Below are 144,179 nucleotides of genomic sequence, written 5' to 3'. Positions count from 1 at the left end.
CTAATTGTTTTGATGTAGTTTTATTCTTATAACCACTGGAAAACTTTACTCACATAATACAATACTGTAAAACCCTAGTGCAACCTTTGTGTTGTAGTTTACAATTAATGTAAGGTTAACTTATATACATCCTAACTCACTCCTTATATAGTTATGTTTAAAAGCTTGTGACAATACCTATGGCCATGCTACCTACTGAGTGAGTTTTATTATTTTTTAGTTGTGCCAAGATCTCTGTATTTATATGCATACATACATACATACATATACACACACACACATATATATATATATATATATAGATAAACATATGTATATATATGTATATACATACATACATATATATAAAGATCACAATGGCATGACATCGAATTGCAATGATCACAAGGGTACGACAACAAAATTTGAGATCTTCATTGATCTCCACAATCCACAAGATCTCTCCATATATACATACATACATATACATACATACATATATATACATATACATATACATACATACATACATACATCTACATATGCAATTTTATCACCTTGGAAAATTATGTAGGAGCATCCTAGGTGCAAGGGCAATCTTGCATCACCCAAAAAAAATTTATTTTCAGTCTTTTCTATTTTAATAAGGACTAGTAGATAAGGTGGTTACTATTTATGGAAACTTGCTATTTTTAGTAAGTTTGTCATATGAGCTCAGAATGTTCTCATTTTCTACAAGAAGGTTCATTTTAGAGATATAAGCCTACCATAAAAATCTCATTGCTCTATCTTAAGTATTAGAGAAGTTATTATAGATTTTTAGTGGAACAATTTGCAGAAAAATATTCAGGCTCAATTGTGGAGGCCTTAGAGTGCTTGGATGAGGTTTGAAAACTCAACAGAAGGGGGCTAGTGCAATTTTGAGCATGTAGATCAAGAGCTAATGTTTCTGACAAGTGGTTATAATAGCCAATCAGAGCAACAGTTCATGAGTTATGGCCTTCTAAAGTTGGGCTACCCGAAACTTCTAAAATAATTGTCAAAGATGTATTTGGCCAACTCTATATATTTTGTTAGGGTCTGTCGGCCCTAGGTATTAAGTTTGAGCATCTAGAACCTTCTTGGGCTTAAGAAAGGCTCGAACATTGTCTAGGACAGCTCTACGTGATAGTTCGCAACTTGTTTTGCAAATTATTGTACTGAAGGCACCCATGTGGGTTAGTATATTGTATTTATGAATTATGTAATTCCGGATTTGCAACACAAATAAGAAGTCCATGTTTTGTTCTTGCATTTGTTGTTGTCTCTTTATTTTTGTTATGATTTTATGGTATTAGGGGGAGCACACCTGCATCAAAAAATTGTATTTGATCCTACTAGTTGTGAACAACTGATTGTTCATTTTATTGTACCTAATCTAATGATAGTTCTATAGGAATTTGTAATCAACCCAACTAATAAGAAACTAGACCAATTTAACTATGTTATGGCTTTTTTCTTTCTAAAAATATCTACTATCATAGGTTTTTCTAAAATTTATTTCCATTTTTCCTGGTCTGCATTATTTTTGTGTAGGATCTTGAGCTAAGTCAATTAGCACATGTTGAGTTTTATTGTTTTATTATTTGGATTCTGGAATATAGGCTTTTTTTCATCATTGGCTTTGTTCAAGTCCTAATTTTAATCAAGTAACAAAGTGGTTTTTAGGGTGGAAAGGACTATAAAATGAAGAGAAAGCTTGAAAACTTGAACATTGAAATGTTGTAATGAAAGGTATCAAGGATCAAACCCTATGGTAGAGTTACAACACAATACAAAGTTTATTTTAGATATAAACAAAAAAGAAAAAAATATGACATAAATCATTCCCCATTTTTTTTTATTGTGGAGAGCTGCGTATGAAAGAGGGTGGAGAGCTTTGAATGTTGGTGGAAATGTCATTGTCATGCTCTTGTGATCACTACATTTTGTTGTCATATCCCTCTACATTTTTTTGTGCCCTTGATGGAGATCAGTGGAGATCAAGGATTATTTTTTTTGCCTTTGTGATCTTTGCATTTCATTTTCATGCCCTTGTGATCTCTATGCCCTTTGCAACACTACAACATTTGGCATCAAATTGCAACAACATTTTACGACAACAATGCAATTTGTGGTGTTCGGGCCCAAATTTAGTAGTGCTTGTTCTATGATTTTCTTCAAGGGGAGAATAGGTACCTATGTAAATGTTCTTTTATTTTCTTTATAAACATGTATCTCTTTATATTTCGCCCAACAAGTGATTAGAGAAGCTTCTCTTTATGTATTATTATGTGTATATATAAATATACACACACAAATATGTGTGTGTGTGTATGTATATACATGCATACAAACATACATATATAGAGATCATAAGGGCATGCCGATGAGATGAAGAGATACATAGATACATACATATATACATACATCTATCTATGTATACAATTTTATCACCTTAGAAAACTGTATTTGATCTTTACTCAATCACCAAGAGAAAATGTAATTTGTAAGTATAGATTTCTACATACTTAGTTTGGTATGAATAGTTTTGATTGAATTCATCTGAGGAGAGTGAGTCTACTCATGATGATAATGGCTCCATGTATTGGGTCTTTAGAGGAGAGAGACTTACAAAAGATTAGATGTTGTTTATGGATATGGGATTATTTGTTTATGTGAATGGCTGATCGGGGAAGTTGAAAAAAATTAGGGTGTCAGTTGCAAGTAGTTTCATTAATTTGATAAGGGAATCAACTTTGAAAGTGGGATGATCAAAATTGGCATGTCCATCCTTATGATATATGTCTCTATCCCATAATAGAAAATTACCTCAAACAACAAGCCACGAATTATTAAATATATAGAAAATCAGAAGAACATTCACCTATAATATTTTTGAAGGACAAAAATATAATTGGTGGAAAAAGACATGAGCTATGTGGCTCCACATTGTGGCTATTCCATTGTCCAATAGTGGAAACTCTTCACATTAAATATGAAGATCTTGAAATTAAAAAAGATAACTATCAGATATCTATATTTGTGTTTTAGTGATAACAAATATACAATCTAATTTTAAGAAAAACAATAGTCTTAAATGTATATGATTAAATAAAATAAACAGGAGTCCTAGTTGTAGTTGTATAATTCTAGTATTACTAATTATGTGAAACAAAATGTTCGATAAAATAAGTATGAAGTAACATAAATGGATCATCTACTCGATCCTATTATGACTTAATGTGAATGCATCTGATCATTACCTGAATGATTTTATGTACGAGATCTTTACTAAATCACCAAGAGATGATATAATTTGTAAGTATAGATTTTTGCATACTTAGTTTGGTATGAATAAATTTGATTAAATGCAAGGATAATTGCTTGTGTGAATTCAAGACATGAATGATTAATTTAATTTAGGACAAGTACTATGCAAGTGTGTATGTATGCATGTAAAGCAATTCACATAGTGAACTGATTTACATACACACATGCACATATTCATACAATCATCATAATCAATTATCTTTGAATCTAACCAAAGCTATTATATATGAACAAGAGATACATCTTTAGAAAGAAAAGAAAAGAACATTTACATAGGTACCTCTTATCCTCTTGAAGAAAATCGCAAAGCAAGGGTACGAAGATCACAAGGGAATGACAATAAAATCCTAGATCTTCATTGATCTCCACCAACGTCTAGAGCTCTCCACTATCGTTCAGAGCTTTTCACCCTCTTTCGTGTGCCACTCTCCACAATCAATCAAAACAAATGGGAAATGATTAATGTCATGTTTTCTTTTTTTTCTTTGTTATAATCCATAATCCACAATCCACAATATCTCTTTCTGTATACACACACACACATGCATGCATGCATGCATGCATACATACATACATACATACATACATACATACATACATACATACATACATACATACATACATACATACATACATACATACATATATATATATATATATATATATATATATATATATATATACATACATGAAAACAACAATGCACTTTCTAAGAGTTTACAATTGTTCAACAAAATTAATGTTTTACAAGAAAATGCATCTGAAGAATTGTTAGCTTAGAAGCAAGAACATGGTGTTGAAGCAGTACAAAATGTGCTTGACATGAGAGGTCCGCAAGTAAGGGTGTTGACCAATCTTGAAAACTTGAATGCTGAAATAAAAGTTATCAATGATCAAACACCTATGCTAGAGTTACAACACAATGTGAAGTTAATTTTAGATAAGGTAGAGGTAGATATTCATAAGTTTGATAATAAAAATTTAGGGAACATGACGAAGGAGAAGGAGCGTCTTTAGAAAGAAAACAAGGAGTGGCTTTAGAAAGAGACTGCACGACATAAACAATAGCTAGACAACATAGAGGATATTATGAGAGCCACTGGATATAATCCAGGAAAGTGTTGTGGTAGGTACTATGACATTGGAATCACTTCCAAATGTCTTTCAAAATTTATAGTCCAAATGTCAAATTCTTTTAAGAATGTTTCAATTATTGGCATAGTCTCCCTGCGATGATCCCAAGTATCAAATACTTATAAGAGTGTTTGAAGTTTGGGAACACTTCAAAATCCTTTGCATGGTTTAGAGGTAATGTCATTGTGGTAGAGGCTTCTGCAAGGGAATGAGCCTCGTGGTTATGGCATTTACATAGAAGGAGAATTTGCTTCTTCAACTCCTTACACTCAACTCTTCACTGAAGTTATTCTTCAATTCCTTGCATATGCAATTTTATCACCTTGGAAAATGGAATTTGATCCTACTAGTTGGGAACAACTAATTGTTTATTTTATTGTACCTAATCTAATGACAGTTCTACATGAATTTTTAATCAATCAAGCTAATCAACAACTAGATCCATTTAACTAGTTATGGCTAGTTACTTTCTAAAAATATCTGCTATGATATGTTTTTGTAAAATTTCTACTATGCCCATTTTTCCTAGTCTATATTATTTTTATGGAGGATCTTGAGGTAAATCACTTAGCATGGGTTAAGTAAGTTTTATTTTATTATTACTTGGATTATGGAATATACATGTAAAAGAACTCTAAATATACATGTTCAAAAGGAGATATAAAGATATATTTGTTTAGAAGGAAAGAAACCAACATTTACATACCCTTGAAGAAAATTGGAGAGCTAGGGCATGGCAAAAAAATCACAAAGCAAGGGCACAACACAAAAACAAAATCACAGAGCAAAGGCATGACATGGCAAGAAAATTACAGAGCAAGAGCATGACACCAAAATTGTAGAGCAAGGGAACGACAAAAAAACATAGAGATCACAAGGGCATGGCAACCAAATCATAGAGAAAAATTACAGAGCAAGGGCATGACAATGAAATGCAGATATATATCATAGGAATGAAATGTACCAAGCACATATGCAAAATCACAAGGCTCATTCCCTTGTAGAAGCCATAACCTAGTTAAATATATGTATATATCAACCCAACTAATCAAAAACTAGACCCATTTAATTGGTTATGGCTTGTTTCTTTCTAAAAATATCTGCTATGACATGTTTTTGTAAAATTTCTTGTGAACTCAACCCATTTTTCATGATCTACATTATTTTTGTGCAGGATCTTGAGGCAAGTCACTTAGCACGGGTTGAGTAAGTTTTATTATTTTATTATTCTATAATGTGTATGTAGCTAGAACATATATGTAATAAGCACCTTGAAAAAGATCTCTCTGAATATATAAAGAGATACATGTTTAGAAGGAAATATAAAGACATACATGTTTACAAGGAAAATAATTTTTTTTTTACATATGTACCTCTTTTTGCCCTTGAGAAAGTCATAGAGAAAGGGCACATAGATAACAAGGGCATGACATGACAATGAAATTACAAAGCAAGGGCACGATAATGAAATGTATAGATCACAAGGGTACATCAACCAAATGCATCAATCACAAGGGCTATGAAAATGTTCACAACTCTCCACCCTCATTCAGAGCTCTCCACTTCTTTCATGCATAGCTCTCCAAAATCAAAACAAATTTAAAATGATTGTCGTGTTTTCTTTTTTTTAGTTTTATGCTGGCGAGGACATCACAATTATGATGCAAATGTCAGTATTGTGAGAATGTCAAGGACAATTGCAAAAAAAAACATGAAAATGACCACAAATTACACTGTCATCACAAATTATTGTCTCAATTTGACCCCAAATGTTGTAGTGGGTCTCTATTTGCGCCTCCTCAGGTATTGTTTTTCCCTTATGACTCATTTTCTAGGGGTCCTTAACCCCTGGGTCAAGGTCAACCTTGACCTTGACCTAGGTTAAGTCTAATGCCCTACTAAGGGATCCAAAAGAACTAACCTAAAGTTTTACTAAGTTTGCCAAATATTTTTTTTTTTAAAATAACATATACAAAAAATATAAAATAGTAGAAGCAATAACATACAACCATACATAAGCAACACATAATAGATTACATTCCTTAAGGATCCCAAGACGTTGAATCACATTTAAATTTAAATAATACTAAGCCAAATATATAACACATCCACATTAAAGAATAACTACAAGTTCATAACCATTCAAATAATATACATTTGTTCCAAATGCCACTTGGCAGTAATCAAAATGCACAATCATCCACTATACATGTAATAGGATATGAAAGGCTAAAAGAATATGTAAGGAAACTTGCAATAAAGAATATAACCGTTTCCACATAACCCATAATAAATCTAAAATAAATATGCAATTAAAATTCACATCAAAGAGAATAGACAACATACCCACAAAAATGTGACACAAGATATACCCTAGGAATCCCTCATTGAGGGAAAAACCCAGCCTCCAAAAGCATCCATCACCATGTATTATTCAGAAAAAACACCATTGCAATACAACCATGGAAGCCTTCATAGCCATAGCCACCACCGAGAAAACTATGTGAACAAGCATGAATCCACACATCCCATGCCATGCTTTCAACCTTCACAAATGCTCCCTTGGCTAACTTGTCAAGCCTTGTCCTGCTCGACTCTTGTCTTTCTCCCTTCTCTGTCTCTACAACAACTACCCTTGTGGCTGCTTATATAGTAGCAAGTCCCACAAAACCACTAAGTGGTATTACATAAATCATGTGCTAAAACCATGTGCTACCTAACACACTGACCCCACATTTAATATTGGGCATTTAATTCTTTTTGCCAATATAAAATAATTATATGAAATATTTTCATAATGTTACAATACAACTCATCAAGAATATCCCATGGGAATCTTTACATGTTGCATGTCCATCTAGGTGCAACATACATAATAAAATAAAATAAAAGAATACAATATAACAATATTATGCTATGTGTGCAACACCAATTATCTCAACAATCTCTCATTTGTTGTATACATTGCATAGGGTCAATTCATAGCCACATAAATGAACAAGGGAACAATCCCTCCCAACACATCCACCATTATGGATCAAAGTACACCAAGTGCTCCATCCTGGTACCCACAAAAAAATCAAAGTATTCAGCATCTCAAACATGAATGATCTCATCTCCTATTATGCCACTGCCACTAGACATACATAGAAGCCATCCAAAGAGAAAGCCACCCAACTTGTCACATTAGAAGATCATAAAATCTTATAACAACTAAAATGCCAAGCACAAAAACTTGATCCAAAAGTAATCACATGTATCTGTAGTTGTTAAAATGTATCCATTGCTGAAATAGCACCCACAGCAAGTGCCAAATCCATCCAACTATCCATACCTCCAAAGGTACATACTAAGTGAATCTCACATCATCAACATATCCAATTCGTAACTTGCAATCACAAGCCTCGAGAGCAATACCTGCCACATATATACCAAGAAGCTCCCACTGCAAAAGATAATGTCAAATATATAACCAATCCACTCACAACATTTCAAAGAAGTGAATCCATGTAGTATCAAGGACATCCACAATACATAAATTGATATCCTGCAAGAACAACTCTCATAAGAAGTCTCCAATAGTCTCCCAAATTCTCCACAACCAATAGAAGAAAGAGATAAAGGAATAACCATGTCATCTCTCACATGGCATACATGAGCACAAACCAGTAATCACAATCTCTAACCAATCTCAAATCCAATGTAAGTAAAACTGAACATCCATGAAGATAACCAAGACCAAAAAGAAACCATGCAAATCATAACCTATTTCATGTCCTTCTACACAAACCTCTTGATGTAAAGTGTGCAAGTATGATCTCCGCCATAAAACTCCAACAAGAAGCCTCAACAACACCAAAACCATACCATATAACTAATCATGGATGTAAACCTCTCACAAGAAGATCAAACTCATAAACCATTCCTAATCCAAGGAATATGCCCAATATAAAACCATTTCTCAAACTCAACCAGCATAAAAACATATGCAAATGGAGATAACTAATGCTAAACCATCTCTCAAATGAATCCTCTAAGACTAACTCATGTACCATAGCTCAAGATTCATATCCATGAAAGACAAGCATAATGCAACCGAAAGAAACAATGGGCTATACCTCTCAAGTAGCAAACCGTTGAGAAGACCAAGAGTGGGGAATGAGAATGCTCATCAAGATACCCAACTCTCCAACCAAGACTCATCTAAGAACAATCTCCTCTCAATTCCATATCAGGTGACTACCCCTTAGACTTCCTTTCTGAAACCATCAATCGTCCCAACAAATACTTCTCTAATCCAAGAGAAATCAGCATCACCACTGTCTCTAAGTATCCATGAGCACTTGTAACCAATCAATCCATGCCAACTCCAAATGCAACATAACAATATCATGAAGTATCCAGCTTATAATCAGTTTGCTCAATAGCAAGAAACTAAACCAAGATCAATGTCAAAGTTCCAAGCATGGCCACAAGAACATAAACATGACAACATGATCTATATGAACACACCATAAGATGTCACAACTCTAAATGTGTATCAAAAGTATACCATGACATAATAATGAAACCATTCTCACACCAAGGATAACATACAAAATGAAAGCATAAATCACACCTTTACCAAGAACCCTATAAGCCCTCAAGATGCAACCATCTCCACATACCATGAAGAAAAACCAAGAACTCCATGAGTCCTCAAGATCTATCCATCTTCACATACCATGAAAATAACAAGTGCACCATGCAAATGTCAAAGATGCTTCTGTAGCAATAGGATCTAAGAGAAACCTCCAACATCTACAAACACTCAATAAATATATCAATGCCAAAAAAAATCTCACTCAATCATGGTACCAAGTCACCTATGGCATTATTAAATCTATCTCTTACATGAATATCCTCCAAGTTTACACCCACACAACCAAAGTGTCAGTACCAAGTGAAACCAAGATCTCCAAACCAAGAAGATATAAACCAAACCAAGAACTAAGCCTACATTGTCACCCCATCACTGTCACAAGCTCCCACTAAACTGTGTATCCAAGCTATCCATGACATCATGATGAAAAATCCATCCTTTAACCATGAGAATCAACCAAGGCATCAAACCATCAAAGAACTCAAAGTGCACATCATGAGCTCCTTAAAAGAAACCAAATAAACATGATCCTCAACCAAGAAGATATACTACCATAACTAAATCAGAAATCCAAGCTAATGAACATCAAGGATGTACCTGTATATCCAATCATGTCATACCAAAATATATGGCACCATGATCACATCTATGAACTGAGCAACTAACTCTCAAAAGTGTCCAACCTGTCAGCATAAAATAGTCAACCACAATCCTTTGCAGTGATTGTACCTAGTAACAACATCTTATCCCTTCTACATGAAAAAAAATCAGCAAATCATGTGACTTAGGGCATAGCCAACCCAAATTCAAACCACCAATTTGAATATGCATCAATAACGAAAGATCAATGGGCAAAGACAAGCCATAACCAAGTTATAAATGCAACCTGTAAATATAGACCACTTACAACACTACACAACTTGTATTCCTAACAAGTCATCATACATATCCAAACCAAATACTAATAACTATATCATCATGAGACCAATCTGAATAATGAACTAAGTATACAATGACATAAAATCTTAAATCTCAAATGCCATAAACTCACAATTTTACCATATCTATAAACTATTTAGATCAATATATCACCAAATAAACCATGCCAAACCTACACCAAATCTAAACCAATGTGTAGAGCTCTCCAAGAATTTTTCATTGACTACTTGAAGTCCAAAATCCGACTTCGTATGCCCAAGTTATGCCCTAATTTGTGCTCCAAATAAATAACATCTAACTTTAGGGCTCTTAAAACTTGCCAAAATGTTAAAATCACAGAACCAAACATATACCAAGTTGTAGTGCTCTGAATTAGCTTTCCAACACTTATAAGAACTCTGAAATCCAATATCTTGAGAGAAAGTTATGGTTGTTTTACTAAGATAGTATTTTTACTATTTTCACTGCGATTTTTCCTTTTTTATTGTGAGAAAAATTTTGATGGTATTTAATTTGACAGCCATCACAGGCTAAAACCAAAAAAAAAAATCATTTCCTCTGAACATGGCCAAACTAGGGCATATTATATATCGCCTAGGAGGTCATTTTTGCAAGCTCCCCCCTAAAAACCTCATTTAAATGAAACATCTAAAAACTCATTTTGTCCAAAAATTTCACATGCCCAAATCTTTTTACATCCCATCATAACAACAAACCCAAAAACTCTCGGATCTACAATAAAAACTCATATATCTTGCCCTTTTTTTTATCCTCTCATACATTCTCATGGATTTAATCTAGGGTTACAATAATAAAATCATAGCTCTGATACCACTTGTAAGGAACTTGCAATAAAGAATATAACCATTTCCACATAACCCATAATAGATCTGAAATAAATATGCAATTAAAACCCACATGCAAGAGAATAGACAACATACCTAAAAAAATGTGACACAAGATATACCCTAGGAAACCCTCATTGAGGGAAAAACCTAACCTCCAAAAGCATCCATCACCATGTATTACTCAACAAAAACACCATTGCAATACAACCATGAAAGCCTTCATAGCCATAGCCACCACCGAGAAAACTATGTGAACAAGCATGAATCCACACATCCTATGCCATGCTTTCAACCTTCACAAATGCTCCCTTGGCTAACCTGTCAAGCCTTTTCCTGTTTGACTCTTGCCTTTCTCTCTTCTCTCTCTCTACAAAAACTACCCTTGTGGCTGCTTATATAGTAGCAAGTCCCATAAAACTACTAAGTGGTATTAAATAAACCATGTGCTACCTAACCCACTGACCCCACATTTAATATTGGGCATTTAATTCTTTTTCCAAATATTAAATAATTACATGAAATATTTTCACAATGTTACAATATAGCTCATCAAGAATATCCCATAGGAATCTTTACATGTTGCACATCTATCTAGCTTCAACATTACATAATAAAATAAAATAAAAGAATAGAATATAACAATATTATGCAAATGTGTGCAACACCAATTATCTCAACAAAATAAACATTTATAAAATAGATTACATCATCCCTTTCGGATCCATGAAACAAGATACAATACAATAAGTAAAATCATCCATCATATAGATATAACTATCCATCATAATACATAAAGATAAACTGAAAGGAAATGCGGAACAAGGAACTTCATCCATGAAATCAATAGACAGATCTCAATGGTAAAAGTGAAAAGCACTACCACCCGACCTCGTGGTAACCCAAAAAGGTCCACTCCCACCATGGTAAGGAGATAGTCTCAACTCCCAAACAGGTTATCAATCTCAAAAATCAAAAGTAATATATAGGTCAAGGAAAACCCTAAAAGTAATCCAACTCAAAGGTTCCAAGATAAATCGACATCTAAACCCAGAGGTAAACAAAGACATGTAGGGAATCTATACTGCTAGTAGGCAAGTGTCATCGTACAAACCAACTCTAGGGTTACTCGACTAGTCTTTTAATCTTATGGCCCCATAGTGACTCTATGGGGCACTAGTATCCTTTCATACTGACAAGGCATAGTAATGATGCATGGTCACAATCAAGCGTCCTCTCTACTCCCATCCTAGTCTATACTAGCACTCGAGGCATGGGTGAGGAAAGACAAATACTCTTATTAGTTCATTTTACTCTCATTTAGTGTAGTGTTTGCACTTATTAACTACTTACAATGGGTTACCCGTCAGCCTCTTTAGAGCCTCGGCCTCCATTGCAAGCCACTTCCCAACTTAACGTACATATAACCTACCCTAAGCTCAGCAAAGCAAAAAGATCTCAAAAGATCAAAACCCATACATCAATTCTCAAAACAAGCAACTAACAAGTATAGAAATCATTTAGTCAAAGTACAACATCACAAATACGATCATCCTAATAGGACTGATCCAAAAAGGTAAACATAAGTCAAAACATAACATCATATATAATCACCAAATAATACTTCCTGACCTCTAGTAAACATCTTAGGATTGGTCAACACTCTAGTCAACCCAAATCCAAAACATAAGACAACATACAGTTAATATTGTAGTTTCATAGTTTTGTTTGATTTTGAAGACACGCAGTCTAAGTTTTATAGTCAGGTTTAAGTTTCTATTTCATTTGTGTGTTTTTGGTCTAATAAAGTTTACTATATTCCCATATAACTTAACCCATTTTTACATTTAAATATGAATGCCTTATTACCATAAACTTACAAAATGAGCATTATATCTATAAAGATTTTCTAAAACTTTAAATAATAATTATTAAATAATTAGTTGGCAATTATTTTAAATATTATTAAATCTTAAATAGAAAATTCCTATGATCAATTTCTTTTATAATGTCCTATCGACAATTAATTAATTAATTTATTTATTTATTAAATTAATTATTTACAATAATATTTCAATAAAACCCTTGATGATTTCTCACATTTTAATAATTTAAGAAAAAATATTAATAACCATATTAATATTAACTTTTAATTAATTATATTTTAACTATATTAAATTTTAAATATCTAAAACTTTAAATTTTAATTATATCAAAATTTAAATAAATTAAATATAACATAAATTAAAAATTTAATATATTAATTTTTTAAAAAAATTAATTAATAACTATAGGCATTTTTAGAGGCTCGTCGGCCTATCACCCTACGGTTGTAAGTATTACTGTTGTCGCAAATAGTAGTACTATATTGCTGCTGCGTTTAGTAGTACTACTATTGTGCGCAACTTTTAAGGCCGCGCCAAGGTTTAGGGTGTGGGGATTGGTGGGCCCGCCCCCACCCTTAATAATTTTTATATTTAAAAAAAAAAATCTCTCCACCTCACCCTACCTAAAGATATATGGATTCAATTTTTGTTTATTTATTATTATTTTTAATATAAATAAAACCAAATCACATTTTCATAAAACTAGCTTTAAAAATATATATATTTTTTTAAAGAAATTTATACAAATACTCTGATAGAGAAATTCTAATAAACCAATCAATTTTAATATTCTACAACTTCGATTTCTTTTCAAAACCCTTCCTGATTAAATTACAACTTTTTAATCTATAGAACGAGGGTTTTCTAATGTCTCAATTCTCATAATATAGACAAAATTCGATATGAATATGCTTATATCACAATGAAAGATTCATCACAGATGAATTTTGTAAAACAGATTCAACAACCACGATGTAGATAGAATTATCAAAAAACATAATTCATTATGCAAATAAAGCACAAGATTCTACCTAAATCTGATGCTAATACACAACCACCCGAAGATTGTGAGAGAATTCTCTTTTTCTCTCAAAACCTTCTTTCTGGAAATTTCTTCTCCAAAAATCTTGGTCCCTACGAAATAAACTCTCAATCTCTAATATGGAGTTCTCTCCTAAATTCGGGGCACTGATTGTGTGATCACACGAGGGAACTCGTTGATCACAATCTTTTAACTCTGTAATTACTATTTGAATATTCATGCACACTTTATGCAACTTAAAATATCTTTATTAATTTAATTTATCTTTCTCTCTTTAATTAATTTTTCAAGCGTCTTTTTGATAAAAATATTTATTAACTTAAGTAATAATAACATTTAGCATTTATTTAAAAAATGATCTCCTAAATATATTATTATTAAATTAAACAAATATTATTACGCTCTCAAATTAGAACTATAATTTTCTCTTTAAATTTAATTTTGTTTATTTAATTAATTTCCTAATTAATTAAATATAATTAAATATGGAAATTATCTTAATAATTTTCCATTAATTTAAATCATTAAATATTCTTTTAATTTGACTTAATTAACTGAAAAATCACCAAAGACGTACAAGACAAACTATGAAAACACATCATAAAATATAACATACAAGATCAAACTTAAGGGTTATAATCACAATTTTATGTCATATGATGAATTCGAAAGGGTAATCATCTCAAATACTTGTCTTAATTTTTTAGGACAATTGGTTTTAAGGTTAGGATTTGGACTCAAGAATTTATTTCCTCTCTCTTACCATTAAGATATTGTGATAGGGTACGCTCATCCTCGCAGTTCAGGGAAGTCGATACCCGGTACCTACAATCTTCATAAAATCCATGCATGTACAAACACATATATTCTAAACTAAACAAAAAATGGCAGGAAGTGGTGAATCATGTAGATCTTGACTAGTAGGTGACTATGACTCCCTTCCTCAACCACATTAGAAATGTCATACATAAAGAAAACATACACGCACACCATACACATGCAGTATGGGGTTAGTATCCATAGAAAACACGTACAAATAATCCATCTAACTAACATCATTAAATAAATGAAATCACTTTAAATAATCATCATCAAGGTATGTTCATGCATACATGAAGTAACTAGTACCAAAGTAGTCTCATCATATAATCAACTGAGTATGAAAACAATATCCAATAATCTGAAAAATAATGCTACTAATCATCAAGCACAAACATAAACTAGCCCAAAAGTGTTCAAAAATAATAACTGAAAGTAAACTAGGGGTAGGCACTACATCAAGGACAACCTCGACCCTGACCTAGGTCACAGTCAACCTTGACCTTGACCTAGGTCCCCCTTTTTCCTTAGAAAGTTTTCCAAATGCGTGGAGAGGTTTGAAAGTTTTTTTCTCGCTTCTGGGTCAGCTATTTCAGGCTTCAAAATGGTAAACCCTTAAATTACATTAATTTAGGAATGGTTCTAGGGGTTAAGTCTCAATTTGAATTTAATTATCCTATGTCGGCCTCTCTAAAAGTTTGTGCCCTAGACTAGTATATAAGGAAGCCTTCCTCTCTCATTTTGGACACACAATATAGAAGCAAGGAGATAATTACTTGTCATGATCAAGTATCCACTTTCTATTAAATTCAAGAAAGAAAATCAAGTGAGCAAGCAATAACCCATTCAAGTTCTCCATTGAAGATCAAGGATTCAAGCATTCAAGCCTTTGAAGGGATTTGGTTCAAGCATTCAAGATTCATCATTCAAACACTACATATATCCATCATGGTGGTGTGATCTTCCTTCAAGATTATTTGTTCATCTTCAAGATCTATTCATTCTTCCCTCAAGGTGGATTTCAAGCATAAAATCATGGAGGTTTTGACTTACATGTATGGTTTTGATTTATGTTATTGAGTCCAAGCTTTCATATCAATATGCTTGTTTACATTTCAAATACAATTGCATATCTATTGAATGCCATAGCTTCGTTGTTAGATTTACTTGTACTACTTGCCAGCATTCTCTATTTCAATTCCATTATTAAGGTTGATTCCAAATTGGGGTTTGACCAAGGCAAACCCCTCATCCAAACAACAAAGCCATTTTTCTTGTAGATGCAAGTGTGGGACAATGATTTGAGTACTCTTTTTGGTGAACTTCTAGGATCTATGACCAGAATTTTTGTCGGAGGAACACAGGTCAAGGTCATAAATAAAGGGGTCAAGGTTAACCTAGCTCAGAAAAGAAAAATATTTCTAGGTTTTTTAGATCTCACAATTTTAGTTCAGCAATGTTGTTTGGTAGGGTTTTTAGTAGGTTCTTTTCTGGAGGTAAGTACTTTCATTTCTTCATTTTAATATTTACATTCCATCTCCTTACAATTCAAATGTATGTATAAAAATGTGGGTTTAGGGCCTCCTTCATGTGCATTATTGTAAACCCTATTCATGCATATTTCTACACCTTACAATAGGTACTTGTGGTTTTTTAGGTGTGACATTAGTGATTGATGTTTGTCTGTTATCTTTTGTTCTCCATTTTTTCCTTCATCTTTTTCTTTTGCATCATCAGTCAAAGTTTGACCTTGGTCATCACCTTTCTTTTTCTTCAAACTCGTAACATCAATAATATCAAGATGACTATTACCTTTATGTATTTTATCTTTTCAATGTACTTCCACCTCTTGTGATGCTATAGTCTTCTTCTATGGAAATTATCCACTCTTCTTAGGCTCTTTATTCAAATTTTGACTTATTTGAGTCCTTTTCTCGATTAGTGTAGCAATCTATTTTGCTATCTTCTTCGGTGAGCTCTATTGCTATGTTGACCTAGTTGATGCTTTCCCACCTATCTTTTATTTTGAGACCTATTTTGGATCATGATTCTTCTTCAAGCTCAATTATTATTGACTATCAAGCTGTCCAAAACTTCTTAGCATTCAAGAATGTTCTTTCTTAGGCCTATGGTTACTAAGCCCACATTAACCAAAATGTCAAAATCCTTCTTGCAAGAATCTACTAGTAATTTTATTTCATCATCATCCATGTCAAGCCTTATCTTTGCTAAAGAATTGTCTGACATGCCTTTACACTCAAGGATTCCTTTTGTCCATTTTCACTAATTATTGTGTCCAATTGACTTGGCACTAGTGGCTTGATGGTTTTTGGTGTCCGATTGAATATTCTCATACTCAACAATACAACATTCACAACTTTATCCTTATATTCTTTGTTAGATTTTGAAAATCTACTCTTTAGGGTTTTATAGCTTCAATTGTGCTTAATATCATCTAGGATATTATTGAAAGTAAGATTCTTACCTTCTTTTAAAGATTTGAGACTACTAATCACTGACTCTTCCTCTAACTCTTCTTCATCTAGTGGGTTGGAGGCTTCTTTGTTTCCTTTCTTTTGTACATCCCTACCATTAGGAGCTTCACGATATCAGGGGTCTTCTTCTTCATGGCTTTTCTTACCAATTCAGGTTTGGGTGAAGACTCATCTCTTTGTTGTTGTTCTTCTTCTTTTCCTACTTCTTCCTCCTCAACCTAGCTTGAGGTTTGACCTTTTCTTTTCTTATTCTTCTTGTCCTCTGCAACTACCTTTTGTTATTCCTTTAGCTCTTTCATATTTTCCTTAGTTGTTCCAAACCTTTCCCACTCCTTGTCAATAGGCATTGTTAACTTTCAACATGCTTCCTTATTGACTCTTCTTCAATCTTAGAGATTAGTTTTGCTAGTCAGAGGGTTTGAGGTTGAACTGCTTGCATAATATACTTGTTCATGCTTTCCAAGAAATATATTTCTTACATGTAGTCCATAACAAGATTTGGGGATATCCTCTTCCTCTGTTGCATTTCTGACTAATTTTTTTTGAAGTACCCATCGAGTAGTCTAGGGGACTCACCTTCCAAATTGTTGTACATGTTGGTGATCTAAATAGTTATGTAACTCTTGGTCTTCCACTATAATTTTATAAATCCAAGGAACTCATTCCTGAAGTAAAAGAATACACTAATCATCATAGAGCCATATTTTAAGATATGTGCACTATTTTCCATCTTTATCTTCCGAACATTTTCCATCAGTTCCATGTGTAACCATCCACTTAGGTCAAGTGGCATCTATTCCTTTATTATTTGGTGTGCACCATAGACCACTCCTTGGCACATTATTACTTTTTCTAGAGTGATAGAGCTTGTGTGCAATCATTATCACTCAAAATTTTACCTTCTCATCAATGATATCCTTTATCAAATACATGTGTCCATCATGGTGGCATCTTGTTAGTTAGATCACTTCTTTTGGAAAATATTTCTTAATAGTCAAGTCACTCCTAGTTCTATTGAATCTTTTGACTCTCTCAATCACCTATTTTGGGATCTTGTAGGGTTTTTTAAGTAACATTTACCCATTGTGTACCTTATTGAGCACAAATCTAATCCACTCATCCCTAAAGAAATTGGGGATATCACTTTCATGTTGAAGAGTTGTCACTTGTAGGTCTTCAAAACCTGGTTTCCATACATCCTGATGACAAAAATCTTGATACTTCATTTGGATTTCCTTGTCACCTAACTTAGATATGTTGGCCTTATGACATGCACTTACTTCTTCAACAAGAAGATTGTTTCCTGGGAGTGAGGATAGGGCTCCAATCATGTCCTTTTCATTCACACTCATCAAAATGAGTTAATAGATTGGTGGATCACATTCATTTCCATCTGCTAACTCAACTTCATATAGTTTTGAGTATTTTTCCTCATCCATTGTTAGATTGACCAATTGACTCAATTCTTTACACATTTAATTCATCTTGTCTACCTCTTGGATTGTCTTTTACTACTTGCTTAGATTTACACAAAAAGATCACACTTTTTGGTGGCTAAGTTTTCAGGAATATAAAATCATGAGAGATTTTAGGTTCACAAAATGATAAACACTATGTTATGTGTCTACTTATAGATCCACAAAAAAGTAATGTTAAGGTTCTAATAGTAAACACATTTCTTGTGCACCTTTTGCTTTGAGCATTAAAATTTTTTGATGCGTCGTTCAATAGTCAATATTTTACAAACAACTTTTCCTATCTTCAAAGGTAAAGAATTTTAAGCTAGTGACCACCGTTTAGTTTCCCAAGGCATCACACTTTGTGATTTATCAATTTGAAAACATAGATTGGTGCAAGATTTTTCTTACTTGCATAACCCCTTAAGCTTGTCAAGCTTAACTTGATTGGGAACTCTCACCATTTTCTAGTGTGACCACAACTTCTCCAAGTTTGACTTTAACTTCTTCTAATTTCTCCTTGCTCTATACCTTAGCAAAGTCCTTGCTTGATCAATGTCAATGAAATTTTCTTTTCCTTTCTTTCCATGATATTGTTTGTTAGGTTTGTTTGGCCCAATAATTTTTGGCAATATGACCAATCTTATGACATTTGTAGCATGCTATACCTATACCATTCCATGGTCTAGTATTGTTCTTATGGCTGGTCCTTATCTTGTAGTGGAATGCAAGATGACCATTGTCCCAATAGGTAGAGCAAACTTATGTTGCACACTTGTTGTTCCTAGAGTGTATCCCTTTCTTTGGAGATGATTGACTTGATTGAGCTTTTGATTTACAATCCTTGACTTTTTTATTGTACATATCACAATGATAATAGTAAGCTTCCGTGCTTGCCTCATCTAAAATTTCTTTGCACTCATGTGCATTACGTCCATACCAATGGAAGATATCGCAATAGCCTTTTTAGGTATGTTGAGTACTGAATACTTCTTTCTTGTGCCAACAAACATTTGACTTATGTCCTACTTGACCACAACAATAAAAAGTAGGTTTGTTAGATATCTTACCTCTCTTCAATTTTTTCTTGTTCTTTTTGAGGTTCAATTCTTTTGTTCATGAAGACCCTCCTTTCTTTGTTGTGTTGATTCCTTCGAATCTTAGACCAGTTGAGCTTGCAATATTCTTTTGAGCTATGAGTTTCTCTTCTAGCTTACTAATACTTTCCTTAGACTTTAAAAAAAATTAATTCTTTTATTTTGTTTCTTTTAGTTCATTCATCAATTTATGAACTTTCTCCTCCATCTTCTTAGCTTCTTTAGTTTGAACTTCTAACTAGTCCATTTTGTTAAGATAATGTTCTTGTAAAACATTGATCTCTTGTTTAATGTATCAATATTCTTCTTCCATCATAGCCATTTATTCTTCCTTATCTTTCAACAATTCCTCATCTTGTTGTTTTTCTTCTTGGGTTATTATTAATTCTTCGTTGGCTTGATCTCTTGCTAGAATGGAATTTTCTCTCTCATCCTAAGCATTACTCATTCTTACTACTACTAGTTCTTGTTCCTTCTTCGTTATCATGATCTTCCTAGCTAACTTGTCATTAACAGTCATTAATTCAAATATTTCCTCCTTGGTTTCTTCATATCAACTCTTCTCTTCTATATTCCTATCATTTCTTGAATTTCATCTAACTCCTTCATCAGTTTCTTTCTTTTTGCTAGAGATTCTCTCAACTTATATTTGAAGTCTTCAATAGTGTCCAAAGCATTGTCAAGTAGTCTCTAAAGTCTAGTGGCTCTCATTTGATCTTCTCTCAAGTTTTCAATCTTTTAATTGCTAGGATTTGCACTCTGATACCAATTGTTAGTCCCAAGTGGTACTAAGAGGGGGGGATGAATCAGTACAAACTTTTCTACTAGTAATGACAGTGATCTTGTTCACAAAACTAGTTACCGGTCTTTTAACAACTAAGATAATAAAAAACACAATACAATAAAACCATATTAGATCACACAAGAATGCATACATCAGTGACACATGTATTTATATTTGGAAACCCCCAATAAAAGGATGAAAACCATGGTGGGAGTAATATACCCACTAGCCTTTCCTTGCGAGTAGCAAGGTCCTTGTTAAAGACTTGCATTTGCTTCTTCTAAGAACTCATCTTGTTAGGAATGAACATAATCTGTTAAGATTACAAAATCCTACTAAGGCGACCTCATGAGAGGATTTAGATCTCTTTCTATGAGATACCTTGTTAAAGGATTTCAGAGACTTGCTACAAGTCTACCCTATTAAAGGCTTACAATAGTTGCAATTGTAAGAAAGGAAACTAAAGATTAGATATAATAGTATGACACACATTTTCTTGTAGATCCACTGTCATTACCTACAAAGATTTTGTGATCTCCTTCCTCTATTCTAGCTTAATTTTGTGAATGCTCTCTATTCACTTCCTCCTTCTCCTGCTTATGCACCAATCTATTGTATGCTCATTGTTCTTCATTGCTGATCTCTTTTATCTTCTATGCAGATCTTAAAGCAACAACCAACACCTTCAATAATAAAGATCAAGTTTCCTTAAATACACTCACACAATCCAGATGCTAAAACCCTAAATTTATCCTGCTCAAATCATGCATTCAAAATTTAAAATCCATAAGTGAGCTAGTCATAAAATTATTGTTACTACATATTCATAGGTGTTTATTCATGTAGGAATGTTTGTCCTCATGTAAGTCTACATCTCTAATTATGTCCTTGCTTTCTTTCATCGCTTATGTCGCTTCTCTCTATGTGTATGCCACATCATTATCACACTATAATCTAGTCTTGTCACATCATTCATGACTTGGCTTAGATCCTCATTAGTTGTCTCTATGATTGTCTTCCTATCATAGCTTTATCTATACCATTATTCATGTCATTATCGATACACCAATCTACCGGTGGTTGCACTTCCTTGCAACACTTTCTTGTCTTGTTTACCAGTTGCCAATCAATGACAACACTCCAATACTTGTACAATGCTTGATATTCCTGATGCTAAAACTTAATCATCACCATTTTGTGAGTCTATCATGCCATTGTGACGTCTCAATTCCAACATATTAGTGTTTTAATTGTGGATACAAAGAGAAAAATGAAAGTGACTATATTGTAAGCTCTTTTATTGTTGTTAATGCAAGCTTGTTCTCTCTTCTTAGTGAGTTTTTATTGCAGGGGTTTCTTCATGTATATCCTATGTTATGTGTAGATGTTATGCTACTAATTTAGCCTTATTATTTCTATCTTATGTTAATTTAATTTTTATTTATTTCTATTATAAGTTCACATAAGATAAGTTCATTAAGGCATGGTTAACAAGTTGATTTTAAACATCATAAAGAAGAAGGATCTAATCAAAGGTTTTTCTTGAAGGAAACTCAAGTTCTTAGATTTGCACGAGTTTCATATTTTCATGTTGTTTCTATCCAAACCCTACATCTTATCCTTTGATTAATTTATTAAATAGAGATTGATCTTTATAATATTATGTATTTAACTTGTGTATTTTCCAACAAGCGTGTTTACAACATAACTCAAGTCAATGTTATAGCTTCAGTAGGATTGAATTGATAATGAGATAAATTATGTTGATCAATTACTATGATTATTAAGTTAGACACACACACACACACACACGTGTGTGTGTGTGTATCTATATACATATATACATATATACATATGTGCGTGTATACACACATTTTCCACATTGAAATTATCCAATGATTATCACCATGTCATAAATGTTGATCAATGTTAAATTTTGATTAACCAATAAGATTCCAAGTGAATCGATTTAAATAAACATTGATTATCATATAAACAAGTTTTGTTTTGTAAATCATTGTTACATTGTGAGGAGCAGTGATTTGTATATCTTGTTTATTCAGTAACTGGACATGTCCCAACATGGGATATACCTCCTCCCTTAATATATTTATAGAAGGAGGATCACTAAAGTTGAAAAAATATATCACACATATGTATTTTTTCATCTGCAACATACTCTATATATCGAATAAATTTTGTATTTTATATTAAGAATGAATGCAGAATATATTGACAATATTGCAACATATGTGTGTGTGTGTAAAAGAGATTTTGTGTGTGTATCTGTGTGTTCAAAATCTACAAGAAGAATTGGCAAGCTACATAAAAAAGAAGATCCAATTCAATAATTCAATCACATGGAGATATACATAAAATTAAAAGGAATCAAAATTGATCCTATTTTCCTTAACATGGTATTAGAGTCAGGTTGGAAAAAAGCTCAAGAGCATACACAACCCCAAAAAATCTAAAATATTATCAAAAGGAATTTACAATAAATTAGCAATCATGGTGAACAGAGTTAGACTTGAAGATAGACTTAACGGTGGTGCAAACTTTGTCTCATGAAAACTCAGATTAATGATGACACTTACAAAATATCAATTAGACTAATATGTAAAAAATATTGTGCCTATACTCAAAGATGAGACTGATAAAAATCAATCAAAAAAGAATAACAAAAAAGTCATGAAGATCCTAATAGACTCGGCAAAGGATCATATATTCCTCGTCCCATCAAAATTGGACATTGTGCATGTCATGTTCACCTTCTCAAAAAATATGTATGAGATGAACAATACTAGTCAAGCCCTTGCATTGAAGAAACAATTGGACCATATAAAAATGAATAATGGTGAAAGCATTAGAACTTACTTTATAAGAATTATTGATTTAAGGGACCAATTATCTACAATTGGACATATAATTGACACCAAAGAATTAAAAATGTTGGCTCTATACATACTCCCACATCTTAGGAATCATGGATACAAGGGATAAGTGCTTGGTCAAAACTTCCAAAGGTTGATTGATTGAAAATTGACTATGTTCAAGAGGAGTCAAGATTGATCACCAAAGGAATCATAATGAATAAATCTAGTGAAGAGATTTGAGTATTAAACACACAGTCACACAAGAAAGAGAAGAAAGGAAACTTCAAATGAAAAAGGGGAAAAGAAAACAACAAACACTCATTCAAGAGAAAGAAGGATGTCTAAGGTACAATGCTATAGATGTGATAATTGTTCATACCTCATAGTAAATTCCCCAAAAGACTCAAGAATCAAGCCTCAATAGCTAAACTCAAGGATACAGAAGCAATGGTATTTTATACAACATTATCAAGTGAATTAATGACCAGTAGAAATACCTAGGTCATAGAAAGTGGAGCATCTCGTCATATAAATGAATTCAAAGAAAAACTAGATAGTCTTGATGAAAATTCAACTAAATAAGTCATTATTAGAGATAACTCCACTCACCCTATGAAAGGAATTGGGACTTGAACAATTCAGTTAAAATCATGAATTTTCCTACAACTACCTAGAGTGTTATTTTTACTAGGAATCAAAATGAATCTAGAATCCATCTCAACTATTGAAGACAAAGGGTATCGTATCACATTCTTCAATGGAAATATCCTTACCTGGCCTAATAAATTTAACATAAAAAATGCATATACAATAAGAGTTTGTAATGGATGTTTGTACAAACTATGCAATGTTCAAAACCAAGCCTTGATTCATGATGTTTCCACCACAAATAAAGTTTGGCACAAAAGGATAGGACATCTTAACTTTCGTGCCCTTCCTTCTATAGAAAAACTTATTACAAGAATACCTAATTAAAACATGAACATGATGGAATATGTAAGGATTGTACACTAGGTAAGAATTCTAAAGGGGCCTTTCATGGTCATGAACACAAATCTAAAAATATATTTGAACTTATTTGCATAGATTCATATGGACCAATGACAACACCCTCCTTTATAGGGTTTGTGTACAATTTTTTTTTTTATGATTACCCCAAAAAGACCTAGATTTATTTTCTAAAACTTAAAGAATCAAATGAAGCACTAGAAAAATTCAAAAAATTTAAAGCCTTAGTTGAAAATATGAATGGAAAAAAATCAAAACCTTAAGGTCAGATAATGGGGGAGAGTATATCTCTAAAAACTTTAAAGAATTTTGTAATACTTCTAGGATTAAGGAGTACATGGTTCCATATAATGCTCAACAAAATGGAGCAGCATAAAGGAAGAAAAAAACCATAGTAGAAGTTACTAAAGCTATGATGCATGATTAGAGCCTTCATACCTCATTTGGGAAAAAGCCTCTAATATTGTAGTCTACATACAAAAGAAATATCCTCGCTCTAGTTTTGACAACATAACTCTTGAAGAAGCCTTTATTGGAAGCAAGCCTCACTTAAGTCACTTAAGAATATTTCCAGTTGCCCATTCTATATTCATATTCATGAGAAAAGTTCAAAGCTAGACCCTTCAAGAAAGAAACGGATATTTGTTGGATGTAGTGAATCATCCAAAGCTTATAGGATATATGTTCCCAGTCAAAAAATGATTGAGCTAAGAAGGGATATAGCATTTGAAGAGGACATAAAATTTGAAACATCTAAAAACATTAGTGAGACAATCAACTAGTCACATCAGGAGATAGAAGAGGATTCTAATACAGAGCTTCAAATAGAGACACTTGTAGAAAATTATGAACCTATGAATTGTACTCCTGAACTTGTTACTAATAATAGAGAAATACCACTCTAGGAAAGGAAAGTTCTTAAGGAAGTAGAGAATTATGCCACAACCAAGGGAATATTCAAATAAAGGAAGAAGTTGAGAGGTCACTCAAACTATGTTGCTATTATGAGTGAACTTATTAAGTTTGAGCCTCCAAATGCTAAAGAGATACTAAAGCATCAAGTTTGGAAAGATGTCATGATTGAAAGTATCAATCCATCCTAAAGAATGATGTTTGCGATATTGTGTCCAAGCCTAAATGAAATTGGTTGTCTAATCCAAATCGTTGTTTAAAATCAAACATGCAACAATTGGAAGTTCTGAAAAATATAAAGCTAGATTTATTACTAGAGGCTTCTCCTAGAAGGCAGGAATTGATTATGGAGGAACACTTTTCCTAGTTGCCAAATACACTTGAGAAAGGACCATAATTTCTATCATTTCCTCAAAAGGGTGGAAAATACATCATATGGATGTAAAGGCTACAATTTTTAATGGGATAATAGAAGAGGAAGTATATTTTGGAACAACTTGAATGGTTAGTTATTCATGATATCACTTCTCATGTTTGTCGATTGAAAAAGGCTCTCTATGGTCTTGAGAAAACCCCTAGAGACTAGTATGAAAGTATAGATAGTTATCTCACCAAGTTGGGATTCTTCAAAAATGAAGTAGATCCTAACCTCTACTTCAAGGTAACTAATGGTGATACGTTAATCTTAGTTCTTTATGTTGATGATTTACTAGTCACATGTGAGGATCATCTCATTATGAAATGCAAACAAGACCTTGCTTATGAATTTGATATGAAGGACCTAGGTCTCCTACATTACTTCTCGGGACTAGAAGTATGGAAAGAAGAGAATTGTATCATTCTAAATCAAGATAAATATACTATTGATATTCTAAACAGATTTGGAATGATGAACTACAAACCTGTGTCACACCCATGAAATAAATCTATAAAAATTAAAAGATGTAGCCTCTAAGTCAGATTTAGTTGATCCTACTCTTTATTTTTACAAAATTGGATCCCTTCTATATTTGGGGAATACCAAGCCAAACATTTTTTGTGTTACAGATACTCTTAGTTAGTTCATTTGTGAACCTAGCAAAATACATCTTGTAGTTGTAAAACATATAATGAGGTATCTACATAGAATGATTAGACTTGGATTAAAGTATGATAATGTTGATACATGTCTACATGGATCTTTAGACTCAATTGGGTTGGCAGTGTTGTTGATTGAAAAAATACTATAGGGTGTTGTTTTAGCTTGGGTTCTACCATGATATCCTAGTTCAGTAGGAAGCAATCTTTAGTTGCACATAGTTCTACAGAAGCCAAGTACATTGCAACATTCATAGGAGCTTGAGAAGCAATATGGTTGATAAAATTATTGGTGGGATTATTTGGACCATCCATGGACCCCACTATTATACACTATGATAATCAAATTTGTACAAAACTTCCAGTAAATACAATATTTTATAACAAATCAAAACACACTAAGATCCCCTATCATTACATCATGGATATCGTGGAAAGAAATGTCAAAAAAATGAGATATATTATAGCACAATTGAAAAAATTATTGACATTCTTACCAAGCCCCTCCCAAAATTAAAGGTTGATCACTTCATAGGTAAACTTGGTATCATTAAAATGTAGTTATATTATTTCTGAGGTTGAGTCTCTGTTAATTCTTTAGTAATCAAAGACATGTCATGTGTATAATATTTTATCATATGAGTTACTACATGATTTTTTGGAATTATGATATGTTTGTCATTAGTGCAAACACTTATTCAATTCTGAATGCTTATCTAGCTCATCACTTAGTCTACAGTATATACCGAGCATTCAGTGGTTACCTTATAAGATCAGCAGGTAAATACTTCTCACCAAGCAAAGCAAGGTAAATGAAGAACTCAGTGTTCACCGAGCAAAGCAAGGTAAATGAAGAACTTAGTGTTCACCGAGCAAAGCAAGGTAAATGAAGAACTCAATGTTCACCAAGAAAAACAAGGTAAATGAAGAACTCAGTGTTCACCGAGCAAAGCAAGGTAAATGAAGAACTCAGTGTTCACTGAGCAAAGCAAGGTAAACAAAGAAGTTAGTTTCTACCGAGTGACACTATATCTACTGAGCCACCAATGGTTACCGAGTTCCAAGCAATGTTGTGTGGCTAGTATGAATCGAGCCTCTACTTCTACCGAGTGCATGACGATGCTGAGTAATGTAGTGGATGCCGAGTATCAGAAGGTCACAAAGTCAGCTTGAGGAACCTGAGTTTTCTACTATCTGGCTGACTCAGTAATGTTTTGTTCACTTATGTTTTGGCCGACCTTGTAGTTGTAAATAATGGAATGGTATATATGTACTGTATGATATCATTTGTAGAATATATGTGTGTGAAAGAAAGATATAAAAAGGAAGAGATTGATTTTCGCATGTAAAGAAGGAATTGCAAATCAGCAGCAGAGTAAAAGGGGTTCAACAAGGTCAACATAGGAGCATAAAAGTTATATCTATCACATCAGGTGATCTATGCAAAAAGCATCTTATCAGCAAACAGTTGTAAGCAAATCCACTACTTCATCCTAACAGGTGAATCAGTTTATAAATCCTTTAATAGGGTAGACTTAACAGTCTTTCTGTAAATCTCCTAACAGAGTTCATACTTTACTGTATGTTTGTAAATCCTCTAACAAGGTGGATCTAGCAATCCTACTTGCTCCAAACAGGGCAGATCACCAGAAGTGATCATTATAAGCCTTAACAGGCCAACTTTATACTGCAGTATCGAAGTTTTGTGGGCATCATCCCCACCCCAGTTTTACTTTCTATTTGGAAGGTTTTTGGGTCACCAAATCTCTGTGTACATGTGCAATGAATGTTTGTTCTTTTAGTTACGTAGTAGATTAGATAAATGAATAGTGAATGATTAAAATGTTGAATTGTTTAAAAAATTTATAAGTTACTGATTCACCCCTCCCCTCTCAGTAACCTATCTTATCCTGAATATTTCCAACAATTGGTATCAGAGCTTTGTGGTTAACAGGATAAAGTTTAACAACTTGAGAAAAGATCAAGGACAATGGAGATATTCAGACTTGACAAATCTATTGAAAATGAAAAGCTAAATCTGGAAATGGCCATGGCTCAACTCAAAGAAGCAAAGGAGAATCTTTCTCAATCTCTAAAAAGAAGGAAGGAACTTGCAAGACAAATAAATGATCATCAGTATGTTGAAGAAAAGATTGAAGACCTTTTACCATCAAGCAGTTCCAATGAAGCTAATGAAGCAATCAAGTAAATCCTAGCAAAGAATGGTTCTCTGCAGGAAGAAGTAAGGAAGCTTAAAAGAGAACAAGAAATCCAATCAATCAGGCTATGTGAAGCTTTGGAACAGAGAAACAAGGCAAATGAAGACTTAGAGGTAAGAAATAATTAATTCCTTCAGCATGAAAATCTTGTAGGTCAACTATCTAATGTAAATGAAGAAATTATGAATCTAAGATCTGAGAATGAAAGTTTGAGAAATGATTTAATCACTGAAAGACAAATCAATGCAAGCTTACAAAGTGATCTAAGATCTGAGAGACAAACCAATGAAAGTTTAAAAAATGACTTGATCGCTGAAAGGCTAGTCAATGAAAGAATGATGAAATCTCAAATAGACATGAACCAATTGAATCAAAAAATGAGTAGAATCTTCATAGACAAAAGGGTAAAACCAGTCTTGGATACAAGGAAGAAGGTGAATCCTCCAAACAAGGTGCCCAAGGGAATCAAAGACCTACTTGCAATCATTGTGGCAAGATAGGTCATACATCAAACAAATGTTGGAGTAATGGAAAGGCAAAATTCAATGGTAAATGCGTCAACTGCAATCAGCATGGTCACAAAGTTAATGAATGCAAAGAGAAACCAAAATTTGAAGGCAAATGTCACAAATGCAAGAAATAAGGTCACAAGGAATCTGAATGCAAATCAAAAACATTCAATCTAGTAGAACAAATTATCAAAGCAATATTTGGTTGGGACTACAATACTTGGTATAGGTGTCACTATTGTGGAGAATATGGACACATTGGGATAAACTGTGCAAGACATCACCTAAGAAAGAAGGATACAACAATAAGATGTTACACATGTACTGAACTTGGTCATATAGCCAAGAATTGCATGAATACTAGAAGAATTGAAAATGAAAAGAAAGCTAAAGCTGATGACATTCGAAAGCAGATGAGACAAAAATGGATTCCTAAATCTACCGAGCAAGATAGTTCAAATGATGGTCATGTCACTCAAGAAATGGGTGACTCCACCATTTCCAATTAGATTTAAGAAGAATCAAGAACTGCATCCTCTAGCCATATCTTAAGTAGTTTCAGTGTAAAAGAGTGCAAATGGTCAAAATCAGTATTTCAGATACAAGGACCAAAGAAAAGTTATCATTCATCGTGTTGCATCTACCGAGCAAGGTTGGTTAAAGACCTTACTGAGCTAGGTCGGGAGTATCAAAGATTTTGTTTGATCACCGAGTCGCAAAGCTTTTTATTGAGTAGATTGATGACAAACTGGTAAGCACTATGTCACCTCATCTACTTTCATACCGAGCATTAATGACAGCATTTCCATCAAAAGGGCAGAATTCAATTTCATTTTTCACTGCGACTTAAGAATACTCAGAGCTAAAAGATTTCCAGTGAATCTAGAGCAAATACCAAGCAATTTCAAGTGATTTTCAAGCGAAGAATTTGTTCAAAGATTTTCATATTTATCGAGCAGCTATGGCATCCGCAAGCACCAAGGCAAAAAGAGGTTCAGAAATGTTGATAAAGGGTACAGAATGGAAAGCGCCCAACTTCAAGATTGTTTCGGCCATTGCAGAATCACTTGACCCAACTGGAGCTCAATCACAAATACCACCTAAGGTACTTCTTATCAATGATATTCGTACTCATTTCAAATGTTCTATTCAAGAAATCAGAAACCTAGAGATGGATAATGCCCTAGGTGAAATGAGTGTAGATGGCTCTCTGAAACCTCAGTTCAAGCATCTTGAAACCAAAGGCTTGACTCATATCTCGCATATGCCTAGAAACTTCCAAACCAAATGGATTAGGTATGTCTTGAGTCAGGTGCATAATGGACAATTATGGTTAGAGCAGCTAGTGCTAATCACAAAGAAGATGATTCATAAAATCACAGGTCTCCCTATGCTCAATAAAGCAAAAGCCACCAAAACCCTAGGTCGGGAGGAGCTACAAAAGCAAACCCTAGCTGAGTGGGACGGTAGAGGATTAAAGGTAAACACTGTATCAGATGTTGAACTAAGATTTGGCATTCATGTAATTGCATATAAATTATATAGTTCCAGTAGATTGAATAGTTTACCTTGTGAAGCTATGGATTTGGCCCTCAAGATTGTAAAGAAAAACCTTGAACTTGATCTGTCTGAAGTATTGCTGAAATAATTGATTAAAAATATGGATAGTATAAGGACTTCCAAGAATAACCCTTGTAAATTTAGTTCTCTGTTGATCTATTTATTTTTCTACATTCAAAAATTCTTTCCATCCAAAGGAACTGTCGTATGGAGAAAAGACATTCCAATTTTGTATCAGATAAATGAGTTTGTAGCAGAGATGGACGAAAATTTTGATAGCATCATGGATAATTATTTTGAAGATTTCAAAGAGAGAATGAATAACAAGTTCCGTATTCCACCAAAATTAGTTGAAGATTACAAAGATGATGTATGCTTCATGGTTGACTATGATAAGGTGTACATCCAGGCAGTCAGACCCTGAGTTGCATGGGTAAAACCTCTTCCCTATGAGGTAAATATTGATGAAGCCAGAGACATCATAGAAGCATTGGTAAATGAGCTAGTGACCCAAGGCAACCAATTTTTGGAACCTATGATGAAGCAAAGGCCAGAATTGAGCTTGAAATCAAGCTACCACAGGCCATAAGCAAAGGCAAGAGGAAGATAGCAAAATTGAAAACTGCATCTGGCCCTATTATGCTAATAGAAGGAAAAGGTGAGGACGAAGGTGATGAAGAAGGAGGAGGAGAAGAAGAAAAATAAGAACAAAAATCTAAAGAAGAACCTCTGAAGAAGAAAGGAAAGGCAATAATTACCAAACCTAAAAAGAAGCCTACTACAGTATTCACAAGAAGAACCAGAAAAGGTAAGCAGGAAACTATACTAGTCAGGCCTGCACCTACATTTGAGGAAAGGCTTAAACAATTGGAAGAAGGAGCAGGAATCACAAATTTCAAGGCATTGAAATTTGAAACAAGAACAGATGCTGAGAAAATGCAGATAGAGGAACTGGTACTTAGCAAGATGGGTAAAAGGAAATACTTCTCAGACTAGCTTGCCTCCCAAATTTCAAAAGAACTATTGGAGAGATTGCAACCAAGATGGGAGTCAGCCACCCAAATGGTAAAAGACATCTATGAGCAATCCCTGAAGAATCTTCAACCAAGTCTCACTGAGGCAGAAATAAAAACTGCAATGAAAAACCATGAAGGTAAGATGATGATAAGATTTCACACATGTTTAATTTTGATCAAAGACATTGAGCATGTTGTAAATGATGCTACAAACATGTGGAAAAACATCTATCATCTACATAAGCCCAGTGAAGACCCAGTGGAAATCAAGGATGATGACAGCAGTGACAGTGATGATATTGATGGCACTCCATCCATCACAGTCTCACCAGGTGAGCTACATGCATTAATGGGAGAAGACAAGGAGGAAGAAGCTGAAGAGGAAGATAAGGAGGAAGATGATCTAGTAAAAATTGCAGCAGTAGTGATTGCATCCCTTCCTCACTCTCCACCAAAAATTGTTTCATCCACTAAGGAGATAGCTTCTACAAGTGAGATTGTGAGCACAATTGCCACATCAATTGCTCAATCTTCACCGGCCTCCTCCCAGCTCCAAGTATCTGAGATAGACGTGCCAAGCACTTCATCTACTGAGCTGACTATTACTTCTTCAACTACCGAGCCAGCCTCCTCAGCTCCATCATCTTCAGTTGGTATAGCAGTAAGTTCCACAATTTTGTCAATTCTAGCTCGTTCTACAATTTTTTCAGCATTATCTACATCTACTTCAAATCCAGTTAGATCAGATACTACATTACTGAGTGTATCATCACTTTTGGGAAGTATTCTAGTTTTTTATCCGGTAAATACTCCTATTGGAACTCAATCCTCAAGTCCTATACTAGTTTTCACTGCTAGTCCTTCCATCTCCACTATTGTATCTACTCCTAAGGTCAAACCAGTCATCACAGAAGTCAAACAAAAGCAACCATTAAGACTTTTGATCACTGGAAAGGAAATTCTTGAAGATATTGACTTAGACACAGAGATAGTGATTCCAAAGATTGACTATGAAAATGCTACCATTGAAGAAATGAGGTATGCTAGTCAACTAATAGAGATGAAGGCTACGCAGAAGCAGTTAAGGTCTAAAAGGGATAAGGAATATAGAATAATTGAGAATGCCAGGAATATAATTACAGAAGCTATAAGTGTTGAAGTAGATTCTACTCAACACATTTTGATTTAGTTAGAAGAGGTTGTAAATAAATTCAATGAGGACACCTCTGGTCAAGAAAAAATGATTGAAAAGGTTGAAAGAAAATTTGATAATAAGGTGCTTGAGCACATTGCTCAGCGCATTACAATAAAACAAGTAGAATTGTTCACAATTTTGATCAATCTTGAAAATCTTTTTAATAATGTAACTTCAGTTTTTGCCAAACTTTGTGATGTTACCGAGTATACCAAGGAGATCAAAGAAAAATTAAATAAAATTGATGAGGATATGAAGGTTAGTGCCCAAATGTTGCAACTTGACCCCAATTCAAGTTCATCCCATCATCTCAGAATCAGATTTTTGTCAGAAAAGCAGGCAAAACTGTTGAGAGAGGAAGCAAGGATCATATCTACATTGATTGACATTCAAAATATGATCCTTCCTGTCATGGACACAATACAGAAATACATTGTATACTCCAAAACATTGATCCATGACAACAATTTTTCAGTTGCAGATCATGTGATTGAACTTTCAACTGAAGTTCAGATAGCACTCTCCACCTGCCAAATTTTGCAAGAAAATTGGGATAAGACTTTGGCTCTTATTCTCAAGGTACATTCTAAGTTTATCTCTCATTTTGGTGTTTCTGTGTAAATACACACTGTTTACTTTGGCATTATTGTCAAAAAGGGGGAGATAGAGTACCAAAAAGAGATAGAGATATATGTAAATAAGGAAGCCATGTGTAAAGATAGAGATATTTGTAAATACTCTGTGCATATTATATAGGGGAGATATATGTAAATCAGTACATCAAATTTTGCACATAAGTTTTGGCTCATAAGTGTTTTTGTCACTAATGCCAAAGGGCGAGATTGTTGGAATTATGATATGTTTGTCATTAGTGCAAACACTTATTCAATTCTGAATGCTTATCTAGCTCATCACTTAGTCTACAGTGTATACCGAGCATTCAGTGGTTACCTTATAAGATTAGCAGGTAAACACTTCTCATCGAGCAAAGCAAGTTAAATGAAGAACTCAATGTTCACTGAGCAAAGCAAGGTAAATGAAGAACTCAGTGTTCACCGAGCAAAGCAAGGTAAATGAAGAACTCAGTGTTCACCGAGCAAAGCAAGGTAAACAAAGAAGTTAGTTTCTACCGAGTGACACTATATCTACCAAGTCACCACTGGTTACCAAGATCCAAGCAGTGTTGTGTGGCTAGTATGAACCGAGCCTCTACTTCTACCGAGTGCATGACGATGCCGAGAAATGTAGTGGATGTTGAGTATCAGAAGGTCATCGAGTTAGCTTGAGGAACCCAAGTTTTCTACTATCTGGTCGACTTAGTAATGTTTTGTTCACTTATGTTTTGGCCGACCTTGTAGTTGTAAATAATGGAATGGTATATATGTAATGTATGATATCATTTGTAGAATATATGTGTGTGAAAGAAAGATATAAAAAGGAAGAGATTGATTTCTCATGTAAAGAAGGAATTGCAAATCAGCAGCAGAGTAAAAGGGGTTCAGCAAGGTCAACATAAGAGCAGAAAAGTTATATCTATCACATCAGGTGATCTATGCAAAAAGCATCTTATCAGCAAACAGTTGTAAATAGATCCACTGCTTCATCCTAACAGGTGAATCAGTTTATAAATCCTTTAACAGGGTAGACTTAATAGTCTTTCTGTAAATCTCCTAACAGAGTGCATACTTTGTTGTATGTTTGTAAATCCTCTAACAAGGTGGATCTAGCAGTCCTACTTGCTCCTAATAGGGCAGATCACTATAAGTGATCATTATAAGCCTTAACAAGTCAACTTTATACTGTAGTATCGAAGTTTTGTGGGCATCATCCCCACCCCAGTTTTACTTTCTATTTGGAAGGTTTTTGGGTCACCAAATCTCTGTGTACATGTGCAATGAATGTTTGTTCTTTCAGTTATGCAGTAGATTAGATAAATGAATGGTGAATGATTAAAATGTTGAATTGTTTAAAAAATTTATAAGTTACTGATTCACCCCTCCCCTCTCAGTAACCTATCTTATCCTAAATATTTCCAACATGATTATGTAGATACTATAAGAATTTTCCTTAGGGAAAAATCACCCAAGACCAAGAAGCTCAACAACTAGCACAAAATAGACCAATAGAGTATGATCAGAATAACAATATGAAATTTAATTGATTGTATAGTACACTAAGAGTGCCTGTATATAAAGGCCTCAAGGATTCTTCTAGAATGTCTAAGAATTAGCAATATGATAAGCCTCACAACTAAGCACATGTCCACCAAGAGTGGATTATCCTCCATTATGCACAGGAGTTAGTACGATGATGAGAGGGTAAGCCTACAAAGGTGTGTCATGTAAAATTGTGTTGTAGACACCATGTGTTTAATTAAGAGTGCGAACAACTATGTTGTCAACATGATAACTCAGTTGATTATATAAACTCCAGTGTTGTAGACACCATGTGCTAAATTAGAGTTACTTACTCCTATGTTGTCAACATGAAAACTCATATGAGTATGCAAACTCCTAGGTGTCTAACCTAATAAATAATAAAATAATACATTTATGCTAAGTAAACTTACATATTTGCACTAACACCCCCCCCTTAAGTGCAACTTAGGGGAATGCACTTAATCTCAAAAAAGCTATGATGAAATGCACAATGGGTCCCAGCTACTAGGCCATGTTAGGTACCCAAGTACAAATGCAATGTTGAAATGCAATGAAATCTCTCAAAAAATAGAGAAAGAGGGAAAACCTCATGGGAAAAACTCTCTGCCATAAAGAGAGATATGTACAATAGAGAAGAGAAGGATCATGTGACCCCTCTAGTGAAAAATCCCTCACCCCCAAGAGATCTTGCAAATGAAGATGCCTGACCTTCATGAAGGGCTTGATGAAGATGTCAACTACCTATTACTTAGTAGGACAATACTACAATGTGATGACGTCCTCATGAATCAGCTCTCTGATGTAGTGCATATGAACCTCAATATGTTTGGTGTGTTGATGTTGCACTAGATGTTTTGAGATCTCAATAGCACTTTGGTTATCACAATGGATGACTGTGGGTCTAGGTAGATCAAAACCAAACTCCTTTAGAATATGTTGAAGCCAAATAGCCTCTGTCGCCGCATCCATAGCTCCTCGATACTCAGCCTCAATTGATGAGAGAGAAATGGTGTTCTACTTTTTACTCTACCAAAAAATGGGGTCAGAACCAAGATGAAATAGATATTTTGAAGTAGACTTGTGAGAATCAATGTCCCTTGCATAGTCTGAGTCTGTATATCCCACTAACTAAAGACCTATACCAGTTGCATAGTGTAGCCCATGTGTATGTGTACCCTGAATATAGTTCAAGATTCATTTGGCTACCTTCCAGTGAAGTTCATGTGGTTCTTGCGTGAAATGAGAAACCATGCCAACTGAAAATGAGATGTCAGGGCATGTATGTATCAAGTAGATAAGGCTTCCAACCAACTATCTATACAAATTCGCATCAACAAGTGGAGTGGAACACTTTGTTTCTAACATAACACCTGAAAGAAAGGGAGTTGATGCAGCCTTGTACTCACTCATGCAAAACAGAGCTAGAAGATCAAGAGCATACTTGAGTTGTGATAGTGTTATCCCTGATGAAGACTAATATATCTTGATCCCAAGAAAATAGTGTAGTAGACCCAAGTCTGTCATCAAAAACTTGTCTTGCAAAGTAGCCTTGACATTGTCAATAATGGATGTTGCGCTCCCTGTAATGATCAAGTCATCAACATAAAGCACAAGAAGAAAATGTGAATCATCCCTTTGAATAATGTAGACATTCATATCAGAATGACATCTAGTGAACCCTACTGAGAGAAGAAAAGAGTCCATCTTGGCATACAAGCTCTTGGAGCTTGTTTAAGTCCATAGATAGACTTCTTTAACTTGCAAACCAAGGTAGTATCCTATATGAATCCCTATGGCTGCTCCATATATATCTCCTCATGAAGATCCCCATTCAAAAATGCACTTTTCACATCCATATAATGAACAACCCATTTTTGAGCTTCTACTATAGATAGTGTCAAACAAATGGAATTCATCTTTCCCACTACTACAAAGGTCTTAGTGTAATCAATGCTAGGTACCTAAGAAAAACCTTTTACAATGAATCGAGTCTTATGTTTATCAACACTTCCATCCACTGTGAATTTGGTCCAATAGATCCACTTACATCGAACCAATTTTCTTTCCTTAGGAAGAGAGACTAAGTCCCATGCATCATTTCTCATAAGAGAATTATATTCTTCCTCCATTTCTCTATCCCATTCTAGAATACCTGATGCTTCTTTAAATGATTGTGTATCTGAAGCAACTACAATATAAGCATGTAAGAGTAAGTTGTGTTGTGATCTTTTCCTTCTATTATCTGAAGGATTCCCTACCAATGGTCCTATTGCATACAATGTCTGCTTGTCCCATCTAGGTATATTGGAAGAAGATGTTGTAGTAGTATCCACAACCTCTGTTGGTTGATGCCTTTGTGTTGGTCGGGGATGCACATCTTCCAAGTCACTATTATCACTATCACTCTCTTCAATGGAGGAAGAAGGAGGAGTTGAAGAAGTAAAGCTTTGACAACTTTCTTCAAAATGTACACTCCTCTCATAGAATATATCATGTGTCTCTGGAACAATTAACTTGTAGGCTTTATGTGAGTCTGCATATCCAACAAAGATGCGAGGTTTGTTTTGAGCTTCCAATGCCTTGCATTTTTGTGGAGGAATTTGTGCCCATGTTAGACAACCAAAGACTTTAAAGTGCTTAACTGTAGGTTTCCTGCCAGTCCATGCTTCAAAAGGAGTTATACCATCCAAAGCTTTATGAGGACTTCTATTATGTATATAGTTAGCACAATTCATTGCTTCAGCCCAAAAGATTTGATCAAGATACCTGTTTAGTAGCATGCAAGTGGTCATCACCTTGAGATTCTATTTTTCCTTTCCGTGACACCATTTTGCTATGGTGTATATGGTAGTGAATGTTGAAGGCCAATTCCCTCTTGAGTGAAAAAATCTATTAGTCTTGTGTGTTAGGATAAACCACGGATAGAAATAAAAAACTACATGCAAATATAACCAATAACAAAAAATAATAGAACACAAAGAAATGAACACAAGGCACCAAGATTTAAAGTGGTTCACCTAATCCCTTGGCTACGTCCACCAAATAGCAAGTTCGATCTTATTACAATCTAGTGATTACAACTTGATTACAATCCGTAATCCCTTACAGCTCAATACTGCTGCAAGAACCAATTTCGCATCACAACATAATGAAAAATACCTAACCCTATAACCCTTTTATACAAGTATTTTATTCATTTTAGGGTTACAACATGTCGGCCATATGTCGGTCATAATATGTCGACTACCATGTCGGCCACTATTTATGAAGTATGTACAGTACTTTCCTGATCAGTCACCATAATCTAAAAATCTCCCACTTGGGGACTGATTAGGCTCCACACTAAACAACAATCTCCCACTTGGAGACTGATCCTGTACCAATACCACTACCACATGGGGCTCCCACTGGATCAAACCACCCTGGACTCTATTGTTCATTTATTCATGTTCAGTCGAAAAGACCAACCGAAGCTGAAGAGGAGTTTAGCTTCTCCCGTGTTACAACCTTTGTCAGCATATCTGTTGGATTGTCATTGGTATGTATCTTCTCTAGCTTTAACTGTCCATCCTCCAAAACTGATCGAATGAAATGGTTCTGCAACTGTATGTGTTTGGTCTTAGAATGTAGAGCTGAATTCTTTTGAATGGCACTCTGACTATCAGTGAACAAATAATTATCCTGCTAAGGATGTCCCAATCATTCCAAGAAGAACTGAAGCCAGATCATCTCCTTGGTTGCCTCTATAGTGGATAGAGCATTAATCTTCTGTAACCTAGAAACCTAGCTCACGGCTGCCCCACCAACAGTAAAGACATAACCTGTAGTACTCCGCCTAGTATCAATATCCCCAGCCAAATCTGAGTCAACATAGCCCTGTAAATCAGTAGTAGAGCCCCCAAAGTGTAAACACTTATTGGATGTTCCTCTCAAATATCTGAGAATCCACTTGACAGCATTCCAATGCTCAAATCTTGGATGACTCATATACCTGCTAACGACTTCCACTGCATGTGCAATATCTAGCCTAGTGCATACCATAGCATACATCAAGCTTCCTACAACTGAAGCATAGGGTACCTTGGACATCTTATCCTCCTCTTCTTGTGTCTTAGGACACATCTCCTTAGTCAATTTCAAATGACCAAGTAAAGGTGTGCTAACAGCTTTAGCATTCTCCATAGAGAAACATTGCAAAGCCTTCTCAACATAATCAACCTGAGATAGTGTCAAGGTTTTGTTCTTCCTATCTCTACAAATATTCATACCAAGGATTTGTTTTTATGCCCCAAATCCTTCATAGCAAATGCATGTGCTAACTGGCATTTTAGCCCCTTAATATGATCCATGTTAGACCCAGCTACAAGCATATCATCAACTTATAAACATAAAATAATGTAGCTATCATCATCCAACCTCTTAAAATAAACACAGTAATCTGAATGACACCTGTTATATCCATGCTCATGCATAAAACTATCAAATTTCAAATACCATTGCCAAGGTGCTTGCTTCAAGCCATATAAATTTTTCTTCAATTTGCACACTAAGTTCTCCTTACCTTTGACCTCAAAACCCTGTGGCTGATCCATATATATTTCTTCATCCAAATCACCATGAAGAAAGGCTATTTTTACATCCAGTTGCTCTAAATGAAAATCTTCAGTAGCCACAAGACTTAAAACAGTACGAATAGAAGTCATTTTAACGACAGGAGAAAATATCTCATCAAAATCAATTCCCTTTTTCTATGCAAATCCTTTTACAACTAACCTGGCCTTAAATCTGTTCTTACCTCCTTCCTCTTCTTTCAACCTGTAAACCCACTTATTCTGTAAAGCATTTTTACCTGCAGGCAACTTGCACAAATCCCATGTCTTATTTTTCAACAAAGAATCCATTTCATCTTTCATTGCAGACTCCCATTGAATCTTAGTATCCACCTGCACAGCTTCATCATAACTTTCAGGTTCACCAGCATCAGTAAGTAAAATAGAATACAAAGAGGGAGAAAACCTTTGTGGAGGTCTAATTTGCCTCGTTGACCGTCTAACATTCACTGGTGTGTGTGGTATTTGTTTTTGCGGTTGTTGCACATCATGAGGAATGGCTGGAACAATCTTTTGGAGTATCATCCAACACTACATAATCATCTTCTTTCTTCTCATGTTGCTGCAATAGATCTTTGTACAACACTTTCTCATTGAATATGACATCCCGGCTTCTAACAATTTTAAGATTTTCAAAATCCCAAAGCCTATAACCAAATTCATTAATGCCATATCCAACAAAGACACATTTCTTTGATTTAGCTTCCAGCTTGGTTCTATTTTCAGCATCTATATGAGCAAAAGCTTCACAACCGAAGGTCTTGAGAAAAGAATAACTCACCTTCTTCCCAGTCCATGCCTCCTCTGGAATACCACAGCCCAAAGGAGTAGAGGGACCTCTATTAATCAAATATAATGCAGTATTGACAGCCTCTGCCCACATGTGTAAGGGCAACCTAGCATGCAACCTCATGCTCCTTGCATGCTCCATTATAGTCCTATTCATGCACTCAGCTACTCCATTTTCCTATGGAGTCCTTGGACCATTTTTCTGTCTACGAATACCATTAGTGGAGCAATAATCTTTAAATTCATGACTCAATACTCACCACCATTATCAGATCTGAGACATTTTAATTTCTTACTAGTCTCATTTTCAACCAAGCATTTCCATTTCTAAAAAGTTTGAAATACATCAGATTTCTGTCTAAGGAAATAAACCCATACTTTTCTAGTTGCATCATCTATAAATGTAACATAATAATGAGAGCCACCAAGGGAAGATACCTGAGCTGGTATCCATACATCTATATGCACAAGCTCTAACTTCTCCTTTTTGTTTTCCTTCCCAGTCTTTACAAAACTCACTCTCTTTTGTTTTCCATACACACAACTTTCATAGAAATCCATATTCACACATTTTAGACCTGGTAAAACTTTCTTTGAATGAAGTACTTTCATACCTTTCTCACTCATGTGCCCAAGTCTGTTGTGCCACAGTGCTGTATTAGAATCTATAGCAGCTATTTGTTCTCCCTGCTCAACTGCAGCAATTGTTCCTGAACATTCATTTTTCTCTGAAACAATCAAAGTAGAAGGAACAATATGACTTGTACAAAGATATAAGGTGCCTACTTTCACACCTTTTGCTACTACAAGGGAACCTTTTGAAACCTTCCAACTTTTATCATTAAAAGTAACTACACAACCCTCATCACCGAGTTGCCCCGCTGAAATTAAATTCCTACTCAACTTTGGAACATGTCTTACCTCATGTAGTAGCCAATGATTCCCATTATGCAACTTAATCTTAATTTTTCTCTTTCCAACAATTTGACAGGGTTCATTATCCCCCAAATAAACAAGCCCAAAATCCCCTTGGACATAATCAATGAAATAACCTCTATGAGGTGTAGCATGAAATGAAGCACCAGAATCTAAAACCCATGAATCATCAACACTTTCTAAAGACAGAAGCAAAGCATCCTCTTTGGATTTGTTACTTACCACATTTGCCTCCTTGTCTCCATCTAATTTATCTCCTTCATTTTTCTTTCGATTCCAGCAATCTTTCTTTTTATGACCTAGTTTCCCACAGTACCACCAATCGTTTGGTCCTCTCGATTGAGACCTCTTCCCCTTTGATTTTCCTCTTGATTTTCCACGATTTCCAGAGTTATTTCCTCTCTCAGTTGTTCTACCCCTACTTTGTGCATTCAAAGCACTTCCTGTTGTAGATCCACCTGAGGATTTTCTATGAGTTTTCTCACTTAGAATAACACCAATCACATCATCATATTTTAGGGTACTAGATCTAGGAACAGAATTACTCACAGCCATTACCAAGCCATTCCAGCTTTCAGGCAAAGAACACAAAATCAAAAGAGCCCTAATTTCTTCATCAAAATTGATACCCACAGAAGATAACTGACTAGTAATAGTATTAAACTCATTTAAATGATCTGCAACAGATCCACCTTCTTCCATTTTCATATTAAATAAATGCTTCATGAGAAATACCTTGTTTGAAGCGGAGGGTTTTTCATACAGTGTTGCTAGGGTTTTCATCAAATCTTCTGTCGTCTTTGCTTTTGTAATATTAAATGCCACCGATGGTGTCAGGCATAACTGAATGCTTCCGAGTGCCTTTCTGTCCAAAAGATCCCATTCAACCTCTGACATAGTTCCCTAATTCTTGGCTTTTCCTTCCAACAGCTTCCATAAATCCTTCTGATATAGATAGTCTTCCATTTTCATCTTCCATAACTAGAAGTTTTGCTCATTAAACCTATCAACCCTCAGCTTACCCTCATCTGCCATTGCTCCCACTCAACCGTGAGACTCCCACTTAACCGTGAGACTTTCCTGCAGAGGATAACTGAAAGAAAACCTCGCTCTGATACCACTTGTTAGGATAAACCACGGACAGAAATAAAAAACTACATGCAAATATAACCAATAACAGAAAATAATAGAACACATAGAAATGAACACAAGGCACCAAGATTTACCGTGGTTCACCCAATCCCTGGGCTATGTCCACCAAATAGCAAATTCGATCTTATTACAATCCAGTGATTACAACCTGATTACAATCCATAATCCCTTACAACTCAATACCGCCACAAGAACCAATTTCGCATCACAACATAATGAAAAATACCTAACCCTAAAACCCTTTTATACAAGTATTTTATTCATTTTAGGGTTACAACATGTCGGCCATATGTCGGCCATAATATGTCAGCTACCATGTCGGCCACTATTTATGAAGTATGTATAGTACTTTCCTGATTAGTCACCATAATCTAACAATCTCCCACTTGGGGACTGATCAGGCTCCACACTAAACAACATTGTGTTCACATACTCCCCCCCATTATCTGTTCGAAGAACGTTGATGGCTTTTCTTGACTACTTTTCTACTTGAACCTTGAAGTGGAGAAATTTTTCAAACACTTCACTCTTATGAGCCATGAAGAAGACCCAAGTAAAGTGAGAGTGGTCATCTATGAAGGTGAGTGCATAGTGAGACTTGCCAAATGATGGCACTAGAAATAGGCCTACCACATCACTATGAACCAATTCAAGAACACCTTGTACTCTCCAAGACTTCCCCTTTTATACAATTTTTTTGGATGTTTTCCAAGTGAGCAACCTGAACAAACACCTTTTGAAAATTGTACTTGAGGTAGACCATTAACCATTTTCTTGCTGCTAAGTTGCTGAAGATATATGTAGTTGAGATGTCCAAATCTCTCATGCCACAATTTTCTTTCAACATTTGAATGTACTAACAAGGCTTGTGCATTTGATTTTGGCACAAAGGAGGAAAAAGTGTAAAGCCTTGAATCATGATTGGCTTCACCTATTGTGATCATTGAGTCATCCTTGATGCTTTCCCCTACCACTAAATCTAGAAGAAATTCAACTTTATTTCCACCTCTATAGTGAGTCATTTGGTAGATTGAAAAAAGGTTGGAGGTAAGATTAGGAACATATAGAACATCCTTGAACACTCCATTGTTCATCTCAACTTCTCCTTTACCTTCAACTTCCACCTTAGTATCATCACTTACAAATATGTGTGGTACCTCTGAATGTGTCATGGAAGAAAAATCTTGCTTTGAAGCACCCATATGATGTGTGGCACATGAATCAATGATCCATTCTCCCTGACTAACAGTGTTTGTGAGTAAAGCATGCCCTTTGCCCTTAAAATCTAAGGATGAAGATCCTTTCTCCTTATAAGCATTAGGTAGTGGAACATTGGGTTTGTTCATGATGTTCTTCAACTCATCAATCTATTTATGATAATATTGATGTTAATCATGACCCATTTTCTTACAATAGGCACAGTTTTTCTGCTCCTAATTAGTGTCCCCCTTCTTGTTTGTATTTGAGGAAGACTTTCCTTGTTGATTTGATGTTGGTGTTGACTTTTCTATATCCTCTTATTTGTTATTCTTCCACTTCTTCTTTTTGCCCTTTCCTTTGTTTGACCAATGCCTTAGACTTTGACGACTTCAGAATCCCCATTGTTTGCAACTTAGTTTGTTCATCCTCTAACAGTTGAGCTAGAGGTTTGTTCTTATGTGGTCAATCACGAACATGGAGGGTGACGTGGTCGCAGAGCTATCATTGAGTGGGTACTATGGTTGTTGCCATGTCAGAAAGCATCACCTAAAGTTGAATCCATAGGGAGGCTAGGAGTAGAATTCGGCAAGGGGTGAGTGTGGCTTTAATCCCACATGCTCTCCATCATAGGTTGTTTTCTATTTAAAAACAAATGCAACAGTATGTATAAGCAACTTGAAAGGCTACCAATATATTGAAGTCCACCGAAATATGTGTGATGTTTGTCGAGTGTTGGTTTGCCTGATTTAGATTGCGGTGGTCAGACTATGTTCACCAAAAATTATATGTGGTTGACCATGGAGTAATGTGGCCATAAGTAATGATAGAATATTTTGTAGCTACGGGAACCAGGATTTGACCACCCAGTTCCTGCAAAAAAAATTCTCTGCAGGCCTGATAGGCTGGAAAAAAATTTGAAAATACAAATCTCAAAAATACAATAATGTAGAGAAAATAAAATGGAAAGATCCAAAAATTAAATTTAGGGATCTGAAATGACCATACCGAATTTGCAAATTGAGCCTTTGGGTGCTAATTTGCAAAAAAAAATTGCCTCAATTTTGACTATTACCCAATATTGTCCAATTTGTAGTCAAAATTCACCAAATCGATGCTTTGAATGCAATGGTGAGGTCCGCTTTGGCTCTAGATGCTCCCAATATTTGTGGATACTCCAGATTTGAATCGAGGTGTCCTTAGAGAAGTGAAGCAAGAATGGTCTCCAATGGCTATGAAATGATGCCTCTATGGCTTTGATACCATGTAAGAATTTGCCTTAGGGAAAAATCACCGAAGAAAGAAGCTCAACAACTAGCACAAAATATACCAATAGAGTATGATTAGAATAACAACATTAAATTCACTTAATTGTATAGTACACTAGGAGTGCCTGTATATAAAGGCCTCTAGAATGCTTCTAGAATGTCTAAGAGTTAGTAATATGATAAGCCTCACAATTAAGCACATGTCCACTAGGAGTGGATTATCCTTCATTACGCACAAGAGTTAGTGTGATGATGAGAGGATAAGCCTACAAAGGTGTGTCATGTAAAATTATGTTGTAGACACCATGTGCTTAATTAGAGTTGCTTAATCTTGTCTTGTCAACATGAAAACTCTTATGAGTATGCAAGCTCCTAGGTGTCTAACCTAATAAATAATAAAATAATGCATTTATTTTAAGTAAACTTAAGTAAAGTGTAAATAATAATTATTTACACTAACAGATACATCATGAAAGGTGATGATCTTTCATTGATATTTTATGGTGGTTATTATTGTAAGGTGACGGTCCTAACAATACATTAACATGCTATCAGATGGATGTCATTTAGTTGATGACTATGAGGATCATGCTAATACATGTCTCTTATGTAACTTTTGAGGTTATATTTGTAACTACCAAAGTTTCTATACAATAAAAACCTTAATATAACCTTTCTTTTATTGAATAAATATAAGCTAGTTACCCATTCACTTGAAAAGACTAACAAAATTCAATTGATTAACTATAATTTCACAAGAAGATCTTAACTATCAACTAAAAGATTTAGCTATATTAATATGCTAGAAAGAATTATCAGAATAAGTTAGTTGTTTATATTGCACATGTTAAGAAAAATAAATCTAATTCTTTATTCCAACTACCATTTCATAATAAAAATAGAAAGTAACTAAATTGTGTGTGTGTGTGTGCGCGCGCGCACGAACGCTACTGAAGGGTATAACATAATAGTATCAATTTTTAGATCACACCATGTCTAGGAATAGGAAATGGTTTTCTCTATTCAAGTCTACGAATTTGGAGGAGAGGAAAAGCATCGATAGAGGCTTAACCTCCCAACCACAGACCTAGTGTAATCTCACTCACTCTCAACTATGAAGGGCCTAACCATGCATGAGATAAGGTATGTGTACACTATTTCTTCCTTTCACTTGAGCATCTTGGTGTTAGAGTTGTCAACTACATAGTCGACTCAATTATGCACACCTCTCAATAGACTATCAATCCGATTATGATTTATCTTGACCTCTAATGACCATAACAACATCATTTACCACCAAACCTAACCTAGCCAAGGATTTTCAAGGATAATGTGTGCCCAATCATCAATCGCTCGACTTGAAACCAACTAATACTTGATTCCCACTTGACAGACCAACTAATACCTGATTCCCACTTGACAGACCAACTAATACCTGATTCCCACTATGAGCTAACTAGCTTTGCTAATTTTTAGTTATCCATTCATTCTTCATATTCTAGTACAACTTTCTAACTTGCAAGTTTATCAAGTTGTCCATATAACATGGAGCACACCTCTCATCTCGGTTATCCTTGGCTATCCTTGATGATCTCTAGTGTATCCTTCCTTTCATCTTGTTTTATAAATATTTAGTGATGTAGGATAAATTCTTGTTGTATTCACATTTAGAGAAAAGAAAGAAACAAATATTTATAATTTTCCATAATCTTAGGCATGTATGCATCAATGTCGCCATATTTGGAGCATAGATGGTATGTTACACCATTTTATTTGACATAAACAAGTAAGTAAATCGGAAATAAATAATTGTAAATCACAAGCCCTTATCAACCCAAAGTGCTCTTGGCACAATTAGTATAATATTCCCAATCTAGTTTGTATCACATAGCATAAAATAAACATGGCCCAATTGGACTATTAGATGAAGCTATGACTCTAATCCTTCATTTATTATCAAAGAAATAGCATAAATCAATTCAAGAAGAGAAACAACCCAATACAAGAGCTTTGAAATGTAAATCACTTGATTAAATATCTAATCAATAACTCAATAAGAACTCTTAACTAGAAATACAATTATGTGTTTGCTAGATGATAATATATATTTCTAGGAATCATACGATTGTAAATTGGTAATAAAAAGTCATAAGTTGTGAGAGAAAGAGCGTGATCATATGCCATGGAGAGAGATATATAGAACAAGGTTCGGACCAATACTAGCAAGAAATGACAAAAGGTGGAGTTACGTTTGTATGAAGAAAATAGGGTGGTGCAACACGCGTTTACAATCTTGGGAAAATATGAATAACTATAAAAGGGAAAAATATTTCAAAGGAATCATAAGAGGCCAAAAGACTTTAATGATTTAAAATAAATTGATATGGAAATTGAATTTCACCTATACTATTATAAATAATACTCATATTATTTAAGTGTACATGTACATGTTCTTTATATACATATATACATATATGTATATACATATATACATATATGTATATACATATATAATGTAATATGTACAAATATACCTAAGTACTATAGGTATTATTTAAAAAATATCATATCCAATGTTAGATGGTGTAGAACACCTAGATTCTAATTTAAAGGTAACAGTTTTACTCCATTTATTGTTTTGTGTGTTTGTGTGTGTCTTTAAGATTAGATGACCTAGTTAGCTCATAGTGGACATTTGGCATTATTTAGTCCGCCCTAGTCTATTTTACCCATGCCCAAGTGGTTTAAACAAATACTTAAGAAACTCGGTAGTAGGTTGTTGCTTGTGCCCTATTCCCTCTCTGTTAATGCTTTTCCCCCTTCACCGTGCACGTGCAAGGAAAAATAACATGGTGAAAGTACGATTTTAAAACATTCTAATATAGTTAATATAATCATAACAAATAACCATATTAACCAACCATTTCTAGTTTACATGAAATAATAATGAATAACAAATTTAACCAACCATTTCCAATTCACATGAAATTGCAATAGCTATATAAAGAATTTTAAATTTTCTTTGGTAGGCATAATGAGACTTGATGCTAGTGCACATAACAAATAAAATATAATGATGGTGATATATATGTATGTATGTATGTTGTATACATATATATGCACGCGCACATGCGCGCACGCGCACACACACACACACACTTCTTTCACATTGAAATTATCTAATAATTATTGTCATATAATAAATATTGATCAATGTTAAATCTGATTAACTGATAATATCCTAATTGAGTTTGTTCTAATTGTTGAGCTATCATTTTGCATGATGCTTAATGACAAGAATCCTTTCAAATTCCTCTCTCGGAAAGATAATGTAGGATCAACTCCAACGTTCTGAGAAATCTTGTGACCTACTGAAATCCTCTCAATTAAAGATAAATGTGTTTGTTCATGAGGAGGCCTTTGTTGATTCTAACCAATTTTGGATGAGATGTTCAATCTACTTGTTGTCTCAAAAAGTAACCACAAAAGAGATATTTTTGGTATTTTTTGTTTTATAATGAATGCAACTATATGAATTCCTAATTTAACCAAGTGTTAGCAAAGAAAACAATGAAGATAAGGTAACGAGAGATGAAAGCAAATAACATGAAAGAGAAATTCCTAACGGACATAAACCATGGTAACAACATGTATGTGAGTTAAATCATTGAAAAGATCAAGTAGGAAACCAATGAAAATAGGAGCAACGCTTTTTCAAATCCATTGATGCAATCATTGATGGGAACTAAGTAAAAATCAAAAGATGTTTCACTTCTCAACAAATCACAAGGCCAAGGAAAGTGTGCTCATGCAAGACAAGAAGCTATGTAGGAACAATAGGGTGATCTCTTCTCCAACTTGGTACATCATTAGAATTTGTCAACATGCAACAAACACCAGAACTAAAAGATCACACAATCAAATCAACACAACAAAACCATTGGCTCCATTATTATTCATGAACAAGAATTCACAAAAATAACACTCCAACAAGAATAACTACACTCAAAATGAGAACACCAATAGCATATACTATTGCATCAAAATAACAATTTGGAGTACATATTACATCCATGTATTTATAAGAGCACATTTCCTCTTTTTGTGTTGAGAGTGAGAGTTATTAAAATGTAAACTCATGCTAAAAACTAATAAAACAAATCTAATTATATAAAAACTAACTTTCTAAATGGTGCTAATTAGGTCTTCACCTTGTTTATATCAATTAATGGGTGCATGAGCCTTTATGTAATGCCCCGCCTAGAGATCCTTGGAACAAGGAGCTCCATTATTATTCATGAACAAGAATTCACAAAAATAACACACTCTAGAAAGAATAACTACACTCAAAATGAGAACCCAATAGCATATATTATTGCATCAAAATAACAATCTGGAGTACATATTACATCTATGTATTTATAAGAACATGTCTCCTCTTTTTGTGTTGAAAGTGAGAGTTATTAAAATGTAAACTCATACTAAAAACTAATTAAAAAAATCTAATTATATAAAAACTAACTCTCTAAATGGTGCTAATTAGGTCTCCACCTTGTTTATATCAATTAATGGGTGCATGAGCCTTTATGTAATGCCCCGCCTGGAGCTCCATTATTATTCATGAACAAGAATTCATAAAAATAACACACTCTAGAAAGAATAACTACACTCAAAATGAGAACCCAATAGCATATATTATTGCATCAAAATAACAGTCTAGAGTACATATTACATCTATGTATTTATAAGAACACATCTCCGCTTTCTATGTTGAGAGTGAGAGTTCTTAAAATGTTGAGAGTGAGAGTTCTTAAAATGTAAACTCATGCTAAAAACTAATAAAACAAATCTAATTATATACAAACTAACTCTCTAAATGGTGCTAATTAGGTCTCCACCCTTGTTTAAATCAATTAATGGGTGCATGAGCCTTTATGTAATGCCCCGCTCGGAGATCCTTGAAACAAAGATAAATATAAGCGAAGATAAAATAAAATAAAAATTTAAAAATATGGATGCACACGACATACAACATATGAGGATCACAAAGATCACAATGGAAGACTAAACAAACATAAACACCAATGGATCTCCAAACGCCACTACTGACCAAAACAACTAACCATGGAAGGACGTAAATGATTTAGAATCTGAAAACATTCTAAATTCAAGATGCAATTCCAAGGTATTTGAGAACATTGTAAAGGGTATCCAAAACACCTTCAAAAAACTTTTGGTGAAACCAAAAAGTGGATGATGTCTACCTGGACAAGTTTTTCCAAAACCCATGCGAAACTTTAAATCAGCACTGTGTAATACTTTCCAATATCGTACGATACTTTCTTGAAGGTGTGTGATACTTCACAAATAATATATGATTTTTCTCCAAGAGGCATGTGATACAATAGAGTGTCGCATGATATAGTTTCTAAGGGCGTGTAATACTTTCCAATATTGCACAATTCTTCTTCTTTGGGCATGCAATACTTTAAAGTATCACCCAATGCTGATACATGGTCGCCCAAGAAAAGAAGAAATGCACCAAGGAAAACAAGGGAAAGATAAAGAAGATGATTCCTCCACACCAAGGAGTACTGAATCCACATTTGAGGCATAGACACTCAAAACAATACTACTAGACGAGAACTGCATCTAACCAACTAACATAGCAGTGAAAGGAAGGTACTGAAGGTAACATTGTAGTATACTGAAACAACATTGCAATGAACTGAAAAACCAAACTAAGTGTGTGGTTCCTCCCAACCATAATAGCATCATGAGACATCGAAGGTCCTAGCCATCCCCCGCACATAACATCCCAAACTACCAACTAGATAGTCAGAGTTGTCTTGTAAGGACATCACTACTAAAGTGTAATAACATCATAAGAACATGAAATCTATCATGCTAAACCAAAAGCAATAGATACTCCAACTAAGCAAATTACATCATCTATCATATGCTAAAAATCATAATACAGGAATGCGTTAGTAAACTAACATCATCTAAACATGATAAACAAGCATTCCAATGAAAGCATAAATCACAAGGAAGCATACTTTGAAACCCAAAGTACCAAGTGAAAACATCCAGCAACAATCACACTAGGAGAAAAGATTATCTTTGTACACCAGTCCACAACAATGTTATAGGTAGCTATGCCTCCCAACCATGTGGAACTTGTAGGTCCACTCCCATCATGTTGATAGAGATAATGATCCAACCAAAACACACATAAAACACACGTCCATGGCTATCACTCACACTAGACAATAAAAAGGACAAAAACCAAGATCATGAGACAATGCAAATACAACAAGTCCTGGTCAGACAATCTATGGGTCAACTATGCAGGGACTCAATGGAGTGTCACTACTTGTCATCAGGTAGCGCAAGTACTTCAAGCCTTCAATCAACTCCCTTAGGAGGCCAGACTTGGAATGTATCTTCGATCAACTCCCTCAGGAGGCCAAACACACACACCTTTGATCAACTCCCTCAAGAGGCTAGGTGTTTTAAGATCTTACCTTTCATTAAGTTTTGGTACCCATTTATTTATTTAGTTATTACTTGTTAGAACCTCTTCACATTACCTTGTTAGTCTCTTCTAGGTTGGGGTATACAAGAGAAGCCACTCCACACGCCTACCCTACATATCAATGCTCATCACACGATGAGTGCCCAAAGGAAATGTAAGTTTCCAACCCAAACCCAATGAACATAACTCCACCATAATACAACCAGGAATTTGAGCCTCGCAAGTCACTTGACAAATGCACACGCACATGCTCGTGTGTGGTGCACCACTATTATCAAGATCAAAAAACAAGGGTTGGATGAGAACACAAGAAAAATAACACTCAACTGAATACAAGCTTGGGAGTACAAATTTTTACACGAACCCCAAAAACCAATAAAACCATACATCACGAACTCGCTCAACTCACGAACTCGCTCAACTGACCTCAATCTGGGAGTATGGATTCTACATGAATCCCAATAATGCAACAAAACCAAACATCATGAACTCACTCAACCGGCCTTAATCTAGGAGCATGGATTCTACATGAATCCTAGTGTCCACAAAATAACCACAAGGGCTCAAAAGAAAGAATAACACCAAGTATAAAATCACTCAACCGAACACAATGTCGAGAGTATAGATGTGGCATGCATCCCAATGAAAAAATAAAGATGCAACAATGGTTAGATTGACATCCTATAGATAATTTGAATCCACAACCAACACCATGCCAATAAAACCCGATAAAACTATGCAGCATGCAAACTAAGGCGAAACACCTCAAAACTCAAAAACTTCAAAATTAAAACTCATTTGGTCTTAGGGCACAAAAGCCACAACTATCAAATAAAAACTAGGTTTGGAATTCATATGTAAAAATGACTAGCATGACAATGCAAAACCCTAAACCCTCATCCCAAAAAATAGGAAAATGCTCATAATCACCCAATCGGGTAGAGCTAACATACAAAAACGAAGGGGAACACTAGTTCTCAGCCTCCTAACAAACAGCTACCAAAAAAAAAGTAGAAACGAAGCTAAAACAATAAAATGAGAGAGCCCTACCTCATAGCCAAAAGAGCAAAATGAAAATTTGAACCATAAAATAAAAATCCCGCACAAGTAGCCAAAAATCGCAGCAATCCAAGCTCTCCCGGAGCTAGATCCAACACCTGTAACTCCCACAACAAATAGAATAGTAATTCCTCATGAAGAGGATTTTGGATTTTAATCTCAAACTTTCTAATTCAAAAGTGAGAAGTGAGAAATTAATTTCCTCTTTGGATACTTATTCACTTCTTGAGTGAATAATCGATTAGGGTGAATAACTAGGAAAATTAGTTAAACCCCAAATCCACCCAAATAAAAGACAGGATATTCCAAGCAATTAGAATTCATCTATGGAAAAGCTGCCAGAAACTAAAAATCAAATCAATTAAAGCTTGAAAACCCAAAAAATCACAAAATTTCCTTAACAACCTTTGCGACAATGCAAACCTCTAAATGCACAGAGGCACTCACAGCTCTAATCACATAATGCAAATGATTCCAGATTTAATCCAATCATTAGGAGGTTTAATTTAAACATTTAAATAAGATACATTGACCATACAATGATGACATGGGTAAAATATGAACAACTGAATCACTAACTCCAAGTGCCACTTCCAGGGACATAAATCTTGCACACTAAACAACACGATCAAGTGCAATTGCATATAATAATATAGTTGAAGTAATAAATACATTAAATTGCCTAATTTAACCATTATTCTAATATGTTGAAATAATTCATTTACATCACTCACGTTCGCATAAAACATGACAAGGCAAGAATGAAGTAAATTACCATAGCATTAAATCCATCACAAAACATAATCTGAGATGTATCTAAATATTGGATAACCAAATATCATCATGAAACATATTGTCATCTCAAAATGGCATCAACATGCAAATATGATCAACTGCACAGCATAGTAGTATAGCATCTATGACAATGAAATAAAAGTATAACATTACAAGGAAATATCACTAGGGTTGCATCCACCAGGATGACTTACAAAAATCTATTGGGAGAGGCACTACACTTTACATGACTTAAAACAATAAAAGAAGTAGACAAGAAGAAAGAAGCCATGAGATTATCTAGAAGTCTCTCGGAGCTCTAAAAATGGAAGCTCGTCCTTCTCTAGACGTTTCTAGGAGTTGAACTATTAGAATATTTTTCTGGTGCATGGAATACTCTAAATTAGGAATTGACAGTTAACTGTTTGCACACTGTTATTCTTCAAAATTATCGATGCACCTCTGTGAATAGTGCACCTGTGCACCTGCGCACCTTAATGAAATTTGTGCAAGGTGCTCAATTCACCAAAAAATCAACGTTCTCAGTTTTGAAAATGGTTTCTGGGTTTTTCACAGACAAGGTATGGGAGCACTTGTGTACTTATTTTGCCCTCTTTAATGATTTATACCCTCTTTATAACCCAACAAAATTATAGACTTGAACTCCTTTTGCTTCTTCTATCTAAACTCCCAAAGTACATGTGTTGAATCTAATCATTAATAGCTTCATAAGATGAGGAACTTGTTTTAGTTCATGTGTCCAACCTCTATATCTTTATTCTTCACTGTAAATTCATGAATCAAAACTTACGTGTGACTCCTTTCAAGGTGTAGGTTACCATCTTAGGTGAGATCTCTATTGTTGTTGATAATGAAGATGTTAATGATAATATGTACACTTGCGCATTATGCGACACACCTTCGTGTTATGCAAAATTGCACACCTTTGTGTATTGTGAAGTCTATTCCTTGATGTTTTCTCCTCTCTAATTGCTTGATCCTTCCCAATCAGAGACCAGGTGATCTAGATTATCCAAAAAGAGAAAATGTGCAAATATGCAATTCCCTAAAGTGGGGGTGAAATGTGTATGTGTGCACTTTAAGCACATATGCATGTGCACACTTTAAGAACATTAAAGTCTTAAACTTGATATTTTACCTGTGTCTAATTGCCTGACCCTTCCCAATCAGAGACCAAGGTTTGACCTAGACCCAGGGGAGGGTCCAAAATGATCAAGGCTTTGGATTAGATTCCTCATAGGGAATTTTGAAACTAGGGGGTCCCCATTTTATGACTCAAAATGGGGCATGCATTGTGAGGTCACAACACTAATAAACATCAATTATCATATAAATAGATCATATTTTGTAAAGCATTGATTACATTGTGAAGAGCATTGATTTATGTTTCATGTCTATTGAGTGACTAGACATGTCCCTACATGGGACATGCCCCCTTCACAATCATATTTATACAAAAAGGATCGCTATACTTAGACAAAACATAACATTAGTACCATTACTTTTGCAACATTCTCTATCTAATAAATTGTGCATTTTACATTAAAAAATAAATTTAGAATATACTTACAATATATATATATATATATATATATATATATATATATATATATATATATATATATATATATATATATATATATATATATATATATATATATATATATATATATATATATATATATATATATATATATATATATTCAATACCTGCTAGAAGAATTGACAAGTTACATAAACAATAAGATCCAAGTCAGTGATTCAATCACATAAGAGATATACATAAAATAAAAAGGTATTCATTTTGATCCCATTTTCCTTAGCTCATACAAGAGGTTTCAAGAATGATGATGATAATGATGCAAATCTAGGCATGTGAAGAAGAAACCACGCAAAAGGTTAACTTGAAGTAGCTAACCATTGAAGACAGCTTCAATTGTGATGTTGCCAATAAAACAAGAATGTATGGCTTTCGATGGTTTCCGCATGGAAGAATAGAAGGTTGGTTGCAACATATTGTGTTCCTAAATTTGCTTTATATATATATATATATATATATATATATATATAAACATAAATCTTAAATCTTATCTTTTTTTTGGACTTCCTATTTTAATTATTATAGTTTCTACAATAAGGCTATAACACACATAAATCACTATGCAAAGGACTAAATTGATATTTATGCATTATATTTTCAAAAATAAACCAAATAAGGTCATGTGTTGAAAGTACAATTTTCAATCATAATCACTACAAACTATCATCACTATTGTGAAGTACAAGAACAATAATGCATTTTCAACAAAGTTGCACCTATAAAGGAGTTTGTATAAGCCCAAACAAGGCCTTGGAAGTTAGAAAAATGTGAATTTATTAATTTTTTTTAAAATCCAAGCAAGAAATTTTAAAAACTACACTGTTATGAAGAACACGAAATTATAGCCCAATTAAGAAATTTTTGCTCAAGAAAAAGAGTTTGGATGACTAAGATATCATTATTTGAAAATAATCTCCAAGATACAAAATAATTATGGTGCCCATACTGTCATGGAGAATGAGATTATTTTTAAGGACTCCTATTTGACAACTCAAATTTTGTAGAATTGATTATCGATCTTAGCTAATTAAGGTCTTTTGAATCCAATGGTGACCTCATATATGCCCAAAAAACCTCCAACTTAGAGTTGCAATAAGAATCCCCAAAAACATAACCCCCACATTACACAAAAAATCTCTCAAAATGGTCAACCAATGACACTCTTAAAGCGTTTCACCATGTGATATTTGGATATGGAGATGGTCATTCAAGATCTAGAGACCCAATAGAAAGCACAATAACAAGAGAGAATCAATATGACAACAATATACTATATTCTCACCAAGAATGCAATAAAATAGGTTGAATCAATTAAATTGCTTGAATTCAATTAATACCCAAAAGACCCCTTCGTAAACAAGCCAAGGTGAGGCATGGGAAGGTATATGATTATGACATGATACAGTAATAAATTATTACCTACGTTGGGAAAAAGTGATAGTGTGACATGTCTTTGTAAGGCGAATGACTCTCCAAAGGTGAAAAGTGGAAGTGCCACATGTCCACTAAAGGTGGACTATCCTTCAAGTTGGAAAGTGTTAGAAATTTGTTTAGTGCTCCCCTCGAGATTCGTAACAAGGGCTTAACTTCCTCATGTGTATAATAAGTTGAGTGGTTGTATTGGGCATTAACAGATTGGTCTTTTGTTGCAACAAAAACCCTAATCTAACACAAAGGTGGTAGTGGAGCACATTCACTAAAGTGATTGTGGAACATGCTCACTAAAGGCAGATATATGTTCAAAGGTAGAAAAGTGATAATGTGATAATACTGGAAAGTGGGATTATTCTTATGTGGTTGCTCAGCATGTTTGTGCTTAGAGCCTAGGAGAGAGACTTATATGTAAATGCTAAACACCAACTATTTTCTCATAAATCTATCATCAAATACTTTTAAACACCCATCTTTCTAAACCATATTGACTATCTCACTTATGTCTTCCATAACATCCTTTAATGCAATCATCACCTCCACATGCATTAAGATTTCCTTGAAACCCTATTATCACATTGAAGTTGTATTGTTACCATATTCGTACTTTAAAGAAGTCAATCTAGTAATCAATATGGTTCTTTTACTTCTATGTGTCTGTGTAGGATGATTATGTAGCATATAATACAATTACTATGGAAATAGATTCTTGAGTTCATCCTCTAATTCCCTTTCACATTCTTGGAATTAATCTGACTGCAACATCCATCACATTCTGATGCAGGAGCATCCAAAGGTATAAGGGCAATCCTGTGTCACCCAAAAAAATGTACTTAGACTTAGTTTCTGTTTTATGTGTTTTCATTTTTGGATATCCATTTGGGTCAAATAAAGGTTCCAACTCTCACAGTTCCACTATCAGTGTGCTAGAAAATCTCAAAAAAATAGGAGCATGTAATTGGGCCATCATTTTGGTGAACTAGGAGGTGTAAATTGGCCAGATGAATGTAATTGTAATTTAGAGCATTCTAAAAAAAGAATCAGGTCAAAAGGCCCCATGGTTTGAAAGTTATTGCAGTTTTTCGGGTTTTGGAGATCTCCTAAGAATGCTTCAAAGCCAGGTTAGGGGCATTGAATGACCTTGAAAAGGGCTAAAAAATGGGGGACGGGAAAAGCTGGTCCATAGGGCTATAGAGCACTTCGAGAGCTTTTCGAAAATGTAAACGGTTCGTCAATCGAAGCTACGGTTCAAAAGTTATGCCTCCCGAAAGTTCAGTGACCATTTCTGGATTCTTCTAGATTTGCGCCGACTTCTAACGCAGCTTCTAGAACCTTCTATTTGGTCGGTGGATGCCTACTAGCACTTTCTAGAATGTACTCCTAGTCCTTAACCCTCCAGGGTCTATTTAAGGAGATTTCTGGCATTGTAAAAGGCAGTTCGGAGTGGAGTTTGAGAGGAGGTACTGAAAGGAGAAATTATCTCCAGATTTATGCTATTGTAAGCCCTTAGGGCATGTTTTTAAGTTTATTTTCTCTATGCTATTTGTACTAGATTATTTTCTCAGTTAATATAATTTCCCTTTTTTGTTGTGTCCATTATGTTCTTGGGTGTGTCCCCATCAAGTGGTATCAGAGCGGGTTTTCCTGAGTGTGTAGATAGAGCACCGACTGTGAGGTAATTTGCACCAGGACTGTGTGGTTGTGGGTTCGAGTTAGAAGATGCCTCCACGAAGAGAGCATGGCGGAAGGGTCAGAGCTATTAATCCTAAGGAGGTTAGAGCCCTCCAAAGGTAGGTACAGGCATTACAAGAGGAGCTCCGTAGAGGAGCAAATGTTGCCGCAGGTGACGACAGTGAGGATGACAATGAAGAAGAAGTAATGGGACCAGAAGGGGAATTTGACAGGGAAGTTCTGAATCATGCAGAGGAAAGGCTTTTTAGGGCCATTACTAAGTTTGGGAAAAGACCCACAATTGAAGTGGGTGTATTTTCAGGAAATCTGAAACCAGATGAGTTGATCGATTGGATCAATGAACTGGAAGAATACTTTGAGTATGAGGATATCAGGGACCTAGATAGGGTTAAGTTTGCAAAGGCCAAACTGAAAGGCCATGCCAAAATCTGGTGGCAAGAGGTTCAATTGGAAAGAAACAGAAGAGGAAAGGAGAAGATCATAAGATGGGATCGCATGGTGGACAAATTGAAGAAGCAATTCATTCCTGTGGACTACGAGCTTGATCTGTTTAAGAAGATGCATGGGTTAAAGCAAGAAGGAAGATCAGTCCAAGAATATACAGAGGAATTTTACCGACTCTTGATTAGAGCCGGGCATGCAGAAGAAAATAAGGAGAAGGTTGCTCGTTATATCAGTGGGTTGCGACCTAGCATCCAAGAGGAATTAAGTCTGGTAAGAATGACCAGCGTTGAAGAGGCATACCAGTTTGCCCTACGAGTTGAAGAGAAGCTGAATAAAAGGTTTGAAGGAAGACAAAGAGGGTGTGGTCAAGGAGGAAGGGGAAGTGGTAGATCATCTGGAGGTCGCAATGAAACCCAAAAGAAAAATGAAGATGTGGGTACTAGCAGGAACCAGAGGAATGAGGGTTTCAACCGCTCCCATGATCAAGACTTTGGAAATCAGAGAGGAAGAGGTAGAGGACGTGGACAAGGAAGAGGAGGCTTCTATGGTACCTATTTCCATTTCAATGAAGAAGGTCATCGTGCCTTTGAATGCCCTCAATGACAAGGAAGGATAGATAGGAGAGCTGAGGGCCAAGCTAGGGTTGCTCATGTGGATGAAGATGCACAATCATCACATTCAAAGGATGCAGAAAGAGGAGAGACCTTGGTAAATGAAAGAGTCCTACTAAGTGGTGAGATTGAACCAGGACAACGGAGGAGTTTGTTTCGTACCAGATGCAAGTGTAAGGATAAATGTTGTGACGTGATCATTGATGATGGTAGCACTGATAACTTGGTATCAGAAGAGATGGTCTCTAAGTTGAAGCTCAAGAGGGAGAAACATCCCCAGCCCTATCGGATTGCTTGGGTAAAAGATGATCATAAGGTCCTGGTAAGTGAACAATGTTTAGTGAAATTCAAAATTGGGAGTTACCATGATGAAGTTCTCTGTGATGTTATTTCGATGGATGTTTGCCATCTATTGTTGGGTAGACCATGGCAGTTTGATAGACATGCAGTACATGATGGACATGCAAACACATACTCTCTGACAAAGGATGGAGTTCGCCACAAATTGAAGCCCATGAAAAAGGAAGGTGAAAAGGTATGTAGCAGTGCTAGGATTTCTCTTGTTGATGGAAGGAAGTTTTTAGATGGCATGAAACATCAGCATATGTGCTATGCTTTGATTCCTAGGAAAGATAAAGAAAGTAGTAGTGAAATACCACTTGAAGTTTCAAATTTACTAGGGAAATTTGGAGATATTATCTCTGATAATGTTCTAGATGGATTGCCACCAGTAAGGCAAATCAGTCATCAGATAGATCTGATTCCAGGAGCTAGTTTGCCTAACAAGGCTACTCACAGGATGACTCCTACTGAAACAAAGGAGCTAAATAGACAGGTTCAGGAGTTGTTGAGGAAGGGCTTGATTCGAGAGAGCCTGAGTCCATGTGCAGTACCTGCAGTACTCGCACCAAAGAAGGATGGAGAGTGGAGGATGTGTACAGATTCTCGAGCTATAAATAGGATAACCATCAAGTACCGATTTCCTTTGCCAAGGATGGATGATCTTATGGACTGCTTGAGTGGAGCTCAGTACTTCACAAAGATAGATCTGAAGAGTGGTTATCACCAAATACGGATTCGAGAAGGAGATGAGTGGAAAACAGCCTTCAAGACCAAGGACGGTCTTTATGAGTGGTTAGTCATGCCCTTTGGATTGACGAACGCCCCAAGCACCTTCATGCGGCTCATGAATGAGGTACTTAAGAAGTTCTTGGGAAAATTTGTTATTGTTTATTTGGATGATATTTTAATTTTTATCAAGATTTTGGAAGAACATTTACTGCATATTCGTAGTATCCTTGAAAGGCTAAGGGAAGAGAAATTGTTAATTAATCTGAAGAAGTGTATCTTTGCAAAAAGGGAGTTAGTCTATTTGGGGTTTGTTATATCACCTGAAGGTCTCAAAATGGATCCAGAGAAGGTAAAAGCCATCTTGGAATGGCCTACTCTGAGGTCTGCTACTGAGGTAAGATCATTTCATGGTCTGGTTAGTTTTTACAGGAAGTTTATTAAGAATTTCAGTGGCATATGTGCACCCCTAACTGATACAATAAGAGGGGATAGAAAAGAGTTCAAATGGACTGCAGCAGCTGCGAGAAGTTTTGAATTGCTAAAGAAGAAGGTAATAGAACAACCTGTGTTGGCACTTCCAGATTTTAGAAAGGTTTTCCAGGTGGATTGTGATGCCAGTGGCAGCGCTATTGGGGCTGTATTAAGCCAAGAAGGTAAGCCTATTGCATATTTTAGTGAAAAATTGAATGATGCAAAGAAGAAGTATTTTGTTTATGATCAAGAGTTCTATGCAATAGTTCAGGCCTTAAAGAAATGGAGGCATTATTTATTGCCAAAGGAATTTTTTTTGTATACTGATCATCAGGCATTACAGTACCTAAATAGCCAAGGTAAATCGAATTAGAGGCATATGAAGTGGGTAGAGTTCTTGCAGAGTTATACATTTGTGTTGAAGCATAGAAGTGGAAAATCTAACAGGGTTGCAGATGCACTAAGTAGGAGACAGTTATTGCTTACAGTAATGCAGGTTGTAGTAGTTGGGTTTGATGAACTCAAAAATTTGTACCCCGAGGATCTTGATTTTGCTAAAGTATGGAAAGCTTGTAAAGAACATGTTGTTGTAGATAGAACCAAGTGGTTAGACTATTTGATTCAGGATGGCATGTCGTTCAAGGGTAGTCAATTGTGCATTCCAAGGAGTTCCATGAGGGAAAAATTGATTAAGGAGAAACACAGTGGAGGGATGGTAGGACATTTTGGTCAAGATAAGACCATTGCCATTCTTAGAGAACATTATTTTTGGCCTCAAATTTCATAGGATGTGAAGGAGTTTGTACAGAGTTGCCAGGTTTGTCAAGTTGCCAAGGGGTTTAGTCACAATACTGGCCTATATCAGCCATTGCCTGTTCCATCAAGGCCATGGGAGGACATAAGTATGGATTTTGTTCTTGGATTGCCAAGGACACAAAGGGGTAATGACTTAGTATTCGTGGTGGTTGATAGTTTCTCCAAAATGGCACATTTCATTCCATGCCACAAAACTCATGATGTTGTCTATATTGCAGACTTGTTTTTCAAAGAGGTGGTAAGACTACATGGTCTTCCAAGGAGTATAGTTTCTGACAGAGATACTAAATTTGTGGGGTATTTCTGGAGGACATTGTGGAAGAAGTTGAGAACAGACCTAAAATTCAGTTCCACGCATCACCCGCAGACTGACGGCCAAACAGAAGTGGTAAATAGAAGTCTGGGCAATTTGCTGAGATGTTTAGTTGGGGATAAGCCCAAGGGATGGGATTTGATTCTACCAAAAGCAGAGTTTGCTTACAATAACTCTATAAATAGGAGTACTGGAAAATCACCATTCCAAATTGTATATGGGAATAGCCCAAGGACTGCACCAGAATTGAGGAAGATAGAACAAGGGGAGAGGACAAGTGCTGAAGCTGAGGAATTTGCTGAACATATCAAGCGTCTACATGAGGAGGTTCAAGCACACATTACCAAGATGAATCAAGAGTAAAAAGCTAGGACTGATCAAAGGAGAAGACATAAGGAATTCCAAGTAGGGGATCTAGTCATGGTGCACTTACGAAAAGAAAGATTTTCAGTCGGTACTTACAACAAGCTGAAAATGAAGAAATTTGGCCCCTGCAAAATTTTGAAGAAACATGATTGAGGAAATGCATATGAAGTGGAGCTGCCAGATGGTATTCACATTTCTCCCATTTTCAACATTGCAGATTTAACAGAGTATCATGATGATGGTGCAGATGAGGAGCTGGTGTTAGAACCATGTCCAATTCCTGCTTCTAAGAAGGAGGAGATAGAAGACATTCTAGATCATCGTGTGGGTAGGAGTACCAAAAACAGGCAGTATGAAGAGTATTTGATCAAATGGAAAGGACGACCGATCGAGGACTCAACTTGGATTTCAGCAGTTGAGGTTTCCCATTTGGGATTTCCTCTACCATTCATAAAGTGACAGGGTCACTTTTCAATCTACCCTAGGTGTCTGATGCAGGAGCATCCAGAGGTATAAGGGCAATCCTGTGTCACCCAAAAAAATGTACTTAGACTTAGTTTCTGTTTTATGTGTTTTCATTTTTGGATACCCATTTGGGTCAAATAAAGGTTCCAACTCTCACAGTTCCACTATCAGTGTGCTAGAAAATCCCGAAAAAATAGGAGCATGTAATTGGGCCATCATTTTGGTGAACTAGGAGGTGTAAATTGGCCAGATGAATGTAATTGTAATTTAGAGCATTCCAGAAAAAGAATCAGGTCAAAAGGCCCCACAGTTTGAAAGTTATTGCAGTTTTTTGGGTTTTGGAGACCTCCTAAGAATGCTTCAAAGTCAGGTTAGGGGCATTAAATGACCTTGAAAAGGGCCGAAAAATGGGGGACGAGAAAAGCTTGTCCATAGGGCTATAGAGCGCTTTGAGAGCTTTCCAAAAATGTAAACGGTTCATCAATCGGAGCTACGGTTCAAAAGTTATGCCTCCCGAAAGTTCGGTGACCATTTCTGGATTCTTCTAGATTTGCGCCGACTTCTAACGCAACTTTTGGAACCTTCTATTTGGTCGGTGGATGCCTACTAGCACTTTCTAGAATGTACTCCTAGTCCTTAACCCTCCGGGGTCTATTTAAGGAGATTTCTGGCATTGTAAAAGGTAGTTCGGAGTGGAGTTTGAGAGGAGGTATTGAAAGGAGAAATTATCTCCAGATTTATGCTATTGTAAGCCCTTAGGGCATGTTTTGAAGTTTATTTTCTCTGTACTGTTTGTACTAGCTTATTTTCTCAATTAATATAATTTCTCTTTTCTGTTGTGTCCATTCTGTTCTTGGGTGTGTCCCCATCACATTCCAAAATTTAAAACTCAATTTTGAAAAGGTTAGAAGAAAAATAGATAAATAGAGACAACCAAAAAAGAGGTCTAACGTTATGGTACCTTGAACAAGTACAGTGATAAAAATCTAGTAAACAAGCTTCATGCATTAATTTCCTCTATGAAGGAACACTAAATGTGTGACAAACTTCCAAAAACCGAAAACACAACAGATTTTGTTGAAATTTTTAGCAGTTGTTCTTCATGATCTGTATATTCTTAATTGAAAACAACAACAAATTGAGAAAAAAATAACTATATTTTTTAAGATTTGAAGTTTTTTGTTGACTTTTAGTACATTCTATCTAGAGCATAGGTGGCGACCTTTTTATTTGCCTCCTAAATTCTCATCTATTATATTTTACTATCATGTGCACCATAGGAGCTGCAAGGGAACTACCGATAGGCAACTTTTGATGTGATAATTTTGATAATTGTCAACTTATCAAAATAATTCATTTTTGTAATTGTATTATTCTTTTATTATTCCTTTTCATTTTGGAATAGCGATCAAAAGAGAATGGTGGTTGTGTCTGAAGCCCTTGTATGTTTTGTACCCAAGATATTGTAGTAAAGGTGAGGCCTTGGCATTTGACTTTACCAATATCAATCATTGCCTATTGATCTGTGTATAGTGATAGCCCATGTCGTTGATAGATGAATTTTTCCTACGGTTCCCTCGTGTTATTAGTTGTATTGGCATTATTTTTGGGTTTTTCCCATCCCATGGTTAACCATCATAGTTGTCAATTGTTACAGTCACATATGCTAGTAATTCTAGTGGTTTTCATCCTATGTAGTAGACAGTATGTTTGACTTCTTCAAGTGACCTATTTACAAGGCCTACCTGGATCCATATCTTTGTCATTAGAATTACATGTTGCAATTCACTTAGTAATACTTCTTGAGGTAGTTTCTTGTCATTATCAGTATTACCTAATTTTTCTGTAAGGCTCAGTGCAATAGTTACATTTACTTTTTATAACTTTTTCTATTGCGTATTGTTACAAGTTCATTTGTTGGGAATAAGTATATGGATAGGTTAAAATCTTCTTGTTTAGTTTTTGTTAGGTTCTTGTTGGTGCATGTTATAAGAAATTTCTAATTTGGGTGTTTTGGGCATTGTGTATATCTTGTAAGGTTTCTCAAATTTGTACTTGCATTTGATTTCCACTCTCTTGACTATAATTTTTTTGCATTGATACAATTGTATTAAATTTGTGCCATAGATTGTTCACGGTTGTATGAGATGCGTAGATAGGTTTTTCCATCACGAGTGATAGTTGTGCAAAGTCACCTACAAGTATGATACTAATGCCCCCGAAGTAAAGATGCTAATTTTGGGGTATTGTTTCATGGAGCCTACTATCAAGTTTTAGAAGCATCTTTTTCCCAATGATGCTCATCTCATCAATGAGAACATATCTTATGTTTTTCATCTCTTCTTGAAGAGATGTTAATGGTTGTGCTTGGAGAGGTTGCATGTCTCCGATTGGAATCTTTAGGGTTGCATGTATTATTAAGGCTTGTATATTAAATGCAACTAATCCTGTTGGAGAAAGAACAAAGAGTGAGTTTACTTCTTATTGTTCTTATCTCTATAGTATGTTACTTATGCAGTTGACGAGATAGGATTTCCTAGTTCTCGTTGTACCTTGTATAGCCATATATAATGGTCGGTTAGAAGAGATAGCCAACAATTATTTCTAATGATAGTAAATGCATGTTCTTATTCTAAAAATAGTGTGTTGTCCTAAATGTGGACATCTATGGTTGCTTGTGTGTTTTGTTTGTAGGTCTTGTTTGTGCGTACGAAGTACTGGGAAACTGTGGTTTTCTCAATTGTTGTCAAAATCATGTCGACCTAGCATTACAAGATTATTTAAGTTGACACTACTGAAAAGTCCCATTTGAGATTGTAGCTCTCATTCATTCATTTGTACATCATCTTTATTGTTCATTTCTTCATCAAATGAGGTATTATCATCTATAACAACTTCAACTTCATATGTTCTATGAACATGCCATGTAGTGTAATTTTGCGCTTTCATTTGCTTTCAATTGTCGATAATTTCTTTTTATGTTTTCTTGATTTCTTCATCAATTGTTCATAAATGTTTATACAATAGTATCTCACTCCAACAAAATGTACCAAGTCTTCTTTGGAGTGATCTAAAATTGCAGAAACACTGGTACTACCACATGTTCTTTTCTTTTCTTCCATTTGTATTCTTTGTGAGAAGGAAATGTGTAAGATCATGTTTATTCAAATAGTGTTACCCTTTCTAGTTGATCAGGTCCTTGCATGTGGGATTGGATATATTTTGATTGTATATCACTTCCATTATTTGTTTTCTTTAGGCAATAGAGAACCTTTTTACTTACATTCAGTGATATAAATTGTCAATTGCATATCACAAGAGGTATTTTTTGAAGTATATGAAATATTTCTTGTGCTCCTATATCTCTCTCTACAATAATCTATGACATGAACTTTCGGAATGCTTTGAGGGATGAATATTGTAACGTTTCATGTGAGCAAATCCTTGCTAACATATTAACACATCTATGATTTTCTTTCGTTCTTTGATGTGTACTTGGCAATTTATTTTAGAACAATATGGTGTGAGATTACTAGTTTACAATCTATGTTATCTCTCCATATTGAGAGCATGTCATGATTATGGATGTTGAGCCTATCTTAACTTCTTGATGGTTTGTATGATTTTTAGCCTGAGTTCTCACATGTTAAGGTGGATTCCATGCATTCTTTTCATGAAGCTTTATATCTACATTCTTCATATTACAATAATACTGAATCAACTATGTCAAATTGTAAGCCTATTGTTATGATCCTGGTGGGCGGCCTTCACTAGCACCTCGAGGTTTTGGTGCAATGGTTAGTATCATGTGGTATCAGAGACTCCACCCAAGTTTGAGCCTTAGAGTGGGTGGCAATGTCAGCATTGCAGTGTTTGTCTGAGGCTCATACGGCCAAGGGAGGGCCCACCATATGGGTGCACATCCAGCCCAGAGTCTAGATTGTGGAGCATGGTGGGATGTTATGATCCTGGTGGGCGGCCTTCACTAGCACCTCGTGGTTTTGGTGCAATGGTTCATACAACCTATTTTGTACACTTATGGAATAGACAAAAGGGCAATCACATTTTGGTTCATAAAATGTACAATTTCTAAATTGACATTTCATATATGAAATAGTATATATCATCAATTACATTGCAATAATAATATAAACAATATTATTTTAAAAAGTAGGCAACAAGTTTCCAAGGGACCTCGGAACCCTGTCGTAGAGAAAATCATTATTTGATACAACATGGCCCAAAGTACAACTTATATTCTAAGCTAAAAACACTTTAAAGGTAGTTGAATACATTGAGATATTAAGTCATAGAAGCTTTGCACATAGTATGAATCTAATTTACAAGGTAGTTACTTCCATCAATGAAATCAACTGTATTAACTTAGGTGATTGTTGATTTTAGTCATGTTGATAGTGGTAATTTCAACATGTTATACATCATTTGCATTCTCACTTATTTGAATGATATTGTCGCATATCTTAGCGCAAGTTGCTAGAAGGTTGTTTGACAAAATCATAATATTATTTTGGTTATTTCCCCTCTAATTTAGAGATGTTGACATTTTAGTCGGTAGTCATCACTTGAAATGTCTATAATTGGTTGAGGTAGTTGATTATTTTCCAAAATTTAAAGGTGAAACATAGTGTATAAAGTAACAAACATACATTATACCCTGAAAATATTGCCTAGTCTAAGTGTACCAGTTAAGGAATGTCAAATACTTTTTTCACACCGAACAAAAATTTTCAAGAACCTAATTGGAAATAGTACAATATCAAAAGGAATACACAAAGAAGAGATGGACAAAGAGAAATTGAAGAAAATTGGATAACAAACATATAAATAATCCCTAACACATAGAGGACATCATTCAAATAATATGACAACAAAATAAACATTTTCTCTAAAGATTGAATGACAAAGACACTAAATACAAAGCCTTTCTATAGAAAAACCAAGAAAGACAATAGTCCATATATTAAATGAACAATTGACATTTTTTGTGTGTATGTGCCTCCTTTACTTGGACACAATAAATACAAACCCTTGCTTTAGAAAAGCGAAGAAAGACAACAGTCAATATATTAAATGAACAATTAACATTTAACACTACAAAATAGACAACTACCAAAACACTAACAATTGAAAATCCAATTTGAACCTCATTCATATGAATATGTCAAATATATTTCAATGTGTGAGTCTTCTCCAATTTATAGTTCTTTGAAATACTCTTACCCTGTATTTATAGGTTGAAGTTCAACACATAAGATTTGTGCATAGTTTTTTAGGCAAATTTAAAATACTTGAAAAAACAATTTATTAATTATTTTAGAGATCTAGGAATATTATTATTAGTCATTTTAATTTTAGTATTTTTATTTAATAAAATCAACACTTTATATTTATTATTTTAATTATTAAAAAATAGATTTTTTTTTTGTTATGTTGTCAAATTTTAAATTTTAAAAATATTTTTTTTCAATTTAATTTAATATTCTAAATATTTAGATATCTTATTATTGTTTATTTTAATTTTAGTACTTTTTATTTAATAAAAAAATAATTTATATTAATTATTTTGATTTTTAACAAATAGATTAAAAAACTTACTATCAAAATTAATATATCTAATTCTTTTTTAATTAATACAAATCTATTTTATTTAATACAAACTTTTTTATTCATTAATCTATAGAACTTATATATCTCAATTTTGATATTTTGATTTAATAAAAAACTTTTTTTTTAATAAAAAAATAGATAATAAGAAATTTTCGATTACATTGTCATACAAAAATTAAATTATATTTTTTCAATTATTACAAATACATCTTATTTATTATTATGAGATTTATGAACATTATTTTCATTTATTTTTACGTAAATTTTTTAATTAATTCAATACATAATTATTTTATGAAAATAAGAATATTAAGAGAATATTTTATTTTTGATATAAAAGTAATTTTAATTTTAATATATAAAGATTTTTAATTAATTAGATGGAGGACTTTTTTATGAAAATATAAATAGTGAGAAATTATTTATTTAATTTTTAATATAGAAATAACCTTAAATTTAGAATATAAATTTTTGAATATATTATTATAATTTATTTTATTAAATGTGAAAATATTATTATTGCATTTCTATTTTTTCTATTTTATTTGCTCAATCATATTAGTATTTTCTAATTAATAAAAAAGAAAAATTTAGAATGATTATTTTAATTAGTTAAAAAAATAGATTTAAAATATAATAATAAAAAAGACAATTAGTAATAAATATTTTATTGAATAAAAAATAGATAACAAGAGTTTTTCCAAATAAAATTAGAAATATATAATGTTAAACACTTAACGTGAATAGAGTTTCCAACCACATAAAATGGTTTTAAGGTTTTCTAAAGGTAGTTTTGCGGTTTTCAAAGTAGTTTCATGGTGCAAGACAAATTTTTGGGTCAAAAAGTACAAGGGCAATCCGACATTAAAAGCCTATCGGCTAACTAGATCTGTCACATCATATCCAATTCAAATATCACCCTCTCAAGCTTAATAAGAATAGAGACATCTCTTGCAACATTCTTTAACAACACTAGCCATTATCTAAAACTTGCAGCTCGACTTCTGATTGTTATGGATCGGTTCTCTGTTTGTCTCAGAATGTCCCGAGCATAAGATAGTCTCATTAGGCATGATCCTTGAAATTTTCTATTTTTCCTTTTGGTTGTTTTCAATCTGTGATAGGAATAGATTAGAATGAAATGTTGTAGGCACCTCAACATAATATGCACGAGATTTCACCTTGTAAATTCTTTACATATAATTTCTCCTTGCTAATGCAGACTTGTAGCAGTTGTCTGATCCTCCATTTGGCTAAATCCTAAAATAAAACGTAAATCTTATCAAGGGGGAAAAGGAGTAGTAAATCTTACCAAGGGGGAAAAGGAGTATTGAAAGAAAAAAGAAAAAAAACTGTAGGTCCCACTTTGTAAGATTTACGTTTTAGTTTAGGATTTAGCCAATTCCACACATATTTGTAGACAATGCTAAGTACTACTTTGTAGTAATTTGTACAGAATCAAATTTTGTTCAGTGCCAGTATTTTCTGTTTGATTTGCATTAGAAGTTTTGGTTGTTGAGTTGGTGGTATTCCAACATAACAAGGCTCCTTATTACCTGCAAGTGATGATACTAAACAAATACTAATGATCTGAAAGTGGTCCCTGTCGTATGAATCCTTTGTGATGTTCAATACTATGACTCGTCCAGATTTCCTTGTGGAATTCGATCAACAACAGGCTGTGAGAGATTATGAACATATATAAGTGCTTTGCTTGATGATTATTGTTGATTTATTCTCGGAGGCATATATTAACAGACCAACTCTAATTGCTCAATCATGGTATTGGAATGGAATGTCTTGATCAATTCATCTCACGGCTTCATCCATTTCTATCTTTATTATGTTAGTATGATTGCACTGACTGTTGATTGCGATGTCTTATGGCACTATTTCTTATATGCATAACAATGAACGTAGGTCTCCCAGACTAATAAGTCCGCTATTCCACTGGGATGATCTCTGATCAATATGAAAATAAAGAATATGAAGTGACCTCCTTTAATCAAGTCACCATGCCACAAAACCTGTGTTCAGAAAAATTGATTGGATAAAACCTGTGTTCCATTGGGACACGTCCCTGTCTCCAATGGCATTACAAGCTAAGTCACAAGGTCCGAATTCAAATTCCAGTTTATCAATCATAAATTTCAGATAAAATTTGTTAAGGGTAAAAATTCAAAAAAAAAAGACATTGAATTTAACTTATATAAATTTATTTATTTTTAAATATAAGTATTATATCTACAAGATTGTCAGAATAATTTGACATTGCTAAATAATTTAATTAAATAACTCAATATTATTTTAAAATAAAATTATATTATTATAAATAACAATTATATATTAAATATCATAAAATTCAGATGAAGTTCGTAAAGGGTAAGCCCAAAATTTGAACTTCATGGATGAAGTTCAGCATAACCTGTGACTTGATTACAAGTATGGCAGAACAGCAGGGAAGTCCCTAAAAATCTTCAAAATGTTTCTGAAATGTGTTGCAGAAATAGGAAACACCGTGGGAACATTTAAGTTTCCCCGAGAAGGCTGAGGACCTCTCAGACGTCCCTCAACAATCTTGGGGATGACCAGATGCCCCTGAGAGAAAAGTAAATTTTTGTAATGTTTAAGAGAAAAATAACTCATAAAATTGAAAAGACTGTTAAATATATCATAACAGCAATTTAATAGCAGCAATAAATATATCATGACATCAATATAACAGTAGTTTAATTAACTGTGAGAGCAGTGGCAACAATAGTAGTATAACGGCAATAAACATATCATGATTCCGATTCACAGCTAACAATATAAGTTTTATGACAGTTAACACTAATAGCAGTATTTATGATTTCACAGTTCAAAAAAGTCTTGAGACTTAAAAATTCTTGATAGTATCATGGTCGGTTATAATTGTCAGTTTCAAAAGAGATAAAAGGTGCATTTCTCAGGGTTTGGTGCAATCAGGTATTGTGTGAGACGTGCAGATAGACAAATTTTTCAAAATGTCGCAGGCTTGCAGTCTTCTGCAGACATTATCCAACACATTTTAACAGTATCATGTTATATTGCTGCTGTTTCACTGCTGTCCATTGACTTGTTGTATGTTAGGCCTAAGAGACCCAAATGTTCCTCACCAGCCACAAAATTGTTAATTTGATGATTTCCTCAAACAACAAGGACTCTGTTTTTTTAATTTGATGATTTCCTCAAACAACAAGGGCTCTATGTCTTTTCATCTCGTTAGAAATTTCAAGCAAATTTATAGAAAATTCTTCCATAGCCAATGCTATCGAAATCCCTCCAAATACCCAAGCATTATATTATAATTCAGAGACTCCTATAAAGCAAAGTAATGACCATCTAGCAATGCAAAGGTGGTTATCCATGGCCATGGCTAGATGTTGCTCAAGATGTGTCCCATCTGCTTCCATGTCCAACTAATCATGATAGAGGAAGTTCGTTATCAATAGCCTTCAATTTTTTGCCCATTTGCAATTGTTGAAAAAAGGATGAGAGTATATCATCTACCAAATTGAAGAAGATGAATTAAAATTAGGATTAACCCTTGAGATAAAAGGAAAAATGAGGCAGATGAGGCAGATAAAGATAGAATTAAGTCTTTCCAATAAATACAAAAAAACTGCATTCACAACTCTTACAAAACAAATCTAGCATTTGCATCTAATACATGTTGCAGCTCAAAGTATTTAAAAGATATTAAAATACCAATGATAAAAATTTGAACTAACTGGAAGCTTCCCAGCATAACCTAGGTTCCATGATAAAATTTTGAACTAACTGGAAGCTTCCCAACATAACCAAGGTTCAAATGGAATAGAATACATTAGGACCCAATTCATCTCCAACACAATTGTCCTCAGACAACTTGTGAAGATACAAGAGGCACTTTCTAGCATGGTGATCAACCAACTTTAGGCTATATGGAGGTAATCCCAAGAGTTAAAGGATATTTAATGTTAAGCAAACAATCTCAGACTGCACTTAATGCTATTATGTAGAGTATCCTCTTTGTTCACTCAGTCCATTTTGAATATGATCCATCTTATTTTATTTTAGAAATCAGAAAGAACAAAATCCTGAAGAAAATTCTTCAAACAAGTGCAAACTATAGCAGCAGATCCATTGCTCAAAGGGAATTGTTTGGATTTCTTCAATATTACAACTCGGTGAGTTGTTTAGGAAGATGCCTCCATAAAAACATTAGAAATCAATACAAGGTACAAAATATAGCAGCAAAAATTATTTGACTGAAAACTGGCAACCAAAAGTATATGATTTTTTGAAAAAATATGAAAAAAAATCAGCAGAAATTCAGATTTAACAAAACATGTTTTATTTTTAAAAACTATTTTTTTAAAATTTAAGGGCATCTCCATAGCATAGAGACATAGAGAGCAAATAAAATAGACATTACTTCATGATCCATACAAAATAGGATTTTCTTTTTATATTCATATCCTTGATTAAATTGCATTGCACAAAGCATATTTCACAGTGCATAGATAATAGCTAGATGTTTACAGTGACAAAATTTCACTTATGATATAGTTTGTACAAAGTGAACCTATAAATTAAGTTCAAAATTGCGAAAAATTCAAATGTAACCAATGACTTTTGTCAAATGTTACTACAAATAGAGTGATGCTAGAGAGCTGGAAGTCCTGATGATAAAGATCCTAGTTTAGAGCCCCTCCTAAGTAATTCAACGTCAATGACTATCCAAGTTTGTCTCCAAAATCTCAAAATCTCCAGCTCAAGAAAATCATTAAAAAGATTGTTTTCCTTTTCTGAGCAGATATCCTAAATTACAAAACCACAATCAACTAGCTTATATTTGTGATTTAACAGTATTCGCAATTTCTGGAACCATGTGAAAGAGAATTATTTGAAAAGTGTGAAAGGGAGATTATATGACAAAGGAAGCAATTGCGAAGTTCACCATAACAGGTTTTGAATCAAATAGTTCGAGATAGAGTAAAAGAAAATGCTTTTGAAATAGAAGTTACATCTCAAAAGCCCATAAATGATATTGAAATGGTCTAATTGATTACTATTTTAGCAGAATTGCAAAACATTTGAAGGGGTATAATTTTTTTTTCCATAAAGACTTGTTAAGTACAAAAGAAGAGAGTGACTATTCGAGTCATAATTTTTGCTATTATTATTCAAGTAAATTTTACATGATTTTCCTTATAGAGGATGGTGGAGTTCAAAACATTGATGAACTTTACGAATTTAAGAGATCATAGAAACTAATTTGAATGAAAAACCAAAGCCCGAGGAACATTCCCTTTCAATGAGACAGTAACTGCTGAAATCTATCTGGATCGCTAGAGAGAAAATATATGAGGCTTGCTTCAGGAGGGATTAAGATAAGCCCACAAGACTAGGACATGACTTCCCTCAAGGCATGTATTAGTTTCCTTCACACCTATTTACCATGCATAGAATGCTACACTATATGTTAATGCATTCATTAATTCTTTTTCTTCTCGTACTTTAACAGTTCATGTGTATGATAAGCCTAACTGGAATGTAGTTCCTTAACAATTGTATGGAATGTATTTAAGCAATGAGTTTCACTAATTAACAAAGTGTTAAGTTTTATAGCTCAGATGTTAAATTTCAAAGATCAGATTTGTACCCCAAATTGTATTAATAACTTTAATTGTTTCAAAGTATCCTTTTATATTAATTTGAACCAGTATATATGTATAGTTGATAACCGAGGAAGCAGCAATGCTTATCCCACACTGAAAACTGATATATAAATGTGTTCGATGGTGGCTAAAGACTGTCATCAACTCCTCACAAATAGCAGTGGGAAGGGCAATGAGGAGACATGGAAAACACATCCATTTACGAGTGTGTCTCCCTTAACAAAAGACAAGCCCATCCATCCCTAATTAATATAATATGCAGCAGTTGATCATCCTTCCTTAATATAACAGGCAGCAGTCAGTGATAATATATTATTAAGTTGATAGAAATAAGTTACAATTTATGGTATTCTATATATATAACAAAGAAATAATTATATATTTATCCAACTGAGGCTACACATCTCTAACACTCCCTCTCAGCTAGGGAGGATAAACATAGGACTCGATATTACTTCAATGTGATATCAGGAATGGCAAATTTAACAATGTCTTTGATCAAAAGATATCCACCATTTAGACATCATCTCATGATATCAAGAGTAATGGCCTCCTAAATGTCAAGTCACATGACATTCACCAAGTAATTTTTGATAATGGCCTCCTAAACGTCAAATTTGCAAGATATTCACCAAGTACAATGAGTAATGGCCTCCTAAACATTAAATTGCATGATATTCACCAAGTACTTTGAGTAACGGCCTCCTGAACATCAAGTTGCATAACATTCACCAAGTACTCAATATGTTCATAAGGTATGTGCCAATGTATACTACTATAGGAAAATTCCTAGTTTGTTTAAGGAACTTAATCCACCATGCAAGATATAATCTATCATGATCTGCTTAGATATCATGTAAGATATCCATCATAATAGAAGATAGTGACCTTTCAATAACTTCTACAACTACAAGTGATAATCATTTGGATGTTGTCACTCACACACATGGATTTTCAGACTCCCTCTGAATATCAATCTTTTGATCTCCTCATCCAATGTTGCTTCTGATGAAGTGTCAAACTCCCTCTGAATCTGAGATTAATCTTCCTTTTCGTGCAAGAACATCTTGGAGAGAAAGGAAAAGATAAAGGTAAATAGCTCTTATACTATGCATAGAAATACAAATAAAAGATTAACTACAAAATTATAAATAAATGTAGTTCTCAAGAAATAATAATCAGAAAATACTTACCTCTTGTTTTATAGATCTCATTCCTTTGTTTGTTCTTGCCTCCATTCTACTGTGTAATGCTGCAATGGATCTTCACATTTCATATATTGGCAGGACCTTCAAGACCATATGCTCCTATAATTCTGTGACCAACAAATTTTGAATGTGGATGTCTTTCTCTATGTGAAAAACTCAAACATTTCATATATTGGCAGGACCTTCAAGACCATATGCTCCTGTAATTCTGTGACCAACAAAATTTGAATGTGGGTGTCTTTCTCTATGTGAAAAACTCAATTTGTCTCTAATCTGTAACCATTTGTATTTCATATCTCAGTTCTGTTATCTGCAATATTCTCCAACGCCTCCTCAATTTTCTAAGTAGGTTTTATATTCATGATCCTGTATACTTTGTCATTAACGGTGTTAGACAAGTTTTATGAAGCCATCAGTTCAATGATATGTTGATGTTTCTACCCACGTGTTTGAAATGATGGTGGCAATGTTTATTTTAAACTCATTGTTCAACTATGATGAACTTGTTGGCATTTCAACGCCTCCTCAATTTTCTAAGTAGGTTTTATATTCATGATCCTGTATACTTTGTCATTAACGGTGTTAGACAAGTTTTATGAAGCCATCAGTTCAATGATATGTTGATGTTTCTACCCACGTGTTTGAAATGATGGTGGCAATGTTTATTTTAAACTCATTGTTCAACTATGATGAACTTGTTGGCATTTCAATGTCAAACACTTCCCAACAAAACTCTTTCAAATTCAAAGCCCCCCTGAATTGGAGATTGGGTGAGAGAGAGAGAAGTCATGGATGTCCATCTTTGAGCCACCATCATTGCGAGTTGCAGTTCTTTACACTACAACTATGCTTTCTCGGAATGAGTGTTGAATGAAGAGAATTGATGTAGAAATTCAATGTATATAACACTCTCTTCAAATTCCATTTATCTATTTAATGTGCAGATTTCACCAAGGCCACGACTAGCAAGCTTAATTTGTGGAATCCATACCATGAGGACATCTGGTCAACATATAGCAATTAGACGTCGAGAGAACTTTCTTCATTCAAAACCAGGTGTACTTCCATAGCTCACAAAACTGATCACTACAAGAGAGGGTAGCGATAAAGCTAGGGGTCTTGTGATCTATCCAATATTCCAATCCAGTTTAAACTCGATAACGAAGGTGGTAGCTATCAAACTCTATAATTCCCATCATAGAGGAGAGCCGAATTGGATATATATGTCCTCAATCTTAATAATATCAGTTGCATTTGATTCTCTTCTCCAAATATATGTCATGACTTTCCTTCACTTATAGTCTTTAAGGAATTAGCAGATACACCTTAGCCTCTATCCTATTCTCTCTATTCCATAATGTCTCAAGCAACGCTACACAGGTCTCAGGAATGATTATCTTCTCTGATACCATGTTAATTTTTATAGGTCAAATGTTAAATTTCAGAGATCAAAATTGTGCCAGATGAGAGAGTGTGAAACTGTATCTAATAACTCTGATGTTTCAGAGTATCCTTTTATATTAATTTCAACCAGCATATATTTATAGTTGATAACATAATTGAGGAAGCAGCAATGCTTATCCCACGCTGAAGACTGATACATTGATGTGTTCGATGGTGGTTTAAGTGTGTCGCTGATTCCTTATAAATAGGAGTGGGAAGGGCAATGAAGAGACACACCTTGTGAATGACGTGCCTCCTACATGGGAGACACGTCCATTCACAGGTGTATCTCCCTTAACAAAAGACAAGCCCGTCCATCCTTAATTAATATAATATACAGCAGTCGATCATCCTTAATATAATATGCAACAGTTGCTGATAATATATTATTAAGTTGAGAGAAATTAGTTACAATTTATGGTATTATATAACATATATATAGATGCAACGTATTTTTATATTTATCTGAGTGAGGCTACACATCTCTAACACAAAACATTAAGTCTACAAAATATATAGAAAATTGAAATTAACCAAAACAATCATTCATTTGATATAAATTATTGCTCCCTCTAATAGGAACCATTTTGCTTCTAGCTCCACAATGCATATATACTATTAAGTATATACCTGAGTAGCCCAGGAATGCATGTCCCCCTAAAAAAGCACATCTTGGAGATGGGGACACGCTAGGGGCAAAGGGACGTCGTTTTGTCATCTCTAGCGGCACCACCAAGTGGCCAACATCACTAGGGAGACAAGGAGATGCTCCTAGCATCTCCTAAGGGGACAAGGGGAGAGGGACACATCCCTAAACCCCTAAAAGGGATGATTGAATGTGCTCATCTCAACCAAAAAGGAAAAGCAATTTAAAAATAAAAATTGACTTAAATCCTAGTGGTTGTTTTTTGACCCTAGGACATGTGGGACCCATTAATTGTGTTATATTGCTTGCATTCACTATGTGGCTTCAGTTGCATTCATTTTGGGTTTGTTATTGTTTGCAACAATAGCAAGAAGAAGAGTGAAGAGTTGAGAAAAGGATGCTTGTAAGAGTGAAAAGAGTAATCGCAACGCATAGAGGAGTGATAAGGAGCAAGAAGTAGAGGAAGAAGATTCTTCACCTTGTTGAAGAGATTTTTCAAGCAAAAGGTAGGGTTTCTCACTAATTTTTCATTGCTTTTAGTTTTATATATCTTTTTGTTATAGTTATTTGAATTTCATTTCTAGATTGAAGTAGATTCTTGTTGTTTCAATTATAAATTCTTGTTGCTTAAATTTTGACTTAAAATTTGTTATTTAAAAGAAGGGCATAGGCTGAAACCATGTATTTATTGTTTTTTTTTTAATGCAATTGTAAAATGAGCTCCTACATGTTTTTTTTGAAATTCATATGTAAAATGAGCTCCTATAATCATGAAACAAGTGGCAGTGATAATGAGATGAAATTGGAAACTCATTCTCATAGTAGCCAAGAATATGAACCTAAGGCTAAGCATGATGATGTGAACAATGAGGGGGATGAGAAAACTGAATCTCAATCTATAGATCATTGGCAACTTGGTCAACCATCTACTGATTGCCCCTCCATACTTATGACAAAGTGGGCTAGGGGTAGATATGATCCTAAATCACCTCTTAGATAATTTGCAACGAGGACAGATGCTCCAACAGAAGCAAGTGGTGACACAAGGAAGTGGAAATGCAACATATGTGGTACAGAATGGTTTGGTAGCATCATTAGAGTGAATGCCGATTTCCTCTTTTGGACAAAAAAGGGTGTGGGAGCATGTGTTTTTTTGAGCTGCAGTAAAAATTTGCATTATAGAATTGAATTCAACAAGCTTTGGGGCATTCCAAATGACTTGGGGATTGAAATGTCTACTACCTTATCTGGGAGGCAATAGATTCAGTCTATTCAACAGTCACATGAGCAGTAATTACAGAGGCAGCTACATGTTTATTTCTCCTAGATCGCAGTTGAGAGCATCATCATTTACAAGGGCAGCCTCAGGACCTTCTTCCACTTTTAGTGCTATGGCTGAAGTACAACCAAGCAAGGGGGAACGAAAGCTGACAACTGAAAGTAACCCCATAGAAGATTTATTTAATGTATGCATGAAAGAGTAGATAGAGGAATCAATTGGTAGATTTATTTTTTCCTATGGCATACCACTTCATATTGTTTAAGTTTTGCCCAAAAATAAAGATAAACAACAATAAGAAAGAACAAAAACAAGTGCAAAAGACACAACAAATTATCCTTGGAAAACCCTTCCAATTGAAAGGAAAAACACAGCCACACCACAAAAATATCACTTTTATTGATAATAAAAAAAGTTCAAGTACAATACTTTTCACTTGATGTGATTCATATACACACAAAGTAATCACACAAATATATAGAATTCAGAGACTCTTTACATCACAACTGAAGGTATCTTCAATTTCCAAAAATAGGTCTCTTCATATTTCCAAACGCATGCCTCTTGGCATGATATATGTCTCTACATATAATATTATCTCAAATAGTATTATAAATATCTTCTTCAGCTGAAGATGACCATAACAGTCATATTTCTAATTCATAAAAACAGAGATAAAGATCTCTATTGCAGCTACAATCTTTAACACTCCCTCTTAGCAAGAGAGAGATCTTCAGAATGGCAGTCACATAGTTGCAACCAAAGACGTCAATATCACATAGATTCTCATAAACACATGTTAACTCAACATAACATAATTCATCGTCATTATTTCATTAGCACATAAAATTAAAGGTATGGAGTCACACATGTGACTTCCACCATGCCTACTTGCAAAGGGTGGAACGGGGGCTTTCACCTTAAACTTCTCCCAAAGAAGAATGCATTTCCATGATGACTACTCACAAAGGGTGGTCCACCATACGTACTCTTAGAGAGTGAAACAAGGGCTTTCACCTGAGACTTTACCAGAGAAGAATGTGTTTCCACCATGCCTACTTTTAGAGGGTGAAACAAGGGCTTTCACCTCGGGCTTCTTCCAGAGAAGAATGCATTAACATGTAAGAATGGCTAAGATTTTCTCTCTACCAAGACTCCCTCTCCGGAAGGACAGCTTTGATTACCACAATAAGATAGTTGATGTAACTTAACTCTAAAGCTGATTATCTCCCTCTAAATATGTATAATTTCAGTCCCATGACTACAAACAATGTTTTCATGTTTAATAATTATGTTATTGCTTCTTAATACGACTTGCAACCAAGAGAGATTAGTAATAGCTCATCAAATCAAATTTAGAAATCTACACTATTCCCAATAAAATAAAATTTCAAGATCTATACTCATGAAGCACTTATTTCTTTGTAGTCTAATCCTAGTATGCACAAAAAAGATTAATAAACACAGAGCACAATAAAACTTATCTGATCAAATATTGATAACAAAGAAGAACTAAGATTTCTCTGCAAAATAATCAGAACATTCAATAACTCTCATACACCGATAATTACACTTTATTGAGACGAAGCCGTTCATACATGGAGAGCTCCTTTTTGTTGTTCCAATTCTTGTCTCATGCCAACAATCACACACTTTTTGCACCAACAAAGTAGAAAAATTAAAAACTTTATTACATACGATGCCAATATGATTAGAATACAAAATGGCCAAAAAAACTCCGAAATGAACTGACGACGACAAGAATAGCCAACGTGTCACATAAAGATGAATATCAGCACATGAAAATGACAAACTCCTTAAGAAATAAGATTTCACTAGGAGATGATCCATGACAAGGGAAACACAAAGGAGTGGTACCAAGTCAACTTCAACATCCACAATGCCCACTATGGATGGAAAAACACAACCACAGAAAAGGAGACATATAGATGAGTTGACCGAAGCGTGATAGATGAACAAAGTTGACATATCACAACAGAAGTAAGACAAGAAACCAAACAAGAATGGAGTAACTAGATACACCCAGAGACCACCCCCGAGGAAATCCCTAGCTTTCGATTTGCATAGGGTTACGACACTGTCTGAAGACTAGCTCCATTAAATATCAGAGAATATTGTCCCGTAAAAGGAGAGCCCAATCACATTCAACCACGCAACTTATTTTTCTCTTTGTTTTTCATAACAATGAAGAACTAACACGTTATACTATAATCCATGGAAGAGTATGGAACACTAAACCAGTGAATGGAGATCATACAATCAAAATAAAGATACCCCACAAGAATGGAACATGTAGACATAATAGTCTTATGTGGCAATACAAACCATATCTGACATCTTTGCATGGTGAAACAACAATCTCCATAAATGACTTGAGTAAAAACAAAATAGTCGGCAAACCTTTACGCACGCATGGTGCCCAGTTAAATATAAGTGCCATGTCATCGCATGATACAACAAGGGTAGGATGAATGGTGAAAGAGAACAAGTCGTGTTGCCACTGAGATGCATGAAGAGAGGATGCCATATAGAAATAATATCGTAAACTAGAACCAATGAAAAGAAGATCGAACATAGATACTATGAAACTACAGAACAAGGCAAAAGCAATAGAGAATATAAACACATAATAAATCATCTTAGGTACAATCACGTATGAAACCTAGAACCGGGATAAGTTTCGATCCCTTGACCTCCAGACACTTGGTTTAATTAACATAGAGAAAAAAATACTCAATTAAGTGTATGATGAAGAATATAAAAACGTCTCCCTTCTTCCTATTTTTCAATATAAGGCAACAGTAAACAAGGAGGATATTATCACAAAAATAAATAAAAAAGCATGCTAATAACTCTACATATAGCTCAATCTCCTTAAGAATCTTTAACACATATAGCCTGATCTCTTTATCTTATTATTATAAGGAAATACTGCAAAAGATTGCAAAGGGGAGAGGATCCTCATTTGTGCCACCAAGTGAGCACAAAGGACCACAATCTTGGATAATGAGTATGCCAAGATTGGTCAAATGATGGAGACCATGAGGGCAGTTTGAGAGGACTCAAGATGCAACATTATGATGGATGGGAGGACGAACATTAGGAACCATCCACTCATCAATATCAAACTTACATGCTTAGATGGCCCATTCTTTCTCAGGGCGGTTGATCTTACAAGGCGTCAAAAGGATGTTGATTTTCAGTTTGACATCCTTCAAATAGCTATAGAGAAGATTGGGCCACAAAATGTGGCCCAGGTGATGATTGATGCAACACTTGTGTATAGAGCGGCAAGGAGGCTTATTGAGGCAGCATATAGACATATTTGGTGGACTCCATGTTGTGTGCATGCCATGGGCAATACACTCAAGGACATGGGGAAGATTGAATGGATTAAGAGAGCGGTTAACTATGCTAGAGATGTGCAGATGTATATCTGCAACCACCACACTTCACATGCACTCTTTAAGGGCTTCGCAAAGGATTTTTTAAAGCCAATTGAAGCCAGAAATGCATCCTACTTCATTCTTTTGAAGAGAATGATTGAGTTGCAGGAAACACTACAACTCATGGTTATAAGGAATGAGTGGAATAGGTGAGATGGGTCTAGGACAGAGTAGGGGAGGAGGGTGAAGGAGATAGTGAAGAGTGATGTATTTTGGAGTGATGCAAAATACACAGTCTCTATCATCACTCCAATTTTTCAGGTCATCGGATATGGGGATGGGGATGTGCCTAGCCTTGAAGAGGTGTATGAGTGCTTTGATTCTATGCTTGGCCGAATGAGGACAATTGTACAAGATTGGGATCCCAATTTAGTATTCTACCATGAGCACATCCAGCCTATCATTTAACGTAGATGGGACAGCCTAAACAATCCCCTACATATGGTTGCTTATGCATTAAATCCAAAGTGGTACATGCCTAAGCCCAATAGGATTACACTGATTCAAGATGGAGAGGTGATTCACATCATGTTACTTATTTTAGTCATCTCTATGTTTTATATTATTATGCATGTTGATACTTGAACCTTTGCATAACTAGCATCTTCTATATCATATTTGCCAATAATTTGAATTTTTAAATTTTTTATTTTCTAGGCGAAGGGTTCTTTAAGTGCATTGATAGGATGTTTGAGTCTAAGACTGTTGGGAATGTTCGCCTTGAGTGGACCAAATTTTCTACTTTGAGGGGCTAGAGGGCTGCCAGAAAGGCAAACCTAAAAACTATGGCACATGTGGATCAGATTTTGTGGTGGACTTGCCAAGCTATTCGTTTGTTGTCTCAGGTATCTAGTTCCTCAAATTTGAAACTTAATTAATAATAATATGTATTTGATCAACAACTACCACACTAGCTAGTTGTTTGTTGTCTCAGGTATCTAATTCCTCAAATTCAGAACTTAATTAACAATAATATGTATTCGAGAAATGTTTTAAGTTTTTATTTTTAAACTTTAAGGGAACTTAAGAGTTTTACTTTTCAACTTTTCTCACACTAGTCATCTGATTGCTATGCCAGGTATTTAGTTCTTCAGCTTCTGAGAGGAACTAGTCTAAATATAGCTTTGTCCACTCTATTAAGAGGAACATGCTTACCTCTCAAAGAGCAAAGAAGCTAGTGGTTGTGCATAGTGGAATGTGGTTGTGCATAGTGTCTTGTGTATGAATGATCGCAAGACATGTGTGCACAAGGAGAGCCCCGTAGCACGATGGGATGTAGAGCCAAAGGAGCCATCACAGAATGATGACGATAAGGATACTATAAATGCAGAGCTCATTGTTGTTCCTTTTGTGGCTCTTAATCTTGGAGAGTCCGATAGTTCCGAGATGACAATCTTGTTGACCTCCCAAGGGATGATTAGAGGCCTCTTTCAATACATTTTAGGCATTGGCACTTGGCATTTTGATTTTGGTATATGAACATTAAACATCAAACATTGAATATCATATTGAGTTGACATTATGTTGCACTTGCTCAATGTAATCATCTTTATGATGATTGATGAGATATACTTTTGAAAATTTGATATCTACAACTATTATTATTCGGCTTTGCTAATTCAAGTATTTAAAATTCTAATATTTCTAGTTCAATGTTCAATCACAATGCAATGTTCAAGTATTTAAATTTTAGAAAATTAGTATTTTTTATTTTACATCTTTATGTCTTATATTGTCGATGTTATACATATTTTCATAACTAGCATATAGTATATGCACCCTTGTCCTCCATCATCGTCCCCCCACCATACCCAAATTGGGGCCCTTTTTCCTCCTCACTCGGAAACTTGTCCCCCCATCCCAACATCTCCCCGTCCCCCAGAATGTGTAACTATGGTATATACTTCTGATTCCCACTTTATTATCCAATTGTCACTACCCTATGCTTGTCAATATAGCTTGATGGCTAGTATCAAATTAGAGCTCCTAGATATCACATGTTGTTAGCATTTGAAAGTGAAAACTTTCCCAACCTAATCTTGACATTATTGCTGACAATTGACATGTTAAATTCTTTTGAATAGTCAAGACTAAGGATCACAAGAATTCTGAGAAAAAACATCTCTTCAGGTTGATATCCTTTGGCAAGTACTCTTATAAGATTTAGATATGTTAAAAAATCAGATAGAAGCCTTAGTGTTTATGGTATTGTCTACTAGTTCTCTCTAAATTGCCTTTGAATTTATATTCATGGGAAGCATTACTACAAGTCTAATACAAATGATAGTAATGTTGAATAGTGAGAAAAAAGAGCACATCTCCTAACTATTCCATGTTAATGTCCTTAAAATTAAATGTTGAAAGTATAGCATAGAATGTGTCTCTATCTGAATGTGCTTAACATCTATTAGAAATATAGTTACGTGACCATTCAAGGTTGCTTTCTTGCAACTTTCCTTATAAGCCAAATGAGATCTGCCAAATCTTTGATGGTGAACCATGTGCCAACAGCTAGCACTCAATTCTATGCTAAAAATCAACAAACATAACCTAATTAAATAGTGGAGCAGGTTGGTGGATAGTAAACACATCTCTCAGAAGCATTTTCATGATATTTTTGTGATTTAAACCTGTAATAAATTGTTGAACATTGTGAATGCAGCTGATTAAATCATGACTTTTTGGGGAAAATATTGTTTCAGTTGGGGTCTTTCTTAAAATTGCAAAATCAGGATTCTTTTGAGAATTATGCCTCTATGGACTACTAACTAATATTTTCTACTTCTATCTTGATGTGGTGGATATAATTACAAGTGAATTTGATAATTTTATAGCCTCAAATTGTCAAAGTCTTTGTGCTCCTCATAGCAAGCATAAGACGTATGCTCACTCATGATGGTACCACCATAGCCAAACATTCTCATAACTAAGGCCTCTTGCAATTAAAGTTTTCCGACAAGTCAAACTTCTATTTGAATTGATTTTCATTTTTGAAGTTTGATTTATAATTTTATAACTCTTAAGTCTCTAACTTGGCCTTTATAGGTTGAAAAGTCGTCTTCCTTCGAGCAAAATTGAAATATCGATTGTCATTGAAAAAGCCAAAGCTGCTTGTTTGTGTCCCCTTTCACATGAGCAAACTAACTATAAGAGGCAATGAAATAATGGGATGTAGAGCCAAGTGAACTAGCTTGGATGTTATCACTACCCCTAAGTTCTCATTTTTAGAGGAGTGAGATAGTTGACATACCTTTAATACCAATGACAATGGAAATCCTTATGGTTCTTCTAATGTTCCTCAATCATCTAATGTAAATAATGACAATAAAGCTCTTTATGAAGAGCAACAGAACTATGTGACAATAAAGCTCTTTATGAAGAGCAAAAGAACTATGTTACTAGGTCCTAAAAAGGTCCACATATCAAGAGAATGTGCATCAAGTCCCAATTCTAGATTAGGGTGGCCTTGGGTTCACCCAACGTCTACCCCACGCTAAACCCTAGGGAAACCTTCCTAGACACATGGGTTGCTAACCCTAAAACCAACTAAATTCCATAGTTACAAGATTTGCCAAGATTGACCTAAACTGTACAAGTCCCAAAGCGAGCTAGTCAAAATGAGGCCTAAAGACTTGTTACTTGGGTACTCGTGATTCTAGTCAAGCTCACCAAGTCTACTACTAAACTCACCTAATTTGGCTAGTCTTGATTGGTACAGTCAGCTAGATTAAAAAAAAACAAGAAGAAAAAAGGCATAAAATTCTGAAATGCGTAAATGTAAAAGCATGAAAATCAAGCATTTTTTGAAGGGTTTGGAGGACATTTGGAAGATAGTTAAAAGTGATAAAACTATGCAAAATAGCATGCACCATAACAATTTGGGTGATCTCAAAGGCTTTAATTTTGGTTTGGTAGTGAGGTTTCCATCTCTTGACCCTACAATATATTGTGCCAAGGTGCATGTCAAGGGTGTTGCCTGTAGACCTTATGAGAGGCACTACCCCTTGAACTTGTTATGGGTGGTGCCCCCAAACAAGGGGCTCTACCAAAAAAGCAAATGAAAATATTTTTGGGCTAGGTTGGATGGAAGAGGAACATTTTTTTATTTTTAAAACTTTTTATCAAGATTGCAAGATATGCGACCCACCATACTTGGTATACACTCGATACAGATACGAGTATGACATAGCCCAAATGCGGCCTCAACATTGTGCCCGCATGTTCCCAATTTATAGTAATTTTAAAGCCGAGCCAAATACATCTAGATTCAATATTCCAAATATTTGTGTTGTTTCTAGGTAAAAAGCACAAAAACTATTACACTAGACAAGTTCCTTATGCCCTCGTTTTAACCTTTTGCTTCCATTCTAACATTCCCAAAACTTGTAGTTTCCCAGTTATGTGATAACTTTTTTGTTGATACTGATGGAGAGACATTCATAATCATCGCCCATATTGAGTTGCCAAATTTTGGAGAAGGATTCATGAGTCCCAAAAAGGCCGCAAAGCCCTCCATAGTGTCATTGTTTACTTAAGATTGCTTGTTAACCTACTAAGGGAGTAGTATAATTGTAATCAAACCACCATACCTTTAATCTCATAGGTAACTTAAGTCATACACATCTGAGTGACAACAATTAAAAGTATTGTCCCATGGATTAGCATTAGTGACATTAGAGCACAATTCATATTTGTAGTATATCATGTGAAAGTGGATAAAAACAACTGAATCTAGAAATCCAATGATGGGATCCCTCAAAATATCTCTAGAGTTCTTTCAAGCAAGTTAAGGTTGCAGATAATGCATGGATACAAGATGACGTACATAACATGATCAAGTATGAGATTTAGCTTCAGCAGTGAATTATGAACAATTTTGCTACTATCATAGGACCAATTTCAACAAGCCTCCCTCTTACAAATGTTAGGAGTGGGATTTATATAGAAGCCCCAAATATAATAAACAGCCAAGATTGATTTCAAATCAATGGCCTAGATCTACTTATAGAAAACCCAAATTAGGATTACTACAATTATTAAATACATAGCCAATGATAATAAGGCACAACCCTCTGGGCCAATGGTAAAATTAAATTTCATATACCCTTAACGATCAACCAATGAGAAAATAATTGTTCCTCATGTCCATTTGTGAATGATTCTAATTGGATGATCTTGGAGATGTCAACTTGGAGTTCTCTAATTGGTTGAACGATTACTGGATGCTACCTCAGCCAGCTTGCCTTTGATCCTTGTTTCAATTTTGCTTCTTCATCCACTTTCTTTAGGAAATTCTCTCATTGAACTTATCCTTGAAATTGTTCTCAATTTTCTTTAAGTGATGGGTTTCTTCCATTAATATGGACATGTAAATCTTCATGTCCTTGAACCCTTGATGATGATAATCCTTCTTCAAGTGTAGGTTTTTTCCCCCTTAGCTTTGATCTTCTCACGATGCTTGGGTCCCTTTGAATTCCCCTTGATGTGAACCTTGTCATTAGAATTTGAACCTGCTCTTATGTCCTTCGAAACTTCTAAGTAGCCTTCTTTATGTCCCAAATCTTTTCTTCACCCTCTTAGGGAATCTCCCTTTTCTCTTTCACAATCACTTTGCCATCCTCCATGTTATCACCTATGGTGAAAATTTGCTTGTCATAGGGAGTGATTGATTTTACGCTTCTTCTTCAATCCTTGCTTTGATTCTTGCTCTTCCTCTTGGTAGAAAATAATTTGAGACAAGGATAAAATGTTGTCCCTATAAAATGTCTCTGTTTTGCATACCTTTCCTAGCTAGTGGAAAATTAGTCTCGATAGGGAGAATCTAAAGTCCCCATATAAATGCCCTTGCTTCATCCTTGAATTGAATCTTGCTTTGATCCTTATAGAAAATTGATGTGAATAGGGAAAAGTTGATTTCCTTATAATATAGTCCTTATTCTTCAAACATTTAATCAGCTGGAAATTTTTCTTCCATAGGGACACGTGAATGTCCTTAAATTTGAACTTGAACTTGTCCATGGACTCCTTTGTTTCAAATCTATAGTCCTTATTCTTCAAGCATTTAATCAAGTAGAAAATTTCATTGCATAGGGACACATGAATGTGCCTAAATTTGAACTTGAACTTGTCCATGGACTCCTTTTTTTCAAATCTAGACTTATCTCCATAGCTTATTGATGAAGGCTTGATCTCGAATCCTCTAAGATTCCTTAAATGTATCAAGTTTCTTTTGTCTTGTTGAGGAATTCTAATTGCGTTGTTGAATCCTTCTTCTCTCCTCATCCACATCCCTGCATTACCTTTAAGTGTTGTCCTCCTTTGAAACTTGATCGTTTTAGGTTAGTCCTTCCTTATTGCCAACCTAGACCTTGAGTTTTCATTTATCTTGCACCTTTTTTTGTCGACTTCCATGCAACTATCCCTGCCTTTGATCCGGACATGATTACTAGTACAAAGCTCAAAATTAGCATCTTGTAATGGATTAAATAAAGGGACTAATTTCTGACTTTTAAACCTTTGATTTTAGCCTCGAATCCGATTCCAAGAATTGAATTTTTTTAAGTCATGCCTGCAATTGAATCTTAGGATTAAGGATAATGCAATAATGAACAAATTAACTCCCAATTGCCTTAATCTTATAAAGAAAATAAGAATCCTTGAAGCCACAAAATTCTGAAGACAGTCTGAAAACTAAATCAAAGCACCTAGTCTAAGGATAACGGCACAATCATAATTATAAGCAAGGTCACCAAGAGATAGTGAGACTTGGAGGTCTCTGGTACTAGTACTAGTACCGGTACAGCAATTTTTCAGAAATAGGAGACAGGTACTTGGAGACAGAATTTTTTTTTTTAAGTTTAAAGAGTCTAATACTAAATACAAAATAGTAATACTGTAAAACTAAAAGACTAAAGTAAATTATAGTAATGTCACATTAATATAGAGTCAAATATTTCAAAACTCACATAATCACATTACTATATCTCATAGGCGTACCTATTTCCGAATATTGCATATCATCATCATCATATCAAATTAATAATCGCTGAGATTATCAATACATATTCAAATTTTAAATTCAAAAAAGTATAGTTTGATGCTAAATTGTCGATCTGCAAACAAAAATGAACAAACTTAGTACAGTAAACAAAAACCAGAAATCTAGCTAGTACTAGTATGTTGATGGTACTATAATCTATTCCACAAGGTTGTGATTTAATCATTTAAATTGTCATTGGTCTTAATTTTTGCAATAAAAACTTTTAAAATTAGGGCTAAAATACGCAAAATTATTTAATATTATATTTTACATTTTTTTTATCATGAGACTTTAAGGAGACTTCACTTTTGGGTTAGGAGACTGGGAAACTACAAGAGACTTCACCATGAAGTCTCCAACCTTTTTTGAGGTCTCTAGAGATGTGAAAAGTCTCTGAGACACATCTACATTTCTGAGATGTGTCTTTTAGGGGGGAAACAGGTCTCCCCGTAACCATGATTATAAGGCATTAAAACTAAGTCCCAGATGACTAAATTAGACTTCAAAATGTAAATATCAACAATGTCTGAAAACTAAGTCTAAGGACTTAGTCTAAAGGCAAAGTTTGAGGACAAGGCCATAATCAGACTTGTAAGGCATTAAAGCCAAGTCCTAGATGACTAAACTAAACTTCAAAATGTAAATATCACATTTTACCATTAAAACATTAACTCTGATTTTCTAAGGATAGCCCTATAACAAGTTTGAAAATGTCATAAATGTTACATCCCAAATTTTGACCTAATTTAAATTTATTTATAGTCGTTGAATTGAATGGATTTTCTTTCATAATCATGTGAAAAGGCTAGTTAAATATATCCATTGTATTCATTATGTTAACTGTTTAATGATGATGGTCGTTATCCATTGTTTGTCATGTGATGATTAGCAATTGTTTGATTTCGCAATTATGATTAATAATTAAATTTCTTATCTACATGAAATGTTATTATGGATTTATCATGGAACTTGTTATTATTGTGGAAAATGTTGCATAAGTGATTGCAAGAGAAGATGAAGGGGAGAAGAATTGCTAAACAGGATCAACAGAATGGGATACTAGTTTAGTCCAATTATCGGGTTGACAAGTATGACCTTTAATTGTCTTGGTAAGGACCTAGCGACTTGAACATCAGGATACAATCAATGGACCTGCATGAGCTATTAAATTAACATTTAAAACATTAATCATTTTAATTAAAAATAATGCGTACCTCAAATGGTTTTTGATTGACTTTTCCACCACATCATTATAACGTATATTTATGTATGTGCATATAGATATAGAAATAAAGGTGACCGTGATATTATTTTTATACAAGATTTTATCTAATATGTACATTTAGGACATGTATAAAAAGATAAAATAATCTTCCAAATAAAGCATGTATTTAGATATACTTAAAAATAGATACAACTTTAGATAAAATAAATAATATGATGCCACCTCATAAGTACATCTACGTGCAAGTAGATAAATATATTATAATTATCCTTGATTTATGACCTTCAAATCTTTTTCCATATTATTCAAATTCTTGCTAGAAACTGAAATGCAAATTTGGCATATTGGTGTTCAAGAAGCCAAGTTCTTTTCTTTTTAAGTTACGGCTTCTTGGAAGCCAAAAGGTTTTTCAAATACTTCTTTATATTATGAAGCCGTGAGAGACCACGGGCATGATTACACACAATATATCTCTGCATTACTCCACCCGATATCCCTTTGCATATTTCCTTGCCACGATTTGCCCATTTCGATGAAATATTTTTGCTAAAGACGTGATTGGTAATCACACTAAGATCTACGTTGAAGTTATTTCCGTGAAGAAACTAATTATTTGCATCCAGCCGAGGCTCTAATACTTCTAAACTTACAGGTTATGTGGTTGACTCACCATATCCAATCGATTTTTTTTTTTTTTTTATCAGATAACACTGCATTGTATTTACAACAGTAAGCTACAAATTCTTGAAATGCCATACAAAATCCTTGTTTAATATCATCGGAAAAGTTCATCCTTAAGTTAGAACTTCTCATGATAAGTCGAGACCAATTGTTTATGATATGATTTCACATCTTTATTTTACCGATTGAATATCATAATCAAATGGTATTTATTTTGCAAAGATTATATTACTCAGGTCACAAAAATGTGATATGTTGAAAACATATAATATTCTTATATCAAGTTGAGAATCAATAGACAGAGCTGATTGCTCAAAGATTCAAACACTTGGGATTCACCTGGCTATATAGCCAAGGAAGAGGTGAAGAGGTGAGATAGAAATCTGCAATAACATGGAAATAAAAATGAGACATGACATAACAATTCTAAATTATTTTAAAAGAAAAATCATTTAATAGCTCATGCATGTTCATATTTATTGTTCGTTGTTGTCAAGTCGAGTGGTGGTGATCGGGTCATTGAACCCATCCGAAAACATTGACCAAGGTCGTTAAAGGCATGTTTTCCCTCTATGATCACTTGATGTCAATAGTGTCAGATATTCAGACATGTCCATCCATAACTATGCGGACATTCTAAACACTGGAATGCTCAGGTAACTGGACTAAAAATATCCCAAGCCTAATTCCAGGGTAGGGAGGGCATTTCTATTCAATAGATTGTGTGGAGATGAGTATGGTCCAAGGTTGAGAGGTTAAGCCTAAGTCAATGCTTCTCCTCTTACCGAAAGTCGAGGCTTACACAACCAATTAAAGACTCACCAATTACTTCTCTTATATTCTTTTTATTTCATATTATGCATTTACTTTACTTGTAAGCAAGGAAAGATAGTAAATCATTATTTCAGTTATTTCAGTTGATCATTATTACAATTATTTCAGTTAATCACTATTATAGTTATTTCAGTTGATCATTGTTACAGTCATTTCAGTTGATCGTTATTACAATTATTTCAATTAATCATTATTACAATTATTTTAGTTGTACGTTATTACAGTTATTTCAGTTTAGTTTTGTTATCTCAGTTAATTGTTAGTTGTTAAAATCAGTTAATGTCTCATGAAAAGGAATTCAAGATATTTTATTTCAATAATTAGTTGTGGAAAACTATTTCTAGGTCATCTTTATTTTGTTATGAAAATCCGTTTGTTACATATGGTATCAGAGCGTTGGGTTCAACATTGATCCTAGGGCACATTACTTTCTAATAAACCTAAAAATTCTTAAAATAAATGTACAAGATACAAGTAAAACACCTCACAAGAAGGCACGACATCCCATCCTCTTGTACTTGATTAAGAACATACCAAACTTCGATTACACTTGCCGTTCCATGCCTCAAGAAAATAAAACCCTAAAATAGGCTTTGCAACAAATGAAGAAGGAAAGAGTCAGTGGACTCCTGCTAGTAAAGCAGCATATAGAAACAAACTAATTCAAAACTGGAATGGTCATCAAGACAATTCTCTTATGCACTTCCATAGATTTTGGATGGTGCAGGATATGTACAAATCTGAAACAAAACTGAATGCTGAGAAGCAAAATTTAGATTCCATAATGTAAACATCCTCAGAAGAGGAAATTTTTGTAAATAAAGGCTGCTATAAATGCGGGATAGAAGTATTAAAGTTGATTAGATAAAATTGGTTTATTCATGTGTTATATCCACTCGCAAACTCTTTTAATTTGTTGAAGGAGTGCTTAAAATATATATATATATATACACAACAAATTGACATTAGAATCTTGCAATTTCCAAGTTAAACCAGTAAACAAACAAAATGAGCAGCGATGAGAATGCTGCAGGTCATGACATGGTCCATGAAAATAACCCACAAGCATCCACTGATTTATTACTTCAGATTTTGCAAGAAATGCAATTGAAGTTGCATAATATGAAAAAAAAATGAATGAGATGGCAGCCCAAATGGGGCAAAACCAAGAGGAAATGCAATCCTCACCTCCTCCTAGGACGGAAACAAAAGTCTCTGAACATAACAAGAAAACCTCTCAAGCTTCACACACCCAAACCAAAAAACAAAAGAAACAAGAAATATTGAGTGATCTATCTGCAGATATTAAGAAGATCAAACCACCCAAATTTGTTGGTTCTGAATGCAGAGAGGATGCAAAGGCCTAGTTAACCGAAATGGAACAGTACTTTGAAATTAGGAACTTTTCAAAAACCTCAAAAGCAATTTGGGGAATATTACACTTTACTGGAGAAGCTGCTACATAGTGGGGAAACACCAAAGTTGAACTAAACATTAAAACCACTGAAATTACCTGAGGAAAAATTTGTAACCATTTTTAGGAGCAATTGCTTACTCCAAACCTTTTATGACCAAAAGTTGTTGGATTTCCAAAATCTTAAGCAAGGAGATATGACTATACACAAGTACTGGGAGAAATTCACCCAATTACTGAAGTATCTACCACCATACCAACAAGATAGGAATCTGAAGGTCAAGAAATTCATCATGGGACTGAATAATAGAATAGAAGGGGCAGTTAATGTTCTCACTCCTCGAACCATGGAAGAAGCTCTAGAAAAGGTTGTCCGACAGGAATATAAAATCAAGAGAGATGATTCCATCCGGGATAATAAAAGAAAAACAAACTGGAATACAAAAAGTATAGATATTGGATCTCAGAAGAAACAGTTTAAGGATTATAAATTTAGCAAACTAGAAACAAAAGGGAATGGAATCAAGGATTTTAAAAGTAATTTCAATACAAATAAGAATAATAAGGGCAGTGAAAAGAAGGGGTCACCTTTAGGATGTTTCACTTGTGGAGGAGATCATTATGCTAATAAATGCCCTGTCAAGATCAATACCAATCAGCCACACCAACCACCCCTTCCACAACAGCAGCATGTTTATCAGCAAAGAATCCACGCAGCCTTTGACAATCAACAAGCAAAACAACAGATAGGCCCAATCGAAACTCCAGGTAAGATCTATAGGAACTCTATTACCATCCTAACTGATACTGGAGCTATCGAATGTTTTATATCACCTAAATTACTAAGTAGGTTTCCAAAGAGATCTAGTTTTATGGCAAAACCATGGACAATTGAGTATGCAAACCAGTCAAGGGCTAAGGTAGAGCAGTGTCTGTTTGAGGCTTGGGTTGATTTTCCAAATTTCTCCACTGAATTGAATTTATATGTGGCACCACTTGGGTCTTACGACATTATTATAGGCATTAATTGGCTCAATGAGCATAAGGCCAAGGTTGACTGTCTTGCTAAAATTGTATATTGTTTGGATGACCAAGGCAAACCGGTAAACATAAAAGGGGTTATACATAAAATTAAATCAAAACAGATATCCACCATGCAACTTAAAAATTTGTGGAAGAAAAGGTTGTGAGATCTTTGTAGTAAGGATTGAAAATTTGAGGGGTGCCCCACATGAAATTAAGGAGAATTTGAAGGATACCTTTGAAAGGAAGTACCCTTATCTAAAGAAATATCAAGATGTATTTCTTGAAGAACTTCCTAGGTTACCTCCATCGTGAGTTTTCGACTTCACTATAGAATTAACACCGAGATCAGAACCAATTTCCCGAGTCCCTTACAGGATGACAACCACAGAATTAATGGAGTTGAAATTACAGTTGCAGGATATGCTAAATAAGAAACCAATCCGGCTCAGTGTTTCACCATGGGGAGCCCCAGTATTGTTTGTTAGGAAGGACAGAACTATGAGATTATGCATAGATTATAGAATGCTCAATAAGTTTACTATCAAGAACCGATACCCACTTCTTAGAATTGACAACCTCTTTGATCAAATGAAAGGCGCTATAGTATTTTCAAAGATTGATTTGAGGTCAGGATATCACCAGCTTCGTATTAAAGATAAAGATGTTTACAAAATTGCATTCAAAACTAGGTATGGGCATTATGAATTCATAGTGCTACCTTTCGGGTTAACCAATGCACCGGCAGCTTTTATGAATTTGATGAATAGCATATTTTAGGATTGTTTAGATAAATTTGTATTGGTTTCTATAGACAATATCTTAATTTATTCAAAAAATGAGAAGGAACATCAAGAGCATCTAGAAAAGGTTTTACAAACACTAAGATAACATAAATTATACGGAAAATTATCTAAATGCGCTTTCTATAAAAAGGAAATCCAGTATTTAGGACATATTATATCAACTCAGGGAATAGTTGTAGATACGTCAAAAATCAAGGCACTTAAGGAATGGCCTCTACTTAAAAATGTGACAGAAGTCAAAAGTTTCATGGGATTGGAAGGGTTCTTGTTACATCCCAAATTTTTGACCTAATTTTAAACTTGCTCATAACCGTTGGATTTAATGGATTTTTCTTTCATGATCATGTGAAGTAGGTAGTTATTTATATCTGTTGTATTAATTGTTAATGAAGATGGTCGTTAACCATTAACTATTATATGATGTTAGCAGTTGCTTGATTTTGGAATTATGATTAATAATTTTTAGTCTTTTAAAATGTTTATAGGAAAATTACTATAGAATTGTTATTATGGCGGAAGTGTTTTCATGGGTGATTGTAGGAGAAGATGAAGAGGGGGAAGCTTTGCTAAATGGGATCATCAGAATGAAATGCTTGCTTAGTTCAGTTATCAAAATTGACAGGTATGACTTTAAACTTCTTTGGTAAGGACCTAATGACTTGAACACAAGATACATTTGTCGGACCTGCATGAGCTATTAAATAAATAATCTAAGAAACATAAAATAATCTAATTAAAATATAAAACGTACCTCAAAGGATTTTAAATGATCTTTCACCATATTATTATAATATATGTCTATATGTACATATAGATATAAAAATGAAATGGCACCATTATATTATAATAATTTAATAAAATGATGTCACCTCATTAATATATTTACATGGACATATGTAAATATAAATTATAACAATAATCGAATTATAATTGTCTAGCTTTTCTTCCATCCTATTTATTTTTACCTTCTTGATTGTAACTGATTAAACATTTGGCAAATAAATTTTAATGTTACGGAAGCCAAGAAGTCACGACTTGTTCCTTTTAATGGAAGCCGTGAGAAGAAGGCGGATATCATATTTCATACACCCGACTATCTTGTTTTGCTATGTTTTCCAGTATACCTTCCGCCTCCCCATAACACCCAATTTTCATATATTTTCTTGTGTCGATTCTCTATTATCACCAATCTGCATTTTCCATTCATAAGAAGCCATAAAAACTCTATCATATGTGTTCTGATCACACTAAGGTTTAAGTATCTCTCGATTTTGGATACGTCCACAGCAACTAAAGGAGAGTGACGACTTGCAATACTTCAGGACAAACCCAAATTTATATCAGGTCATGTGAAAACCATTCCAGTTCATGTTATTCCCATGTTTTTTTTTACAAGCGATTTCCATAGTTGTAGTTGTAGTGTATCATCACTTATAACTAAATACCTCTAGAGAGTTGCTTAGCAATAAGCATATTGAAGTGTTATAGCATAGATTCATAAACTATTTTGCCAATAGATTTTAAAGTCGGCTGATAAATATTTATGCAAGTTTCTCCTTGAAAGAAGATTGTGAAATGCTGGAATATTGCAATATTCATGAATCAATAAGAGTCAGATGCTCTGAAATTCCAAACACCTAGGATTCACCGGCTATTTAGCCATGGAAAGGTGAAGAAGTGAGATGAAATCCTACAAGGATAAAGATAGTAAAATCAGACTTGATACTTTAAAACAAAATAAATAAATCTTACTTAATAGCTCATGCTCGTCCCTAATAACATAACCTGTTGTCAAGTCGAACGGTGGTGATCGGGTCATTGAGCCCATCAAAAATCCTTGGTCAAGGTAGTTTAAAGGCATGTTTGCCATCTAATGATCACTTGATCTCAGTGGTGCCAATTATGCAAGCATGTCTGTTTCATAACTGTGCGGACATTCTAAACACCAGGATGCTCAGGTGGCTGGACTAAGAACATTCCACGCCCGATCCCGAAGTAGGGAGGACCTTTCTAATTCAATAGATTGCGTGGAGATAAGTATGGTCCAAAGTTGAGAGGTTAAGCCTATGACAATGCTTCTCCCCTCACCAAAGTCGAGATTTGCAAAACTAGCTAAAGACCCTTTGGATGATTCTTGTATGTTATTTTCTCCTTTTCTTGTTAAGCATTTACCTTCTTATATGTAGAAAGGATAATTGATCATTAATCTAGTTATTTTCAATTGATCATTGATATATTAATGGTTATTTCAATTGACTGTTAAATAGTTAATGTCATATGAATAGGATTTTCAATTATCTATCAATGAATGTTGGGAAATCTTTATTTAAACTATCTTGTTTTCGATATGAAAAACCGTTTGTTACGGTTCTATAGGAAGTCTATAAGAAATTTTTCCAAGATAGCTTATCCGACCACATCACTTCGGAGAAAGGGAAGGAAGTTTGTATGGACTGAAAAATGTCAATCAGCTTTTGAATGTTTGAAAGAAAAGATAACTACTGCACCCATACTAAGAGTACCCGATCCACAAAAAAAATCCGTAGTCATAACAGATGCATCAAGGCTAGGAGTTGGAAGAGTACTAATGCAGGATGAACAGGTAATTGCATATGAGTCAAGGAAGTTAAAGAATTACGAGCAGAATTACACCCCTCATGATCTTGAATTAGCAACTATAGTACATGCCCTCCAAATGTGGAGGCATTACTTGATTGGAAAACATTTTGATCTTCGATCTGACCACTACAGCCTAAAATGAATTTTTATCCAACCCAACCTTAATGCTAGACAAAGGAGATGGTTGGAATTTCTAGCGGACTATGAGTTTAACATTAATTATATTATTCAAAATTTAGGATAGAAGAGGATGGATTGTTAAGATATCATGACAGGATTTATATACCCAACAAAACTGAACTTTGAAGAATGATTCTAGAAGAATCTCATTCAACTCCATATTCAGGACACCTTGGAGTGACTAAAATGTTGTCTGATATAAAACCTCTATATTTTTGGAAAGGAATGAAAAGAGAAATTACAGAATTTGTGGCAGGATGCCTAGAATGCCAAAGAATAAAAGCAAAACATCATTACCCAACTGGCCTTTTGCACCCAAATGAGATACTAGAATGGAAATGGCAAATAATTTCCATGGATTTTGTACAAGGGTTACCTATGAAACGGAATAGACAGAACACCATTCTAGTAGTAGTAGATAGATTGACAAAAGTTGCTCATTTTATACCAGAAAATCTAACCGATGGAGCACCAGAAATTGCTCATAAATTCATAAAGGAGATTTTCAAATTACATGGAGTTCCAAAGAAAATTATCTCAGATAGAGATGCTAGGATAACTTCCAGATTTTGGCAAACGTTATTTTCAGCATTAGGAACTAAGCTAAACATCAATTCAGCTTATCATCTCGAGACTAATGGTCAAACAAAAAGAGTAAACCAGGTTTTAGAAGATATTTTAAGAGTTTATTGTATGGATCGGCAATACCAGTAGGAAATGTATTTACCCTTGGTAGAATTTGTTTATAACAATTCCTATCAATCCACCATTAAAATGGTCTCCTTTGAGGCTCAATATGGCCACAAATGTAGAACCCCTATGAGCTAGAATCGATTGGAGGATAGAATTATTGTTGGACCCGAAATGCTTATGGAAATGGAAGAACAGGTAATCCAAATTCGTCAAAGATTGAAAGAAGCCAATGATAGACAGAAATGTTATACAGATGCAAAAAGAACACCTAAAGAATTCTTAGTGGGAGAAAAGGTGCTATTAAGAGGAAAACCTCAAAAGAGTACCATCAAGTTTGGTAAGAATGCCAAGTTGGCCTCAAGGTATGTGGGACCCTTTGAAATATCAAAAATTATGAACCCAGTAGCCTACAAAATTTCCCTACCACTAGCTCTTGCAAGGATGCATGACGTCTTCCATGTGTCATACCTTAAGAAATACATCACTCATCATGATCATATAATTGATTGGAACCTATTACAAGTACGAGAACCAAGGGTGGTGGAAATAGAACCACTCAAAATACTCAAGGTGCGTAAGCTACACTTACGAAATCAAGATGTGACTCAATGCAAGGTCCAATGGGATCAATATGTAGAGGATAATGCTAGTTGGGAAGATTATCACAAAATTTTCCAATAATATCCTCATCTTTTCTCCAGGGCTAGAGCCTGAACTTTTACGTTTTAATTCTTTTCATTAATGTAATGGTCTGAATAGATATTAATTTTATGTTTTCTTGTGACATTCATCGAGGACGATGAAAAACTTAAGGGGGAGGGTATGTTACATCCCAAATTTTGACCTAATTTAAATTTATTTATAGCCATTGAATTATATGGATTTGCTTTCATAATCATGTGAAAAGGGTAGTTAAATATATCCATTGTATTCATTATGTTAATTGTTTAATGATGATGGTCATTATCCATTATTTGTCATGTGATGATTAGCAATTGCTTGATTTCGGAATTATGGTTAATAATTAAATTTCTTATCTACATTAAATATTACTATGGATTTATCATGGAACTTGTTATTATTGTGGAAAATGTTGCACAGGTGATTGCACAAGAAGATAAAGGGGAGAAGCATTGCTAAACGGGATCAACGGAATGGAATACTAGTTTAGTCCAATTATCGAGTTGACAGGTATGACCTTTAATTGTTTTGGTAAGGACCTAGCGACTTGAACATCAGGATACAATCGATGGACCCGCATGAGCTATTAAATAAACATTTAAAACATTAATCATTTTAATTAAAAATAATGTGTACCTCAAATGATTTTTGATTGACTTTTCCACCACATCATTATAACATATATTTATGTACGTGCGCATAAATATAGGAATAAAGGTGACACCATAATATTATTTTTATACAAGATTTTATCTAATATGTACATTTAAATACATGTACAAGAAGATAAAATAATCTTCCAAATAAAGCATGTATTTAGATATACTTAATAATAGATATGACCTTGGATAAAATAAATAATATGATGCCATCTCATAAGTACATCTACGTGCAAGTAGATAAATATATTATAATTATCCTTGATTTATGACCTTCAAATCTTTTTCCATATTTATTCAAATTCTTGCTAGAAACCGAAATGCACATTTGGCATATTGGCATTCAAGAAGCCAAGTCCTTTTCTTTTTAAGTTATGGCTTCTTGGAAGCCAAAAGGTTTTTCGAATACTTCTTTATATTATGAAGTCATGAGAGACCATGGGCATGATTATGCATGATATATCTCTGCATTATTCCACCCAATATCCCTTTGCATATTTCCTTGCCCCGTTTTGCCCATTTCATTGAATATTTTTGCTGAAGACATGATTGGTAATCACACTAAGATCTGCGTTGAAGTTATTTCTATGACGGAACTGATTATTTGCGTCCACCCAAGGCTCCAATACTTTTGAACTTACAGGTTATGTGGTTGACTTACCATATCCAATCGATATATATATATATATATATATATATATATATATATATATATATATATATATATATATATATATATATATATATATATAATCAGATACCATTGCATTGTATTTACAGCAGTAAGCTATAGATTCTTGAAATGTCATACAACATCTTTGTTTGATATCATTGGATAAGTTCATCCTTAAGTCAGAACTTCTCATGATAAGTCGAGACCAATTGTTCATGATATGATTTGACATCTTTATTTTACTGCTGAATATCAAAATCAAATGGTATTTATTTTGCAAAGATTATATTTCTCAGGTCACAAAAATGTGATATATTGAAAATATGTAATATTCTTATATCAAGTTGAGGATCAACAGACAAAGCTGATTGCTCTAAGATTCAAACACCTAGGACTCACCCGGTTGTATAGTCCCAGAAGAGGTGAAGAGGTGAGATAGAAGTCTGCAATAACATGGAAATAAAAATCAGACATGACATAACAATTCTAAATTATTTTTAAAAGGAAAATCAATTGATAGCTCATGCATGTTCATACTTGTTCCCTTGTTGTCAAGTTGAGCAGTGGTGATCGGGTCATTGAACCCATCCGAAAACCTTGGCAAAGGTCGTTAAAGGCATGTTTGCCATCTATAATCACTGGATGTCAATAGTGCCAATTATTTAAACATATTTGTCCATAACTGTGCAGACATTCTAAACACCGGAATGCTCAAGTGGCTGGATTAAAAGTGTCCCAAGCCTGATTCTGGGGTAGGGAGGGCCTTTCTATTCAATAGATTGTGGGGGGATGAATATGGTCTGAGGTTGAGAGGTTAAGCCTACATCAATGCTTCTCTTCTTACTAAAAGTTGAGGCTTGCACAACCAATTAAAGACTTGCCAGTTACTTCTCATATGTTCTTCTTTCTATTTCATGTTATGCGTTTACTTTACTTTTATGCAAGGAAAGATAGTAAATCATTATTTCAGTTGATTGTTATTATAGTTATTTCAATTAATCATTATTACAGTTATTTCAGTTGATCATTGTTACAATCATTTCAGTTGAGTGCTATTACAGTTATTTTAGTTAATCATTATTACAATTATTTCAGTTGTACATTATTACAGTTATTTCAGTTTGGTTTTGTTAACTCAGTTAATAGTTAGTAGCTAAAATCAATTAATGTCTCATGAAAAGGAATTCAAGATATTTTGTTTCAATAATTAGTTGTGGAAAACTCTTTCTAGATCACCTTTATTTTGTTATGAAAATCCATTTGTTACGATAAGTCCATCCAATCTTCATGAAAAACGCACTCTAACCATTGTCCATGATTTTCAATAAGAGTGCAAGGGTGTCTTATGAATTAATCATGAGAAACGAAGCCCTTTTTCCATGAGACATAATTCTGATTTTTCGAGGACATGGTCTGAAATCTGGCTTGATTGAACAACTTGGAAATTTTCTCTAATTTTTCTGAAGAAAAAGTGCCCCCTTTGGGAAAATTTCAGACTTAGGTCTGAAAATTAATGCATTCTCAGCCCCTTGGCTGCTTGGAATTGGTCTTGGAACCTTGTTTTCACCCTTCAAATAACCTGCAATCTATTTTGATGTGACTTTTGGACCCATGGTGGGTGGTAATTTCTCCTTTTTTTGTGAAAATAGACCCCTAGAGGAATTATTTAAGACTTGAAGTCTGAAAACACTTTCCTTTCTTGTCAACTCACCCTTTGGTTCTTTCTTTGGAGCCAAGGAAATTTTGAATTTTCTTTCAGCAATCTAATTTCCTTGTTTACCTCTGATATTTTTCCTCCTTGTTGGGTTCACACTTAAGCTCCCTTTCGTTGGGCACTTTATTTATCAGCTCTTTGCTTCTTTCTTTGACCATCTATAATTCTTGGAGCAAGTCCCTTCTTTGCTTTGTGTTAAGTATAGGGTCTAGGGGAAATTCGAAAATCAACCTCCCTCTAGACAAATTGGTCCAACAATTAGCTTTTTCATCGCAAATACCTCTTCGGGAGGGGAAAATCTATTTCAATCTGGATTTTATGCATTTTTATAAGGAAAAAATGATTCTCTATTTTTTGCATTTATGTATGGGAAATCAATTTTTAGAAGGATCTTAAATCCTTTATGCATAAAATGCACCTTAATATAGTATTTTGGACTATTTGACTAGCCAAAATATTAATGCACATTTTTTTTCCTAAACCCATTGTGACTTGTCCCAATGGAACCTTAAACTCAACATTACAATCTTTATTCGCAACCCGACAACCTGATCTTTTGACCACTCCTTAACCTTTTGAGACTAAACTGTCACCTCAACTGTCAAAACCTAACAACTATGAGCAAAAAGAGGGGGTTCCCATTTGCAATGGGGTGATGGTGCAAAAACCTCACAGAAGGTAGTAGTATGAGTATTGATGATGAATTGTGGGGTGGTCAAACTCATAGTGTTGAAGCTAGTAATAGGTAGCAACAACCTGATTTGTTTGAGTTCCTTTCAACAATCATGAGCAAATATGCAAAGGGCCCTTTCAAAAGTAAAAAGCCTCTTTGCCAATACGTTGCACTAGGGATCAAAAGAAAAAAAATAGAAGGCCCTAGGATGTGCGATTGTCATGTTTCTAACAATGACTTTACAAAAATCTATACAAGGGTAAAGTCTCACATTTTGGGTATTGTATGTCGTGGGTTATAACTTGTTGACATTTAATTGAAAAGGAGAGAATAGAGTGTCATAGATTGCACAAGGAGGCTGAAATGGGAATCAAAATTTGACAATGCATCACCTAGTTTATGAAGTGCACAATCATCTAGGCCTATGCCATCCACTATTGGTACTAGTCCTACTGAGACAAGAGAAAGAGGAAGGTGAGTGGTGGTGACAAGGGAGGAACAACTAACGTATGTTTGATGCACAAGCACAGGAGGTTACAGAGTTATCCATTGCTAAATTATTTTTTGCTAATGCTATCTTGTTTCATGTGGCTCGTTTCTATTATTTCAAACAAATGATGAATAATATAGCCCATAGTTCCCAAACTCGGACTCGGCAAGGCTGACTCGGCTCATGACTTGGCAAAATGAAAAAACCTTTAAAATTTAGATATTTGTAACAATTTAAAACTTGTTTCATGCACCCTTTATTGAATAAGACATAAAGAGACTATAACATCATCAAATAGAAGCTAATTTTTCATCACATACATAAACAAGGAACATAAATGATAAATCCATAATATACGTAAAAATGGAAATTGCAATTAGGTCTATCAAGAATATGGAATTGAAACTAGAGGGATTTTTGATAAAATGAGTTAAAAACTTAAAACCTTTAAATAATCCTTGTTCTAGTTTCAATTTGGCCTTAGAAAGCCAAGATAGGTTATGGGGGGTTAGAGTGTTGAAGGCATGTTGAATCTTGGAATTTGGCTGAGTCTGGAATTTTTTTAAAACCCCAAAATCTAGATTTTGCAATTTAGCTCCTTTGAAGCTGAAACCTCTCTCAAATATCCTAACAATATTTATACAAATATAACTTAAAAGATAAGAAAGGAAATATTCTTATACTTAAATGTTAGATTTGTATAAATCATGTCCCATGAGCCAAGCCTTTGATTGTAGAGTAATCTTCCAAGCATATGCTCAAGCTTGGCCAAGTTACGCATGCTTAGACTTGGCGAGTTAGGCAAGTTATGTTAACTTGCCAAGTTGGGCAAATCATTGCCTAAAACTCTACAAGTCGAGTTGGTGAGTTGGTGTAACCCAACTAGGTTGACCCAGCTTGCCAACTCACCAAACTTGCCTAACTCACAGCGAGTTGGGGACTTTAATATAGACTCTATGGGTCTCTATGGGTCTTTCATTCACACCCGTTGGTGATCAGTAAGCTATGAACTACCCTCCTAAACAAAGAGTACTCCAAGCTTAATGTGTTATTGGAGGATATGAGATGGACTTGGACTAGGATAGGCTGCTCTGTTGTCATGGATGGGTGGACTGACGTTAGACATTGGCCACTCATCAATATCATTGCCATATCTCAAGTTGGTTCTTCTTGTTTGAAAGCCATAGATTGTTCAATGAAGCATAAGGATGCAAAGTCAATTCTACATTTTGCGATATGCCATAGAGGAGATTAATCTCGCTAATATTCTACAACTGATCACAAATTCAACACTTGTGTGCAAAACAGTTGGTTTGATGGTGGAGAGTGCTTACAAGCACATTTTTTTGGACCCCTTGTGTTCATGCATTAAAAAATGCGTTAAGGACATTGGTAAAGGTAGATTGGGCAAATCAAGTGGTTTCAAAAGCTAGAAAGGTTCAAATGTTCATTTGCAACCACCACACTTCACTTGCTCTTTTTAGTTTTTTCTCAAAGGCCCTCAAACCAGTTGAGACTAGGTATGCCAATTTGAATCACTTCATTTTAAAATTATATAAATTATTGTTACATGTATTTTGATTTTCCAATTATTTAAAACATATATATGTGTGTGTGTGTGTGTGTGTGTGTGTGTATACACGTGTATATACATATATGTATATGTATATATATGTATATATGTGTGTGTGTATATGTATATGTATATGTATATGTATATATGCATATATATGTATATATGCATATACGTATGTGTGTATATATGTATATATATGTATATACATATGTTTGTATATATATGTATATACTATTATACATATAGACATATATGTATATGTACATATATACATCTATAATATATATATTATATGTATATATATATATATATATATATATATATATATATATATATATATAACATATAATATATATATATATATGTGTGTGTGTGTGTGTGTGTATTCCACTTACTACATCTTGAACGAGAGAATGCTTGAGGTGCATGAACCTCTACAGCTGATTGTGATGAATCCAAAGTGGACCCGATGGTCTAATTCCGTCTCTCTTGAAGCAAGATTGGTCAAACTAAAGATCCTTGACAATAGTTGGTAGACTACAATGAGGAATGTTGTTATTTTATTTAAAACTTAAAATATAATGTGTCTTTAAATTGCTGATTTTTATATTGAATTAAAATTTCTAATTCTGATTATAAATTTCTAATTCTTTCAAACCATTTGTTTGTATTTTGTAAATATCTTTACTTTGTTGTCTCACCCATCGTAAATGTCATCAGATATGCCAATACAAACTCTTCTAATGTTGGACAGAGCCAGAGACATGAGGCATTTGTTAGTATGTTGGGGAAGATAAAGAACACAATGCAGCCAAGGATCCTACTTCAGGGTTGTAGGAGCAGCATATTAGGCCCATTGTAACACGGGTGGAACACAATGAATACACTGCTTCATATGGAAGCCTATGCTCTGAAGTCCAAAAGGTATGTAGAAATGAATGGAAGGGTGCCTCTACGTGATGATCCAGGGGCATTAGATGGGTTCTCACAAGCCACTGATAAGATGTTTTTTAAAGCAGCAGGCTCCATACTTTGTACACAGTTCTTTGGCTTCAGAAATCTTTGTAGCCCAATATTTAGGCGAGGTTGGATAGGATCATATTAGAACAGAAAGATCCTATTGGGTGGTGGACATGGCTTGGGAGGGATACACCACAGTTGAAGGTGCTTGCTTCTCTCCTTTGACAAATTGTTAATTCTACTATTGCATATAGAAATTAATCTACATATGCATTTAGTCCACACTCCCTCAAGAGAAATAGACTTTATCTCTAAATGAGCAAAGAAGCTAGTGGTTGTACATATTTCTCTTCAACTTAAGGATCGTCAGACTCTAGAGTATAGGCGAACTCCATCTTTGAAGTGGTATATTGAGCCTGAAAATGTGACCTAGGTTGATGAGGAGACACTAGCAGGATTGGTTGGGGTTCAATAAGATGAGGATGCACTTGCAGTGGAGAATGATAGTGACAATGACGCGGATGACTCTGATTTTGATGCAATGTTGGCAGAAGCAGAATAGGAGCAGCAGTGCGTTTTTTTTTGTATTTTGATTTTTAAATTGAACATGAAACTATATAGAAACACTTTAGCTTTATGCAATTTGTATGTTAAATTTTTTTTTTTTGTGATCACATACATATATGATATTGACCATGAATTCAAATTATGAATGCATATGGAATATTGAAACAATGAAACGTTCTAAACTTGTATGTTAAGGTTCTATGATGTTTAAAAAGCATGTTTTATCCATATTGTCATATGATATTTTAAAATTTCCCTACATTTTATATAGTTGTCCTCTTGTTGTCCCCAAACTTGGCAAAAAAAGTTGCCCGGAAATCTGTCTACTGTCTCTATCCTGGAAACTTGGGGTAACACTGCTTCAATCAATTTGCTGAAGTATTTGAGTGACTGACTACACGACTGAGACTGCTGCTTTCCAAATATTGTATCCACTGACTATACTAAAACTAATAAATGCTGACAATTGCCTCAGTCAGTGCCTGAAACTGACTAAAAATATTAAATATTGGAGAAAACCAAAAAAACTCCAGAGAAGGATGTTAAGCACATCATAACCTCCAAAGCTCAAATAAACACCGGCACAACCAACCCACTGGACAATTTGTCACCAAGAGTTCCCTAACCCTAACTCATTAGCCTATGAGAACCCACTGAATGGATTAAAAGTCCACTGTATTGAAGTGCTTAGGGAAGGAGCATTGCAATCTCCACCAGATATGGCAACAATGATTTCTGTGACATAAGGGAATTTGGCAGCATGAACAAAGAGCACAATCTCAAGAGCACACCAAATCCCATTTTGTATACACCAGAGGCTACATCATGGTCCTAGACAACTATGGTTCAAACTGCAGAGCTTATATCTTCATATTCAATACTGCCAATTACATATTATGTCGCTGATATTGTCCTCAGTGGGACAGAGGCCCACATATGGTTCAAGTAATAGGTTACACTGATGTTTTATAATGCCACTCATCCATAACTAACAAAAGATGAAAACTTGCCCAAGGAAGACTTATCCGTTCTCTCTATTAGAATGTTTTTTACCTTCTACACCATTGTATGATTATATGCAGTTGCACAAATGTATGTAGTTTGAAAGATAGAGGAAGATAGATATCCATTCATCTCAAAAGAGAAATTCCTTATTGAATATATCACTTCTGCATCATAATGCATACAAGTTTTTGCAATTTTGAGTGCAATTCCCTGGGTCTCCAAGGATCCAGAACATAAAAAGACAGTAAACATATGGATCCAAGTGTTTTTGAGCAATAACTCTAAAAAAGCATACCATTCAATGCATTGAATTGTTTTAAATGCAGGCATGATATTAATATAGAAATCTGAATAAATTTGACAATATCATGCAGTCATAGCATCAATGGGCATTTCCGTAAAAGATCTAATCAATAGATAAGCATCTGGTGGTGAACACTAAAAGAGAAGTTAACTGATTTGTCAATAAGTCATCCCTTCACATTTCATGCCCTCCCATGATAAATCAGTACTCTAAACATGTTTAACAAGTATTTTCTATGACAAGGGAAAAGGATGAGAAATGAAAAACCAGTGCAACACCATGAACTTATTAGAATTTCATCTGCAAGATACTGAACTTTCAATCAAGAAAAACTTTGATGAAAATGGAAAACAATAATGTTTGTAGAGCAACCTACCATACTTGGGAATGCCAGGGGAAAAAAGAAATCATTGATATGCCCAATCCAAAACAAATACAGAAAATCAAAATGTAATAAAGATATTACCGGTGAGGATAATATGAGAATATAGACTGGATGCACAATAGAGTCCTCCATGCCAACCTTGGCAGGTAGCCTACTCACATCAAGATGTTATATATATCATCTTCTAGGCTTCCTTAAATAGATGTATAACTGATGCTTTTACAATAGCCCCTTGAACAAATATTTCCATAAAAACTCAACTTTTGGTATTGAGTTGGCACCCTAGCTGTCAAACATGATATAAATTGCGAAAATGATATCTATCATTGTTCAGAGCCCATTACATCATCAGTAACATCAATTTGCCAGTTTAGTCTAAAACTTGAAAGTTGAAATACATTTATTTTATATCTCCTAAATTTACTAGCTTGACAATGGAACCTAAAGTATTATACAGTTTAACATGGAGGTATTTAGAGAAAGAAGTATCTCTACTCAATTACTTAGGGTGATGAAGATTCAGTGAAATGTAGAACTCTCTGTTAATTTTGATTGCAAAGACTTGCATATGGAAGCAATATATAATCTTGACGGTGTTTCCTGCAACCTCAATTTAGTAGAAATGGAGAACAGTCACAAATATTTTGAATGGTCCAAAGTCAAAACAACTTAACTAACAGTAACACATATAACTGAACAATGGCAGACACACATCAGTGATGTGCCAAAGCTTTGCTTCTACCCATGGAACCAGAGGTCCCCTCAAATAATTTGTTAATATAGATCTCCAAATCTTCTGGAGTGTACTTCATATACTTTTCTGAATGTTTGCCATTTTCCAAGAACTGTCGGAATCTACCTAAAAAAGAGCGATAAGCTGGAATTACCATCTCAGCAATGGAGATACGTAACTCAGTTTTAAGTTGACCATCTGTAACAGTCCAAGAAGACTGTACTTTATGAATTTGTTCAAATAAGTCATTGAAAGTTTTGAACCTTTCTTTCAGCACTGCCCTGGAAATACTGCTATAAAAATTTCTGCTGACATATATTCCCTCGTCTTTTAAACAAGAGAGGACTTTACCCCATGCAGTTCTTTGGTAATTTTTGTGATATTGTCGAACTTTGGTTGCATGCTTCCGCACCCAATCATCACCAACTAAACAACCAATTTCTGAATCTTTTACTTTTTGCACAATGTACCGACCATTGTTCATCAAAAACAAGCAACTCAGAGAAGGATCCTTGTACAATTTAGACTTTGCATCTAGATTGTCTTCTAGAAGTTCAATAATCCAAATGATTTGGATGGGCCATGGTGATAACTCATCCCTGCTGTTCTTACAATCATCAGGGGAAAGTCTGGCAGAACGATCGGACATTCTAGGATCTTCAACCCTGCCATCTCCCAGAATCTGCTCAAGAGTCTCTTTATAATCACAGGTAAACCTCATGTAATTCATTACATAACGTGTAAGAGGATGCAAGGCACCTCCAGGTACAGGAATTTTTGCAGAATCTCGTTGGATAGCATTCTCAAATTCCACAAACATTCCCCATGCTGCTTCTGATAATTGCAACCAAACTGCAGATGCTTCTGATCTTATCTCAGAACAAGCCTCACCAGAAAAAAGAGCAATTATTTCAGGAAGAAGGTCACGCAAAGTCTCATACATGTCCAACATTTTAAAAAGTTTCTCGGGAGACCTGCAACTGACTGCAACAGCTTCTGCAAAGTTCAGAAGCTCAAGAAGCACTCCTCTGGAAAGCTCTATAAAGCAAGAATCCGAAACAGAAGGTAGACCAGCAAAAACTCGCTCACAAAGTTTAGACTCACTCCTAAAAAATACATGTACAGCTACTTTCATAACCTGTATCCATCTTGAGATATTGACCTCAAGATCTTCCCATTGTATCTTGTCTACTTCTCCTATAATGTGCTTATCAAAACCCAGTCTAAAAATACTCTCTTCAAGAAATGCCCTTCTTATGTTGCCATAAACTTGACAGCATTCTGCCACATACCCTGCATCCACCATATGCTTAGCAATATCATTAAGATCAAGAACAGCCTGTAAAGGCAGCATATCGATAGTGAAATTCAAATCAGTTACTGGCTGAGCAGTAGGCACATCTTCATCTCCTTCATCCTCAGCAGATGTGTGAGAAGCATTATCATCATTGATTGAGGTACTCAAACAAGGCTGAGAAATGGGATCAAAAAGCCAGTCAGGATCCACTGACTCGCTATACTTCTCTAAAAGCACCCTAAACTCTTCCTCCAAACGAGCCATGGCCTGCTGAAGGATGTTTTGTGCCCGATCCAATGAGACAAAATCCTTCTCATCATCTGGGACCATACTCAGAGATTTTATAATCCTCTGCACACGATCTACTGCCTCCAGATACAAAAAGGATTCTCCTCCTTCACCTCCCCAAATCATCATTTGCGCTTCGTCAGACTTGGCGTTGGGTCTGTCCCATCTCATTATCCTGTCTTCCAACAAATTCAATACTTCTTGCAGGCCTTCGGAGGTGCAAGCCTCTGCATTTCTCCTTGAGAAATTCTCACCCATGCTTGAGAAACGATGATCAAACTTGGAGAAAATATGAATCATGTCTTCAGTCATGCTATCTGTAGTGCAGAGTGTCTTGACAATGTGATGAGCGGTGGCTATCACTTTCTCTTCCCCATCATCGGAAGCCATTTTTCCTACACACTATACCCAATACTTGAATTTTCTATTCACTAATGTTTATAGATATACACTACAATCACCATGCTAGTTTCCTTCTCAAGTTTAAACACCGCATAACCCATTATGGTTTCCATTCTGCTAATGCTTGCACACAGAATAACCTATGTCGGTTTCCCTATCTGCTAATGTCTATAGACACCATACAAGATTCTGGTTACCTTCTGCTAATGCGGACACACTACATACCTCATTTCGGTTACCCTTATACTAATGCTTACACGCTGCATATCCCACACAGGGTGTAACAGTTTCAATGATCCTATAGACTTCAATAATCAATACATACAGGCAAACACACCCAATTATTGAAGAAAATGTTCTCAGCAAAATGTTTCACTAAGAGTATTAACACGCCCGTTTTCAGTACATGGGCTTTCTATAGTAATCCATATCCAGAACTGAGCTAGAATTCAGCAATCATAGACAGGCAGCACAACGGGTCAAACCTAAGCAGATTTGAGAGAAAAAACCATAAAATGAAGACAAATCCTACTTGAACTTCAACCCAAACCAGAGAATCCATAAATAGATTAAATACCAAACAACGTGTACCTTTGAACATTTACAATTCTATCTGCATTATATGTATGCTCAGCTGTAAATCGTTTCCCCTTTCAAAGTTGTCAGTCCGAAATCTAAGGCCGAAGTTTCCTTGCAGCCGCATCAACAACTGAACATTGACAGCAAAATTATTTAAAAATGAGGTGACACGGCATGAAATGTGAAGTAACGGAAACCAAACATTGCGAGAGAAACGGAGGAAGAAGACGGCGTTCATATAAGTGAGTATACTTCAATGTCCAATCCTGATTAGAATAAAAAATTCGAAAATTGACTGAATGTATCTTTCAAGGCGTCTGATGTGAAAGATGGGAGTAAAACGAAGATGGTGTCTTAAAAGTACCAACGCAGTTGAAATTTTGGATCAGGCGGTGCAATCCTATAATTATTGGATTCTTGGTGAGGGGATATATACATTATAGGGGATGGAAGCTTATGATCAGTGAATTCTTGGTGAGGGGATAGCCTATATACATTATGCATGATATTGTTATCTTAAATATTACTTGAATGTAAATGTTTGTTTGGTGATAACGTAGTGTAGTTGAATATCTAAAAAGTTTTGTCTTGTAATATACTTAATTTTGATTTTTAATATCGAGAGGCTTTCTACAATGATTGAAGGGAGCTCAAGTTTGACAATCTTTTATATGTTAAAAATTTAATATTTATTATAAACATAATATACTTTTACAAATAATTTAATAAATACTAATATGATTTTTAGGTGTAGTAAATTAAATTTTAAGTATTTTATAATTGATATCTCTCAACATTTCTTTAGATAGATTTATGTAAGGTATCTAGACTAGTAATATAAAAATTTAGTTTAATATATTATATGTCAATTGTTAGCATATCATTTTTTTTAAATAAGAAAAGATTATTTGTGATAGTGTAAGATGTGTTAAATGTATGTAATGTATTAATATGATTGTCATTTTTGAAAATGTATCTACTTCAACATATACACAAACATTGTCATATCTAGTGGTAGGAAGACCAGACATAAAATCCATAGAAATTGAATACCAAAGTTTTTTTGGAATAGGAAGTGGTAAATATAAATCAAGCTTATGATTTGCAAGCTTTGTTATGGCACATGTTGTATAAGCTTGAATGTATGCTATCACAACATTTTTCATTTTTGGCTAGTAAACATACCTTTCAAGTATAACAGTAGTCTTATCTATTCCAAAATTACCTACAACCTTACTCTAGTGAGCTTCCCATATCAATTTCTTATGTTCAGCCTCAGGCACACAGATTTTGCAAAGGTGACAAAGCATTCCATCTTAAAAATAATAATCATTCGTGTGTTTTCCTTCAACAAGCTAAGTATATGCATTAGAAAATTCATTATCTTATCCATACAAGTGAGCCCAAGTTTCTATTTAATGGCCACATGATTCTAACACCATGTGTATTCCTATAATTGGAGGCATGCTCAAACAATCTGCTACACTATTAGTGCTTCCTTTCTTATGGTGAATGTTGAGATGAAATTGTTCAAGATAAGTTGACCATCTTTGGTGCCTATCATTCTACAGTTTGCCTTGTGTTGGAAAAAATTGAAGAGTTTTGTGATATGTGTGGTGATAGTTTCCTTTCCCAACATATAGTGCTTCCATTGCTTGCAAGCTTGAAAAATAGCATATAATTATTTATCATAGGTGGGATACCTACACACTATATCAGAAAAAAGTATCACTATGGTAGGAAACCAGATACATCTGTTGCGTGAGGACTGCTCTTGGGGCATATTCTGATGCATCAATTTATATTCTAAAACATTATGGTAAATTAGGAAAAGATAACACTCATGCATAACATAACCTTTGTTTTAACTCCTTGATGCTTTTTGTTGAACACCTATCCACTTGATTTTTTCTTGCACTCCCCTTTGTAGTGGTTGATTTAAAGGCTAAGATAAATGTGAGAACCCGAACACAAATTTGTGATAAAATTTTACCAACCCCAAGAAGCTACATAACTTTGTGAGATTCCTTGGAGTAAAGCAGTCTTTAATTACTTGTATCATTTCAGGATCAACATAAACATTCTCGTTGTCAATAACATAATCCAAGTATTTAATACCCTAAATGCCAAAATAGCATTTTCCTTGTTTACATGGATTCCATGGCCTTGCAAGGAATAAAATACATGTTGCAGATGTTCTTCCCAAGTTTTGTTGAAAATGAGAATGTCATCTAGATAGACAACTATAAAAGAATCGGTAAATTCCTAAGTGCATCTTTCATCATCCTCATAAATGCAGCTAAAGCATTTGTGAGGCCAAAAGGTAGCACCAACCATTTGAATAGTCCCTCCTTAGATTTAAAAGAAGTATTTCATACATTTGTTGGATCAATTGGTACTTGATGGTGTCCATATTTCAAATCAATTTTAATGAGGAAAAAAATTCCCTTCTAAGCCAGTCTAGGAAATCATCTATCTAAGGTATTGTATATCTATATTTCATGATATTATTCAATGACCTATAATTAAAACAAAGCCTCCATTCTCCATCCTTTTTCTTTGCAAGAAAAATTGGGCTAGCAAAAGGAGATGCACTTGGTGGATATGTCCTTTCTCAATCAATTCTTGTATCTTCCTTTTTATCTCACCATTTTCTAATACTTACCTCCTATATATTAGCATGTTAGGAAATGGAGATCTTGGTATAGGCTCATATACCCCATGTTCTAATGTAAGCTTTTGGCATTGATATATGTAAATTTGCATTAACAAAATATTACACATGTTAAGAGGATATACATCACAAATCACCCCATTTTGAGTAGTTTTATGAAATATGAAATACGATATTGCTTGTTTACTTGAATATCTTGCTCTCGGCTCACCTATCCCACATAATATGGTTATGGGTATGATGTTGTCTTTAGATTCAATCTTTTTATAGTCTCAACAGATATCAAATTCTTTTGACTACCACTATCAATAATAAAATACAAAGCCTTTCCTCCTACCCATATTTGTGAATGGAATAATCTCACTTCATCATCCTGGGCAAATACCTTTGCTATGGCCATTGTAGCATATGGGTCAGCCTCAATGATTCGTTCATCTTCTTACTATTTGTAAGAATTTGTCACCTTGGGTTCAATATTTTCTGCATGGGCTTTCATCATTAAAATATTTATAATTCTGCAATCCTTAGTGTTATAAGAGGGACTTTTATGGACTTCACACCACATACTTGATTCTTTCCCTATTTTCGGCATACCTCGTGTCTTCTTTGCTAGTGAATTTGAAGATGACTCCTTGGTTGTTTATTTTCATTTGTTGTTCATGGAATTCTCCTTCCTCCCTTTTTCTTTGAACCTATCCTCAAATTTTTAAGCATATTTGAAAGCACTAGACAAAGTTTCTATATTCAAGGAATCCATTTTGGTCTAAATGTATCTATGAAGACCACATTGATACTTCAAAACTCAATATTTTTTTGAGTCTTTGATACCAAGATTCACAACAAGAGAATGACATATGTTGGTGTACTCTTGAAGTAATTGGTCCTTCTTCTGTCAAAGTAACTTCCATTACATATATATTTATGTTCATAAGTATCTTTAATGTGATATTCTTATTTTAAATGCTCCACAAATTCTTCTCATGTCCATCTTGGGCTTCTTTAGTTGTTGTGTGAAGTTCACATGATTCTCATCTTTGAGGGGGGAGAAGGCGACCTTTTCAATATTTGAGAAATTATTAACGCAAAAGTACCTCTCTAATTTGGACAACTAGTCATCAACAATGTTTGCATCAATTTTCCTTGAAATATTGGGAAATCAAAATTTACATGCACTTTGAATGGATTCATACGCCAAATGTTTAATTCCTTGGGTTGGCTTGTGACTCTCATTTTTCAAGCATCTATGAAAAATGCTCCATAATTTCTTCAAGTTGTTTATTTAATGCCTATTCCACTAGTTTTTTGAAGGATTCTTCTATCTCACTAGTCTGTCGTTCTTCCATCTATGACTATGAATGTCTTAAAGGAAGATAATTTAAGGGATATATCGTGTTCAATATCAACCTTTGGTAAGATGACCACATGTTATAGGACATACACAAGTGAACAAGCTCTAATACCACTGATCTAAATTAAAAATTCAAACTACGATACCTAGTGTAAAACTTGCAATATAGTGATTTTAATTAAAAACAATACAATTTGAAACAACAAATTTTGTAAGTCAAAAAGTGATCCATTGTATTCAAGAATTGAGTTTATATAAGTTTGATGGATCCCAAGGGTCACCAATATCCCTTGGAAATGAAAATGAAAAGTCCACATATTATTTAATTATAAGATAAACTCTAAAAACTACTAAAACTACGAAATATTATATAAAATATTATTTCTACTTGTGGAATTCATAGCTTTCTACTTATAGCTTGAAATTGTAAACCGTGATCTTTCCTCAAAAAGATTTCCAAGATTTCTACATTTTCTAAAATGTCTGAAGAACTATTCTGAAAATGTAAAATACTAAAACATAGAAAATACTAAAAAAATAGATTTCAATGTTTTCTCATTTCTACTTGTGCCAATATCCTCTGCAATTGTATATAGATAAAATATTGACCATTTTAACAATAGGTCTTAGGGTGTACCATAAAAAAATTCCTAGGATCTACCCTCTGTAACATGAAGGATTTTTAGGCTCAGAATATATATGTCAACAATTGTTTACTTACGTATTTAGAAAATAAAAAGAAAGTGCATATCATTCCTCCTAGTAATCCAAAACAATAGTATGTAAGAACGTGATTATAAAGAAAAATGAAAAATGCTTTGCTACCATGCAACTATAATGATTTAACTATGAAAATAGTTGGAGTATAACTTTGAGTGCATGCCTCCAATTTTTAGTATTAAGGTTTAATGGTTGTGTATTTCATTATCTAGAAACAAACTATCTTTAGTTTGTTCTAGATATTCTTAACTGTAATTATTTATTTGTAATTCTATCAGCTTTCTTCAATAAATTAAAAAACTACCCTAGGGAGTGAAAGATAAAGTCTTTAAGAAAAAAATTTGTAATATCTTATTTGGCGTGTGCCCATAAAGTTACCCATGTTATCTTCTAAAAGTCATATAGTTATAACCCTTATAGTGATAGTCATTTCCCTTCGAGCATAAGAAAAGTTGATTAATTGAATAAGGTTATTGCTCATAATCTTTGAATAATATAACAACTCAACTTCCATATTTAAAAAATGGTACAAACAATGGTGTTCTACTTCAAATTCTTTCAAGACAATGGCTATAGCCATAGATGGTCACCCAAATATTACCTCCCTTAAAAGCTATTAATGTTTCACACATATTCTTTTCCATTAAATAACCAATTAGAAAAGGTGGAGAAGTCGTTAAACCAAATGTAAACAATGTGACCACTAAACAATGTAGGTAAATACAATCTTGCAATAATTATACATTAATCGCATTTTTTTAGATATAGATATATAGGTTTTGCTCTATCTTTTTAGATGATCTAGAATGATAATAACGACACTTCTCATGCAATCTAAAGCATAAGAAGGTGACTTTATGGATAAACTTCATCAATAATTATTTGTATCTACTTAACAAAAGACTAATTGACTTAGGAATTTTTATGGACCTAGTCTATTAATTTAAATTCTCAAATTCTTACTTAAAACTTATATGTGAGGAAGCTAATCTACAATACTATCTCCTTAATGGTATGTATATATTATTTTTATTTTTTAAATATATTTTGTAGGTGTCATTTATAAGTATCTTAGGTGAAAGGATCTGATACTTGAATGTGTTCCAATGGTTGTGATAGGAATTATTCAATATATATCTACGTTTGCTGATTTAATATCCATACTTGTTGTCTTAATATCTTTTTTTATAATAATATTGCAGCAATAATTGTGACTTAAAAGTTGCTAGTACAATTATAACTGCCCATAATTAAATAAAATGTATCCCTAGTTGTAAAACATAGCCAATGATGTGGTGCTACATTAGTTACTCAAGTATGGGTGCCCTTTTTGCACGACCATTCCAGTCTCACTTTTTATTTGCACTTTTTTGGACACATTGGCAAAAATCATGTGGATCTGGCATCTTAATTGATGATGTGGACTTGAAATCTTAGTTATAAGAAAACAACTTGCCAAGTAAGTTGTCGTAAAACGTTGAGATTTTTTTAAAATTTTCACATAGGATTTAGATAAGCACAAATTAGGGTGCTCAAGTACTGGGACCTCTCCCCTAATGTGCAATTTTTATTTTAGATAATATTTACTTTATTTTTATTGAATAATTATTTTATGTTTAATATTCTTTAAAAAGTATATTAAAATATCCTTTCGTTATATTTCAAAAGCTATTTTGTGTTTCTATTATAATGAAGCTAAGATGGATATCACAAATTTATCATTCTAAAAATTATTAGTAGTTTTGAATTTTTTTCTTAGTAATATATTTTAATTTTAATGATAATACAACAAAAGTGGATTTTTTAAAATAGTAGTAACCATAATTTTCCAACATCACCAAAATATTGTTCAACAACATATCTACAAGTTTCCCTAGCCCTACTAGCAACTAGCCCTTCCTTTGCAATAATAATGACATTTTCAAATTTTACTATTTTTTAGAAACCCAAAAACATGGCATTCTATCATGTCACCCATCCCAGAAATAAATACAAAGATTAAAAAATAGAAAACCAGACCCATAATAGACACTAAATTTAACTTCAAAAAGTAGATCCAACACCTAGAGATGAACATGTTCATTGGATCCCTTGTAACCTGGTTCCTCATCTTGTTGGCTCCTCATTGTGCTCATTCCTTCTGCCATTGCATTCTCAAATGCACTCATTTTGTCTCTCCTCACTAAATTTAGGTCCTTCAATACAACATTATCTTCACCTCATGCTTCTTTACACATTTGGAGTCACTCATTCATTCTCACATCATCCTTTTTATTGTCCACACAACCATCCACTTCATTTTTGTAATGTCTTTTTCTAGAAAATGAATCATCATAACTAACTTAGGTGTTAACAATCCTCGATGAGCCTCCTTGAATCCTTTCCTCCCATGTTTCTCATCAAGCAACCATACAAATGGGGCATACTTGGTCCCTTCAATCTTCTTAGGTCCACTTTGTCTATCAAACAAATATATCCCCACCTTAGGATTAACTTCTCAAGAATCTCATCCATTCCCCCTAAGGAATTCTCTTGAAAAAATGATCTCTGTCACCACTTTGATAATGTCCTTTACTTATCCTAATTGTAACCATCATGCCATAATCATTGAGAACACATGTGTTCATTCTATGGAGATTCTCCACTTGATTGAACATCTCTTCCAAAATAATCATCGCATTGTCTATTAATTTCTTATCTTCAAAGATGAACATTATGTTTATCCTCTTATTTGTGATCTAGCCATGAAAATGGTTATGCTTCTTGGGAGAGGTGAAATTGAAAGTTGTCTCCATCCTTTCACACTCAAGCCAAAACATGCATTCCAAATGACTTGAAAGTTTGTAGTGAGATTAATTACCAACTATCTTGTTTTAAAGGTGAAACATTCAAACTTCCCCCTATAATGAATATGATGTCCATCAAAAGGTTGTGTGTCTATTCATCCTCCATCCACAATCACTTAACCATCCGTGTACATCATCGCCAACACTTTTAATCTCTTTTAAAGTTTTTTTGAGGGTGAAGAAAAGGTAACAGATGTTAAACTTAGACTTCCTCATCTTTCTAAAGTCCTTAATTATTGTCTCTTCCATTTTAAATGCTAAATCCAAATTTGAAAGCTTGTTTGCCTCCTTATTCCTTTGTCTTTGAACATGTGTGTTTTTATAATCTTCTAATCTTCATGATTCATTCTATGTAATTACGAAGATGAGGAGCATGCAAATCACCTTTAATTACTGTATTTATTAGTATCTCTTAATCTCCTTCTACATGAAGTTTTCAAACTCCTAATCCTTTTTCTACCTTGATGGTTAGTAACGATGCTTTTGTTAGAGTTGGGTTATCATTGCACCAAAATACCAATATGTCAATGCTTGATACAACCACTCAACTTATAATACACAGGAGGCAGTTAATCCCTTATCACAAATCTTGAGGGGGCATTGAACAAATTTCTAACAATCTCGCCCTCAACGTTACCCGAGGGTCTGAGGATCCGAACCCGTGACCAAGCTCTGATACCACTTGCTAGAGCGGAGTTGTCATTGCACCAAAAGATTGATCTATCAATGCTCTATACAAACACTCAACTTATAGTACACAAGAGGTGATTAAGCCCTTGTCACAAATCCTACAGGGAGAACTGAACAAATTTTTAACAGCTTCAACCTCTATTACATTATTTCTTCCATCTACTACTCTTTTTTTCTTGTATCTCAAATGATAAGTCCTTCTCCTAAAGGGTCTGCTCGTTGACTTTAGAAGCACCATTATAGTTGCATTTCCACCAACCCTTTGTTGCTATGGATTGACCCATATGAGCTCATTCACAGGCAAAAGGGTTTGTGGTGACCTTGGTGAGATTTGAACTAAAGTTGATGTGTAGCACTGAGATCATTGACCTAACACTATGCCTCACTACTTGACTACACATCAACTTGACTACACACTAGCCATTATTTTTAAATAATCTTATCTATCTAAATATTATTTTATTTTAATAAATTTATAAATCAAAAAACATTTTATAATCATTTGTACAAAAAATATATGTATGGTTTATTTTAACTAAGAGTTAAATTATTTTATAGTACATATAAATGTTATAATTACTTATTTTATTCTTTTTAAGTTAAGATCTTTAAATAAAAAAATTAATATCAATTCTAAATAATTTTTCTTTCAAATATTCCACACGAAATCATTTTCCCCTCTATTACTATAAGTCGCGTACATCTTGACACCAATACCTGCAAATAATCAAATAATAATTTCAATATTTTGTTTTTTTAAACTAAATATGTGTATTATTATTTTCTATTTAACATGGATTGTCATAATAATTTTGAACTTAATAATTCAACTTAATTTAACCTTATGATTCAACTTAATAATTTTGAACATGGATTGTCTAGTTTGAATACTTAATATTTTTACATGAATATCAATAAATTACATTTTTAACTGACTAGGAGTGTGGTGTATTAGAAAGTTAATGAAATTTTATTTATAATGAAAATCAATATAATGTAAGGAAAAATAATAGACATAACACAAGTAAACATTTAACTTTAGATGAATAAGTTAAAATTAGTAATTAAAAGATATGGGAGAAATGAGCCAATTATCGCCCATGTTTGTATTGTCACCACATCTATCGTTACCTTACCCCCCAATTAACGATCATAAAAGGCCCTAAAAAATGATCACACATATTCTAGGAATTGATCACATATGTACTAGTAGTTGATCATTTTTTAATTTTCTTGGTTGTTGTTTGGTCCATTTGTGCAAAAGTACTATTTTTTGGGTGAGTGACTTTTGCGGGTCTTAGTGGTGGTTTTGGGCTATCATTTTAAAATGGCACTTTTAGACCACCTCACACTTTACGAGTTCTACAGGAAGCTCTTTAAATGTGGGATTTTCACTCACATGTGGAGGTTCACTAATGCCAATTTTGACATATGGATTATGAATTGTAGGTGCACGAAGTTAACTTGGGCGGCTGCTCAATCATTCCCCCTACCTCTTAAAATCATAAAAAGATATTATGAACAAGTTTCATGTATGATTTAGAGGTTTTTTTTTTTTGTTAAAGGTTCCAATCAATTATCTAACATTATTTTGTTAGTTAAATCTTATGTTAATGTTATGTGAAATGATTAGTTGTACTATTATCCATCATATTTGAATTGGTGCATGTAAGCATTGAAAAATGTCTGGTAGTACTATTATTTATTATATTTCAAGATTGTGCCTATAATCCATATTCAATTTATGACCATGGAACTAAATAACACACTTCTAATGTTAGAAATATGGTTGTCTTATTTTTTTGGAACTTATATTTATAATAATTGTTAGGATTTAGGAGTACTTTGAAGACTTTATAAGCGAGGATTTTCTTTTTCTAATAGAACCTTAAGATTCAATTTAACAGTTTTGAATATGAACAAATAAATAGCAAAAAAAAACCAAGTAAAATTACTTATTTGTTGATGAATGCATATCTTTATACGAGTTGATAATCTAATGAACTTTTTGACGTTTGAATGATAATACAAGTGAAGAAGCCTAGATGACTTAAAATTGAATTAGAGAATTATATTTTTGTAATCACTAACGTTGATTAATGTTTTTTGTAGTCAATTGTGGGTGAGTATTTGTGTCAACATTCCACATCAACCATGATCCATCTTCTTGAACTAAGAATAGATCACAAACTATGTTCCAATTAATGGTGCAAAAACTCACACTCATCCATGATTAAAAACAACAACCATAAATTAGAGTATTGTCCTTTTATATAAACATCTAAAAACACAAAGTAAAAAATTGCATGCAAGTTGTTATGGTTTAGAAAAAGGAGATGTATTAGATTTGTTTGGATTTCTAAGATCATTTTTGTGCTTATTAATTTGACCTAAATAAAAATAATAATGAAAAGCAAAACTAACCCAAACTATATAAAAACAAAAATGAATTCAATTCAAATTAAGAATCTTAACTTTTTATAAAAACACATCCACTTACACATTATAATCTAAAATAGATAAATATATTTAAAATTAAAATTAAATACTTAAAAATTGTAAGAATAAAATAAATTAAAATAACTTTAATAAATATATATATATAAATTTCAAATTCAACCAAAATATTTTAAAATAGATGATAAAATAAATCAAATTATTGAAAAGTAGATTTTCTCTTTATAATTCCTAGACATAAAATATATGAAAGTATTTCTTTATAATTTCTAGACATAAAATATACGAAAGTAAGAATAAAATCCTTTATCTTGATGGCCCCACGCATCTTTATCTTCATTTAATATAATCTTACTAAATAAAATTGTAATTTGTTTTCTAAGGAATTAGTTAGGTAATTTATCACCGTATTGTAGGTCATCAATTTCGTGTGTTTTATTTTATGGTTGGAAGCTTCGGTTAGGGGAAACATATTCTAATTAGATTTGTTGACCACAAGACATCAGTTCTAGTAAGGTGGTGGAACAAATGATAGTTTAAAGACAAATAATACTTTGAATATTCCTTCATTGACGTGCACGTATCGCTAGGAGTGGTTATGCATATTTCCAAATCTCATTCGTTTACCACAACTTTTTTTATTGGCCAAAGCAACTTCCCTTGTATGATTGGAGAGAAATGTGTTGAAAGGAGTTGTGGTCAAACAAATGTGCTCTATAATATTAAAAATATATTGTTGAATAATTATGAAAGTTGACTTTTATAATAGTTGATCAGTTAGGGGGAGAATTTAATGTTGAGCATTTTCCCACTTATCAAAATCTTATATGGAAATTTTAAATTATTTCTAATTTTTTATATCAGCGTATTTGGCAAGTTCCCTTTTTATAATTGAGGTTTTAGGGTCATATCATCAAATATAGTATCGCATCAATATATTTTTTGTAAGTGCCCAAAAATGATCAAAATAAGTGAGATCGATACTTGTGCATTAACTTGTGTTTTGTTGGTGTGTTGATGTGTCATCAATTGATTCATTGCTTTTAATTCTATGGAATACTTTGTATTCAATTGCGAGTGTTCATAATTGACAATGACATCTATGGAAGCATATCCCACCTCATTTTGGTTGGAACTTGTGGAAGGAACAAAGTAACAAAAAATATGGAGTTGAGAATCTGGTTGAAGAAATCTTCAAAACTTTATGCAAAATACTTATGAAAAGTTTGTTAGTTACAACTTGGTGTTCCTTCTCTCAGCCCACCCCTCTTGATGATAAAGTAGCAAGGGATTAGAGGCTCCCTAATTCTTACACTATATTTGACAATTCTAAAGGAATGAAGAGAAGGAACACTAAGTGGAGTCTGTCGAGTCAAGGATGGTGTGAGCTTAATTTTGATGGAGATGCAACAAGAAACCATGATAAAGAGATAATGAGTGGAGTCATAAGGTCAAGCTTTGAGGACATGGTTGCAACTTGTACAGGTAGTTTAAGAGGGAGCACAAATAATCAAGCGGAAGGGATGGCCCTACTTTGTGGGGTTAAGTTTGACCTTTCAATAAGAATTAGAGTGTTGTCTATTGAGGGGTACTCTACTCTTACAATTGATATCATCGAAAACCTTGCTTGGGTTGATTGGCCCATTGATAAGATTGTTAAGGATATTTATAAACTCATCCTCAGGCCCTATACTTATGAAATCAATCACGCCTATAAGGAAGGTAACATGGTGGTTGATGATATTGCTACTTTGGGACTAGAGATTAAAGCCCTGAGAAGTTGGTAGAAAAAATAATATCTCCCACTTAATGTTCAAACACACCTTATAGGAGAATGTCTAATAGCTTGCATACAAAATGCAGGATACAAAAGCAATGATTGGCAATTGCAAACATTGGTCTATGTTACTTTATTATGGAGTTAGGGGGATAATGGTCATTATTTTGAAAATACTTGGTGGGTGAAAATTCAATTTGAAAATAATCCAAATGGAAGATTTGTGAGCTAGTAGGTGGGCAAAATGATGTAGACTAATTGGAGGGGTTGAAGGCCAACATAATGACCAAAAGACAAAATATGTGACATGAAAAAGAGTAGATTGCAAATGCAACATGAAGATTGAGGGGGGTGATTTATTGATGCAAAGACATCATTTCGATATGACCTGAAGTATTATTTTAGAGGGATGTTTATTAAAGTTTTTATTGGGAAAGAATCACAAGCAAAAGAGACTTTACCTAATATTTTATTATGTATGTTGAGGAATTTTCCAAACGAGTGGAAATTTGTGAGGATGACAATATCTTATTACATATTTTCTAATATACATATCCCTCATCTCCATTTAAGTTATGTTTTATTATTGGTTTTCTTTAACTTCATGGAAAATGATAAAGCAAAAAAATAGGTGGGTTACTCTGCAACTATAGTAGCTATTATTTTCAATATGGGTAGAGATGATGTCCAAATTAAGCTCATAGATAAATAATACAATTTGATAATGCCGCTATGTGTCATATTTTCTTGGAAGGAGGGATTTTGCTACCTCATGGAAAACAAAAGGGTTATGATGGGTGACATTTACTTTGAGGCTAGTAAGGAGTATCTAAAGCTACATGAATGCCAACCAAAGGAAAGAAATTGAAGAAAAAAAGTTGAGTGGCATATAACAAAAATTTCAACTAATTCTTTGGAGAAAATAAACTCCCTATGAAATTGCATGATGGTTTTCATAGGGAAGAATTGTTGACTCTTTAAAATGAGGTATATCTGATGATATTGAAGTTATTCTATTAATTTTACCAGACATCCCTATCTATCAAACCACTTTTGCAATCATAATCTCATTTCCTTTCTATGTTTTTGGTTTAATTCCTTTGAAAGTTCTTTTAAGAGATGTTGTTGATGCTACTAAGAACCAACAAGAAAAACATATCCTTTTACATAGCTTAATTTATAAATTGTATAGGCTTCATTTGGTCATGTGTCCTCCTAAGGAAATTATTATGAAGGAAGCTCCTAGGTCAACTTCACTACCACCTACCAAAATTATTGACACCTTAGGTTTTAGATAGAAGAAATACATTCACTACTTGGGTATTGTGTAACATATCTCTCATTGTAGATGTTGAAAACTCCCACACCCACCATGGTAGTTTTTGGCATGTGTGACCTTAAAAACTGTTGGAAATCTGATTGAAAAGATCATTGTAAGAAGAAGATTGATTGCAAAAAGGGAGATTGTTGCAAAGAGGGAGATTGTTGATAAAGAATATTTTCAATCATTGTTTTTTCATTGATGTCAAACCTGTTATTTGCTAGAATGACAATTGCTTATAAGATCCAAGTATTATCACTTAGTTGATTGATGAAGAGGATCTAATCAACAAGATGTAACAAAAGCACCTAAGGGAAAGGTTGAGTTATGGTTTTGTAATGAAGTGCAAAGATCAATTAAGACAATGGTAAAGTGATGTATTGATAACATACTTGAAAATACAGAGGCTGGCCACACTCAGAAACATTGGAGGAATAAGTTGCAACAAGGTCGACTGCAAAGCTTAACTAAGTTCATTAGTGAGTGTCGAGCAAGCTAGTTCAAGCCAAGAAGATTTTCAGTTAGTGCCAAGCAAATGAAAAATCTAGTGTATGCCAAGTGATACAAGTGTTTAGGTGCTGAAAAAAGTAATAGGTGCTGAGCATTAGGAAAACTTAGTGGATGCCGAGTGAATCCACAGCAGGTGCAAAGCCTTAGTAAAACACAATTGATGCCAAGTAGTATGTGTTGAGCATCAGAATTTCAATAGTACCGAGCTGTTGCATTATTGGAAAAGTCAAAGATTTGCCAAATCTGAGTTGACAAGTATGTTACATTGAATTTTGTGAACTAGTTGGAGGATAAGGATGATGAGTTGGTGGCACAAAATTCTACGTAAACCATTTTTGAGCAAATTCAATAGGAATCTTCATGATATTTCTAGAAGGAACAAGATGTGGGTTAGATTCAATGAATCCTACCTAATCCATTTGAATTGAAATTAAAGGAGGGAAGAATCGAGCAGAGAAAACAATTCTAGACTTTTATTTAAGGAGTCACAGGCCAAGAAGTAAGAGTTGCTAGTGTGCCAAAATTATGAAGTGGTTGACAGGTGTCAAGGAGAAGGCATCTAGGTGAAGGTAGAACAGAGCACAGAGACTCTGCTTCGATAAGTGGTCAGAAAGAAGATTGCACTGGTACATCGAGCATGAAGACTGAAGGAGACAAAGCTTGAAAGGAGGAAAAGCTGTCAGAGTTGTAGGGACTGAAAGCCAAACAATGTTTTGAGCTGAATTGTGATTTGAAATCTGCAAGATAAGTTGTGAATTGTAATCAGGTCAAAAAGCCCTTGATTTTTACTCTCTGACAATTGTGCAAGCTAAGGTAAAATCGTATGGACTTAGGTTGGTTTAACAATCATTTGTAAATCCTTTAACAGGGTGGCATTCCAAGTGAATGTTCTAAAGTCCTCTAACTAGGCCCACTTCTAATAAGGTGGATTTATCCTTTAACCAGGTCAACAGTGTGTTGTAGCCTTTAACAGGGCAGACCTTTCATAGGGCATCACTTCAGAAGAGTGAGAATTGAGTAGCATGTTATTGGTGGTTTTCCCCAAATTGGGTTTCAACATAAATCATTGTGTTATGGGTTGATCTTTCATGTGTTATGCTTACATGTTGATTTACAATAACTTGCTAAGTAGGAAAGTTTAAGCTTGGATTAAAGAATAGTTTAATAGGCTCACTTTATTTGGTGAAAAAAGTTTTAATTGGACATTTGGACCTTGAATAACTGATTCACCACCCCTCTCAGTTATTCTAAAGCATTTCTAACAATTGGTATTAGAGCCATCTACTGATTTAGTTTATAGGTGCTAGAAGCAGAAAGATCAAGGTGTCCAAGAGAGAAGTTCCCAAGCTCAACAAAGATAACTTTGTTGCATGGCAAAGCCTAATGAAACTGCACCTTGGATCAATAGGTGATTATGCAAAAACCTCAATTAGAGTGGAACACGTAGATCTAGCTGGACCCTTTTCTGCAGACGATTTAAACAAAAGGAAGGAGCATAATCAGGCAATGCTGGAGATTGCCTCTACACTCAGCTATGCTAAATTTGATGACATCAAAGGATGTGATTCTGCATTCAAGATGTGGAAAGCCCTGTCAAATATCTATGGAGGAGATCAGAATGTTCAAAGAGCAAAAAGAGAAAGCCTTAGAAGAAAGTTTGATGATATGAAAATGGAGGAAGGTGAGAATGTTGCTCAGTATGCCTCCAGAATGAAAGAAGTGGTATGTGCAATAAGAAGTTTGGGCGGTCATTAGGAAGATGATACTATCAATAGAAAATACTTATTAGCCCTGCTCCTCATCTATGCTATTAGAGTTTCAGCCATCCAAGAGTTAAGATGTGTACCAGGAAACACACTAACCTTTGAAGGTATAGGGGGAAGACTTACTGCATTTGAATTGTCCAATAATGATAACTACAGACCTGAGAATCTTGAATCTACTTTCAAGGCCAAGCTATCATTGAAAGAAATTGAGGAGGTGAAATCAAAGAAGAGTAGAAAAGGAAAACATGCATCCAGTGATAGTAGCACAGATGAGGAAGATGTGGAACAATTGGAAGCACTACTAGCTAGAAGATTCCACAAAGGCAAAGGTAAATTAAAATGTAAGCTCCCTATCATTTGTTTTAATTGCAATGAAGTAGGACATATTGATGCAAGATGTACATACAAGAAGAACTACAAAGAATGAAATAAGTACAAGAACAAAAGAGAAGATGATAGTAGAGATTACAAGGACAAAGGCAAAATATGCTACATTATTGAAGAAGATTATAACGAGAATGATGATGAAGTAGTCTATGTAGCCATGAAGGAAGAATTAGATGAAGATGAAGCAACAACACCAGTAACATGTGTGAACAAGAATGACAAATGGATCATAGATAGTGGATGCTCACATCACATGATAGGAGACAAAAGTAAGTTTATTACCTTTACTCAATATGATAGAAATAGTGTTAGATTAAGAAATGATGCTCCATGACAAATCAAAGGAAAAGGTTCTATTAAACTTACAGAGAAAATTTCATGTGATAATGCATACTATGTTGAAGGATTGAACTACAATTTGCTGAGTGTATCACAGTTAGGCAATGTAGGTCGCAAAGTAGAATTTGAAAACAAAACTGCCAAAATCTATGATACTGATGGAAATCTGATAGGAAAAGGTGAACAAACTAAGAGTAATTTGTTTTACTTAGATACGGAAGATGCAACCTGTCTTATTGTTAGACTTGATGATGTGTGGTTATGGTGTAAAAGGTTGTGTCATGTTAACTTTGACAATCTGATTAGCATCAACAAAAAGAAGAAAGTCAGAGGTCTGCCTACGCTGAAGAAGCCTGAAAATACAATGTGCAAACAATGTCAACTAGGAAAGATGACCAAGTCAAGCTTCAAAAGAAAAACCTACACTTCCAAAGAAGTACTAGAGTTAGTGCATACTGACTTATGTGGCCCAATAGAAGTGCAAAGCTACCAAGGAGGTAGATACATAATGTTATTTGTGGATGACTACTCTAGGATTATGATTGCCATGTTCTTAAAGCAAAAATCTGATGCATTTCAAATGTTTAAGTGGTATTTGGCTAGGGTTGAGAAGGAAACAAGAAAATTTTTGAAGTGTTTGAGATCAGACAGAGGAGGGGAGTTTACATCAAAAGAATTTGAGATATTTTGCAATGATAAAGGTATCAAAAGACAAACATCAACACCTTTTGAATTATGGTATGGTCACTCACCTAATGTAAAACATTTCAAAGTGTTTGGTTATAAATGCTATATTCTTAAAGATACTAGAAATGACAAGTTTGATGCAAAAAGTGATGAAGGCATATTCCTTGGATACTCCACTAGAAGAAAAGCTTATAAGTGTTTGAATACTAACACTAACAAGATTGTGGAGAGTATGAATGTAAATTTTGATGAGCATGCAAAAGTCCAAGTTAATGAATCCAAGAAACTAGAAGATTATAAGTCTTTTGTATTCTTCTGTGAAGGAATGTCCATTGAAGATGAAGCTACTAATCAAGTTGAGAATCAACAAAAAATCTCAATATCAACTAAGTCATAGCCAGTGAATGTCGAGCTACATTCAAAAGCCAAGTTGCAGAATGAAGAAAATGCACATTCTAATTTTGAAACCAGAGCACATGGAAGAAATGATGAAATACCAGACAATGATATGCAAAGTAACTCTAAAGCTGAAGGACCAAACATGGAAAGAAAGACAAAACCAAGAGTATCCAGATATGTGAGAAGACATCACCCTGCATAATAGATCATTGGAGACAAGGAATAGATTAAGGAATGAATCATGTCTACTAAGCAAGATTGAACCCAAAACAGTAAAAGATGCACTGCAAGATGATAATTGGCATAAAGTTATGGAAGAGGAGATAGATCAGATTGAGAAGAACAAAACCTGGACTCTAGTTCCAAGACCAGCTAATAAAAATGTAATAGGTACCAAATGGGTCTTTAGAAACAAACTTGATGAGAATGGTGAGATAAAAAGAAACAAAGCTAGACTAGTCTACAAAGGCTATGCACAAGAAGAAGGATTGGACTATGGGGAAACATTTGCCCCTATTGCAAGAATGGAAGAAGTAAGAACACTACTTGCATATGCTGCTTATAAAGGTTTCAAAGTCTACCAAATGGATGTAAAGTCTGCTTTTTTGAATGGTATATTGGAAGAGGAAGTTCACATAGAACAACTAGAGGGATTTGTTGATGACAACAAGAAGGATATGGTTTGCAAACTGCATAAAGCACTCTATGGTTTGAAGCAAGCACCTAGAGCATGGTATGAGAGACTGCATAAATACCTTGTGAAGATAGGATTTGAGAGAACAGATGAAAACAAAAACCTATACATCAAGGCGGAAAAAGGTAAAGACATTTTGATATTTGAAATCTTTGTTGATGATATAATATTTGGAGGAAACAGTGTTCTATGTAAAGATTTTTCTAATCAAATGAAACATGAGTTTGAAATGTCAATGTTTGGAGAAATCAAATTCTTTGTTGGATTGCAAGTACATCAACTAAAGCATGGCATATTTGTGACCCAATCAAAACACATCAAGGAGATACTCAAGACATTTGGATTAGAAGACTCAAAACCAGTCAATACACCAATGGTAATAGGACATAAGTTATCAAAGAATGATGAATCAGCCGAAGTAAATTAGACAATGTATAGATCAATGACTGGAAAATTGCAGTATGTTGTGCATAGTAGACTAGACATTGCATTAGCTATTGGAATAGTGGCAAGATTTTCTGCAAATCCAAGAGAAAATCATCTAATGGTTGTAAAAAGAATACTGAGATACCTAAAAGGAATTGATGACTTTGGCTTATACTATAAGAGAAGTGAAAAGTTTGAGTTGAAAGCCTACACTGATTCAAATTGGGGAGGTAATATTGATGACGAAAAAAGCACCAGTGGAGGAGCACTTTTCTTAGGGAAAAGATTGATTACTTGGACCAACAAAAATCAAAGTTGTACCCCACAGTCCACACTAAACAACTAAACAACTAATATTTAATAAAATACTGAGTAGATACAAGATTCAAGCTAACGAGCATGTTGAAAGTGAAAAAGCATTTATGAGATTTGATTTCTTGAAGAACGTATTGGCACCTATTGTATCAAAATCTAATTTGAATGAATATTTCTTAAAAGATTTTGTATTAAAGGATTTAGAATCATTCCAGAAGTATTATTTTTTGGAATACCATAAATACTATATGGAATTACAAAGATACTCTTTGGAATTACAGAATGTATTGAATAAGAATAAATACTATTTGGAATTACAGAAAGTATTGAATAAGAATAAATACTATTTGGAATTACAGAAAGTATTGAATACGAATAAATACTCTTTGGAATTATAGAAAATATTGAATACGAATAAATACTATTTGGAATTACATAAAGTATTGAATACAAATAAATACTATTTGAAATTACAAAAATACTCTTTGGAATTATAGAAAGTATTGAATATGAATAAATACAATTTGGAATTACAGAAAGTATTGAATAAATACTATTTAGAATTAGATAAGGCATTCCATAAATACTCTTTGGTATTTCATAAATACTATTTGGAATTACAGAAAGTATTGAATAAATACTATTTAGAATTAGATAAGGCATTCCATAAATACTCTTTGGAATTACAGAAAGTAGTGAATAAGAATAAATTGGAATCACAAAAAATATTGGATAATACTATTTGGAATTACATAATTATTTGGGATATTTCTATGTGGAATTGCATAAATACTATATGCAATTACAAAGATACTCTTTGGAATTACAGAAAGTATCGAATAAAAGTAAATGCTTAGCCTCCAATCATGGGCAATGGCTAAATCATAAACAAAACTGTTATGTGTATGCATGTATATACCATGCCTCCCACCACCATAGTACAACTCAGAAGTATCGCTATTTTGTCAGCACTGGTGCATCAATTTGATAATGAAGAATGAAAAAGAAATACATAGTATGCTACAACAAGAATACATATATGGAATTTTATTTAGTTTATAAAAAAATATGTGTATTTTAAATTTGTATGATAAATTAATTTGAAAGTTTGTACATTAAATTTAACTATGCATAATAAAGAATGTATATATAAGAAGAGTTTTATAAAATTAATTATTGCTTTTTAGGTGGATGTTTAATATTTTGTGGCTGAGTTTACATGTAATTCTATGTTTTTTAGTTATTTTATTAAAAAAATATGTATTTAAATTTGCAAAATAAATAAATCAAGCTAATTTATTTTTAATAATATTATAACATATATAATATGCAATAAATAAATTTGAAATAGGCAACACAACAGTAAATTGTGAGCCTCTTATCTGAGAGGTCTTGTGTTCGACTCTACACAAGCTTAATAAATAATAATAATTAATTGCATCACACAATAATAATGAATCTTGACTTTGGCTGATAAAAAAATAAAAAGTTAAATAATTTTTAATAAATATAATTTACTTTTTTCAAGAATTAATTTGTGTGAACTAAAGCGTTGCACTTAAGTCTAAATACTTAATATTTGGGATTCTTTTGATAGTGTCACAATAAAGGCAAGAAAGCAAAATTTTAAATTACCAATGACCAAGAGGGAGTTTTGTAGCAAAAGACTACCTTTAATTTTGAATGTTGATAATATCTTATATTATCATAATATAGATACACAAATAAGCCTATCAATATCCTTTCTTAGCTCTTTCATTCTAATGATGGATCATTGAGTATGGTCTAAAGCATAAATAAATAAAATATGGATTGTGGAAGTATGTTACAATTATATAAAGATATGGTGTTTTATTTAAATTTTTTGTAATATATATATATATATATATATATATATATATATATATATATATATATATATCTCGGTTCACAAAATTATAAATTTGTAAGGAGTATATCAATAGATTTGACCACTTAATCTATTTTTCATTTAGTTCTACATTTGCACTATGAAATTCATAATTTAGAAAAATTAGATTAGCCCATACAATTAATAACTAGCCTCCACAAAACCACTATAAATTAAATTAATTTATTTCAATATTTTAAAATTTGACATAGATATACAAAATTATAAAATAAACAAAAAATAAACTCATCAATAAAAATAAACATTTTAAAGCTTTTGATTCATTACATTTCTTTCAATACTAAAAGCATAAATTTATAGCAATGGAAATGTCAATTAATTTTAAAAATAATTAACCTAATTGATTTATTATACAAATTTAAAATGCATATAAGTGCAATGCTTTAGTTCACACAAATTAATTGCTGAAAAAAATTAATTATATTTATTAAAAAATATTTAGCTTTTTATTTTTTTGAATAGCCAAAGCCAAGATTCATTGTTAGTATATTATTATATGATGCAATTAATTATTATTATTTATTAAGCTTGTGTAGAGTCAAACACAAGACCTCTCACATAAGAGGCTAACAATTTACCATTGTGTTGTAGGCTCTTGCCCATTTCAAATTTATTTGTTGCATATTATATATGTTATAATATTATTAAAAATAAATTAGCTTGATTTATTTATTTTTCAAATTTAAAATACATTTTTTTATAATAAAATAACTAAAAAACATAGAATTACATGTAAACTCAGCCACAAAAGTATTAAACATCCACCTAAAAAGCAATAATTTATTTTATAAAACACTTCTTATATATACATTCTTTATTCTGCACAGTTAAATTTAATATACAAATTTTCAAACTGATTTATCATACAAATTTAAAATACTTTTTTTTTAATAAACTAAGTAAAATAATACAATTCCATATATATATTCTTGTTGTAGCATACTATGTATTCCTTTTTTGTCCTTCATTATCAAACTAATGCACCAGTGCTGAAAAGACAACGATACTTTTGAGTTGTACTATGGTGCCGGGAGGCATGGTATATACATGCATATGCATAACAATTTTGTTTACGATTTAGCCATTGCCTCCAATCATGGGCATCAACATTCATACTTGATCAACTTCTGTAGGGTGACCTTTGTAGTGTCGCTCTTCATGCAATTGATGATTTTTTTGGGAAGTGTGCTTTATGGCGAAGGATTTTTTTTTGGGGTCCACCTTTGTACGGCACAAGTTCAAGCAAACCCTCTACACAATCACTATGGGCCTATACCTAACTCCTCTACGAATGTTGGTTTTTTGATGCGAGAACTAGTTTTGAGCATTTTATGGGTGCATTTTCATGTGCAAGCCCTTTTCCAAGCCTCTATGGTGATTTTAGGCACACTAGTGATTTTTCAGAGTTCAATGGCATTTTTTGCTTTTGAAGGGTGGTTTTGCAGATTCTACACTGGTCTGAGTTTTTATTAGCAGATTTCCATTCTTACAATAGTTTGATAGCCTTTTCGTTATGAGCATTTTTTTTCTTTTGAGACAACAATTTTGAAATCATGGTAGTTCTCAGTGTTAGAGATTGTGCACAACCTTCCTTTTTGGAGGATTTGGCCAACACAACAGTTTGAAGTTTCTTTAAAAAGTTTTTGGCACATGCAATTATTTTGGCCATTGAATTATTATTCTGACACTAACCCTTTGTTTTTCAGCACATTGTTTCCAGCAATTGGATATTTTTTCAGTAGTCATTTTTCTGGCATTTTTTGCCAATGGTTAAATAGCCTTCATATTTATGCTCATCACATGCTAACATTAGTATTGCATCAACATTCTTGTCACCCCTTCTTGCCCTTGTTTGAACCTAACTTTGGTATTTTGCTCATATCTTGGGCATACAAACTTTGTTTTCTATAAACAAGATATTGTCAAAAAGATGGTTTTGAGCCCATGACAGTGGTATAGATAATTTTCAATTTTGCTGTTTTTTTTTGGCTTTTTCTACTATCAAAGTTAGGGGTTCTATTTTGCACTTTGGGAGACATATCTTGAACAATTGATCTCTAATTTGGGAATTATTTATATCATTGGAAAGGTCTTTTAAAGATTTTTCGAGTGATTCTAGTTACTTTTCCAGATTCTTCTCCAGGCACATTCTATTCATTTTTAATTTTTTTTTGCATTTTGTTGGATATCTTGGTTGTTTTAGGTCTAGGGATCGATTTTGTTTCTTCATATGATTCATCATGGTTTGTACTTTCTTCTATATTAGCCTTGTGTCTCTTCTGGTCAATTTAGACATCATTTGTATGCATTATTGCAAACACAATGAGATAAAGTACCATATTGCATTTATATTTTGGTTTTAGTTGTTTTGCCTTGTTTTACTTTTTTATTCAAGTAGTGTCATCTGAGGACACTTGTATAGATTATTGTATTCTTGGAATTCATCATATCTTGTGTCTTATTGTACATGCACTACTTTGATTAAAGTGTCATGGTGGGTTGATGTTTTTCCTTTGTTTGCCATCTTCCTTTGTCCAATAAGTGTCCCTTCTATGACATTAGCCTCATAACATGTCTAAGATTGATCACCTCAGTACACACATATGTACTCTTTTGAGCATCTTGATTGTGGTTCCTTGACATGTTCTTTTGGCCCACTTTTCCAGTTGCCTATCACCTTTGTAATGTCCCCATTTTGGAGGAGTTAATTATTTATAAAGTTATCGATATTAAAAAAATATTACAAGGTAACTTTATATTTAATTAAGTGATATATCTTATAAAGTCATTAAATAAAATAATGTTCTAGAGGTTGCTGGAAGGAATAGAGAAATAATTAAAAAAAGAGATCGACCTGTCGAGGAAAAAAAAAAAAAAGGCATTGAGGGCTCATTGCCTATCATCAAGATTTATTATTATTTTTTGCTAATGTGTGTTGTGGAGCCTAGGGTTTCTGCAAGTAGTCACAATTGGCCATTGAGAATGAAAACTCTCAATTGGTACACAATTTTGAGGGTGTGAAAGATCACCTAAATTATTGCAGTTGTGGGAAGGATATTTCAGTCCTTTCACTTGTGCTTAATTGTTGGTTTGGAGTTTCAAGTGGAGTTGCACTTTCACCATATCATCTTCAGCAGTAAGTCTCCAGTGTCTGATCAATCCAAGTTTTTCTTTTCAGTTTGTAGTTGTAACAAGTTCTCAATTGTATACAACCAATTAGGGTTTATCTGTAATGTGCCATGTCATAATATTTCGGTGCTGAAAATTGCCATATCATTTGTAAAAACATTTGGTTTTCATTGACTAAATATGTTGGCACTATTATTTCCTTATTTCAGCAATGTACTTTAGCAGTGTATTAAATTTAGGATTTTGTTTAGTGGCCTATTAGATAGGGTCATTATAATCTTATGCTTATCTGCATTGGGGGGCTTATTCAATTGTTTCTCATACTTCCTTGGTTCGATGGAGTGAGCTATGTAGTCAATATTTGTTCCTATTTACTAGGTGGATGTAGTGGATGGGTACCTATGCATTTTGGTGAGATGAATCATTTACTATATAGACACTCTTCTTTTTCGTTCCTACTTTGGATGCAACCTTCCATGTTCAATTGATCAACTCTTCAGGCTTTAGTGTTTTATGTCATTTGTATCTTTGAGTTTAGTCGTTTTCCTTTGTGTGCCTCCTGATTTGAGTAGTGTCTTTTGAGAGCACTCATGCAAATTATAGTCTTCTCTTCCTTGCTAGGTTCTATTTCAATGGAGGTTTTTCAAACCAGCAGTTACTTTTGACAGAGCTTTGAAGCTTCTACATGCTTTAGTGGTGTTCTTTATGGTCATCTTTTGTTCCTCTCTTCTAGGACATTCCCTAGTTTGGAGGCTTTTTCATCCCTTCACAAGTTCTTTTCAACATTATTTCCATCTCTTTTTGGAGTAGGGTTTTTCCCATGTGGTTTTCTCTATTTCTCTTTTTTTCAAAGATTTTGTTGTGCTTGAGTACCTCATCAAGCCTTGTTATTGGGACCCAAATTTACTTCTAGTAGTAGTTTCTAGGTTTTTAGCTACTCCCTAAGTTTATCTCAAGGGGGGTAGGTGTTAGAGTAATAATTTTTTTCTTATTATTAAATCACTTATTATCTCTAGTTTTTACTTAAGCTAAACTTTGGGCATATAATAATTAACTCTTTTATTAATTATTATCATGCAACCTAGGTTAGTTACCTATTAGGGCTTTGATCTCCTTTTATAAGGATTGATCTCTTTGTAATTCATCAATTCACTTTTGATTATAGAAATTTCACTTTTTTCTCATCAAGAATGTCTCATCTATAGATCTAGGAATTCCAACCTCCATATCTTTTTCTTCTCTCTTTATGTGACTGGTGTTTGCATGCAGTTGATTCTTGGGAGCTATGGGGTTGATCCTTCATCAACTTCAACATTAATTAATATTAGAATTTAAGTATTGGGTTCCTTTATATTGTGTCTAAATCTATAATTATATTTTTGTTTGATGCGAGTTGGGTTGCCATATATAGGTCTTGTTGCCAGTATCACAACTCTTGTTGCCCAAATTGTAGGTCATGTTGCTAGAATAGTGTTAAGATAAATCATTGTAATTTCAAAAACCATTTCACAATGAGTAATAGCATTTGGTATGTGTTGTGTGTTTAATTTGAGAATAAATGTTCATAATTAAGTCATTGGTTTTTAACATATTTTAAAAGGAACTCTTACTAGTTATGACTTGTTTTAAAAATGCATGTTCAAATTATTCCTTCTAGTGTTTTGATTTTGGCGTCTATTTTCAAAAAATAAATTGTGTCCTTACTTAAAACAATATCTTCATCCCTCTAGAACATAGCCACAAACACCTTTCATAAGCCTATGACCCCCATATTGACATTTAGGACAAACTAAGGAAGTTAACACCAAATTTTCTTAGGTCAATCTAAGTCGATTCCAAGAGCAATTTTATCCCAAATTTTGATCTATAGTTTTTTCCACATAATTTCAAGTGATATATGATCACGCTTTGTTGATGTTTCTAAAATGAATTAATGTTTATCTTGTTGAACAAACCACACTCACCACCATTATTAGAACATTTCAAATTTGAGTTGATGGAGAACAATTGATTATAATTGAATTAGACTAAAATCAATTTAGAGGTTAGTGTGATTCTAAATGAGGATGACAATGGTGAATGTAAATGCTTAAGTCTAAGACTACAAGGAAATAAGACTTGGACATTAATAATATATAAGCTTGATGCTAATTTTTCATATTTGAGATAAACAAGCAAAAGCTCGATCCTAAACAATTTTCACCATTACACAATTTAATAAAATCATTTTTTAATAAATAAAATAGTGTTAAAAAGACATTTTGGACATCATTAAGTAGAAGCATACTTTGAAACTTAAGAAAAGAAAAAGTTACAACATCATTAACAAGTATTTAAATAATAAGTAGGAGATATTTTTCACAAGAAGTTGAATTGTGGTATTGTGTGTTTTCAAGTAACACTTATTGGATTCTTGAGACATAGGCCAATACAATTGACTCAATAATTATCTGAATAAATTATTATTGCAATTTCATAATTATTCAAATACATCTTAACTTTTTTATTTAAACAATGTAAAGTAACAAGAACAATAGACCAAATAAATGACAAATCTTTATAAGCTTGCTTTCTTCTTTTTATCTTAAAAAGAAAATTAATTATAACTATCATATTCACAAAAGCTAAGCTTAATGTCATGTATATGTTTCTTTGACTAGCTCTTTTTAAACCCAAAACTACACTTAATGTTATTTATATTTTACTTTGATTAGCTCCTTTTAAACATTTGAATTTGAGTAAATATGATGCAGTCTGTTATAAGTGATATTTCCAGTATCCTACGTCTATATAATTTCCACCTTGTGTTATGCCCTCCTAGAAACATAATTATTGAGGTTGTTCCCACCTCCCCTAGCCCTACTAAGTTCCTCCCATGAATAAGGGTAAAACCAAAAAGAACATTAAGAAGTTCAAAACTTCTATGTCTTTGCCCCATGGGTCCCCTTCTCAATCCCTCCTAAATTTGGGAAGAAGAATAAAAACAACCCTACAAGCATCTATTGGACTTCCAAAAAACCCAAGATTGAGCCCAATATCTATTTTATTGACTTAGATATGGAGGCTGGAGAAATCCGTCGAAGGTCCCATATAATTGCTACCAAGCCTAGAATGAAGGAGAAATTCTTTAAGGGAAAGTGTGCAAAGGAAGAGAAGGAATGCACTAAAAATGAAGAGAGTGATTCTAAGATGAACAAAACGACACTAATAGCTCCATCCATGTCTCGACTGGTATCAAAGATGACATTGTGGACATTTCTCCAAGACTAAAGTGAGGGGTAGTAAAAACTCCTCCCCTGTAACTACTACCTCACCTCCCCACTTCTGGACAAAGGTAAACAAGTTTTGGACAAGGCTGGGAAAATGGCAAATATCATTCAAGAGGTTGATGTGAGTGGTAAAATAGAGAGGGGATGTGTTGCCAATACTAAGGATATTGAAAAAGTTAAGAAGAGAGTTGGATATCCTAATGTAAGCTTCACTAGGTTGGGCACACATGTATTGAGGGTCATGCATTCTTTGAACACAATGTTGCATCTATTGCAACAAGACACAAAGAACAATGATGACATTAGTGAGGATGCTACTAGGGAGTTGTTCAACTTCCTCACTAAAGACTATACCCATGTTGTTGACTAAGTGCAAGGATGGCAACACATTTAAATGATGTTGTGTTTTTCCTCTTTGTTTAGTTTTTCTTTAAGTTGTTAACAAGTCCTGCTAATTGTAGGATGTAAACAATTTGTTTAAGGATAAGACAAATGATACATTTACTATGATGAACTTTATCTAATGGGTTGGGTCTTTTATATTAAGGAAAGGGACCTTGTTTTGGTTGCTTCTAATATAAAAACATTGAAAATTTCAATGTAATATTAATTAAAAATTTATGATTAAATCAAATTTTAATCAATTATCATAATTAAAAGATTATTCAAACATGAAAATTGTAGACTTCTCAATTAGTAAAATTGAATCATTTTGAATGAACAACGACAACATGTTACCCTCCATTATATATTTTCTTCTATTATTATTTATATTACTGTGTTTGTGTGAGTGTGTGTGAGAGAGAGAGAGTATTTTACTAATGTCAAAATAATTATATAAACTTCATCTAAAACCCTACAACAAAAATATGATACAATCCAACCAACCATTGAAATCTTAATGTAATATTTATTCTAATATTTAATATAGAGAAAAGAGATATCCAAATCAAATTTTACTAATGTCAAAATGATAATATAAACTTCACCTATAGAACCCCTTCAAGATGGAATCCATCCAACCAACCAACCAACCAACCATTGAAAATCTTAATGCAATATTAATCATTTTTTTGATTAAATCAAAATTCATTTCAATTAGTATAATTAACAGTTTGTTCCAAAATGAGAATGTATAGAGTTATCAATTGATAAAAAACGAGTTCTCGATGACTTAAACCTAATCATTTTGAATGAGCCACCAAAATCAATTTTTGTATTTATGAACCATCCAAATCAAATTTAACTTAGTGTAGTAAACTTCACTTAAAACCCTTTGGTAAACATATAAAACTTTTCAATGTCTGTGAAACTACACTTCAAAATTAACTTGCATACACCCTAAGCAGAAGCTCCCGAGCTTCGAACTCATAACCTATTTTATGACTACATAAACAACAAAAGTAGAGTGGACTTCCACAAACAACAAAAACCAAAAACAAAAAGAAGCGCCCAAGCTTCGAACTTGCGACTTGTTAAATGACTGGTAAAACGAGATTTAATCACGAACAATGGCGTTGATCAAAATGGAAGCCTCCTCCGTCTCTGTAACGTGATCCAAAGTTAATTCACTTCCAAACACTTTCTCCTTTCTTTCCTCTCCATTTATTTCTTCCACTTCCTCCGCCGCAGGAAAATGCCTGTCCACTGACAGAATTTCTTCATCGCCTTTAAGGGCAGCAACGCTGACCTTGCTGAGCACGGCTTCTTTCACAGTGACTCCGGAGGATGACAGAAGATCTCCCACCGACCGCATTATTCCCTTCTCTGCATCTTTTTCATGCCCGCACTCTCTCGGAGAATCCGGCGATTGACGGTTTTCAGGGCTTTTTTCTGTCGCTTCGCTTTCAGGCTTCATTTCTCTCGTTTCGCTTTCAGACTTCTTTTGTCTCGGTTTTCCTTTTCCCATCAATGAAAACAGACATGGATTGGGTGTTATTTATAGACCGGTTTTTGGTGGTAGGTGAGGTGGCAAGATTCAGGCTGTTTGCGCGCCTTTGCTGCCACGTATTATCTTTATTTCTTGTTAAAAGTTAAAAAAACATTCTTATCCATGGAAACATTTTGGCAATAGGAAGACAAAGATGTTGTAATGTTGTGTTATATCCTTTGTGGAAATTTTAAATCATTCTCATTTTTTATAACTTCTCGAGTCTCATTCTTATAATTAATATTTTAGAGCTACAAAATATGATGTCACATTAGCATTTTTTGTTTTTTGCAAAGGGTCTAAAATAATTAAGTGAGATCAATTGTAGTGCATTATAAACCTCCATACTTGTGTGATAAAGTGATATCATATGATTGAATGCTTTTTAGAATAAGAAGATAAATTTCATTCAATTATGGGTAGTATCATTATAAAAACAACTTCAATGTCACAACTATTTGTATAATGTTGTAAAAAATATTGGATACTAAATAAAAAAGTGTGAGTATCACTCTTGGAAATCTAAAATGTTGATGGAGGGTGATACTTTGGAAGAGAGAGAGATCTTAGGTGTCGAAGGTGCTACGCTGGTGAGGTGGAGTATAAAGATAGCAATAGGAACACTATGGGTGATATGGGGGACTTGGGTATATCAAAACATTTGTGTTGGCGTGATAGCTCTTGCCCTTTCACTCCCAAGTTGGGGGTGGTGCAAACCGCTCCCTTTGTTTCCCCTCTCATGGAGATGACCAACTTGACTAGGGGAGGCCTAATGTAGAGTTTTTCAGCTCCCTCTTCACCACTGGGAAGTGATATTGGTGATTGACAAGTCCCAAAGAAGAGAACAATCTAGAAGTAAGAAAGTAGACGTATGCAATGATGTTAAACATGATAGATCCTCAAGCAAGAGCATGAGAACAAAGCATAAAGCAAGGAGAATTGTCAATGGCATGCAATTGACTTTAGATAGCTCTACCAAAGGAAATAAATGAAGTTCCTTTCCTAGAATATGAGGGGTTGAACAACCCTTAGAAACAATATGCTCTTAGGCAGATCATTTTTTCAATGAAGATGATGTGTTGTTGACTTAAGAAGTCAATATGTTTTCCCTTGATTTTTTCGTGATGGCAGAAAAGATTTGGCCTGGTGCTATGTTTTCTTACAGTGAAGCTTATGGGGCTTTTGGATGACTCACTATTCTCTGGAACCTAGGGGTTTCCTTGGTGAGTATTGTTATTAGGAACATACACTACATTGCTACTTCCCATAATTGTAGAGATCAGACTTTATACCTTTCTAATATACTTGCCACCAATACGAGGGTGAGATGACTGGTTGCGTGGAATGAAATCTTTAACTTCATGTAAAACAATAGGGGGTCTAAAGTTTATGTGTATGGGTGATTTTAATACCCCACCCTCTCCTTCTGAAAAGCTTAAAGGAATGGTTGATTTTACTACTAGCATACATGATTTGACTAATTTTATTAATAGGAATGATATGCAAGACATGGACCTTCAAGGAACCCCATTTACCTGGTCAAATAATAGAAAAGGATACTACCTCATACTGGTTAAACTCGATAGATTACATGTCTCGATAGATTGGCACCAGTTGATGAGCTTCTCATTCTCGACTTTGTCTTGCATTTTTTCAGATCATTCTCCAATCTTGTTCAATTGGATGAACAATCTCTTTTGTGATCCTGGACCATTCCACTATTAAATTATGTGGCAATACCATCCTAATTTTAGGAATTGCATCATAGAGTGGTAGAGTATGCTATAGAAGGCACAACTATGCACATGCTTGCTAAAAAGCTTGAAAATGTGAAAAGGAATGTGATAGATTTGATCAAACACTCTTTTAGAGACATATTTTAGAAGAAAGGAGAAATTGAGGAAAAAAATTAATCGGCTACAACAAGACATGGCCAATGGAGATGATTATGTTGATACTTATAGGGAGGAGGAAGATTGCAGAAGTAAGTGGAAGGAATTAATTGGTAGAGAAGAAGTGTATTGGAAGCAAAGATCTAGAATCCAATGGCTCATGGAAGGAGACAAGAACACTTCCTTCTTTCATAGATTGGCCTCCAAGCATTAAAAAAAATACCATCCTGACCTTAAAAGATAATAACAATAACTTTTTGAAGGACCAAGATAATATAGGGATATGGGTTGTTCAGTTCTTTTCTAATGCCTATGCCAAACCCAACATGATAATTGATTCTAATGTAGGGACACTCTTATTACCTCATTATCAAGAGTGTTTAATGATGCGAAAATCATTGCTATCCTAGTCTCCGAGGAGGAGGTTAGGAAGGTGGTGTTTTCCATGAAAGCATATAAGGCCCTAGGCCTAGATGGTTTTCCCTTGACCTTCTTCCAACACTTTTGGGAAACCATAAAGGTGGACTTGACCAAGGCTACCAAAGACTTCTTTAGGATAGGTAAGCTTATGAGAAAATTAAATAATACTTTCATTGTGCTTGTCCCCAAAGTACAAGATCCAAAGGTTGAAGCTGATTTTAGACCCATTAGCCTTTGTAACATTGTTTTTAAAGTTTTCTCCAAGGTTCTTGTTAATAGGATAAAGCCCTTCCTTGGTAATTTCATTGGCTCACCTTGAAAAGGATTTGTCCTCTATTAAAATATTATGGATGTTATGATAACTACTCATGAAGTCATACAATCAATGGATAAGAGAAGAAACCAAGGTATGGCTTTGAAACTAGATATTTCCAAGGCATATGACATGGTGGATCGGTCCTTTCTCTATGAGGTTTTGAATAGAATTGGTTTCAATGGAGAATTCATAAGAATGTTCACAAAAATGGTTGAAACTATTATTTTTGTGGTCCTTGTGAATGGTACTCTAGGGGGTTGGGTGTGGGTTGAAGTAGGGTAGAGGATAAACTATATTAAGAGAAAGATGTATTTCTTTAATACAAAGCCTAACTTGAAAAGGTGAATTCCTTCTATTATGGGATGCTAGTTTGCTGGTCTTCCAAATACTTAACCTTGGTCTCCCCCTTATGGTGAAGGAAGTTTCAAATCAATTTTGGAATACTATTTTGGGAAGA

The 144,179-nt window shown here is 34.0% G+C and overlaps 1 protein-coding gene across 2 annotated transcripts; it reads right to left on the bottom strand.

Moving 5' to 3' along the window:
* Positions 1 to 71,019: 71,019 nt before the first annotated feature.
* On the bottom strand, positions 71,020 to 111,918 carry LOC149549494 (exocyst complex component EXO70B1-like). Of its 2 annotated transcripts, none has more exons than XR_016354099.1 (2): positions 111,493 to 111,918; positions 71,020 to 71,780 (listed from the first exon to the last, which is right to left on the bottom strand). XR_016354099.1 is itself a non-coding variant. In XM_089792868.1 (2 exons), the coding sequence occupies exon 2, from the start codon at positions 110,887 to 110,889 to the stop codon at positions 108,895 to 108,897; it is 1,995 nt and encodes a 664-aa protein (XP_089648994.1). In that variant the 5' UTR covers positions 110,890 to 110,901; positions 111,493 to 111,851; the 3' UTR covers positions 108,764 to 108,894. The 2 variants fall into 2 exon arrangements, 1 of the variants encoding a protein (XP_089648994.1); XM_089792868.1 differs by lacking the exon at positions 71,020 to 71,780 and adding an exon at positions 108,764 to 110,901 and having other exon boundaries at positions 111,493 to 111,851.
* Positions 111,919 to 144,179: the final 32,261 nt, after the last annotated feature.

The sequence above is a fragment of the Cupressus sempervirens genome, chromosome 7, assembly GCF_028749045.1.
Source record: "Cupressus sempervirens isolate cs-2001-9-10 chromosome 7, ASM2874904v1, whole genome shotgun sequence".
NCBI classification, from domain to species: domain Eukaryota; kingdom Viridiplantae; phylum Streptophyta; class Pinopsida; order Cupressales; family Cupressaceae; genus Cupressus; species Cupressus sempervirens.
This window is presented reverse-complemented; position numbering and strand designations above follow the sequence as displayed.

What these genes read in the sequence shown, in the direction of transcription:
- LOC149549494 (XM_089792868.1), bottom strand. Translation starts at nt 110,889, where the DNA reads ATGGCTTCCGATGATGGGGAAGAGAAAGTGATAGCCACCGCTCATCAC.